This window comes from Aethalodelphis obliquidens, unplaced genomic scaffold (assembly GCF_003676395.1).
Source record: "Aethalodelphis obliquidens isolate GAN/ISIS:26980383/991018 unplaced genomic scaffold, ASM367639v1 scaffold81, whole genome shotgun sequence".
NCBI classification, from domain to species: Eukaryota; Metazoa; Chordata; class Mammalia; order Artiodactyla; family Delphinidae; genus Aethalodelphis; species Aethalodelphis obliquidens.
In genome coordinates, this window is record NW_020838025.1 from 5,024,303 (window position 1) to 5,146,198 (window position 121,896).

The 121,896-nt window shown below is 39.2% G+C and overlaps 3 protein-coding genes and 1 non-coding gene across 7 annotated transcripts in view; 2 read left to right on the top strand and 2 right to left on the bottom strand.

Moving 5' to 3' along the window:
- The window catches only part of RNF13 (ring finger protein 13), a 137,961-nt gene extending 99,785 nt beyond the window's left edge, over positions 1 to 38,176 (bottom strand). The window contains exons 1-3 of one of the 4 annotated variants that reach the window (XM_027092840.1): positions 37,912 to 38,027; positions 25,335 to 25,422; positions 7,005 to 7,134 (exon numbers count right to left, since the gene is read on the bottom strand). In XM_027092840.1, coding sequence (XP_026948641.1) covers positions 7,005 to 7,118 — 114 coding nt within the window. In that variant the 5' untranslated portion in view covers positions 7,119 to 7,134; positions 25,335 to 25,422; positions 37,912 to 38,027. Of the gene's footprint in view, positions 1 to 7,004; positions 7,135 to 25,334; positions 25,423 to 37,911 lie in introns of all 4 variants that reach the window. The other 3 variants (XM_027092842.1, XM_027092839.1, XM_027092841.1) reach the window with 3 other exon arrangements.
- Positions 6,085 to 6,191, bottom strand: LOC113612752 (U6 spliceosomal RNA). The gene has a single exon (XR_003429951.1). It is a non-coding gene; the product is annotated as a U6 spliceosomal RNA (small nuclear RNA).
- An 18,865-nt stretch (positions 38,177 to 57,041) lies between the features above and the next one.
- On the top strand, positions 57,042 to 98,554 carry ANKUB1 (ankyrin repeat and ubiquitin domain containing 1). Its single transcript, XM_027092803.1, is given in 8 exon segments — positions 57,042 to 57,131; positions 58,434 to 58,577; positions 74,336 to 74,395; positions 74,397 to 74,553; positions 85,051 to 85,165; positions 88,355 to 89,287; positions 98,424 to 98,478; positions 98,480 to 98,554. Coding segments are annotated over 8 exon segments (1,629 nt in total).
- A 6,919-nt stretch (positions 98,555 to 105,473) lies between these two features.
- Positions 105,474 to 114,317, top strand: COMMD2 (COMM domain containing 2). The gene is made up of 5 exons (XM_027092798.1): positions 105,474 to 105,600; positions 105,696 to 105,773; positions 106,437 to 106,519; positions 109,622 to 109,795; positions 114,027 to 114,317. Exons 1-5 carry the CDS (start codon positions 105,534 to 105,536, stop codon positions 114,222 to 114,224), a joined length of 600 nt encoding a protein of 199 aa, XP_026948599.1. The 5' UTR covers positions 105,474 to 105,533; the 3' UTR covers positions 114,225 to 114,317.
- Positions 114,318 to 121,896: the final 7,579 nt, after the last annotated feature.

A 121,896-nucleotide genomic window follows, 5' to 3' on the forward strand; every position in this document is an offset into this window, starting at 1 on the left:
GTTCTTGGATTGAAAGAATCAACATTGTGAAAATGACTATACTACCCAAAGCAATCTACAGATTCAATGCAATCCCTATCAAACTACCAATGGCATTTTTCTCAGAACTAGAACAAAAAATTTCACAATTTGTATGGAAACACAAAAGACCCCGAATAGCCAAAGCAATCTTGAGAAAGAAAAACGGAGCTGGAGGAATCAGGCTCCCTGAATTCAGACTATACTACAAAGCTACAGTAATCAAGATAGTATGGTACTGGCACAAAAACAGATATATAAAACAATGGAACAGGATAGAAAGCCCAGAGATAAACCCACACACACGGTCACCTTATCTTTGAGAACGGAGGCAAGAATATACAATGGAGAAAAGACAGCCTCTTCAGTAAGTGGTGCTGGGAAAACTGGACAGCTACACGTAAAAGAATGAAATTAGAACACTCCCTAACACCATACACAAAAATAAACTCAAAATGGATTAAAGACCCAATGTAAGGCCAGACACTATAAAACTCTTAGAGGAAAACATATGCAGAACACTCTATGACATAAATCACAGCAAGATCCTTTTTTTACCTACCTTTTTTGATAGGGAGCAAGAGGGAGGGGATATGGGGATATATGTATACATATAGCTGATTCACTTTGTTATACAGCAGAAACGAACACAACATTGTAAAGCAATTATACTCCAATAAAGATGTTTAAAAAAAAAGGTGTACATAATATATATTTTTTTTAATTTTAAGTTTTGGAAATAAAAACTAAGAAAACTAAAAAGAGTTCTTCCCACTTTTCTTGCTTTATTGATAGAGAAAGAATTTATGGGTGGGTTTTATAAACTTATGAGCTTTAGGTCTCTTTTTGGTGATGGAACTAACTCCTTTTCCATGTCGATGTTTCCCTGAGTTGCTGAATTTGACTGACTTTTTACTGCACCTGAGGATGGATCAAGGGAGGTCGTTTGGTGGGAAGGACAGCCTATAGATCACAGGACATAGAGCAATGATTTTAAATGAGTCTACTAGAAACATTTCTAATTGTGTGGGGTAAAGTTATCTTTTTCATTTTGGTCTCAATGGATTGAATGACTTTTCACACTTACTATTGATTTGAAATTAGGTCAGAGAATGTTAACTAGATTCTTATGTAGATTGCTGGTTTGGGTTATATCTCGAGAATTAGTACTAATGCATTTGTTTGATTATCATGATAATTATACTCTTTCTTCCCATTTTAGGAAATTATTCCAGAGACAAGAGCATAATAAATTATGTTTAAGTTGAAAAATAAACAAATTAGGAAATGGAAAATCTACAACTGTACTAAAGTACTCTTTTATCACTTCCTATTACTTTTATTACTTCTTATTACTGAGTTCACTTTTTTGGTTAGAATTTCAGAAATAAAATATCTAGCTTGAACTACAGTACTTGTAACACTGACTTGGAACAAGTTTTGTTATCGAGTGAGACTCATTTTGAAACTGCTTTGCCTTTCCTCAGGAATGCAGTTGTTAACTTTGCTCACACTGCTTTTTACAATCACATTGTTTAAATTAAAAAAAAAAAAAGTTTCTATCATGAACAAGACAAACAGAAACATCTTTAATACAAAAGTGCTTTCTTTTTTAGTACGGTGGGGGGCAGGAGGAATGCTGCTGCTCATGAAATTAAAGCACACTCACTGTTAACATTTTTGAAACAGAAAAAAAATTATTCCTCTCTGGAATCCCACTCTCAAAGATTACCATGTTGCGACTTTACTTATTTTGAAGAGGTCTTTTCTTAACCAGTTCTCCTCTTTGACAGCAGCCTTAACAGAAGATTTAATTCAATTCAGAAAGTAACAAATAGCTAACAATTATGGAGCATTTATGGCATCATGCTAAACACCTGACAGGTATTCACTTATTTAAACCTTATTGCAATCCTATAAAGTCAGCCACTATTATCATCATCCTCATTTTACAGATTGACTACAGAATAAAAATACTCCGCTTGAAAATAACTTGCTCTAGTAAATAAGAACCAGGATTCTAATCCAGGCAGTCTGGCCTCAGATCCCTGGCTCTTAACCCATTGCCCTACACTCTCTCTCCTCCAATCTCATTTTCATAAGTAAACTGAAATTTAAGAGATGTTAGGTAATTTGCCCAAGGTCATGGAGCTACAGAGTGGTAGAACTGGAATTCAACCCAGACTGTAACTCCCATTGCTGGAGCTCTTAACTACCTTGCTATATAATCCAATCCATTCACACCACCAACCACTGGGTGCTTCTCTCCTAACTCTGCCCACTGACCCCCACAAACACCTACCAAGCAACGAAATCTCTAACAAATCCCTACAACAGAATCAAACATGCCCCTGCCAATTCTAAAGCTCCATGTTTCTAAATATGAACCTACATAATTAATAACTTCATATTTCCTTTAAGGGTTAAAGAAAAGAGAAGCAATAAGAGATGAAAAGAGAATGAACTGCTAATTTAAAAAACCCAATAATCTAAAGTTCCAAGGAATAAATGCTATTAAAAGAAAATATGAAGGACTTCCCTGGTGGTCCAGTGGTTAAGACTCTGCACTTCCACTGCAGGGTGCACAGGTTCGATCCCTGGTCAAGGAACTAAGATCCTGCATGCTGTGAGGCACAGCCAAAAAAAATTTTTTAAAAAAGAAAAGAAAAGAAAATATGAAAGAACTAAATCTCCAAGGAAAAGCTATTAATCAACTCAAATATTTATTGAATTCCTACTGTGTAACTCTTACTAGGTACCAGAAACAAAGTTTAGTAAGACACAATCCTGCCTTCCAGGTACCCATGATCTAAGGGGCTTACTGACTAGTCAGCAACACACTATACAGTAGCATCTCCATATCCTCTTAAAACTCACCAACCAGTTGGACAAATACTGTTGTCAGGGAATTAACAGTCAAGTGGGAGAATTCAACTGCCAAAAATAAAAACATTTGGCATACCAATAGCATGACTGAAACTGACTTTATCTTTTCAAAAGCAACATCTTAATACCTGTCCAAAATAGAACTAGAATCAACCTGATATCCAACATACTTAAATTTTATTATTACAAACCCAGATTCCAGGGGTGTTCTTATTCAGCTAAAAGAAAGAGCTAATATTTTCTACCTCTTGACGCACTTCCTTTGAATGACTGTGTTACCACATCTAGTTCCTCTGCCTCAATTTTTAGTTCGCCTTTTTCCTAGTTACATGACTCCACAGCCCACTTCCCACCAGCTATCTCTGCATTCCTGTCAGCCTCTATCTTTAGTGTCAACATAAAGACCAGATTTAAGCAGCTCTCAGGGATAGTTCCTTTCACTAGATGACAACATACATTCCACACCTACCTGCCTGAGGCACAGGGAACACTGCTGGCAGGGACTGATTATTCTTCTATATCTTTTTGTTTTGTATCTACGTTAAAAAATACAACTTAGGCAGTCACATACACTGCTCAAATGAGTGAGTGAAAGATGATGAGAATGTTAATTATAAAGAAGATAACAAAGATAAAACATTTACTATGTGTCAGATACTGTTCTAAGCAGTTTACCTTATTTAATCATCACTACAACACTCCAGTTTACAAATTAAAAAACGGAGGTATTTATAGTGACTAAATAATTTGATCCATATCACATAGCTAGTCAAGTTCCCAGAGCAGTCCACTGAAAATCATTTAACCCATCACGTAGCTGAACCACAGAATAACAGTTCACTTCAGGTGAAAAAGAAAGAAGACAAGGAGTGGCAGATGTTAGAATCAACAGAGGAAAAAAAGAGAGAGAGAGAATGAAAGAAAACAAAGGAGAAAAGAGAAACAAGGAGAACTCCATTCCCTGTTCAGTCTATAAATCCTCTACCTCATTTCAAAAGTCATCCTAAGATTATTCCAAGGACTTCGGGGACCAATTTGAAGAAGAGATCTGAATAGCAATGGACTCAGTCCTTTAAAGGTTCTACTTCCACTCCATCTCAAAAAGATCCAGACTATTCTAGAAAAATCTAATCAACCAGTTTCCTACTAAAGAGGGTAACACAGGGTGAGAAATCTCATGGGGATTAGATTTGCTATGCCCTCAAAAAGCTACGGTATAGAAAACAGCCTGGCTCTCTCAAGTTCTACAATGATTCTAGGCCCTTCCACAAGAGCTACAGTATGAAAAAGCATGGCTGAGGACCACATTAAGCTTTGGTCAGCAACAATTCTGGCCCTTCTATTTCTCACTTAATGTCATTAAGCAAATCGCTTGCACCCAGAAAGAAAAACCAGTAAATCCTTTGCATAGCACCTAGAGTATAGGCATACACACACACACATCACACGTACAGATACAGTTAATTCTTCTTTTCTAGCTGCACATAAATGAGAAATAGGAAATATATACACTTTCTAGTGTAGAGGACAGTAAGACAGCAGCCCAGAAAGGACTACAAAGGTTCTGAGGAACAAGGCCTTCTTCTCTAAAAACTCTGCTATCCACCATCAAACATAAGGCCATTATGCTGCCTGCATCTGCCTCACAAGATGCGGTGTTGCTCCAGGACCTTGCTTCAGACATACATCATGGGAGACTTACAGAGGAATACCCAAGCCCCAACTCTCCCATCCTTTCCCCAAGTTCAGAGGACTTGGCTTAAGTACCTACTATTAAGGACTGAATGCTTGTGTCCCCCCAAAATTCATATATTGAAGCCCTAAGGAAACGTGATAGTCCTAGGAAGTGAGGTCTTTGGGAGGTAATTAGGTTTAGGTGAGGTTATGAGGGTGGAGTCACCATGATGGTATTTGTGTCCTTATAAGAAGAGGAATATAGATTAGAGCTTCCTGCTTCTGTCACCACGTGAGGACACAGCAGCAAGGTGGCCATCTGTAAGCCAGGAAGAGGACCTTCACCAAGAACTGAATCTGCTGGCACCTGGATCTCGGACTTCCCAGGTTCCAGAACTGACCATACGGAGGAAATGTCTGAGGAAATGGTGAAATGAAAGAGATAATTTGTGAACTTGGCTGAAAGGCTACACAATTGGTCTGAAAGTTTTTTCAAACTGTCACAAATGTAAAAAAAAAAAAATTCCAGTATATTCACTGGAAAAAATTTGCATGTAAGTGGAACCACGCAGTTCAAACCTGTGCTGTTCAAGGGTCGACTGTATAAAGAAAACTCCAGGTTCAGAGTGGATTGATGGCAGAAAACCAGAGTGAACAGTCTAGATGCAAGCCAAGCTCTCAAGATTAAAAAGTCAAGATGGAAGGAAAAACTCATCAGGTTTTTGGTGACCCTCAGCAGAATTCGTCCAAATGGAAGGCTGTCCAATAAGAAGAGCAAATCTACGGGTCTGTGAGGAACCATTACACCAATTTCCATAGTGGCTGCACCATTTTATATTCACACCAACAATACCAACGGTTCCAGTTTCTCCACGTTTGTCAATACTTATTTTCTGGGTTTTGATAACAGCCATCCTAATGGTTATGATAACAGCCATCCTAATGGTTATGATATGATATCTCATTGTGGTTTTGATTTGCATTTCTCTAATATTAGTGATTTGAACATTTTTTCTTGTGCTTACTGGCCATTTGTACATCTTCTTTGGAGAACTGACTATTCAATTTTTTTGTCCATGTTTAAATCTAGTTGTTTATTTTTTTTGTTGTTAAACAGTAGGAGTTCTTTATATATTCTAGATGTTACCCCCTAATTAGATATATGATTTGCAAATATTTTCTCACATTCCATGGGTTTCCTCTTCACTCTCTTGATACGTTCTTTGAATGCACAAATGTTTTAAATTTTGATGTAGTCCAATTTATCTATTTTTTTTCTTTTTATACCTGTGTTTTTGGTGTTATAGCCAAGAAATCATTGCCAAATCCAAACTCATGAAGTTTTTCCCATATGTTTTCTCCTAAGTGTTTTTTTAGTATTAGCTCAGCTCTTACGTTTAGGTCTTTGATTCACTTTAAGTTAATCTTTTGTATATGGTGTAAGGTACGAGCTCAACTTCATTCTTTTGCATGTGAATATTCAATTTTCCTGGCACCATTTGCTGAAAAAATATGGAACACTTTACAAATTTCCATGTTATACTTGTGCAGGGGCCATGCTAATCTTCTCTATATCATTCCAATTTTAGTTTATGTGCTACCAAAATGAGCATTAGATGTCTTTCAAAGTTAAAATTTTCTTTTGGATTTCTCAAAGAGCCCCTGGAAAATCACAATGATTTATACATTTATCTTACAAAAAGAGAGATGCCAGAAATATTTTAGGTTATTTTGATATACTTTATACTCCTGAACTAGCTCATCACTATATAAGGAATTCATGAGAATTATCAAATGAAAAGATAATTTTGTACAGATTAAATGTTATTCATATAAAATTTTCTGAGATTGTACATCGTGCAAAATAAACTGACAGGATCAAGAGATTTGTTAATGCCTTCATTGTCCATGATGTAATCTAAACCAAGGAAAAGTATTAATAAAACTCTTAAAAATGGAAAAGAAAAGAGATAAGACCATTATGCTTCTCTTCTGACTCATTAATGTTAACTTCAGGTTGAAATTTTCTATGGACATCTTGTACAATTTTTTAAAATATCACTATCAAAGTCATTACAGATACACCAATTACCAAGAAAAACAGTTAAGATTCTACATAAAACACACAGCATTTAAATATATGTGCTCATCAGCACTCAAGACAGCACACACTCTCAAGAGCAACAACATTTATCACGTACTTACTGTACATGAGACCTTATTAAACATCAAGCAATAAAATAATGAGCAAGGTCCCCCACTTTCAAGTAATAGCTATGCACATGCGCCTGTATGTTTGTAAACACTTTGTAAGATTCCATTATTTTGTTATTGTATAACACTCCATTATTTAGGTCTTTTTAAAAACTTTTCTTTTAAGAGATGTTTTTAGGCATGAATAAATTTTACTGTTTAAATTTACTTACTGCTAAAATGTCCGCTTCTACAGGCAGTAGGTTTAGGAATGCAAAGAGCTGGACAGTCAAGATGGTATAGACTTGTGTGGCTGACAGCATGAGCATCCCGATGGAGAGCAGCATCTCGCTGTAAAATCACCTGGAAGACAAGTAGATGAATAACAGTAAGTTCTGGTGCATTGTCCTTGAAAATAAGTTATTTGATATATTAGTTCCTGATGTCCAAAAATATCTCTTAATTACAAACATGGATTAAGATTAAAATGAAACTTGTATTTCAAAAGCACAATTGTTTACACAGATTTGGACATTTAGGTAAATACCCAGTGTTAGTCAATACCTACATAACTCATGGTGACTAAGTTCTATATTCTAGCCACAAAATAAAGATCCTCCCACAGTTCTCAGTTTATAGTACAGCTTGTCTACCAACTCAATTATGGGACAAGCAAGATTTCAATCAAAATAATGATTAAAAATGCACAAGCACCTTTGATTTAAAATTTTTTAGAAAGAATTTTATAATTTGTAAATCTACTTTTTGTTCATTCTTGAATATTGTACCCACATTAGCGTACTTTTTTTAAATGGCCATTTATTATAAAGTAATACTTTTTGCCCTTTTCCTCCTAGCAATATATACATACCTTTCTGCCTCTCTACATCCCAATGGCAATAGTGCAGCTACCTCTCCCAACCTCACCCAATTCTCTACATGAATCCCTATCTATCTTACAGCAAAAAGGTACCATGAAAGAACTCAATGTTAACCAAGTAAGTAACAAAATTCTCATTGGTAAGCCTCAACCAATTGTATAACATACTTCTTAAGTGGTGAGAATGAAGTTTACAAAGACAAGAGCCTTTATAATAAATTATTTCATTAAATACCACAAATTCATGTAATAGCAATTTTGATGATGATTGCTGTTGGTAAAGCTCTGGACTTAGAGACTACCAGAGAGACTCACAATGACTCTTTGACACACACTGAAAGAGAGATACCTTGAATAATTTTTGAACTACCATCTTACAAAGCCATTAATAACAGAGATGAAATAAAGGTGAAAATACGTTAAACATATAGACCTATCCCAGAGACAGAAAGTAAATTAGTGGTTGCCTGGGGATGGGAGTAAGAAACAGGCAGAGAGGGGGGACAAATAGAAATGAGAATGACCACTCATGGAAATGGGGTTTCTTTTCGGGATGATGAAAATGTTCTAAAATTAGATTGCGCCAATGATTGCACAACTCTACAAATAAACTAAAAATCACTGCACTTTTTACTTTAAATGGGTAAATTTTATGGTGTGTCATATCTCAATAAAGCTGTTTTTAAAATGCATAGATTTGTTGGTATTAGTTTCTTAAGTAAAATACATTTTATAATATAGCTCTGTTGAGAAAATAGTTAACACAGCAGGTCTGAGACTGCTATCCTTAGAAAGGCCTGCTTACAAGGTTGGCCCTTTGCTGGCATCTGAGGACTTAAGATTTCAGGAGGGTTCCCATCATTCTCTGATAAGAACAGCTCATTGTGCCTGAATTCTGCAAACAATGTGGTTTATGTTGAATACCTACTTTCTTTCTGGGAGTCTGAAATTTTGGTATATGCTAGGTGGAGGGTGCCTACCTGAATAGCCCCCAATACAAACCCTGGGCACTGAATCTCTAATGAGCTCCCCTGGTAGACATTTCACATGTGTCATCATAACTCACTGCTGAGAAGTTAAGCATATCCCCTGAGACTCCACTGAGAGAGACTCTTAAAAGCTCACACCCGGTTTTCTCTGGATTTTACCCCATGTGCCTTTTCCCTTTGCCAACTCTGCTTTGTATCCTTTCACTGTAATAAATCATAGTCATGAGTATAATCATATGCTGAGTCCTGTAAGTCCTTCTAAGTGAATCACTGAACTTGGGGGTGGTCTTGGGGACCCCCATCATAACCACATTATACAATTTCTAGGCAGAAATCATGCCATAAAAACATATAAATCCTTATAAAATAAGGTATAGTTGCTACTAAATTTTGCTAGAAAAAATAAATACACAGTATTTTGACCACTGACCTGTTTGGGAAACTTAACCTGAATAAGAACTATGACTTCCCTTGTAAAGTTTTGGAATTCCCAGCTAACTTTAGGGGAGCGAGATGAACTGAGAGTTTAGAGGTGAAATAACTCTTAAGGATAGGAATGATAATAAGCACAACTATAACTCACCACTTACTAACCGGACATTGCTCTAAGCATGTTATTGAATTTAAGTCTTCTAATCCTAACAACACCCTATAAGGTATCATTTCATAGTTGGGGAAAACTTAGGCCCTATTAGGGAACTTGTCCAAGATCAAATAATGAATAATAGCAGAGCCAGTATTCAAACCCAGGCAGTTGATGTCCAAAAGGTAGAGTAATGGATCTATGCTTACACGGGTACTCAAGGGCTTCAAACCAATGTTCATGGCACAGCAGCCACTGGAGTATTTACTTCTTTTGCTGTGTGTGTGTGTGTGTGTGTGTGTGTGTGTGTGTGTGTGTGTACTTAATAATATGCAGTGGGTTTTGGTTATACTTTTTATTGCCTTTTTTAAAATAACACATTCAGGACTTTTTAAAGTCTCTATTTACAAAACTAATTCTTGTTCATTGTAGAAAATGTGTGAAAAATCAAAATCACTCATAATCAACAAATAAAAGAATAACCAGTGTCCATATTTTGATGTATAACCTCCTATTCTTTTAGTTACGTGTAAATTCAAATATATATTTAGCAAAATTGGGATACACTATAGATGTTTTGTTAACTATTCTCTTCACTTACTGTATTATGAATATTTTCCTAATTCATTACTATATTTGAAAAAATTAAAACTTTCAAACCCTGTACCATAACATTCCCTCAAGAACCCTTACAGACAGCAGTGAGACCCGCTAGGGCTTCCACCCCTTTCAAACACTACTTTTTAAAAAAATCTATCTCATATACTGGGTTCCCATATATGACTTTGATATACAAAATGAAAACTACTGGTCTAAAACAGGATGTATAATGACCACATGATATTTCGTATAAATGTTCTATAATGGATTTAATGGAATCCATATTGTTGGAGATTGAATTTGCTTCTTCTTATAAACTCTGCAGTAAATATTCTTATAGTTAAACCTTACAGGTACAGCCTTAATTTTTTTAGATTAAAGTCACAGAAGTGAGTGGTAGTAGTATAACTGTGGTAAGGAATATGAGATCTAGTATTAGACAGACCTAAGTTTATATCTCAGCACTGCCACATGCTAACAGTGTGACTCTGAGGCAAAATTATTAAATTGCTTCATCTGTAAAAGGAGATTATTTAGGATTTAAAAGACAACTGTGGTGAATAAATACAAAAATGCATATAAGGACTTAACACAACAGTGAAATACAGGAGGAAAAGAGTTTGGGTGGTGATGCCAGTAGATGAGAGAGAAAATACAGAAGGAGAACTACAGTTAGTGGAAGTGAGAGCAATTTGGTAATTTTTTCACTTAATGTTTATAAAACATTCTAGTGGACATGTAAACAGTGATAAATAGAAGTCAGGAGCTCTACCCAAGGCATAAGAGAGATTTAGGAATCATCAACAAACAGGTGATAAAGTGATCTTAATGTAAAAGTAAAAATTAAAAAGAGAAGATGGCTAAAGAAAACCGTCTAAATTTAGGTAGAAACAGAAAGCAGAGAAAAGAAAGAGAGAAAGACATTGATTTCACAAAAGACTAGAAAAAAAAAGAACTTTAAAATGAATGTGGGGGAAGGCAGGCAGTTAGTCAACAGAAGTAAATGTTGGAGAAGAGGCAAAAAGGTCTACAATTTTCACATTTTAAGAGTCTGTCCAGGGAATTCCCTCGCGGTCAGCGGTCAGGACTCCGTGCTTTCACTGCTGAGGGCCCGGGTTTGATCACTGGTCGGGGAACTAAGATCCCACACGCTGCGCAGTGTGGCCAAAAAGAAAAATTGTTTAAAAAAAAAAAAGACTCTGTCCAAACTAAACAATTTAAGTTTCCAGTAATCAAACAGATGCCCTTGCTCTTGCTCTGATCAGCTCACTGTTTCAAGAATGCACCCTGCTGTTGCCAGCACTAAATCTTTATTCGTGTATTATCCAGAAACTAAAATATACTCTACCTACAAAGGAAAAACTATGAATCCTATAAAATCGCATGCAAAATTTTACGTATGTATAGATACATGCAGTTTCTTGGAAAAGGTCCATGGTTGTTAATGCAGTCTCCAAAAAAAAGCACAATAGGGTTTTTTTGTTGTTAAATCTTCCCTTCTCCAAGAAGTTTTCTGCAAGGAAAGGTTAAACAAGCTTAAATCCTTTGTTACTTTCTCCCAGCACTTAAACTACTGGGTTGGGATAAATATAGACTGTCAACTGTATCACTAGGCAACATTATTTATTGTAAAAATGACTTTCTAATTGGTGAAAACTGTAAAGACTGTATGTAGGTTAACTGGAAAAATCCTTGAGAGACACCAAACAGGTTTCTAGAGATGTATCCAGTCCCACCATCTCTGATCATACCTAATTTTGCCTTCTATTTGACAAAATTGTACTACTAATTATAAACAAACATTTTATCTTAAATTAGCTACTTGACTCTGTCTAAAGGGTTTTCCAACTGGCAAATTCTCATTCTACTTTTCGTCAGTCTATATCACCTAAGATGTATTCTTGCCAAAATTATTTTAACCCAGTTCTAACAAGCCTTTAGCTCTAACTTCAAGTTTACAAGAAATACATGGAATAGAATTAAATAAGTAAAATAAAATGGATGTGTTACTTGAGGGCATTGCACCAATTCCTATAAAATTAAATGGAATAAACAAAACAGTGTAGGGGGACAGAATGGGAGAACAGCATGAGACTGCTGTACATTGAAAGAGATAAAAAACATTACATCCAAATGCCAAACACAGGTTCAAGCAAACCAACAATAAAAATACAATTTAGGAACAAGAGGGACAATGTGAATGTAGTCTAGATATTAGATAAATTTTTTTAAATAACTGTTGATTTTCTAGGTATGATGACAGTATTGTGGTCATATGAGAAAGTCCCTATTTCTAGAGCTGCCTACTGAAATGCTTAGGAATGAAATGTCATGATATCTGTAATTTACTTTAAAATTCTCCAGCCAAAAAAAATAAATAAACCAAAACACTAATCAACGTTAAATCTAGGAGAAAATTATATTGAGGTTCATTATACTATTTCTCTACTTTTCTATATGTTTGGTAATTTGTATAATAAGTTTTATTAATTCGGTGAATAAATAACTGTTTTAACTCTTCAGTGACCTTTTTATAGAAGGCCTTCAGCCTCATTTTTTTTAATATGGTATAATACACACAACATAAAATTTACCATTTTAAACATTTTTAGGTGTAAGGTTTAGGTTAGTGACATTAACTACATTCAAATTGTTGTGCAACCATCGCCACCATCCATCTCCAGAACTTTTCCCTCTTCCCAAAGTGAAACTCTGTACTCATTAAATACTGATTTCCCATTCCCCCTCCCCCTAGCCTCCAAGCAACCACTATTCTACTTTCTATCTCTATGAATTTTACTACTCTATATCAGGTAACTGATATAAGTGGAATCACTTTATGTCTATTTATGTCTGGCTTATTTCACTTAGCATGTCTTTAAGATTCGTCCACGGGCTTCCCTGGTGGAGCAGTGGTTGAGAGTCCGCCTGCTGATGCAGGGGACGTGGGTTTATGCCCTGGTCGGGGAATATCCCTCATGCCGCGGAGTGGCTAGGCCCGTGGCCCATGGCCGCTGAGCCTACGCGTCCGGAGCCTGTTCTCCACAACAGGAGAGGCCCGCATACCACAAAAAAAAAAAAAAAAAAAAAAAAGATTCATCCACATTGTAGAATATGTCAGAATTTCCTTCTCTTTTCAGGCTGAATAATATTCCATTATATGTATTTACATTTTGTTTATCCATTTATCTATCAATGGATGCTTTGGTTGATGCCACCTTTTGGCTACTGTGAACAATGCTGCTTTGAACATGGCTGTACAAATATCTGAGCCCCTGCTTCTTTTGGGTATATATCCAGAAGTGAAATTGCTGGATTATATGGCAATTCTATATTCAATTTATTTGAGGAATCACATACCATTTTCCACAACAGCTGCACCATTTTACATTCCCACCAGCAATACATAAGGGTTCCAACTTCTTCATATCCTCGACAGCACTTATTTTGTTTGATAACAGCCACAGTAATGGATATAAAGTGGTATCTCATTGTGGCTTTGATTTGCAGTTCTCTAATGATTAGTGATGTTGACCTCTTTTCATATGCTTATTGGCCTTCTGTATATCTTCAATGGAAAAATAATTATTCAAATCCACTGCCCATTTTTTAAATTGAAGTATACCTGATTTACACTGTTGTGTTAGTTTCTAGTACACCAAAGTGATTCGGATATATGTGTGTGTGTGTATGTATATTCTTTTTCAGATTATTTTACATTATAGGTTATTACAAGCTAGTGAATATAGTTTGCTGTATAGCCCTATACCGTAGGACCTTGTTGTTTATCTATGTTATATATAGTAGTGTGTGTATGTTAATCCCAAACTCCTAAGTTATCCCTCCCCCTCTACCTTTCCCTTCTGGTAACCATAAGTTTGTTTTCTATGTCTTTGAGTCTATTTCTGTTTTGTAAATAAGTTCATTTGTATCATTTTGTTTTTTAGATTCCACATGTAAGTGATATCATATGATATTTGTCTTTCTTTGACTTACTTCACTTAGTATGATAATCTCTAGGTCCATCCATGTTGCTGCAAATGGCATTATTTCATTCTTTTTCTGGCTGAGTAATATTCCATTGTGTGTGTGTGTGTGTGTGTGTGTGTGTGTGTGTACACACACATATATATACACACCACATCTTCATTATCCATTCATCTGTCGATGACACTTAGGTTGCTTCCATGTCTTGTCCTTTGCCCATTTTTAATTGGGTGGTGGTTGTTGTTGAGTTTTGAAAGTTCTTTATATATTCTGCGTATATTTCCCTTATGATATATATGATTGAAATATATTTTCACCAATTCCATGGGTTGTCTTTTCACTCTGCATAGTGTCCTTTATATACCCAAGTTTTTAATTTTGAGGAACCAACTCTTGATTTTGTTACTTTTCTACTGGCCTTGTGAATTTGAGAACCTTTGAACTGGGGCTGGTACATGTGGTTATCCACATGGCTTAAGAGCACAGATGCCAGTTACTCATCTAATGCTGTTCTGGTAGTTGCAAAATTTAAAAACTTCCCCAAGCAGCAGAGTAATCCTAACCTCACATTTAAGTTTGTGACAATACCATGCAACTCATCTACACAAAACTATATTCTAAACTTCATTTTACAGATGGGGATGCATTTAATAAGTGTTTAAGACCAACATTACTTTCAGGAATTTGCTTTCCAAATAATCTTTAATTCTGAAGATGACTCACATTCTGACATCAACTAGTTCAGTAACAAATAACACTCATAAAACAGCTAACCATCGCCATAAGAAAGCCTCTGAATAAGCTCATATTCCATTGGTTCTCAAGCTACTCTTGTGTATCAATGGGATTTCAAAAACTTGACCAAAATGCCCCACTGATAAAATAATGGTAATCTTTTCCTAATTTGAAAAAAGATTTAATAGGTAGTAATTTCAATTTATTTTTCTCCATAAATGTATCTTATACTACAAAACGCATCAAAAAGATATGTACTATAGAAAGCACTAAGAGAAAAAAATACCTGAATAGCTAGTTAACTATTTTAGTGTAAAATTTATAATAGCCAAATCACATTGCATTAAATAGATGGTGTTTTTTTTTTTTACAAATGTGCTCATGGTCATGTATGTTTATTATATATATATGGTACTATAAAATTTCCTCCAAAACAGTGTTCTCAATTCATACAAGTGACTATATCAATAACTTCATAGTATTCCTTAAAAAGCATCATGACTTCTAAGAGTTCAACTGAGAACTACTAATATATACTACAGTTAAGTTTCCATAAAGCATAGTTTTTAATGCTTTTAATGAAACGGTTGAGAGACTGTCATGAGAAAAAGTAAAAAAAACGACAACAGGGCTTAACTTTTTAAGCAAAAATAAAATACCCAATAGTTCTTTGCAAGGAAACTGAAGGTTGCCCATCTAATTTCTCTAACATGAAGCTATCGAAACTAAAAGCAAGCCTCATCTAAGATGTTTTACTTTTACTGTCAACCAATGATTTTCAGATTCTGCGACAATCTGATTTTTCCAACAAATGAAACAAAATAAGCAAAATTTTAATTTTAAAAGGTTAGCAAACAGGTTTCTCCAAAACATCAATTCTTTCCAACCTCTGAGACTCACACAAATTATTCCCAATGTTTAGTGTGTACCCTGATCCCCAAACCAGACAAGGACAATACACACGCAAAAAAAATTATAGGCCAGTATCTCTGATGAACATAGATGCAAAATCCTCAACAAAATACTAGCAAACTGAATACAACAACACTTTAAAGGATAATCAAGTAGAATTTATTTCAGGGATGCAAGGATAGTTCAACATTCACAAATCAATGTGATACATGACATTAACAAATGAAAGATAAAAAATCATTTGATCATTTCAACAGATGCAGAAAAAGCATTTGACAAGATTCAACACTCATTTATGTAAAAACTCTCAATAAAGTGGGTATAGAAGCAATGTACCTCAACATAATAAAGGCCATATACAACAAACCCGCAACTAACATCACACTCAAAAGTGAAAAACTGAAAGCTATCCCTCTAAATTGAGGAATAAGACAAGGATGCCCACTCTTGCCACTCTTATTCAACATATCACTGGAAGTCCTAGCCATAGCAATTAGGCAAGAAAAAGAAATAAAAGGCATCCAAATTGGAAGAAGTAAAACTGTCACTATGTGCAGATGACATGCTTTTATATATAAAAAACCCTAGGGGACTCCCCTGGCAGTCCAGTGGTTAAGACTTCACCTTCCAATGCATGGGGTGCAGGTTCAATCCTGGTCAGGGAGCTAAGATCCCACATGTCTAGCGGCCAAAAAAGCAAATCATAAAACAGAAGTCATAGTGTAACAAATTCAGTAAAGACTTAAACAATGGTCCACATCAAAAAAAAGAAAATCTTAAAAAAAAAACCTAAAGACTCCAGCAAAAAACTGTTAGAAATAATGAACTAATACAGTAAAGTTGCAGAGCACAAAATTAATATGCAAAAATCTACTGCATTTGTATACACTAAAAACAAATTAGCAGAAAGAGAAATTAAGAGCACAATCCAATTTACAATCACAACAAAAAGAATAAAATACCTAGGAATAAATTTAATCAAGAAACTGAAAGACCTGTACACTGAAAGACACTGTTATATGAAACTGTAGACACAAAGAAATGAATATATATTCCATGCTCATGGACTGAAAGAATTAACATTGTTAAAAGGTTCATATCATCTAAAGCAGCCTACAGATTCAATGCAATCTCTATCAAAATCCCAAGGACATTTTTCAGAGAAATAGAACAAAAAATCCTAAAATTATATGGAACCACAAAAGACCTCAAATAGCCAAAGCAATCCTATGTAAAAGAACAAAGCTGGAGCTTCCCTGGTGGCGCAGTTGTTGAAAGCCCGCCTGCCGATGCAGGGGACACGGGTTTGTGCCCCGGTCCGGGAAGATCCCACATGCCGCGGAGCGGCTAGGCCCGTGAGCCACAGCTGCTAAGCCTGCACGTCCGGAGCCTGTGCTCCACAACGGGAGAGGCCACAACAGTGAGAGGCCAACATACCGCAAAAAACAACAACAACAACAACAAAAAAAAAACAGAACAAAGCTGGAGACATCACGCTCCCTAACTTCAAATTATAATACAAAGCTATAGTAACCAAACAGCATAGTATTGAAAGAAAAACAGACACAGATTAATGGAACACAGCTGAGAGACCAAAAACAAATCCACACCTACATGGACAATTAATTTATGACAAAGGAGCAGAAAACCACAATGGAGAAAGGGTAGTCTCTTCAATAAATGTTGGGAAAACCAGACAGTCGTATGGAAAAAAATGAAACTAGACCACTATCTCATACCATACATAAAAATCAACTAAAAATAGATTAAGGACTTAATGTAAGACCTAAAACCATAAAACTCAATAGAAGAAACCATAGGTAGTGCACTCTTTAATATCATCCTTAGCAATACGTTTCTGAGTATGTCTCCTCAGGCAAAGGAAACAAACAAAAACAAATGGTACTACATCAAACTAAAAAGCTTCTGCACAGCAAAGGAAATCACCTATAAAATGAAAAGACAACCTACTGAATGGGAAAGATATCTGCAAATCATACGTCTGATAAGGGGTTAATATACAAAACATATAAAGAACTCATAAAACTCAACAGCAAAAAACCAAACAACCCAATGTAAAAATGAGCACAGGACCAGAAACGTCAATTTTCCAAAGAAGACACACAGATGGACAAAAGGCACTGAAAACATAATCAACATCACTATTACAGAAGTGCAAATCAGAACCACAATGAGAAGACTAGGAACCAAGATGGCGGAGTAAAAGGACGTGCTGTCACTCCCTCTTGTGAGAACACCAGAATCACACTTAGCTGCTGGACAATCATCAACAGGAAGACACTGGAACTCACCAAAAAAGATAACCCACATCCAAAGACAAAGGAGAAGCCACAATGAGATGGTAGGAGGGGTGCAATCACAGTAAAATCAAATCCCATAACTGCTGGATGGGTAACTCACAGACTACAGAACACTTATAACACAGAAGTCCACCCACTGGAGTGAAGGTTCTGAGCCCCACGTCCAGCTTCCCAACCTGGGGGTCCAGCAACAGGAGGAGGATTTCCTAGAGAATCAGACTTTGAAGCCTAGTGGGATTTGATTGCAGAACTTTGACAAGACTGGGGAAAACAGAGACTCCACTCTTGAAGGGCACACACAAAGTAGTGTGGACATCAGGACCCAGGAGAAGAAGCAGTGACCCCGGGGAAGACTGAACCACACCTACCTGCTAGTGTTGGAGGGTTTCCTGCAGAGGCAGGCGGTGGCTGTGGCTCACCCTGGGGACAAGGACACTGGCAGCAGAAGTTCTGGGAAGTACTCCTTGACGGGAGCCCTCCCAGAGTCCCCCATTAGCCCCACCAAAGAGCACAGGTAGGCTCCAGTGTTGGGTTGCCTCAGGCCAAACAACCAACAGGTAGTGAACCCAGCCCCACCCATCAGCAGTCAAGCAGATTAAAGTTTTACTGAGCTCTGCCCACCAGAGCAACAGTCAACTCTACCCACCACCAGTCTCTTCCAACAGGAAACTTGCACAAGGCTCTGAGATAGCCTCATCCACCAGAGGGCAGACAGCAGAAGCAAGAACTACAATCCTGCTGCCTGTGTAACAAAAACCACATTCACAGAAAGACAGACAAGATGAAAAGGCAGAGGGCTATGTACCAGATAAAGGAACAAGATAAAACCCCACAAAAACAACTAAATGAAGTGGAGATAGGCAACCTTCCAGAAAAAGAAATCAGAATAATGATAGTGAAGATGATCCAGGACCTCGGAAAAAGAATGGAGGCAAAGATCGAGAAGATGCAAGAAATGTTTAACAAAGACCTAGAACAATTAAAGAACAAACAAACAGAGATGAACAATACAATAACTGAAATGAAAACTACACTAGAAGGAATCAATAGCAGAATAACTGAGGCAGAAGAACAGATAAGTGACCTGGAAGACAGAATGGTGGAATTCACTGCTGTGGAACAGAATAAAGAAAACAGAATGAAAAGAAAAGAAGACAGCCTAAGAGACCTCTGGGACAACATTAAACGCAACAACATTCACATTATAGGGGTCCCAGAAGGAGAAGAGAGAGAGAAAGGACCCGAGAAAATATTTGAAGAGATTATAGTCAAAAACTTCCCTAACATGGGAAAGGAAATAGCCACCCAAGTCCAGGAAGCTCAGCGAGTCCCATACAGGATAAACCCAAGGAGAAACATGCAGAGACACACAGTAACCAAATTGGCAAAAATTAAAAACAAAGAAAAATTACTGAAAGTAGCAAGGGAAAAATGAAAAATAACATACAAGGGAACTCCCATAAGGTTAACAGCTGATTTCTCAGCAGAAACACTACAAGCCAGAAGAGAGTGGCATAATATACTTAAAGTGATGAAAGGGAAGAACCTACAACCAAGATTACTCTACCCAACAAGGATCTCATTCAGGTTTGATAAAAATCAAAAGCTTTACAGACAAGCAAAAGCTAAGAGAATTCAGCACCACCAAACCAGTTTTACAATGAATGCTAAAGGAACTTCTCTAAGTGGGAAACACAAGAGAAGAAAAGGACCTACAAAACCAAACCCAAAACAATTAAGAAAATGGTCATAGGAACATACATATCGATAATTACCTTAAACATGAATGGATTAAATGCTCCAACCAAAAGACACAGGCTCACCAAATGAAAACAAAAACAAGACCCACCTATATGCTGCCTACAATAGACCCACTTCAGACCTAGGAACACATACAGACTAAAAGTGAGGGGAGGGAAAAGATATTCCATCCAAATAGAAATCAAAAGCTGGAGTAGCAATACTCATATCAGATAAAATAGACTTGAAAATAATGAACGTTACAATAGACGAGCAAGGACACTACAAAATGATCAAGGGATCAATCCAAGGGGAAGATATAACAATTATAAATATATATGCACCCAACAGAGGAGCACGTCAATACATAAGGCAACTGCTAACAGCTCTAAAAGAGGAAATCAACAGTAACACAATAATATTGAGGGACTTTAACACCTCACTTACAGCAATGGACAGATAATCCAAAATGAAAATAAATAAGGTAACAGAAGTTTTAATGACACAACAGACCAGACAGATTTAATTGATATTTACAGGACATTCCATTCAAAAAACAGCAGATTACACTTTATTCTCAAGTACAAACAGAACATTCTCCAGGATAGATCACATCTTGGGTCACAAATCAAGCCTCAGTAAATTTAAGAAAATTGAAATCATATCAAGCATCTTTTCTGACCACAATGCTATGAGATCAGAAATGAAATACAGGGAAAAAAAGTAAAAAACACAAACACATGGAGGCTAAACAATACGTTACTAAATAACCAAGAGATCACTAAGGAAGGCAAAGAGGAAATCAATAAATATCTAGAGACAAATGACAATGAAAACACGATGATCCAAAACCTACGGGATGCAGCAAAAGCAGTTCTAAGAGGGAAGTTTATAGCTATATAAGCCTACCTCAAGAAACAAGAAAAATCTCAAATAAACAATCTAACCTTACACCTAAAGGAACTAGAGAAAGAAGAACAAACAAAACCCAAAGTTAGCAGTAGGAAAGAAATCATAAAGACCAGAGCAGAAATAAATGAAATAGAAACAAAGAAAACAATAGCAAAATTCAATAAAACTAAAAGCTTGTTCTTTGAGAAGATAAATAAAATTGATACACCATTAGCCAGACTCATCAAGAAAAAGAGGGAGAGGACTCAAATCAATAAAATTAGAAATGAAAAAGGAGAAGTTACAACAGACACCGCAGAAATACAAAGCATCCTAAGAGACTACTACAAGCAACTCTAGACCAATAAAATGGACAACCTGGAAGAAATGGACAAATTCTTAGAAAGGTAAAACCTTCCAAGACTGAACCAGGAAGAAATAGAAAATATAAACAGACCAATCACAAGTAATGAAATTGAAACTGTGATTGAAAATCTTCCAACAAACAAAAGTCCAGGACCAGATGGCTTCACAAGGTGAATTCTATCAAACATTTAGAGAAGAGCTAACACCCATCCTTCTCAAACTTCCAAAAAGTTGCAGAGGAAGGAACACTCCCAAACTCATTCTATGAGGCCACCATCACCCTGATACCAAAACCAGACAAAGATATTACAAAAAAAGAAAATTACAGACCAATATCATTGATGAATAGAGATGCAAAAATCCTCAACAAAATACTAGCAAACAGAATCCAACAACACATTAAAAGGATCATACACCATGAACAAGTGGGATTTATCCCAGGGATGCAAGGATTCTTCAATATACACAAATCAATCAATGTGATACACCATATTAACAAATTGAAGAATAAAAACCATATGATCATCTCAATAGATGCAGAAAAAGCTTCTGATAAAATTCAACACCCATTTATGATAAAAACTCTCCAGAAAGTGGGCATAAAGGGAACCTACCTCAACATAATAAAGGCTATATACAACAAACCCACAGCAAACCTCAGCCTCAATGGTGAAAAACTGAAGGCATTTCCTCTAAGATCAGGAACAAGACAAGGATGTCCACTCTCACCACTATTATTCAACATAGTTTTGGAAGTCCTAGCCACGGCAATCAGAGAAGAAAAAGAAATAAAAGGAATACAAATTTGGAAAAGAAGAATTAAAGTGTCACTGTTTGCAGATGACATGATACTATACATAGAGAATCCTAAAGATGCCACCAGAAAACTACTAGAGCTAATCAATGAATCTGGTAAAGTTGCAGGATACAAAATAAATACACAGAAATATCTTGCATTCCTATATACTAATGATGAAAAATCTGAAAGAGAAATTAAGGAAACACTCCCATTTACCATTACAACAAAAAGAATAAAATACCTGGGAATAAACCTACCTAGGGAGACAAAAGACGTATATGCAGAAAACTATAAGACACTGATGAAAGAAATTAAAGATGATACCAACAGATGGAGAGATATACCATGTTCTTGGTTGGAAGAATCAATATTGTAAAAATGACTATACTACTCAAAGCAATCTACAGATGCAATGCAATCCCTATCAAATTACCAATGGCATTTTTTACGGAACTGGAACAAAAAATCTTAAAATTTGTATGGAGACACAAAAGACCCCGAATAGCCAAAGCAGTCTTGAGGGAAAAAAACGGAGCTGGAGGAATCAGACTCCCTGACTTAAGACTATACTACAAAGCTACAGTAATCAAGACAATATGGTACTGGCACAAAAGCAGAAACACAGATCAATAGAAGATAGAAAGCCCAGAGATAAACCCACAGACCTATGGTCAACTAATCAATGACAAAGGAGGCAAGGATATACTATGGAGAAAAGACAGTCTCTTCAATAAGTGGTGCTGGGAAAACTGGACAGCTATATGTAAAAGAATGAAATTAGAACACTCCCTAATACCATACACAAAAATAAACTCAAAATGGATTCGAGACCTAAATGTAAGACTGGACACTATAAAACTCTTAGAGGAAAACATAGGAAGAACAGTCTTTGATGTAAATCACAGCAAGAACCTTTTTTGACCTACCTCCTAGAAAAATGGAAATAAAAACAAAAATAAACAAATGAGACCTAATGAAACTTCAAAGCTTTTGCACAGCAAAGGAAACCATAAACAACATGAAAAGACAACCCCCAGAATGAGAGAAAATATTTGCAAACGAATCAACAAAGGATTAATCTCCAAAATATATAAACAGCTCATGCAGCTCAATATTAAAAAAACAAACAATCCAATCCAAAAATGGGCAGAAGAGCTAAACAGACATTTCTCCAAAGAAGACATATAGATGGCCAAGAAGCACCTGAAAAGGTGCTCAACATCACTAGTAATTAGAGAAATGCAAATCAAAACTACAATGAGGTATCACCTCACACCAGTTAGAATGCGCATCATCAGAAAATCTACAAACAAGAAATGCTGGAGAGGGTGTGGAGAAAACGGAACCCTCTTGCACTGTTGGTGGGAATGTAAATTGATACTGCCACTATGGAGAACAGTATGGAGGTTCCTTGAAACACTAAAAATAGAATTACCATATGATCCAGCAATCCCACTACGGGCACATACCCAGAGAAAACCATAATTCAAAAAGACACATGCACCCCAATGTTCATTGCAGCACTATTTACTATAGCCAGGTCATTAAAGCAACCGAAATGCCCATCGACAGACGAATGGATAAAGAAGATGAAGTACACATATACAATGGAATATTACTCAGCCGTAAAAAGGAACGAAACTGGGTCATTTGTTGAGACGTGGATGGATCTAGAGACTGTCATACAAAGTGAGAAGTCAGAAAGAGAAAAACAAATATCGTATGTTAACGCATGTATGTGGAACCTAGAAAAATGGTACAGATGAACCGGTATGCAGGGCAGAAGTTGAGATACAGATGTAGAGAGCAAACGTATGGACACCAATGGAGGAAAGCCCTGGGGGGGTGGAGATGGTGTTGTGATGAATTGGGCGATTGGGATTGACATGTATACACTGATGTGTATAAAATTGATGACTAATAAGAACCTGCTGTATAAAAAAATAAAATTAAATTTAAAAATTAAAAAAAAACTAATACTAAACTTTCTTTGGTTATTTGTATGGAAATATGTTAATATAAATGTTTCAGACATTATATGAAATTCCTAAAAATCTTATATGTTCTGGTATAATGTTATAAGTCATAATTCTAGTTATTTTTTTTAAATGTATATCTCAGAAATAACTCAATTTCCTTGTCAATTGCATTATTATGAACTTTCATCAAATCTTTAACCGTGGTCATTTTTAAGTCTTTTGTCATTTACAGACAGTTCTGGATGTACTCTGATGCTTTTGCAAAAATGCTCCTATAAAAGGGTTTCATCTTCAAGTAATTCATGGAAAAGACTCTGACAAGCACAGGTTTCTGGTAACTGACTATACTGCTGAACTGAATGAATAAGCATTTTCAGAACTCTAATGGAAAACTGATGAATTCATATAAGTGCTAACAAAAGATCAAGATTAAAAAAATTAATTACATGGGACTGAGTGAACTGATGAGGATGATTATAATTTTTGTGACTGTTTGAATAGAAAAAAAAGACTATGCAAAAAAAAAAAAAGACTATGCAGTAGCTGGAAACCATAAAAATAGAATGTCCTGCACAAATATTTTTGCTTTATCTTAATACTGAATAAAATATTATAAAGCATTTCATTCAGGAGGAAAAAATACCACAATGACGTAACAACTCACACCCATTAGAATGGCTATTATCAAAAAGGCAAGAAATACTCAGTGTTGGTGAGGATGTGGAGAAAAGTGAACCCTCAAACACTGTTACTGGGAATGTAAATTGATGCAGCCACTATGGAAAACAGTATGGAGAGGCCTCAAAAAATTAAGAAGAGAACTACCACATGATCCAGCTACTCTACTTCTGGATGTTTATCCAAAGAATAAGAAAACACTAGCTCAAAAAGATATATGCACCTCTATGTTCATTGCAGCATTATTTACAATAACCAAGCTATGAAACAACTTAAATGTCTATCAACAGATGGATAAAAAAGATGCGGTAAACATGCAGAATATTGCTTGGCCATAAAAGAATGATGAAATCTTGCCATTTACGTGACACACCTAGACCTTGAGGGTATTATGCTAAGTGAAATAAGTCAGATGGAGAAAGACAAATACCATATGATTTCATTCATATGTGATTAAAAAACTAAATAAATAAAGGAACAAACCAAACAAAACAAAAACACGTAGATATGGAGAACAGATTAGTGGTTACCAGAGTGGAAGGGGGTTAAATACACAGTGACAGACGGAAACCAAACTTTCAGTGGTGAGCATGCTGTAGTGTATACAGAGATTGAAACATAATGTATACATGAAACTTAAATGTTATAAACCAATGTTACCTCAATTTAAAAATACATATATCAAACATAATTGAATCAAGGATATTTCTACTGTTAAGTGGCAAAGGTCATGCCCTGTTCTTCCCCAAAATATAGCCTCCCTTGTCCTTATGCAGCCATAGGCAATGAGTTACCCTTTTTGATATTAAACTTTATTGAGCATTATACATTAAAGTAGAATTAATATATTTTTGCATGTGCATATAATGTAATTCTCTACAACAATGAAAACAAATGACAGCTATGTGACCAATATACATGAATTTCCCAAGAATAACCCTAAGCAAAAGAAGCAAGTCACAAAGAATGCAAACACTACGATTCCACACACATAAAGCTCTTTAAAAGGTAAAACAGATATTATGTAGAGATTCACAATTAAGAGGTAAAAATGTAAAGAAAAATGAGGAAGTTATCATCATAAAAATCAAGATAGTGATTACCTTGAGGGTAAGAAAGGTAAGGAAGGGGAGTGTGACCAGGGAAAAGGTGCTTCTGGGATGCCAGCAATATTCCACATCTTGACCTGAGCTGTGATGAGATGGGAGTTTGCATTATAATTGTTGTTTAAACCATACACAAATGTTTTATGCATTTTCCTGCATCTATGATAGCTAACTATTTTCAAAAGAAAAAAAAAAAGAATAAAGCAAACTGTCACTCAAAACAAGATTTTTTTGTTTTGTTTTTCTGACTACATGGAGATATTATGAAAGGTTGCAAGCAGGAGCCTGCCAAGATCAAACACAACACACTAAGCGAGTCAACAAATAAGCAACTATTAAAAACAAGACTCATGTTCAACGCCAGAGTTCTATCTTCTCATTCAGTCGACATGAGATGGGATCTAGCAATAGGTATTAAGTATATAGCACATACCCAGGGGCTTGCGGTAAAAATAAATGTTCCCAGGTCCCTCCCCTGGAGATTCAGACAGGAAGCCTATAACTTTACTTTTTAAAAATGTCCCCTAGTCACTATGATCAAGCCAAATTTGGAAAACACTGCTCTCGACCATAGATTGGAAAATGGTATACCAAGTGATTATTCATAAACTTTTTATAAGTCAAAGAGGGGTGGGGTAGAGGGTCAAATTAGAGCAAGGAAAAAAAGAGAGAGAGAGAAGTAGGAATGTTAACAAAAATACACATCATAATTCTCTCAAATACCACTGCTGTCACCAGTGCCACAGGTTGTCAACCCCAGCAAGAAGTCATGCAGCAAACAAGGAAAAGACAATTGACAATGAATTGCTTTCATAATATTAGAATCTTAAGCATCATTTAGGGAAACTGCCAGAAAATTCTGGTTTTCTAGGTTATCAAAAATATCATGCCCAGTGTACTTCAAAGTATCAATCTCCTGAACCAGAATTTTTTTTATGATGCTTCACACAAAAATCAGTACCACCACTATAAATAAATTGGTACAGAACTTATCAATTTGGAGCCAGGCACTCTGTTAAGCATTTGATGTGAATGTTCCTCCGTCTAATCCTCAGAACAACCTTACCAAGTAAAACAAAAACAAACAAACAAAAACAATGCAGGGAAAAACTTTTTCCCATATCATTCCAGTTTTCCTATTTTAGGGGACTCAATTTCTATGTGTAAGTACCAGAATAAATGAACCAATTCCCTTATTCCCTTACCCATTATCCCTACCCCCATCCCTTTTTCTTTAATTTATGCATAATTTGTGAACAAAAAGCCGAGCATGTCCAATGCCCCATACACAGTTTGGGTGTTAGGCATGACATTTAGCCTACTATATTAATGGTGGAACAGTATGGGGTGCTAGATCAAGTTATGCCATTCCCACTGATGATTACAACTGTTTCTTTAAAGTATCACCCCAAGACTCTGTTCCTGGCCTCTTTTCTGTATAGTAACGTTAAAAATATTTCACGTATACATTAAAAAGATGCATAGATACTATGAAACAAAACAATTTGTTAACATGTACATGTAAACTCTGGGTGGGGAACTCGATATGATTTTTTTTAATATTTATCTGCATATTTCAGAATAAACAATTAAAACTTTCTAAAGTCTATTTCATTTTATGTAACATATACCAAACAAAAACCTAGAAGAAAACACACAGAAATCGTAAGAGAAATCTGTTCCACCTATTCAAGTTCTCTAAGCATGCATTACTCTCATACAAACAAAACAAAACAAACAAAAAAACCAATGTTTTCTTAATGAGCAAGCCACAAGGTTTTATAATTCACAAGTCTATTCACAATCTGGAGAAGATGAAATTATTTCTTCTTAAGTGAAGTGTGCAATAAAAAACTAGTGAAAAAAAGGGCAGATCTTCAGCTATGAGTTAAATCCAAGCCATCATTTTCTCTCTTTAAGCACTCAATTACACTCAAAAGATTCCGTCCTACACTACAGTCCTTATACTTATCATTATTGCTGTAAAGGTCAAATGTAGCAGCCATGTGGGCTCCCAGGCATTTGGGTCAATTGGCAATATATCACAATCTGTCAGAGATGATACCTTTATTAATTATGATGCCATGGATTACTAGCATTCCCTTTCCATTGGTAAAGAACTCAGCACTGTGCTCAGGTCCAAAGGCATGACCAAAGCAATACCAAAACCTCAAATTTTTAGGTCTATTTCCTGGAACCACTCCAGGCACCAACTCTACATCAACAGTTCAATCAGGAGGGAGAAACTATAGTAAATTAAACAGTGTTTAACACAAATAATAATTAAACTATGATAGGATAGTAACTATAAAGATATAATGAGGGGTGGCAAGAGGCAAGAGAGAGGGATTCCAAAGGGGCATGAGGAAACCTCTGGGAGCAATAGATATGTTCATTAACTTCATTATGGTGATGGTTTCAGAGTTATATAAATATGTCAAAGCTAATAAGCATAAACTTTAAATATGTACAGTCTGGGACTTCTCTGGTGGTCCAGTGGTAAAAAATCTGCCTTCCAATGCAAGGGACACGGGTTTGAACCCTGCATTGGACACGGGTTTGAACCCTGGTCAGGGAACTAAGACCTCACATGCCACGGGGCAACTAAGCCCACACACCACAACTATAGAGCCCACAAGCGCTGGAGCCCGCGTGCCACAACTAGAGAGAGAAAACCTGTATGCCACAACTAGAGAGAAGCCCGCGTGCCTCAACGAAGAGCCCACGTGCTGTACCTAAGACCTGATGCAGCCAAAAATAAATAAATAACTATGTACAGTTTATTATATGCCAGTTATAAGTCAATAAAGCTGTTTTTAATTTTTTTAAGATAAATAATTATTAAACTCTGATGGGAAAAATAAGGCTGAGGGAGAGGACCCAAAAAGGATAAACTTCGAAGAAGGGTCCCCTCTCCTCAAGGCTGGAGTTTCTCACTGGAGAAGCTATGGTTGTAGCACGCTAGATAACAGAGAATTTCACTGGATTGTCCAAACCAGAGCAGGTCCAACGTTGCCAGACTAGCAGGAAACAATTCTCTGGAGTGCAGCTGTTGAGGCTGGTTAGCAGGTGTGCAGAGGTAGTCAGGACACTGCTGCAGGCACAAGGCCTAGAATGCACAGTATCCATGTCAAGAGAACTGCAGGAAACAACTCCCTGGGGTACAGGCAAGCCAAGGTTGGTGGGCAGGCACGTAGAGGTCCAGCCAGGCACTGGAGGCATGAGGCCTGAGGTACATGGTGTCCACTTCAGAAGGGCAGTGGCAAGGTGGTCACCAGGTCTAGACTGGGACTGCAGGATCAGTGAAGGCCTGTTTACCCTGGGCACATGGCTGAGGCAGAGCACCACCAGATGTCCCCAATGTCCCTAGAAGTGGGGGGGAGTGTGTGGAGGAGGGGGGGACCCTGGTCAAGGAACTGAGATCCCACAAGCCACACAGCGCAGCCAAAAAGAAAAAGAAAAAAAGAAAACTAAATATTGTTAAGATGGCAATACTACCCAAAGTAATCTACAGATTCAATACATTCCCTATCAAAATTCCAATAGCCTTTTATGCAGAAATGGTGAAGTCAATCCTCAAATTCATACGGAATTGCAAGGGACCCTGAATAGTCAACACAATTTTAAAAAAGAACAGAGCTGGAGGACTCACACTTCCCAATTTCAAAATCTTACTATAAAGTTACAGTAATCAAAACAATGTGGTACAGGCATAAGGATAGACATATAGGCCAAAGGAATAGAATTGAGAGTCCAAAAAATCAACCTATACTTCTATGGCCAATTGATTTTCAATAAAGGTACCAAAATCATTCAATGAGGAAATAATATTATACTTTCTTCAACAAGTGGTAATGGAACAACTGTATACCACATGCAGAACAATGAAGTTGTACCCATAAACTCACACTATATGCAAAAATTAACTCAAAATAGTTCAATGACCTAAATATAAGAGCTAAAATGATAAAACTCTTAGAAGAAAACATAAGAATAAATCGCCATAACCTTGGATTCCACAATGGATTCTTAGATATGAAACCAAAAGCATGAGCAACGAAAATAAACTGAGCTTCTTCAAAATTTAAAACTTTTATTTATCAATGGATATTATTAAGAAAGTGAAAAAACAACCCACAAAATGCAAGAAAATATCGGCAAATCATACGTCTGATAAGGGTCTAGTATCCAGAATACATAAAAACACTTACAACTCAATAATAAAAAGACAAACAACCCAACTTAAACATGGGCAAAAAATCTGAATAGACATTTCCACAAAGAAGATATACAAATGGCCAAACCACCACATAAAAAGATGTTCAACATCATCAGTTACTAGGGAAATGCAAATCAAAACCACAGTGAGATATCACCTCATCGTGACACAAGGATAGCAACAGCATTAATTTTTTTTTTTTTTTTTTTACTGAAAAAGAACAAGTGTTGGTGACAATGAAGAGAAATTGGAACACTAGTACATTGTCGGTAGGAATGTAAAATGATTCAGCCACTATGGAAAACAGTTTGGAAAGTCCTCAAAAAGCTAAACATAGGATTACCATATGATCCAACAATTCCACTCCTTATATATACCCAAAAGAAATGAAAACTGGGACTCAGAAAAACCCTTGTAAACCAATGTTCAGGGCAACAATATTCACAATAGCCAAAGAATGGAACGAAACCAAATGCCCTTCAACAGATGAATGGATAAAGTCTGGTGTATACATACAATAAAATTATTTAGCTGTAAAAAGGAAGAAGTATTCATACATACAATAACGTAGCTTGCAACAACATTGCAGAACCTCGAAAACATTATGCAAGTGAAAGAAGCCAGATGCTAAAGTTCACATATTGTATGATTCCATTTATATGAGATTTCCAGAATAAGTGAGATATCCAGTAAATCCATAGAAACAGAAAGCAAATTAGTGCTGCCAGGGGCTGGGGGCAGCAGAGAATGTTGAATAGGTATGGATGGGGTTTTAGTTTTGAGTGATAAAAATGTTTTGGAACTAGACAGAAGTGGTGGTTGCACAGCACTGTGATTTACTAAATGCCACCCAATTATTCACTTTAAAATTGTTAATTTTATGCTGTATGAATTTCGCCTCAAAAAATTTTAAGCAATTAATATTTATAATACATGTTATGTAAATGTATAAATTACAAGCACAGTTCTTCCTTTTTGAAGGTCAAACATGTAAATTACAAGCACATTAATTAGGCAAATAAACTACTCTTCATATTTAATGAGTTGTTTTACATCTAAGCAAAGTAGAAATTCAACTCCTACTCTCTTATGACTTGATTTAGAAATATTCACCTATCATCAGGTGGGATTACTTCCCCTTATTGCCTCTAAAAGTTTAACTGGATATCTTGATCATTAGAAAATGAGCCTGGGGCTTCCCTGGTGGCGCAGTGGTTGAGAGTCCGCCTGCCGATGCAGGGGACACGGGTTCGTGCCCCGATCTGGGAAGATCCCACATGCCGCGGAGCGGCTGGGCCCGTGAGCCAAGGCCGCTGACCCTGCGCGTCCCGAGCCTGTGCTCCGCAGCGGGAGAGGCCACAGCAGTGAGAGGCCCGCGTGCCGCAAAAAAAAAAAAAAGAAAGAAAAAGAAAATGAGCCTGAACTAGAGTCATATTCAATCAATTAAACTTCGACAGATTTCTAGCCCCTCAGAAATGATTCTAAATCATAATTCTCGTATCTGACTGGAAGCTCTCTCATTTCAATAAGCAGAATACCCCATATTTTCAGTTGTCTTCTCAATTTACATTAATGTGGCTGTGAACATATAAATGTTTTAATGTCCAAATATTTCATGGTTACTGATACCCTAAAACCACAAAATTAACACTGTTCCTCAGACTTTGTATTTCAGAGTTAAAAGACAGATTTCCTCAAGCAGGACTACACAGTTGAAATAACTGGAAATAACATAAGTATCTTCCTCATGGATCGTTCTCTTAAAGGGAATGTAAAGGTAGATATAAAAATGCCTGATCAGGACTTCCCTGGTGGTGCAGTGGTTAAGAGTCCGCCTGCCAATGGCGAGGACACGGGTTTGATCCCCGGTCCGGGAAGATCCCACATCTTCCTGCACAGAGCAACTAAGCCCGTGCGCCACCAACTACTGAGCCCGCGCACCTAGAGCCCGAGGTCCACAACAAAAGAAGCCACTGCAATCAGAAGCCCGTGCACCACAATGAAGAATAGCCCCCGCTCGCCACAACTACAGGAAGCCCGCGCGCAGCAACGAAGACCCAACGCAGCTAAAAATAAATAAAATTTTTTTAAAAAGCCTGATCATGTTACTCCCTGCATAAAATTCCTTAACAGATTATACAATTTTCATAATAAAGTTCAAAACTAAATTGTGACTTAAACTGTCTCTGCCTATGTCTCCAGCTTTGTCCCTTGCCATTCCTCCTTAGTCTTTCTTCTCTAATCACTTGAACTTTCTTTTCTGTCAGCCTCTCATTATGTGCCTTCTCTGTGCCACCGCGGTGTAACAAAACGTTTAACTTGTTCATCACTCCTTGAAGTTAGGGACCATACAGTTTCAGATTGGGTATACTCAGCACCTAGCACAATAATCAAAGGCTGTTGTAAAATTAAAGTATGAAAGTATGGACAACTGGTAAGATCCATTACTGGGGTCTAAAATACTGTGGCTTATTTTTCCTTCATAATGGCAAAAGGGGAAACTACATATTAGGTTATATTTTGCTTTATTTTTTAAAATTACAAGGTAGTCTTATTAGTAAATAACATCAAATAGATAACATTAATTTTGTAGACATTTTTTAAACATCTAATTTGTTAACTAAAAGCATAAATTTAGTCTGATTATTATTCAATGGAAGCTCATGATCAGCTCTGTTTTGTCTACATTAGTAAAGTGAAACTGCAATAGACATTTTGTAAGTCTTAAAAGACTTTTTTAACAGGAAAATTCCTCATTTTACAAATGAGGAAATGAACTGAGAGGTTGAGTTATTCATGCAAAGTCACACAGCTAATTATTGGGCAAGTTGGGGAACACCCAGATACCCAGATTCCCTTAATGGTGATGCTTTCAGCTACAATATAACCTTATTTCCACTTCAACCTCAAGCCATGCACTGCAATTCATAGCACACTTCTCTTTCTTCCTACCCTCAATCTAGTGAGGACATGAGCCCTTAATACTTGTTACATTTAACTGATTTCTTTATCTTTAAGATCTGGCCCTTGCCTTAACACAACTTTCTTCTCTCCATTATAAATATTTAATGAGTACCTACATTTGCTGAATATTAAATATATCTAAGTCATTTCATTGGGAAAAGGGTAAATAGGGAGACATACATGAGTCAGAATGATATAGTCCCTTCCTTTAAAGTGCTCTACAAAATTAGTTACAATCTGGTATAGTACTCTTATTGTTATCTGTTTAGAATTGTGATTTTATAAATACATAGTATAAGAAAAATCTAATTACTTTCCACTATTAAAATAAACCTTGGGCTTCCCTGGTGGCGCAGTGGTTAAGAACCCGCCTGCCAATGCAGGGGACACAGGTTCGAGCCCTGGTCCGGGAAGATCCCATATGTCGTGGAGCTACTAAGCCCGTGTGCTACAACTACTGAGCCTACGCTCTAGAACCCGTGAGCCACAACCACTCAGCCCACATGCCACAACTACTGAAGCCCGCGCGCCTAGAGCCTGTGCTCCGCAACAAGAGAAGCCACTGCAATGAGAAGCTCGCGCACCACAACAAAGAGGAGCCCCCACTCGCTGCAACTAGAGAAAGACCGCGCGCAGCAACAAAGACCCAACACAGCCAAAAATAAATAAGTAAATTTATTAAAAAATAAAATAAACCTTATTTCTCTCACTAGAAAATAAGTTCCATGAGGGCAAGGATTTTGTTTTTTGTTGTTGTTCACTAATGTAGTCTGCATGCCTAGAACAGTGCCTGACATAGAAAATACTTAATAAATATTTGTTGAGTGAAGAATGCTATAGAAAAACGTGTAAGTAGTAGAATCTAAGTAACATTTCCAACAATGGTGTGACAGATGACAGAATATGTAAACCTTCCTTGTCCTAATGCTTGTGTCTAATATCCAATTTTTTATTTGATTGGTCATCATCATCATTTTACAGAATGAGGAAACAAGCCAGAGAACGGGTGGCACAAGGATTCAGTCATAGAATCTCTATTCTTCCTACCACACCTTCTCCTCTCATCCTTTGAGGTTCTTCTCCCACAGTCTCAGCTATAAGTAAAATACAATCTATCTAGGTCACCTCTTCACTGCTGCCCCATAACAAGCACACAGACTCTCTGGTTTTAAAAGTTACCCTATTAATCAATTCAGGGTAACAAAGGGGATGACACAAATAAAAACTCTGGAGACGTTCCAACAATTCAACATTCAACATGTGTGTTTAAATGTCTGGCACTGTATAAAAATCACAGCGTCTTTCCAAGTTCTTAATGTGAGAATCCCTAGGCTCCAATTTACTGGCTCTCTTTTGAAATAATAAATGGGAGGTTTGCTAGGTTTCCAAAATTTTCCCTCCCCACTACCATATTCCTGTCCTCCCAGGAATATGTTAAAGGGAAAAATAGTGGATATAACCCTATCAAGTAAGAAATCTGCATTTCTGAGGACCTTCTGGAGTCCCATCCTTCCTGTGAAACTTTGACCCACAGGGGGATGACTGCTTTAGACCATTTCCTCACCATGTGAGCAATTGGTCTCTTACCTTTTTATGGAATACACAGAGCTCCCACCTTCCATCTTACATTTCCAAACATCTGAACAAACCCTCTGGTCCAAAACCAAAGACTGTATCATAAATCCTTCTCCTAAATCCCCTTCCACCAACATCTGTTTTTCATCATAATATCCTCCCCAAAATAAGGCCCATACTTACGTCATTTCACAATGTCAATGTTAACATTTCTCAATTCTATACCCTTTACAACAATCCCACCATCATTACTTCCTGCCTCAACCAGCCTAGATTGTAATTAAACTCCACGACATTCCCACCTCTAGGCTTCCACTCCTTCACTGGACTTAGTTCCAGATTAATATTTATAAGGAGGGGTTCTTCTCAAGTAAGAATCAGGTACAAAATTCTTAACCTGGTTCCTTTAAGTATTCCTGTAATCTTTATCCATCTACCTTTATCAGCCTGTTCCTTAAACATACTACCTTGGCAAACATCCTCTGCTTTCCTATTTCTATACCTTTGCTTCAGCAGTGTCCTGAGGTTAAAATCTTCTCCCATCCTCCTCTAGTTGCTAACAAATTTTCCAAATGGCCACATCCTCAGTATGAAAGGAAAAAGGCTGAGGCATATGATTTATTGAACACATATTCTGTCTAGGGCCTTACAAATTATCCTTATCCCCACAAAAATATAATGGCTTAATACTATATTTTTGAGGAAGGAGTTGAGGAACCCAAGGGCCAAAGGAGCTCACCCCAGGTCATCCACATCAGCAAGTAAAGAAACCAAAATAACCCCATAGTATTCTGTATTTTTAAATAAAACATGATACAAGACAGGCTTTATAGTCAAGATGCCTAGGTTCAAATTCCAGTTGCTCCACTAACCACCTGTGTGAACTCAAAAAGTTATGTATTTTCGATGCCTTCATTTCCCCATCTATAAAAAGAGGATTACAAGACAATATTAAGTGCTTAGAACTGTTTGGCCTATAGTAAACAATCAATGTTAGTTATTATGTCTGTTATTGTTATCTATGTACTATGATATGTAAACTGACAATACCAATTATATGTTCTCATTGTTCCTAAATTAACTTTTCTGTAAAAGGATTATAAAAACTTCGTATTTTTTTACATATGCTTAGTAAATATTTGCAGAATACATGAATTTTTAAACAATGATTACCCACGATGCTCTAATTAAAAGAAATGTCTATTAATTCTGTTTCTTCTTTTGAGAAAACTAACAATGCTTACTTTCTTCCCTTTTTTATGTCATGTGAAACTACTACGTGCAGTACCATATGGTAGTAATATGTCAAACAGTACAAAATACTATTTTGATCTGAACTCATTTTGACTTCTGCTAAACATTCCCAGATTTTAAAATGTCCAAAATCATACTTTTTACTTAAACGCCAACCGTTTTCAGGTCATACCAACATGAAGTAAGCATACCACGATATTTGACCAAGCCATTTCATTTCATACATCTTTATGGCAAAAACTATAAAACATAAAATGCCTTCCTATCCAATTTAGTTCGAAGAGATAAACCTATCATTCCCTTAGTCCTGCCCTTACTTTGCTAAAATTAGTGTCTGAAAAACTTCTGATAGGGCTTCCCTGGTGGTGCAGTGGTTAAGAATCCACCTGCCAATGCAGGGGACACGGGTTCGATCCCTGGTCTGGAAAGATCCCACATGCTGTGGGGCAACTAAGCCCACACACTGCAACTACTGAGCCTGCGCTCTAGAGCCCGCGAGCCACAACTACTGAGCCCACATGCCTAGAGCCCGTGCTCCACAACAAAAGAAGCCACCGCAATGAGAAGCCCAAGTACCGCAACAAAGGACAGCCCCCGCTCGCTGCAACTAGAGAAAGCCCACGCGCAGCAACGAAGACCCTACGCAGCCAAAAATAAATAAATAAAATAAAATAAAACCAAAAAAACCTATCATTTAATACCTTGTTCACCCTTGGCAAAATCTTGATTAAAAAAGCAGGCAAGATGGCAATCAAATATTTAAAAAAAAAAAAAACTTCTGATAAATCTATGTTATTCTGGGATGCAGAAAAATATCAAAGGAAGGGTGCTGAATGCTAATAACAGTTTAGGCCCCTGTAAAATGTGTGAGAGAAATGAGCTTTAAACAAGGATAGATGAGAACTTACTCCAAATCCTTCAATATTAAACCCTGCAAATTAACATTTTTGTCCACATGATTTACTATTACACATGGAGACATGAAGCTGCTGGCTTCAAATAAAGGGAGAGATAAAAAATATATTATTAAATCAGTTGTCATTCCTGACACAGAGAGAAATAACTGGGCTTCTAGCCAAACATTTCCAAAAATCAACAACAACAAAAACAACTACTTTGAGGCTTAACTATGTAAACAGACATATTTTATTTCAATTAATTCTTACACTTCTTCCCTTATTTACAGGTAATATCACAGAATTAGTAACTGGCAGAGCTGAAGGGTGAACCCGGCCTGACTCCCAAATTCAGGATACAGTGTTTTGCCATAATCCACAATGATATGGTATACATTTACATCTTCCTCTTCACACTCATATATTCTTTTTAAAAACCTGAAACAAAAGCTTCATGAAATAATATTTACTCTTACTCCATAGGATATTCTCTGATATTTTTTTCTTTCTTTCTAATGTGAATGCCAATGCACTAAATTGATTCCCAAATCCCCATGGGCCCTGCACGACACTTCTTACCTCCTGTTTAAAGTTCTTTTAAACTGCTACCACAGTCCAGTTTTGCTACTCTGAAGTGGAGCTAATCTCCTCGACCCATTAAAATTTGTCCTTAAATAGATTAAATCCTTGAAAGCCCTTCCTTAAACCTTGAATTGATGTTTCTCTAACTAGAACTCTTCGGCGGCACACCCATCTTAGCTATTTATATTGTATCGAAAACTGCAGATGTTCTCCTTGGAGAACAACAGATTATTGTTGAAAGGAATGCATCAGTTTTCACTGTTCCTGCTGCATCACTGACAAGAGTTGACAAGTGTGGGGCAGCAACACTGGACCTGAGCAGCTGCCCACGGTGCTGAAACTGAAGATGAAACGATAGTTTTGGAGATATACTATTGCCAGATTAGGACAAAGTGCAGGAATTTACCAAAACGCTGGCAGAGAACACTCAGTGGCTGCCACCAAATACGCGTGAGTGCTTGTGGGATCGCTTGGCTTCGGTGTCGATCCACTCCCTCTCCGGGACAGAGTTCTTTTATCAGTGCGGGTCAACTCAATAAGGGAGAGCTTCCAGCTTTAAGGGGGCAGGGACGCGGTATCTGTCCCTAAGAGAGTCACGTCCCACCTTCTATCCAGCTTCCGGGGTGGGGGTGGGGGGAGGTAAGAAAGAAAGGAGGCGCCTGCCCTCTTTTTTCCAAAAACTAAAGAGTTCCCCCAACTAAAGTCGAGCAACTTCGCCCGGGGACGCTGCGGCAAGTGCTGGACCAAGAGAAGCCCTCCGAACGTCTTCCCAGGTTCCAGCCACCTCAAGAGGGGAATGTAAGAAGCAAAACGAATAACCCAACAACTTCAGATATACACAAACTCATGGGGTGGGAATGCAAGGGGAACTCGGCCCTCCGAGAGCAGGGCTTTTTATTTTACCTTTTGCAAAAAAAAAAAAACACCTAGTTTCTTCCGCGCCCAGCCTGGGGAGGAGCAGCCAAGAGCTCAGCGGCGGAGCCGCCTCGGAGCTCCAGGGCCGGAGAGGGGGTGTGTTCTCTCGGCCAGGCCCCACGGGGAACAACCCGCCGCCCGGCCGCCGCGACGCGGGAGAGGCTCTTACCTGGAAGCCTGACCCCGCAACACAAATACGCTCGCCAGCCGCGTCGCTGCGGGAGAAGTCCCTACCGCGACTTCATGATTGAATCTCCTCACCGACCCCCACTGCCTGGAGTCGGAGCACGAACGACAACACCGAGGAGAGGCGGAAGTCCCGCCCCGCGCGCCTCATTGGTCCGCACCCGAAGGTAGAGGAAAGCCATTGGGCCACAGAGCTGCTCGCTAAGGCTCCTTCCCAGTCTCACGCCGGGTCTAGCTGCTTGCTCAGGTCCAGCTCGGAGAGATGTCCAGTCCGCGGAGTCGCGTTCTTGGCCTCGTGACCGGTCCTTTCTGGAAGGGAAGGGCAGGGCAGGGCAGGGTGGGGCGGGCTTCTGGAGCGAGGCTGAAGGATCTGCTTTTGGCGGGGAAAGGGGTATGATGGCTGAGGGGATTGGCTGTGGAATACTGCCGCCTGCCGTGTGCCCCACAGGAGTGGAGGCCGTGGGGTCAGAAGGGGATCGGACCGAGAGGCCAGAGCTAGCTGGCCTAGCCCGTTCTGGCTGTTGGGCCGAAGCATCCCGAGGCCCAGCTGGCGGGCTACCCCTCGGCGGGCCTGGCTTTGGCGTCGTCTCGCCGCTTTCCTGCACCGCACTCACCCGACCCGCAGAAGAGGTGAGGACGAGGCCTCATCCCTTCCGCACCTTGTCCAGGCGGAGATCGAGATGGATGGGGCCAAGGCCAACGCCTTAAAGTCCGAGTCGCGTTGTTAGAGGTGCGAGCAGCCCGAGCGCTGAACACTAGTTCCCCGACGCCTGAGTGGGACCCGTGCCGACGTCAGCACTCTGGGCCTGACACGCGCGCGCCATCCCCTAGACTCAGCAAAAGTCAAACAGTGTGATTAAACCCTAGGTCAGCCTTTTAAAACCCTTGCATCCTTTAATGAACCAAAAAATCTCGTTCCCTACCGCCTTTCTGGTAAGACCTCCGCACCCCAGGTATTCCAATTTCAAACCAAGCTACTTTTAAACTTAAATTACCCGGAGTGGAACATCCATACTGATTAACCAGTTACCAACTAAAAATTTTAAAGAGGTAATGTGGCTTACTGCAAAGATTACAAAGAGTTATGAACTAGAATGTCAGGAAACCTAGATTCTGGCCCTGCTTCTGCTTCAAAATAAGGCGCCTTTAAGAGCCCACTACAGGCTTCACATCCTTCAACCTCATCTTTTAGACAAAGGAGCGACAGGAAGCTATCACTTAGAACACCTGTAGAATACGCTTGGCTGTAACTTGTAACCTTGACTGATCTGGGGAGACCTGAGGAATAGGAAGAAGACTCCCTATTGTGTATCCTTCTGTGCCTTTAGAATTTTAAGCCTATTACCTACTCAAAATTTAAATACAAAAAAACTTTAAATCAAATTACACTAAAATAAGTAAAGGCCATCAAAGGTACTTTCCTATTCTGTGTATCCTTTGACTATATATTCTATATATCCTTAGACTTTCATTAGTTGTAAAGATAGTCAATACTTAATACAGTCCTGCCTTCAAGAGAGTCATAAGTAAAAGTCAGAATTGGGAATATTACTATGAAGGCTAGTGTAAGCATAGTTAGAATATCTCTATAAGCATTGCTTCATTAAATTATCTGAAATTGGCTTTATATTAAATCAGAGGTTTCTTGCATGACATTGAAAAAAGTAAAATATAACGTCCACATTTTACAGGTTAAAAAAAAAAGTTTTGTTCATTCCTTAAATAAAAACATGTTGAGTACGGAACATTTTAATCTGACTTTATTCTGCTCTTCAGATCACAATAGGTATAGTTCTTTCAGTTACAAACAAGGTAATGTGTTATTTGTACTGCATTTAGGCAGAAGAATTGTGCTACACCCTGCAGAAGCATTTATTCTCCCCACTGTGATGAATGAAGTCAAACCGAAAGAAAACAGATTGGGAAAATGTATTAATTTTTTTTAAGTAGGTTAGACAGTAAGGTTGATAGACATCTTAACTATGGTTTTCAAGAGCATGAAGGGTTAATATGGCACATGATACTAATAGCCACTAACTATCTCCTTGGAAAGACAAAAGAAAATTAGGACTTTGTGTCTGACAGTTTTTTATTTTTTATATCCTCCTAAAAGTACAAATAGCATATAAAATTGTAGAATTTCCTACCTCCAATATATTGTAAGACAGCAACAACAACTAAAAAGACAAGACACCCAATTACCTAATTGTCTAAAATGGTTTAGAAGTAGTTTTCCCTGAATAATGAAAAGAATGCAGGCAGTTTCTTTAATCACTGAGATCAACTAGAGACATTAAAATTACTCTAGGCATTATTATATTTAGAACCAGAATAAAGTAATTTTAGACAGATAAAACGATAGTTTCATTTTGAAAAGAAAAAAATAAAATTATTACTGTGAAAAAGAAGAAACAGAATCCATAAAGAATCCATAGGAATCCATATATGTATGGAATACACACATTTGAAAAAGTACTAAACAGAACTTCTAAAAATTGTCTCAGGGAATTTTTGGCCGAAGATTAGAAAGTCTCCCATTTCTTTACCAAATTCTAAGTTAATGAATAAATTCATCTTGTAAGAAAATAAGTGAAAAGTTCAGAACACACAAAAAAAGATATCAAAAGGATTTTTCAACAACGTTTAAGGAATTGAGAAAGGTCAGACCAAAAAAACAAACAAAAGAAGTTCTGTTTAAGTCTAAATGCCTTAAAAAATGACCTGGTCACTGTTTCCCTTGAGATGAGTTGCTTCCCAGTCTTATATATAAAATGACTGACATACAATTTCAACTTTTCCTTTCTTATTTGGTTCACTGAGAAGCAGTCTCACTCTATTTGCTTACAAAGTTATTACAAAATAAGCATGCAGAAATTCAGATGACATAATGTAATATAAAGATGTAAGAACTCAGGAATGTGGATCAAGACAGTCATTTTGGGAAACAATTTGGCATTATCTGAAAAGGCTGGAAAATAACATTTTCTATGACATAGCAATTCCCATACAGGAATATACCCTAAAGAAACAAAAAATAAATTCATAACTAGTTACATTGTAGTGAAATTTAAAGAAGATCAAAGAAAAACAGAAGTTCTTAAATAAACAAAGAAAAATAAAATACAAAGGAATGGCAGCTGACTTCTCAATAGCCACAAAAGAAACTAGGAGTCAATGAAATATCTTCAAATACTAAAATAAAATAATTGCAATTGTCAACCTAGAATTTGTGCCAAGTTAAGCTACCATTTAAAAGTGAAGGCAAAATGACATTTTCAGAGGAAAAACAGCATTTATTCCTAAGACACTTTTATTGAAAGAACTTCTAAAGGATGTCTTCAACAAGTTGAAAATTGAACCCAGGAATAAGGGGTGAGATGCAAGAAAGTATGGAGAGCAAAGAAGTTGAATATAATTTTCAAACAAGTAGATGTAAAAAGGGGAATGAAGAAAACATAATTATTCAATAGAAAACAGGGGAGTAGGGATGGGAAAGGAGCAAATTAAAGGTATTGTAAATGGCAAATACAAAATGAGATAGAGGAAATCATCAATAATCTCTAAAAGAGGTAAATGGGGTAAACTTGCCAATTAAAAGATTGTCCGTTGTATTCTTTTTAACAAAACATGATATAAAAACTTAAAGGACACCAAAAAGTGATAGTAAAATGAGGGGGAAAGATATGCAAAGGGAATAATAACCCAAAGAAAGCTAGTGTAGCTTATCCAGGGGGGGAAAAAACAGACCTAAAGTCAAAAGCATTGTTAATCAGGATAAATAGAACTATAAAAGAATGATAAGTGGAAAAATCTGCAAAGAAGTTATAACCATCTTGAACCAGTATGCATCTAGAAACATAGCCTCAAAATATTTAAAGCAAGAATTGACTAGCTTACAAAGAAAAGTTGGCAAATCACAATCAAAGTAGAATTTTATACTCCATTTTAAGTACCTAATAAATCCAGCAGACAAAACATTAGTAAGAATATAGAATATTTAGACAACACACAGAACATGTAGAGAACCCTGTAAATATTCTTTTCAAGCACATATGGAATCTTTCCCAAAATAGCAGCATATTATGCTATAATGCAAATCTCAACAAATGTAAAAGAATACATGGCATACAGCCCATGTTATATGACCAAAATATAATATTAGGTATCAACTATTGATAGAGTATGTTTTTTAATTCTAAGAAAATACTATGAACAACTTTAAATAATAAATATGAAAAAATACCCCCCCAAAATACCAAATAAACAATTTCCTAGGAAAAAAGTTTTAATTTACCTAAACACCCAAGAAGATACAAGAAACCTAAGCAGGCTAGGGAAATTGAAGTAGCACTCAAAAAAACAAAAAACAAAACAAACAAACAAACAAAACTACAGGACTTCCCTGGTGGCGCAGTGGTTAAGAATCTGCCTGCCAATGCAGGGGACACGGGTTTGAGCCCTGGTCTGGGAAGATCCCACATGCCACGGAGCAACTAAGCTCGTGTGCCACAACTACTGAGCCTGTGCTCTAGAGCCCATGATTCACAACTACTGAATCCTGCGCGCCTAGAGCCCGTGCTCCACAGCAAGAGACGCCACCGCAACGAGAAGCCCGCGTACCACAACGAAGAGTAGCCCCCGCTCACCGCAACTAAGAAAGCCTGCACGCAGCAACAAAGACCCAACGCAGCCCTAAATAAATTTATTTTTTAAAAAATATCTACAACCCTTCCCTCAAAAAATCAACTCCAGAACGTTTTAAAGGTAAGTTCACCATACCTTCAAGGAATAGATAATAAAAGTTTTACAAACCATTTCATAGAATAAAAAGTGAAAACTATTCAACTAATTCCATGAGGGCAGTATACTGTTGATACTAAAACTGAACAAAGACAATACAGGTAAGAAAAATCATAGGCCAATCTCACTTTGAATGAATATGCAAAAATCCCAAATAAAACATTGGTAAACTAAAACTAGCAAAGCTTTAAAAAACAAAAAAACTATGACCAAACAGTGTTGAATTTAAGATAACATTATAAAATCTATTAATATGATTCACCATATTAATATATTTAAACTAAAAGCTTATCTTAATATATGCCGAAAAATCATTTGAGAATTAAAGGAGGAACCTATATTATACATATTGTCAAAGAAACCTTTCTGAAAAGCTGACATAAGTTGAGACTTAAAGAAGAAGCTTCCCAGGTTGTGAGCCACAGGAACCAACTCTAGTCAATTTAGGTTAAAAAAGGCAATTTACTTGAAGAATATGATGATACTCCCAGCATTAAAAGGATGCCAGTAGTACAGTCTTGTAAAGATCAATAATCGGTGACTCTTATTGTCCCACAGAATCAGTATTCTCATCCTGGCAGTACTACTCTGGCCATTTTCATCACTCTGCTCACAGTTCAAATTCCAGGGAGGGAGTCTTCCACTGGCTTATCTTCTGACACATGTTCATCCCTTGATGCCTTAATTAACTGTTTCATCAGATCACACACCAAGGGAGAGAAGTAAGGAAATCAGGATGATGTCATCAAAAGAAGATAGAATAAATGCTAGTAAGGGCACCCAGAATGACTTGAAAAGCATGTTCAAAGGCCCTGAGACCGTAACAAGCCTAGCATAATTGAGGATAAGGAAACCAGTGGGGCTGGAATGTAGTGAGGTAAGGGAAGGGTGGTAAGAGATGAGGTTTAATTGGGCATTACTATTCAAGGTGTTGTCCTTGACTAGCCAGACCAGCCTCATCTGGGAGCTTCTTAGAAATCTCTATTCTCAGCCCAGGCAGAGAATCAGATTTTCTGGGAGTCAGGCCTAGGAGTCTGCATTTTAACTCCAAGTGATTCTTAAAAATGCATAAGTTTGAGAATCACAGATGTAGAGGTTTGTAGAGCATAGTAAAGGTTCCAGTTCTTTTGCTGTTGTTTTGCTTGTTTGTTTGTTTGTGGCCACACCACATGGCTTGTGGGATCCTAGTTCCCCAACCAGGGATTGAACCCAGGCCCACGGCAGTGAAAGCGCCGAGTCCTAACCACTGGACCACCAGAGAATTCCCGAAAGGTTCTAGTTCTATCCTAAGGGCAATTAGGAATTTCAAGCCGGGAATGACATTATCTAATTTGCACTTTAAGAGAACCATCCTGCAATTATGTAGGAAACAGACTGAAGAAAGACATGAGTGAAAACAAGAAAGCCAGCCAGGAGATCTTTGCAATAATCCAAGAAGAAAAGAATGGCCAGGACCAAAGCCATGGCAGTAGGGATGGAAAGAAATGGTCAAAATGAAGATATATTTTGGAGTTCAAATAATAAGGATTTGATGATGGATGTGAAGGATGAGGGAAAAAGAAAGAACGATGACTGCCAGATTTCTGGTTTGAGCAGCTGGGTGACTGGTGGTATCATTTATGACGCAGAGAAAACTGGGTGATGAAGAAAGAGAAAAATTTGGAGAGGAAAAAGCACAAGTTCATTTTTGTATATTTTATGATTGAGATATCTAAATGGAGCTGTCCAGGAAGCATCTGGATATAAAGAGGAGCGGTTATAACACGAGATATAAATTTAGGAATCCTTATTGTAAAAGTAGCATTAAATACACAGGAATGTATGAGATCACTTACAAGCAGCCTCCTTTGTAGTATTTTAACTAAACAACTAAACTAATATTTAGAGCTAGCATTTAGCATAAATCAAGCAGGTGGCCATCTACATATCATGTTCTGAGGAATCCTTAGCTCCTGCCCCCCAGTTTTTTCCATATGGAACCCTTACAATGGTATCTTAAATTTCCACACTAATTATTTTCCTTAGATTCAAAAAGAAGGGCAGATATTAGAGATTTAATTGTCAGCCACTGACACCTCATATTTCAAAAATTCTCCCCTCCCCTGCCACTTTCTTGAAAATTGCAAGATCTAATATATTTTTCAGGCAGAGAAGGAAACTCTCCAGAACGGAAAATACAACAGAAAAGATGAGAACCTGAGAGGGCACTGTCCTAATCTGTGGGGCTTGAATGAAAATGTAAAAGTTTTCTCCACAATTTAGACACAATACAGGAGAAAAAACAACAGCATGTGCTAGCAGAAGGGAAGAGACAAGCATGATACGTTTAATTTTACTAAATGGGGCAGCGGTTAAAGTTAGAATTTAGTTTAAAAGATCCGTGTTCATATAAAACATTCCAGTCAACACAATGGTACTTTAATTAGCCTACTGTTTGTTCTGTTTCAGTTAAGTTCACAATAAGCTGTGTTTTATAACTGCTATTTCTCCTACTTTAATTAGCCTACTGTTTGTTCTGTTTCAGTTAAGTTCACAATAAGCTGTGTTTTATAACTGCTATTTCTCCCACTATTGCTTGTTTTCCTAACTGTAGATTTCTCTTCTGTTCACTGCGTGTTATTTCCTGTTTCATGCATGAATTTATTCCAGCCATCAATCGCACAATTTCACTTCCTTGAAAAAGTCTTCGCATCTAGTGACGAGCTCTGTAGTCTGGAAATTCTCCCAGCTTCCATCCTGATTATGGTAAAGTCTTATCTATCTTGGCAATTTAATGAAATGCCTCTGCCACTAGTTTGTTCATTTCCAAAAATAAAGATGTGGGGAAACTGCTGAATTACACTTGCATGTGTTCAGATGATAAAATTAAAGCACTAGGTTTGTCAGATAGTAATAATAACCAGTTAATGGAAAAAAAGACAGACATTGTATGAGAATTGCTAGAATTGATTGCTATTTTTAGACTCCCATTTTTACTTACAGTCTTCCTTCTCTGTCTTACCTCTCTGCTACTTCATAATTTTACTTTTTATCATGATCTCTTTACATTCAGTGCTAAGTAAAATGTTTAATTAGGCACACTTTACTCTCAAACCTTTCCAATCTTTCCTTTCAACATTGTTATTTCCCATATCAGACTCTCTATCCCCAGGAGACCAGTGCTCTCAAAATATGCCCAGACTTTTCCTTGTTCCCCCTGCTCTCCTCACTACTAATAGTATCAATAGCAGTAGCAGCAACAACACTGTACTAAGCTCTTTTACACGTTATTTTATTAATCTTCATGACAACCTTAGGTCCTACTATTGTGTTTATTTTTACAGATCAGGAAATTATGGTTCCAAGAAATTAAATAACTCATCCAAACTCACACAGCTGGTGGGAAATGAAATAGACCTCTTGGGCTCTGGAATTGGGATTTGAATGCAAGTCCATCCATATCCAGAGCCTGAGCTTTGAACCGAGATGACAAACAATGAGTAGCCAGTATAACGAAAGAGAGGGCTCAAGTTGAAACCAAATGACCCTCTCCTGTATTATCTGGGGCAAGTAATGCAACCTCTTGTTCCTAGATTTCAGCACATTCTATCTATGCCTGGTTGTTCTGCCTGAATTGTACCCTTTATCTGAGCCTACCCTTCGCTCTCCAACACCTAAAATTTACCTGTCTTAGACCTCCAAAGCTCTGCTTCCAGCTAACTGTCACTTAGAAAACTTTTTAGTAAATGAATACAAGAATATTAGCCTTGTTAAAGATACATGTTTTATAGAGTAGCTTTCAAAACCACAAAACCTTAAATGAAAATGAAATTTTAGATACTGAAATGAATGAGTGAAAAACTTGGCAGTGAGGAGAAGTCTTCCTAGTATCCCTCAACTATGACATCATGTAGACCAGTGCTTCTTAAACTATTATACATAGGAACACCCAGGCACTTGTTAGAATGTAGATTCTGATTCAGTAGGCTGCAATGGAGCCTGAGATTCTACAGTTCCAGCAAGTGCCCAGGTGATACTGATGCTGCTGATCTCCAGACCAAACTTCTAAATCATCCATTCCTTTTAGAGTTAAGTCCATCTTCTTTAGTCTTTGATTCCGTTCCTGTTTTTCTTTGCTAAATAGCAAATATGGGAAACTGTAAGATCTGATTTTTAGTTTCCTCTTTGTTTGACCCAAGAGGATACGCCTTACTGTTTTGCAAGCTCTGCACTTATGATGATGTATTATATTTAACTAAATATCTCTAGGTGTTTTAGGATTGCCCAAACCTGCGTGATTGTTTTTCCAGTTAAAATAAAAATAGTAATAAATTACTTTCTTAAAAAAACTAAAACGGTACTTTAGAAGAATCAGGAATAATACAAGGACAGAAAGAATATTGAGAATTAAGAACTCTATTTCCTTTTTTCAAACTTGTTTTTATTCTCAAAAGGCTGGCCTATTGCAACATAAGGTCCAACCTGGCACTACAGACAAATGCTTTCTATGAAAGCCTTTTCCAGTTAACAAGAGTTACTCAAAAGAGGTAGCAGTACAGTAAATCATCATACCTATTCATAGTCAAAACAAAGTTCTTAAACTTTTCAGGGGTTGAGAAATGTGAAACAAGCTTTGTGGTCAAAATAAGCTTGCATCTTTTTTTGATAAAAAAATTATCTTTTAATAAACATGACTTTAAAAACTCATGAATTTTAAATTGAAGGTAGCTCATTTTACTTTTATTAATTTACAAATGAAAAATGCTTATTGGTATCAGTCATATCAAAATCGATTGTTTTATTTATATCTTTTATCATATTCAAGAAAATTAAGAAATGCAAGATTGAAATCACTGTTTTGTAAGATTATTTTTAACGAAATTTTAAATAATAATTTTCTTTTGATTTTCTTTGTAGTTAATTGGGAGGCTGCTGAATCAAAATATGTTTTTCTTTATAATTACTTTTTAAAAAATCTCCATATAGTTTCTAGTTCCTGGCCATTTAAAGTATAGTCCAGGGAGTCTATTAGAACTGAAAATCTCAGGCCCACTTTAGAACTACTCAGTGAGAATCCATATATTAAGAGGATTATCAGGTGATTCAAATACACATTTATGCTTTCTTAGATGAAATGGAACTCAGTGACAAATTTTAAAAGTAACAATCATAAAAGCATAATTGTATATTAAAAAAAGATGCTATAAATTTTTCTCAACACATCAGCATTGAGCATTTTCAACCCAAAGCAGATACTCCTAAGGCAAAAATTATTGTAAAGGGCCACCAATCACTCAGCATTCCTTTACAATACTATTTACCATGTGACATTAAATTATATTTCTTGTTATTTTGGATATATCATATAACATGTATGACATGTATCAATATATCATAAATCAAAATATATTTTAAAGTCAATTCAAATATGTAATTATTTCAGAGCTTTAAAAGGAAACTAAAGTAAAGGGTTAAACTGTAATAGGGAGACTACCATAACTTTCAGTACAGAAATAAGACTGAAATCACTGATTTTCATCTTTGAAATATATGAGAGATCAGAGGACTAAAATATATTCGTCACTGATTGTGACATAGTTGTTTCTTTTTTACCCTAGTCCTCATCTTGTAACATTACTGTTCTCTTTCTCTTTCTCCCTTGGTATGTGTCATCTTTCTATTTACTTGTTTTCCCTGCATATAACCTAATTCTTTCCTACCATTATTACTAGCAAGCAATTCCTTTCCTATTTCTCTACATTTATTTTATCTTATTTATTTTTACATGCTATCCCTACTACCTGATCATTCTCTTTAAACAAGCTTATTTATTTGTTGCTCCACTCTAAATACATGCACACATTCACACTAGACTGGAAGCTCCATGTCTTGTTCACTGCAATAGTCCAGCACAGAACAGTGCCTGGCACATAGTAGGGCTTCAGTGTATGTGTACTGAGTTAATAAACAGTATATCTTCATTTCAGATCAAATGTCTTTTCACTTTCATATCATTTATTTTGTTTGTGCTGCTTTTCACACTTCATCTTATAGTACAGTTTCTGGCCCAGGTATTTTAGACAACTACCGTCTTCCTTACTCATGGCATATCCCTTAAGGTCACATTCATCATCAAATCTTCCAAAGACCTAGCATATCCCATTTGGGTACCAAAGACCTAGGTACCCAGTAGGATAACTAAATTAATTTAAAATTCCTAGAAAATGAAAAAACGAAAAACAAAAAGGGCCTCTAGATGCTAAAGCAAGCTGTTCCTAGATTTCAACTAAGAGTATTTTTAAGTCTAATTCTTATCATTTCAAGCTTTCCCTACATTCCTAAGAGAGTTTCAAGGCTACTTATCATTTCACTGTTACAAGGCAATTTTTAATGATATCAATCTACAATAACCTATGTTGTTTATTCAATCACTGCAAGGCACTGAGCTATGCCACTGGGTATTCAAAGGTGATTAAGACACTGTCCCTCCATCAAAAAGCTCCTAGTCTAATGGGGAAGGCTGACACTGACATAATAAGTGGAATGCAGTATAAAAGGTTCTACAGGTAAAGAATATATGATGCAGTGGAAGAACAGATGTCAACTTTCCGGGGGAGATAAAGAAGGCTTCTTGAAAGGACTGAGTTGGGCTTTTTATTTTTGGATTTTATTTCTAACTTAATTTTTTGACTGGTTAATGCCTCCACATGGTTCAAAATTTTAAAAGAATTAAAAGATAATACAAGCATTGACAACACCAAATGCTGGTTAGGATGTGGAGCAAAATCATTGCTGGCAGAAATGCAAAATGGTACAGCCACTCTAGAGGACAATTGGCAGTTTCTTACAAAACTAAACATATTCTTACCATACCATCCAGCAATCACAATCCTTAGTATTTACCCCAATGAACTGAAAACTAATATCCACACAAAAACCTGCACATGTATGTTTATAGCAGCGTTATTCATAAGTGCCAAAACTTGGAAGCAACCAAGGTGTCCTTCAGTAGGTGAATGGGTAAACAAACTGTAGTACATCCAGATGATGGAATATTATTCCCCACTAAGAAGAAATAAGCTATCAAGCCATGCAAGGACATGGGAGAAGCTTAAATGCATATTCCTAAATGAGAGCTTATCTGAAAAGGCTACATACTATATGATTCCAACTATATGACATTCTGGAAAAGGCAAAATCATGGAGGCAGTGAAAAGATCAGTTGTTGCCAGGGGTTGGGACAGGAAAGGATGAATAGACAGAGTAGAAAGGATTTTTAGGGCAGTGAAACTATTCCATATCATAATATAATGTTGGATACATGTCATTACACATTTGTCAAAACCCATACAATGTACAACACTAAGTGTGCACCCTCATGTAAACTATGAACTTCGGGTGATGATGATGTATTAGTGTAGGCTCATTAATTGTAACAAATGTACTTCTCAGTTCAGGATTTTGATAGTGGGTAAGGCTGTCCTGTGTGATGGCAGTAGGTATGTGGGTACATGAGAACTCTATGTACTTTCTGCTCAATTTTGCTGTGAACCTAAAAGTTCTCTAAATTAAATCTATTTTTCAAAATGATAATACAGTGAAAAGTACTGTTCTCATCCTTGATCCCTGGCTGCTCAAGTCTCCTCTCCAGAGGCACCAGGGTGCTTTCTAGTTTCCTGAGTGTATTAGCAGAGATTTTGAGGTATATGCAAACTATATCATATATCATATCTATAGATCTGATTTCCCCCTTTTTTCCTCAAATGGTAGTGTATTACATACTCTGTTTTGCACCTTACTTTTTGCCTTATTATAAAACTAACTTTTAATAGTTCTATTTTTTACATTTAAATCTTTGATGCATTTTTAATTTCTCATGATGCTAGGTAAAAAAGTAGAGCTCCAGTTTTTTTTCTTTCAGGTAACTACTGGGTAATTCAACACTATCTTATTTCCCCACACCATCACCACTGATACAATATGCTACTTTTTTTTAATATTCTTTTTTCCTTCCATTTTTATTGAGATATAATTGACATACAGCACTGTGTAAGTTTAAGTTGTACAGCGTAATGATTTGACTTACATACATCATGAAATGATTACAACAATAAGTTCAGTGAACATCCATCATCTCATATAGATACAAAATAAAGAAAAAATTATTTTTATCTTGTGTGATGAGCACTCTTAGGATTTCCTCTCTTAACAGCTTTCATATATAACATACAGCAGTGTTCATTATATTAATCATGTTGTACATTTCATCTCTAGTACTTATTTATCTTATAACTGGAAGTTTGAAACTTTTGACCATCTTCATCCAATTCCTCCACCCTATGGTAACCACAAATCTGATCTCTTTTTAAAAAGGAACCCTTTTACACTGTTGGTGGGAATGTAAATTGGTACAACCACTATGGAAAGCAGTATGGAGGTTCCTTACAACACTAAAAATAGAGCTACCATATGATCCTGCAATCCCACTCCTGGGCATATATCTGGAGAAAACCATAATTCAAAGAAGATACATGCACCCCAATGTTCATTGCAGCACTATTTACAATAGCCAAGAAATGGAAGCAACGTAAATGTCCACTGACAGATGAATGGATAAAGAAGATATGGTATGTGTATGTATACATACACATATGGTATGTGTATGTATGTATGTATGTATGTGTGTATACATACACACATATATACAATGGAATATTACTCAGCCATAAAAAAGAATGAAATAATGCTATATGCAGCAACATGGAGGTTATCATACTAAGCGAATTAAGCCAGACAAAGACAGGTATCACATGATATCACTTATATGTGGGATCTAAAAAAAATGATACAAATGAGCTTATATACAAAAGAGAAATAGACCCACGGACATAGAAAAGAAACTTATGGTTACCAAAGGGGAAAAGCAGGGGGGAGGGATAAATTAGGAGTTTGGGATTAACATACACACACTACTGTATATATAATAGATAACCAACAAGGATCTATTGTATAGCACAGGCAACTATACTCAATATTTAGTAATACCCTATAAGGGAAAAGAATCTGAAAAAGAATACATATGTATGTATATATATATATGTATGTGTGTGTTTATATATATACATATATATGTATATATATATGTATATATATACACACACATATATATATATACATATAGAACTGAATCACTTTGCTGTACACCTGAAACTAACACAACATTGTAAATCAACTGTACTTAAATTAAAAAAATCTGATCTCTTTTTCTATGAGTTTGTTATTCGTTTTCTGAAGTATAATTAATTGACCTACAACGACTATATTAGTTCCTGGTGCACAACATAGTGATTCAATATTTCTATACGTTTCAAAATGATCACCGTGATGAATCTAGTTACCATCTGTCACTATACAAAGATATTACACTATTACTGACTATATTTCCCATGCTGTACATTTCATTCTTGTGACTCAAACTGGAAGTTTGTACCTCTTAATTTGCAAGATGCTACTTTTGTCATATAGTAAACTCTTGTGAGTCCATTTTTATGCTTTCTATTTTTCCATTGATTTTTCTGACTCTTCATATGCCAGGATCACACTGTTTTAACCTTATTGTAACATTATAATATATTTTAACATCTTGTAGGTGAGTGCTTTTCACTACTCTTCCAGAGCTTTTCTAGCTATACTTGCTTATTTTTCTACATTAATTTTAGAACATCTTGCCTAGTTTGGAAAAATCCTGTTGGTTAACAATTCTGTACTGTATAATTGAAAGTTGCTAAAAGTAGTTTTTTTTTGTTTTTTTTTTTGCGGTACGCGGGCCTCTCACTGTTGTGGCCTCTCCTGTTGCGGAGCACAGGCTCCGGACGCGCAGGCTCAGCGGCCACAGCTCACGGGCCTAGCCACTCCACGGCATGTGGGATCTTCCCAGACCGGGGCACGAACCCGTGTCCCCTGTATCGGCAGGTGGACTCTCAACCACTGAGCCACCAGGGAAGCCCAAAGTAGATCTTAGATGTTCTCACTTCCAAAAAAAAAGGTAACTGTGTGAGGTGATGGATGTGTTAACTAATCTTATTGTGGTAAGCATCTCACAATGTATACATATATCATCACATTGTACACCTTAAACTTACACAGTATATATGTCAATTATATCTCAATAAACCTGGAAAAAGATCCTGTTGGGATTTTTAAATTTATATATTAAATTTATATACTAACTTAGGAAGTTACTTTTATATTGACTTAAGAAGAATTGATGACTTAATCGTTTTGAACCTTCCTTCCAAAGTTACAGTATGCCAGCCCACTTGTTCAAGTCTTTTATGTTTTTTGGTTATGTTTTTACATTTATTTTATACATTTCTTACATGTTTCCTGCTAAGTTTACTCCTAACATATTATCTTTTTTCTCTTTTATAAATGGAGTATTTTCTTCCATTATATTCTATATCAGTCATTTGTTTCTAGAAAACTATTCATTTCTGTGTATTAATTATAAATACAGCCACCTAGTTGAATTATTTCATTATTTGTAGTAGTCTTAAAAATTTGATTGCCATGATTTATTGGTTTACAATTATGTCTCCTATGATAGGGATAATTTTACTTACCCTTTTCAACTTTTAATTCTCATGTCAGAACATTTTGGCTAGATGGTCAAGATGGTAGAGTAGGAAGACCCTGAGCTCACCTCCTCTCATGGGCACACCAAAACTAGAACTATTTACAGAGCAACTATTGATGAGAAAGACCAGAATCTAGCAGAAAAGATCTTCTACAACTAAAGATACGAAGAAGGAACCACAAGGAGATGGGTAGGAAGGCTAGAGATGCGATATAGTCAAGACCCATACCCCTGGGTGGGCGACCGACAAGTGGGAAGATTATTACAATTGCAGAGGTTCTCCCCAGGGAGCAAGGGGTTCGAGTCCCACGTCAGGTTCCCCAGCCCGGGGATCCTGCACTGAGAAGACAAGCCCCCAAAATGTTTGGCTTTGAAGGCAGTGGGGCTTACTTTCAGGAGAGCCAGAGGGCTGTGAGAAATAGAGACTCCACTCTTAAAGGGCACACACAGAATCTCACACAGTCCAAGACCCAGAGCAGAAGCAGTAATTTGAAAGGAGGTTGGGTCAGACCCACCTGCTGATCCTGTAGAGTCTCCCAGAGAGGCAGCAGGCAACTGGAGCTAGCCCTGGTGGCAACCATTCTGGGGCACTCCGTTTGGCCAGGAGGACACTGGTGCTGGCAAGTGCCATTTTGGACTCCTCCCTCTAGCTTACCAAAACTGGGACCCAGCCCCACGCACCAGCCTGTGAGCACCAGTACTGGGACGCCTCAGGCCACACAGCTAGCCTAGCAAGAACACAGCCCCACCCACCAGTAGGCAGGCTGCCTTAAGGAACCCTTGAGCACCCAGCCACCCTGGGACACACCCTGTCCATCAGAGGGCTCAGGACCCAAACCCACACACAAGTGCACCGGCACTAACCCCGGGACCCCAAGGTCCCTACAGCCAGAGACCACAGGACTTGGCTCCACCTACCAGAGGGCCAGCATCACACAACAGTGGACATTAGCCCCAGAAACCCCTGGGCCTCAGCTCTGTCCACCAGCAGGTTAACACCAGCTCCAAGACAGCTTGGACCCCTCAACCAGCTGCCCTGGGATCTAGCCCCACTCACCAGTGAGCCAGACCAGCTTTAGGACACCCCAGAACCCACAGGCAACCATTTCAGGAACTGACCCCAGCCACCAGCATGCCGATACTAGATCCAGGAACACTGGCCCCGCAACCAGTTACTCCAGAACCAGGTTCCACCCACCAGTGGGATAGCACTAGCCCTGGGACCCCCCTGGGGCTCTGCAGCCAGCCACCTCAGGACCCAGCCCACCACCCAGTAGCCGGCAGCTCCATACACGTCAGGACCCGGCAACCAACCAGACCGGGGGCCAGCCATGCCTACGAGAGACAGGCATTTACTCCAAAAGCCAAGTTTACTGCAGAATATAAAAATATACATGTATAAGAAAATATGCAGCTCAGGAAGCTATAAAGCATTTGGTTGTGATTTCTTAATGCCTATGAGTTTCTTTAAAATCCTCTGCCCTAGGGGCTTCCCTGGTGGCGCAGTGGTTGAGAGTCCGCCTGCCGATGCAGGGGACGCGGGTTCGTGCCCCGTCCGCGAGGATCCCACGTGCCGCCGGAGCAGCTGGGCCCATGAGCCATGGCCGCTGAGCCTGCACGTCCGGAGCCTGTGCTCCGCAACGGGAGAGGCCACAGCAGTGAGAGGCCCGCGTACCGCAAAAAAAAAAAAAAAGCCTCTGCCCTAGGCTGGTTTCTCTAAAAGCAGAGCCTGAGAGAGGGATTGGGATGTATGCCAATTACTGAGGGAGCACTCTTCAAGAAAAACTTAGTAAGGAAGAGAGTTAAGCAGAATTCAGGAAAAGAAAGAGCTGAAGAAGGATGTAGTCTCAGGTAAAGTCCAGCTATGGCCTGCTCTACAGAGATCCTCTGAAGAATTTTCACCCCTTAATATAAGACAGTGGGCATTTTATAGCCCCTCTGCAGTCAATTATTGAGGAGGGGTGCATAGCTTTCCTGGCAAGGCAGCTCCCATCAGCTGAGGGCAATTCTTTGGGAAAGGGGGTGTAGCTATAAGCCTTTAGCAGTCAACAGTAAAGGCAGCTGGAGGGGGTGAGGGAGGTGAGCAAGACACCAAAACAGCATTAACTATGTCCTATGGTAATGCTCTTTCTATCAAAATGCTAACAGCATAAGAAGGTATCATTGTGTTGCAACACTTGAAAAACATGAGGCCAAAAGTATTAGCTTTGCAGTGAAATCCTTTGCCTTTTTTATGTTTTCCATTTTCTCAAGTTTCTTATAGTTGGAACTCAGACTGTGAATGAATAGAATCAGTTAACAGGTTAACATTTACTAAGCACCTATCATGTGGCTCACATTATGCTAAGTGCTGTTAAGAATAAAAAGAAATGAAAGATAGGGATTCTGTCCTAGGTCTATCTTCAGGAAGAAGACAAGATTTACAAACACTAAAAAATGATCAGGGCTTCCCTGGTGGCACAGTGGTTAAGAATCCGCCTGCCAATCTTCCCGGACATAGGTTCGAGCCCTGGTCCAGGAAGATCCCACATGCTGCAGAGCAACTAAGCCCATGCACCACAACTATTGAGCCTGAGCTCTGGAGCCCGCGATCTACAACTACTGAAGCCCGCACGCCTAGAGCCCGTGCTCCGCAACAAGAGAAGCCACCGCAATGAGAAACTCACGCACCACAACGAAGAGTAGCCCCCGCTCGCCACAACTAGAGAAAGCCCGCACACAACAATGAAGACCCAATGCGGCCAAAAATAAAATAAATTAATTTTTAAAAATGATCAGACATAATAGCATTAGAACAAGTGTATAATACTGGGGATTTCAGAGGAGAGTCTTAGAATTAAGTTCCAGTAAAATATAAGCTTGCGTAATGGTGATTAATATCTTTGCTCATTTTTTGAGGGTGGTTTGAAATATTTTCCACCAACAGTAAGGGAAGTTGAAGGAAATAACAATGGTAAATTGCTCTAAATAACATAAGGGCAAGGACTAAAAGAAATACCAACTATACTGTGTTGTTATTGGGTAGATTCCATTATGCAGAGATGGGAAGGGAAAACCACAGTCATTTGCCTACACATTCCTCTCCCTAGTGCAAGTGGATATTGTTCTGTCCCTCGTGGCAGGATTAGAAATACTGCCAGGGAACAAGTACACAAAGTTGCTATGGAAACCAGAATGCTTCAGCTCAGAGTTATTTACAGAGAACTTCCAGGATGATTGCATTCAATAAAATCAACTCTGTTTTGCTTCACTCTGTGCCAGTGCATCCCAATTCAAATATCTAGTTCTAAGGGTCCTTCCATCAGCTGTACTTGGATGAATATGGATTCAAGTATCAATGGATGGTGGTCACATTACAAAGTATAATTTATGTGTGGCAGTTTTGTATTACACGCTTGACGCTTGTTCACACTTGCCTCAACCATTGTCAAGTTTTCTGGTTTCCATAATAGAGCAACAGGTGGCTGTTGACTAATGCCACTGGCAGAGAAACATTTCCTCCAATGTAGCTGCTGTCAGTTTCACCGGATACTGTGGTACTGAGGGACTTCTCTCTCCACGTTCTCTCAACTCGCCTTTGAGGCTAGACAGTGACAGCTGCCTCTGGCCATCATTTTTGTCCTTAACTGTGAACTGGATTCTCCCAGCTATCCAATAGGATCTTTGAAAACAGCTTCTTTCTTTCTTTTTTTGACAAAATGAGGATTTTCATAGCTTTTGAGGGATCTTTTGAACCATTTGATATTTCAGCAGATGAAACTGTGGAGGCTGTCAAGCTGATGATAAAGGTACATACTTTGTCCCTGAGCCCCTAAGATGTGCATTAATTTTAAGTATGCAGTGAAGTTTAAACTGTATGTGGGTGCATTTTCAGCAAACAGGGGACTAAAACTATTTGAAAGTATCATTGTTTGCTTACATAATCGTTTGTTAGAAGATATTAACTCTGGAGGTGTTAGACAGGAAAATTCTCAGGGGAAAAAGTTTAGCTTATCTTTATGATATTTGTAGATTGTGTATTGGCCAGATAGTATTACTGAAATTCTTCACAAAAGGAGAAAAACAAGACACTAACTCTAGGCCAGGTAAGTGGAGCATACAGTTGTCAGATAGATGGCCTGTGTGGTGAGCAAGCAACTATAAAGAACCAAAGGATTTTGGAGGTGGAGAGGACTTCTGGGCTACAGCCTCATTTTGCATTCAGGGAAAACTGAAGCTCAGATAGATTGACCATTTAACCTAGGATCACAGAGCCAGAATAAAAAATAATTTGGGTGCAGTACTTTTCTTACAAATTTCTTATAAATACTCACTATAAAATGGAAAATTAAGACAAATATTTAGGAACTGACCATCAAATGGTATTTAACTTGGAGATGATTTATTCCCATTTACTAAGGATCATTTACTGAATCATAGTTACATGATATATAGTAAATTACTATGATCCCTAAAATCTAGACCTTCTAACACAGAAGCTCTTAATCTTTATGTATCATGGATCCCTTTGGCAGTCTGGTGAAGCCTATGGACTCCTTCTCAGAATGTCTTTAAATGCATAAAATAAAATACATACCCCCCAAAGAGGAAACCAGTTATACTGAAATACAATTTAAAAAAATTAAAAAACAAATTGTGATATTGTGACATGTGGGTTTCCTTATTAACACATTAACAAGTGTTTGCAGTGTATCTCATAACTATTACAATTTCAAAGGAGATCAGTATAAATAATATTTTGTATCTGCAACAACAATGATGGGATATGAAAATATCTGTGATTTCTATTGGTGACAAAGTCACAGGAACAGTCAATTACTGCTACTTTAGCTTGTTGTCTATATACATAAGCAAAATCCCAATTTTATTTGAAGTTAATAAAAACCAAATGTAGTTTTTTGCCACCTAAGTTCTAACCATCAACTTTTGGGGATGTCTAAAGACTTCAGATTAAGAACCCCTGTCTAATACTTTCTCCTTCTGTCCCAATTTTATGATACTCAGTGGAAAATGTAAAAGATAAGAGATTACATTGCTGGTCTAGTAATGTAGAGATATGCTGTTTTCATAATATGCTATTGATTTTTAAGGATTATTTCCACATTCCTCTCTCTGAAGATGAACAAGCCAGAAGGTATCTGGAGCTGATGTACGCTGGAGCAGCCCTAAAGGACAGCTGGAGTCTTACTGATGTTGGAATATCTTTTTGTTCAACTCTCAAATGCTTTGTTAAGGTATGACGGATGATCAGAGTAACAATTTGTCCAAGATGTCTACCTCATTTCAGAAAAAGTTATGAAGAATTCAACCAAAGTAGTTCACAACGTAGGAAGAGGTTTTCTCTTCTTGCCTTCCCCTCTCTTCCACTTGCATAACTAGACTTAGGCACAATTTGTGCTGTAAGGGGAAATAAGGCATGGAGACTGGATAGAGCTCCCTTTGTTTACTCTTTCTCTCCCTTCCCTCCTCTATCCCCCTTGTTGTCAGCCCCAAGACAGTCATCGCAGAGCAACCCATAAACCAATATAGGATCAAGGCCAAGGGGCTGATCTGGAACACTGATGTGGGAGAAAGAAGATTAGGTCACTTCCATGGCCTTACAATGGATTACGGGAATGAGGAAAGGGAAGAAATTCTCAGTAACAATAAGAATGAAATGGCAGGATCTACATTCAAATCCTACAATGCAGCCATTCATGAATTATGTGTACATATAACAGAGACAGCATTTTCCATTTATACTGTCCTTAATCAGTGGTGCTTAATTTGGGGTCCATGGCTGGCTTTAAGAACAAAACCCTAAAACTGCAAAATATGCAAAATTATGTACCTGGAGACTTTCTGCGTGAAGGATCCTTAACTTTTGACAATTTCTCAAAGAGACAGGTAGCCTAAAGAGTATTAAGAGCTGTTCTCTAGGATAGAAATAGTATTCAGTACTGGTTCTCTACCCCATATGAAAACACGAGCCTCAAGGAACTTAGTAAAGTACATATTTTCTGCTAAATGGGACACTTATTTTCTCATGGTTAACATTAAAAAAAGTTTATGGTAGCTAAAGCTAACTCTTTTTCTTTTCATATATTTTACTGATTGACTAAGTGGGAAGTCTATTTTTTAAAGGAATTTTCTAAAATATTTATTATTAAGTAGTAAAGATAAATCACAGAAAAAAAAACATTGTATGATCCCATTTATGTAAATAAAAAGGCCATATTTTATACATGTTTTTAATGTCTTATAAGCATTTATTCATGTATTTTTTTAATCTTTTTATTATGCTTTTTTAGATAAATTTTTAAAGTTTATTTTTTATTGGGATAACATTGGCTTATAACACTACATTACATATCTTTCATGTGTACAGTATTATATTTCTACTTCTTCATACTCTACAACATGCTCACCACTAGAAATTTAGTTTCCAACCATCTCCATACAGTTGATCCCCTTTACCCATCTTGTCCTCCTCCCACCACCCCTTCCCCTCTGCTAACCACTACTCTGTTCTCTATATCTATGTTTTGGTTTGGTTTGTTCAATTTTTTGTGTTACTTTACTTGTTTTTTATATTCCACGTATGAATGAAATCATATGGTATTTGTCTTTCTCCGTCTAACTTATTTCACTTAGCATAAATCCCTCTAGGTCCATCACGTTGTCGCAAATGGCAAGATTTAATCATTTTTAAGTCTGAGTAGTTCCGTTGTGTGTATATATATATATATATACATATATATATATATACATTGTGTGTGTATATATACATACATATACACACCACATCTTCTTTATCCATTTGTTCATTGATGGGCATTTATGTTGTTTCCATATCTTGGCTATGGTAAATGATGCTGCAGTGAACATAGGGGTGCATATATCTTTTTGAATTACTGTTTTGCTCTGTGGAATCTTTTTAGTTTGTTGTAGTACCATTTGTTTTCCTTGCCTGAGGAGACATATCTAGAAAGATATTGCTAAGACCAATGTCAAAATGCATACTGCCTATGTTCTCTTCTATTGCATTTTATGGTTTCAGGTCTTACATTTAAGTCTTTAATCTATTTTGAGTTGATTTTTGTGTATGGTATGAGATACTGATCTAGTGTCTTTCCTTTTTCTTTCTTTTTTTTAAATGTGGCTATCCAGTTTTCTCAGCAACATTTATTGAAGAGACTATCCTTTCTCCATTGTATGTTCTTTGCTCCTTTGTTGTAAGTTAATTGTCCATGTATGTGTGGGTTTATTTTGGAGCTCTCAATTCTGTTCCATTAATCTATATATCTGTTGTTCTGCCAATACCATGCCATTTTTATTACTATGGCTTTGTAATATAGTTTGAAATCAGAGCGTGTGATACCTTCAGCTTTGTTCTTTTTTCTCAAAATTGCTTTGGCTATTCAGGGTCTTCTGTGGTTCCATATAAATTTTAGGGTTTTTTTGTTCTATTTCTGTGAAAAATGTCCTTGGGATCTTGATAAGGATTGCATTGAATCTGTAGATTGTTTTTATGGACATTTTAACAATGTTGCTTCTTACAGTCAATAAGCATGGCGTATCTTTCCATTTCTTTGTGCCTTCTTCAGTTTCATTCAACAATGTCTTATAGTTTTCAGTATACAGGTCTTTCACCTCCTTGGTTAAATTTATTCCTAGGTATTTTATTCTTTGTGTTGTGATTGTAAATGGGATTGTTTTCTTAATTTCTCTTTCTGCTAGCTCATTGTTACCATCTAGAAATGCAACAGATTTGTATCCTGCAATTTTGTTTATTATTTCTAATAGTTTTTTGGTGCAGTCTTTAGGGTTTTCTCTATATAAAATCATGTCATCCATAAATAGTGACAGCTTTACATCTTCCTTTCCAATTTGAATGCCTTTCCTTTCTTTTTCTTGCTTAATTGCTCTGGCTGGAACTTCCCAATATGTTGAATAAGAGTGGCAAGCATGGGCATCCTTGTCTTGTTCCTGATTTTAGAGGTATTATTTTTAGGTTCCTGAAAAATGTCTAGTTATCAAAAAAGGAAATAAAAACAATTCTAATTTCTTCTGCTTTTCTCTCTCTGATACTCAGAAAATTGTAGTATAATACTTTTTTAAGCAGACCTAAATTCTATGTCATTTCTTAAATGTCTCATGTCTTTAAATATGTATATACATACTGTGTTTTTGTTACTGTACAGTATAAACCCTCTAAAATTTCCTGGAATTCTCCAACACCAATAATGATGTTCAAGACATTTTTGTTGCTTGCTTACTTGGAGATAGTGGTATAAGATCAATACTAATATTTGGCTTTTTTGGGTTTTTTTTAATTAATAGTAATCTTTTATTTATTTATTTATTTTTATATTTATTTTTGGCTGTGTTGGGTCTTCGTTTCTGTGTGAGGGCTTTCTCTAGTTGCGGGAAGCGGGGGCCACTCTTCATCGCTGTGCGCGGGCCTCTTCACTATAGCGGCCTCTCTTGTTGCGGAGCACAGGCTCCAGATGCGCAGGCTCAGTAGTTGTGGCTAACGGGCCTAGTTGCTCCATGGCATATGGGATCTTCCCAGACCAGGGCTCGAACCCATGTCCCCTGCGTTAGCAGGCAGATTCTCAACCACTGCGCCACCAGGGAAGCCCCAATACTAATACTTGAAATAGCTAGAGGAATCTAATTGAACCATAGCTATTCAGGGATGTAGACAAAGTGTGTTAAGAGTATGAATAGAATACTTTTACTCAACTAAGCACTGACTTTATTTTATTATTTAAAATTTTTTTAATTTATTTTTGAGCAGGTAGTACAGTCACATGGTGCTCAATTCCAGTGGTACAGCAGGATACACAGTAAAAAGTCTCTCTCCTACCTCTGGCCCCCAATCTTCCTCCCCAAAGTAACCTGTGTTCATAGTTTTACTTACAAAAATATTTCATAACTTCTGCCAATTAAGCATCATCTGTCACAGTGATGCAAGCTGCCTTTGCACTGAACTCTAACCTTGCCCTGGAGTTCTAAACTGCTAATGACAAGAACAGAATGTAGACGTAAAAGACTATTCCAGAAAGCCCAGGCAGAATATAATTATGAGTCACAGGGCTGGCCAACATGAAGGGTTTAATTAAAAACTCTCAAGTTCCATGGAATTTTTACTGATCTTCATCTTCACCTTCTCTGGCAGAATCACATTTAGTGAATTTCTTATCACTAGTTTTGGGAAGGAAAATAATATCTTGAATCTGAAGGAAGAGAATTACCTGCAAAGCCATAAATACTGGTTTCCATCCTAACTCAGTTCCTGTTAAATTAGATGATATAACAGGCCTATTTCAAAAGTCCACACTATTCACTGTTTATGTATGATAACGTCCAAACTGGGTTTGTAACAACAAAAATACTTTATGAAAATGTCCCTTGCTTCAAAGAATGAAGTCATATCAACTCTATACTGTTTGATCTATCTTAGGTAACCAAAGACTACCTTCCGAGTCATATTATTGCTTTATTGCATAATTAGATGCATACAAACTTAAGTAGTACTTTTCCTATCTAACTATGTTACTTCATGCAATTAGTTCCATTTTCTGAGAATCTAGGTAAGCTAGAGTCTCAATTTATTTTGGTACAAGTTAGAAATAGCATGATATAAACCAAAAACTTGGCAAGTAAGCAATTTTTTCTTTTTAAAAAGATGTAAGTAGATACCATGTGTCATGAAATCAATCCAGACTATTTGGTTTCTTAATTGCACTTATATTTTTGTATGGATTACAAGGTTTCGCTTGTGTGAAAAGCGGGAAAGATGTTAGATAAATGGAGGTGTTCTATTCTAAATAGTCAATGGGTTTTCCAGTTTCTCTGCTAATTACACTTTCTCCTTTAATGGTAATGTAGACACATTTGGAAAAGTGAATGGGGGATGACATAAGAATAGTAGGGAAAGAACATTGCCTTAATTTTTCTTTCCTTGGAAAAGAACTCCTACAGAAACCACAAGAAATATTTTCTCTGGCATGTATCGCCATGTTCTATTAGCACAGGTTTCAGCCCTTCCCATTCATTGCTGATGCTGTTGCAGTGTTCCTGTAAACCACACATGAGGCATTGCAAAGGCCTGGGTCACTGTGTGGCATGCAGAGGTGCTATCGCCATTTACCTCCTTCATCCTAACCTGTGTAACTGTGGAAACTATTGCTTGAGTTTTGTTCATTGTTGTCACCAGTGCATAGAATAATACCTGGCACACAGTAGGCTCTCCATAAATATGTGTTGAGTAAATGAGTTGATGAAGGCTTGAGGGATAAAGTAGGAAAATAAACAAGAAGGTATATGATTGTTGTGAGAAACGTCATAGGTATTGAGATGCATTTCAGGGTTTGGGTTCCCTCCCTTGCTGTGACATCTCTCCTCCCCTTCTACCTTCGAGGCAAAGTGCTCCAGTCTTAGTGCTTTTCCCTATCCAGCACCAGGGTTCTTAGGCTGCAAGCAGCAGAAAGGAACCTGGACAATTAAGGAGGAAAACAAACATATAAGAAAGGCTATTGCGTAGTTCACAGTCTTGACAGGAAGATTAGAGAATTGGGCTCAGAGATTATGCTGCCAGAAATAATTTCTAAATCATGACCCACAACTAGTCCAGGAAGGCCCCCGCTGCAGCCGCCCTAGAGCCCTCAAAGCCTACACTGGACACAGCTGCCAGCCCTGTTGCCAGGCCAGCAGTGCTTCAGATCTGCTACTGCCAGGGAAGAGTCCCTGTGTCTGCTGCTTCTCTGCCTTCCTGGCTCCGAATTCAAAGTGGAGGTGGATGGGGTGGCTTGACTGGGCAGCACCCTGGTCACACATCTGGGTCGCACAGCAAAGGGGGCTGAGAAGCAACCATCTGGCAGGTTGTGTCTTCTAAAGTGTGAGGAAGCCTCAGTCTCCCTAACACTGTTGTTGTTTTTTTTCACCGCACTGCATGGCTTATGGGATCTCACCAGGGATTGAACCTGGGCCACAGCAGTGAAAGCCCAAAATCCTAACCACTAGGCCACCAGGGAACTCCCTCCCTAACACTCTTTATGGTTTCCCTGCCTCCTTCTATCACAATACTTCCACCAACCAAGGGCTGTGGTTAAAACTTAGTCAATTCTTTCTGGCATCCTTGGAAAGTTGTTTTATGGTGAAAGAGTGTGTTATTTGTGGCACCACTGAGTAGATGTCTATCAGACAAATTGGAGAAGTTTGAACTATACTAGTAGGTCTAAAATTGATTCAAAATCATATACATTTTAGCTTTCAAAAGGCACTTTTAAAACACCAAAATCTAGGGATGTCCCTGGTGGTGCAGTTGTTAAGAATCCAACTGCCAATGAGGACACGGGTTCGAACCCTGGTCCGGGAAGATCCCACATGCTGCAGAACAACTAAGCCCAAGAGCCACAACTACTGAGCTTGTGCTCTAGAGCCCACGAGCCACAACTACTGAGCCCACACGCCACAACAACTGAAGCCGGCGTGCCTACAGCCCGTGCTCCGCAACAGGAGAAACCACCGCAATGAGAAGCCCAGGCACCACAGTAAAGAGTAGCCCCCACTCGCTGCAACTAAAGAAAGTCTGCACACAGCACCGAAGACCCAACGCAGCCAAATAAATAAATTTATAAAAAAATAAAACACCAAAATCTATGAGATGCATATGTGAACTTAGATTTTAAACACAATTTAAACACAAAAACATGTATAAACATGCTCCTTAAAATGTATAATTTACAACTAAAAACATGTTTCTAAATAAAATGTCTATTTTTTTCTAAACTTAAAGCCTTAAAGAATAGTATATAAAGAATTTGGTGGAGAATTCCCTGGCAGTCCAGTGGTTAGGACTCCATGCTCTTACTGCTGAGGGCTGGGGTTCAATCCCTGGTCAGAACCTGTGGGGAGCTAAGATCCTGCAAGTCATGAGGCATGGCCGGGGGTGAAAAAAAAAAGAATTTGTTGAGGAAAGTTGTTTCAATTCACTGTCCTAGACTTCAAGTATAACTTCTCCAGAATGACAATCATACAAAAGGAGAAGTTCATGAGGCTAAGATGTTTATGAAGACATCTCAACTTGCAGTTTAACAAAAACAAACATTATTTCCCCTTTTGGTCTATTCTGGAACAGTTGGGACATGTTTCTGCTTATTTGGTGCAGCAACTCCAAAATAGCAAAATATATTGAAAAAAAAAAAAAGAGGAACCAAGATGGCGGACTAGAAGGATGTGTTCTCACTCCCTCTTGCGAGAACACCAGAATCACAACTAGCTGCTGGACAATCATCGACAGGAACACACTGGAACTCACCAAAAAAGATACCCCACATCCAAAGACAAAGGAGAAGCCACAATGAGACGGTAGGAGGGGTGCAATCACAGTAAAATCAAATCCCAAAACTGCTGGATGGGTAACTCACAGACTGCAGAACACTTATACCACAGAAGTCCACCCACCGGAGTGAAGGTTCTGAGCCCCATATCAGGCTTCCCAATCTGGCGTTCCGGCAACGGGAGGAGGAATTCCTAGAGAATCAGACTTTGAAGGCTAGTGGGACTTCCACAGGACAGGAGGAAACAGAGACTGCACTCTTGGAGGGCACACACAAAGTAGTGTGCACATCAGGACCCAGCAGAAAGAGCAGTGACCCCGGGGAAGACTGAACCACACCTACCTGCTAGGGTTGGAGGGTCTCCTGCAGTGGCGGACAGTGGCTGTGGCTGACCGGGGGGACAAGGACACTGGCAGCAGAAGTTCTGGGAAGTACTTCTTGGTGTGAGCCCTCCCAGTGTCTGCCACTAGCCCCACCAAAGAGCCCAGGTAGGCTCCAGTGTTGGGTTGCCTCAGGCCAAACAACCAACAGGGAGGGAAGCCAGCCAGCAGTCAAGTGGATTAAAGTTTTACTGAGTTCTGCCTACCAGAGCAACAGTCAACTCTACCCACCACCAGTCCCTCCCAACAGGAGACTTGCACAAGCCTCATAGATAGCCTCATCCACCAGAGGGCAGACAGCAGAAGCAAGAAGAACTACAATCCTGCAGCCTGTGTAACAAAAACCACATTCACAGAAAGACAGACAACATGAAAAGGCAGCAGGCTATGTACCAGATGAAGGAACAAGATAAAACCCCACAAAAACAACTAAATGAAGTGGAGATAGGCAACCTTCCAGAAAAAAAATTCAGAAGAATGATAGTGAAGATGATCGAGGACCTCGGAAAAAGAATGGAGGCAAAGATCGAGAAGATGCAAGAAATGTTTAACAAAGACCTAGAACAATTAAAAAACAAACAAACAGAGATGAACAATACAATAACTGAAATGAAAACTACACTAGAAGGAATCAATAGCAGAATAACTGAGGCAGAAGAACAGATAAGTGACCTGGAAGACAGACTGGTGGAATTCACTGCTGTGGAACAGAATAAAGAAAACAGAATGAAAAGAAAAGAAGACAGCCTAAGAGACCTCTGGGACAACATTAAACGCAACAACATTCACATTATAGGGGTCCCAGAAGGAGAAGGGAGAGAGAAAGGACCAGAGAAAATATTTGAAGAGATTATAGTCAAAAACTTCCCTAACATGGGAAAGGAAATAGGCACCCAAATCCAGGAAGGGCAGAGAGTCCCATACAGGATAAACCCAAGGAGAAACATGCTGAGACACATAGTAATCAAACTGGCAAAAATTAAAGACAAAGAAAAATTATTGAAAGCAGCCAAGGGAAATACGAAAAATAACATACAAGGGAAAACCATAAGGTTAACAGCAGATTTCTCAGCAGAAACTCTACAAGCCAGAAGGGAGTGGCATGATATACTTAAAGTGATGAAAGGGAAGAACCTACAACCAAGATTACTCTACCCAGCAAGGACCTCATTCAGGTTCGATGGAGAAATCAAAAGCTTTACAGACAAGCAAAAGCTAAGAGAATTCAGCACCACCAAATCAGCTCTACAACAAATGCTAAAGGAACTTCTCTAAGTGGGAAACACAAGAGAAGAAAAGGACTTACAAAAACAAACCCAAAACAATTAAGAAAATGGTCACAGGAACATACATAGCGATAATTATCTTAAACGTGAATGGATTAAATGCTCCAACCAAGAGACACAGGCTTGCTGAATGGATACAAAAACAAGACCCATCTATATGCTGTATACAAGAGACCCACTTCAGACATAGGGACACATACAGACTTAAAGTGAGGGGATGAAAAAGATATTCAATGAAAATAGAAATCAAAAGAAAGATGGAGTAGCAATACTCATATCAGATAAAATAGACTTGAAAATAAAGAATGTTACAAGAGACAAGGAAGGACACTACATAATGATCAAGGGATCAATCCAAGAAGAAGATATAACAATTATAAATATATATGCACCTAACATAGGAGAATCTCAATACATAAGGCAACTGCTAATAGCTCTAAAAGAGGAAATCGACAGTAACACAGTAATAGTGGGGGACTTTAACACCTCACTCACAACAATGGACAGATCATTAAAATGAAAATTAATAAGGAAACACAAGCTTTAAATGACACAATAGACCAGATAGGTTTAATTGATATTTATAGGACATTCCATCCAAAAACAGCAGATTACATTTTCTTTTCAACTGCACACGGAACATTCTCCAGGATAGATCACATCTTGGGTCACAAATCAAGCCTCAGTAAATTTAAGAAAATTGAAATCATATCAAGCATCTTTTCTGACCACAACGTTATGAGATTACAAATGTGTACAGGGAGAAAAACGTAAAAAACACAAGCACATGGAGGCTAAACAATACATTACTAAATAACCAAGAGATCACTGAAGAAATCAAAGAGGAAATCAAAAAATACCTAGAGACAAATGACAGTGAAAACACGATGATCCAAAACCTATGGGATGCAACAAAAGCAGTTCTAAGAGGGAAGTTTATAGCTATGCAAGCCTACCTCAAGAAACAAGAAAAATCTCAAATAAACAATCTAAACTTACACCTAAAGGAATTAGAGAAAGAAAAACAAACAAAACCCAAAGTTAGCAGTAGGAAAGAAACCATAAAGACCAGAGCAGAAATAAATGAAATAGAAACAAAGAAAACAATAGCAAAATTCAATAAAACTAAAAGCTGGTTCTTTGAGAAGATAAACAAAATTGATAAATCATTGGCCAGACTCATCAAGAAAAAGAGGGAGAGGACTCAAATCAATAAAATTAGAAATAAAAAAGGAGAAGTTACAACAGACACCGCAGAAATACAAAGCATCCTACGAGACTACTACAAGCAACTCTATGCCAATAAAATGGACAACTCGGAAGAAATAGACAAATTCTTAGAAAGGTATAACCTTCCAAGAATGAACCAGGAAGAAAGAGAAAATATGAACAGACCAGTCACAAGTAATGAAATTGAAACTGTGATTAAAAATCTTCCAACAAACAAAAGTCCAGGACCAGATGGCTTCACAGGTGAATTCTATCAAACATTTAGAGAAGAGCTAACACCCATCCTTCTCAAACTCTTCCAAAAAATTGCAGAGGAAGGAACACTCCCAAACTCATTCTATGAGGCCACCATCACCCTGATACCAATACCAGACAAAGATACTACAAAAAAAGAAAACTACAGACCAGTATCACTCATGAATATAGATGCAAAAATCCTCAACAAAATACTAGCAAACAGAATCCAACAACACATTAAAAGGATCATACACCATGAACAAGTGGGATTTATCCCAGGGATGCAAAGATTCTTCAATATACATAAATCAATCAATGTGATACAGCATATTAAAAAATTGAAGAATAAAAACCATATGATCATCTCAATAGATGCAGAAAAATCTTCTGACCAAATTCAACACCCATTTATGATAAAAACTCTCCAGAAAGTGGGCATAGAGTGAGCCTACCTCAATATAATAAAGGCCATATACAACAAACCCACAGCAAACCTCAGCCTCAATGGTGAAAACCTGAAAGCATTTCCTCTAAGATCAGGAACAAGACAAGGATGTCCACTCTCACCCTTATTATTCAACATAGTTTTGGAAGTCCTAGCCACGGCAATCAGAGAAGAAAAAGAAATAAAAGGAATACAAATTGGAAAAGAAGTAGTAAAATTGCCACTTTTTGCAGATGACATCATACTATACATAGAGAATCCTAAAGATGCCACCAGAAAACCACCAGAGCTAATCAATGAATTTGGTAAAGTTGCAGGATACAAAATTAATGCACAGAAAACTCTTGCATTCCTATACACTAATGATGAAAAATCTGAAAGAGAAATTACGGAAACACTCCCATTTACCATTGCAAAAAAAGAATAAAATACTTAGGAATAAACCTACCTAGGGCGTCAAAGGACCTGTATGCAGAAAACTATAAGACACTGATGAAAGAAATTAAAGATGATACCAACAGATGGAAAGATATACCAAGTTCTTGGTTGGAAGAATCAATATTGTGAAAATGACTATAGTACCCAAAGCAATCTACAGATTCAATGCAATCCCTATCAAATTACGAATGGCATTTTTTACAGATTTAGAACAAAAAATCTTAAAATTTGTATGGAGATACAAAAGACCTCGAATAGCCAAAGCAGTCTTGAGGGAAAAAAACGGAGCTGGAGGAATCAGACTCCCTGACTTCAGACTATACTACAAAGCTACAGTAATCAAGACAATATGGTACTGACACAAAAACAGAAACATAGATCAAGGGAACAAGATAGAAAGCCCAGAGATAAACCCACGCACCTAGGGTCAACTAATCTATGACAAAGGAGGCAAAGATATACAACGGAGAAAAGACAGTCTCTTCAATAAGTGGTGCTGGGAAAACTGGACAGCTACACGTAAATGAATGAAATTGGAACACTCCTTAACACCATACACAAAAATAAACTCAAAATGGATTAGAGACCTAAATGTAAGACTGGACACTATAAAACTCTTAGAGGAAAACATAGGAAGAACACTCTTTGACATTAATCACAGCAAGATCTTTTTTTTTTTTAATTTTTTTTTGTGGTACATGGGCCTCTCACTGTTGTGGCCTCTCCCATTGTGGAGCACAGGCTCCAGACGTGCAGGCTCAGCAGCCATGGCTCACCGGCCCAGCCGCTCAGCGGCATGTGGGATCCTCACGGACTGGGGCACGAACCCGTGTCCCCTGCATTGGCAGGTGGACCTTCAACCACTGTGCCACCAGGGAAGCCCAGCAAGATCTTTTTTGACCCATCTCCTAGAGAAATGAAAATGAAAACAAAAATAAATAAATGGGACCTAATGAAACTTCAAAGCTTTTGCACAGCAAAGGAAACCATAAACAAGACAAAAAGACAACCCTCAGAATGGGAGAAAATATTTGCCAACGGACAAAGGATTAATCTCCAAAATATATAAACAGCTCATGCAGCTCAATATTAAAAAAACAAACAATCCAATCCAAAAATGGGCAGAAAACCTAAATAGGCATTTCTCCAAAGAAGATATACAGATGGCCAAGAAGCACATGAAAAGCTGCTCAACATCACTAATTATTAGAGAAATGCATATCAAATCTACAATGGGGTATCATCTCACACCGGTTAGAATGGGCATCATCAGAAAATCTACAACAACAAATGCTGGAGAGGGTGTGGAGAAAACAGAACCCTCTTGCACTGTTGGTGGGAATGTAAATTGATACAGGCACTATGGAGAACAGTATGGAGGTTCCTTAGAAAACTAAAAATAGAATTACCATATGATCCAGCAATCCCACTACTGGGCATGTACACAGAGAAAACCATAATTCAAAGAGACACATGCACCCCAATGTTCATTGCAGCACTGTTTACAATAGCCAGGTCATGGAAGCAACTGAAATGCCCATCGACAGACAAATGGATAAAGAAGATGAGGTACATATATACAACGGAATATTACTCAGCCATAAAAAGGAACGAAATTGGGTCATTTGTAGAGACGTGGATGGATCTAGAGACCGTCATACAGAGTGAAGTCAGTCAGAAAGAGAAAAACAAATATCGTATATTAACGCATATATGTGGAACCTAGAAAAATGGTACAGATCAACCGGTTTACAGGGCAGAAGTTGAGACACAGATGCAGAGAACAAACGTATGGACACCAAGGGGGGAAAGTGGCGGGGGTGGTGGTCGTGGTGGTGTGATGAATTGGGCATTTGGGATTGACAGGTATACACTGCTGTGTATAAAATTGATGGCTAATAAGGACCTACTGTATAATAAAATAATAAAAATTTTAAAAAAAGCATTTGTGAAAGATACTGTGGTTTTCAAAACTTGCATTACTTTCTCTTTTATGTCTCCTTAATTTTTCCTATTTAATGCACATGTATGTATTTACAGTGAGTTTGCATTTATTTTTTGTTTGTTTAATTATTTTATTTGGCTGTGTCGGGTCTTAGTTGCAGCCCGCAGGATCTTCATTGTGGCATGCAGGATCTTTTTAGTTGCGACATGTGGGATTTGGTTCCCTGACCAGGGATCAAATCCAGGCTCTCTGATTTGGGAGTGGGGTGTCTTAGCCACTGGACCAGCAGGGAAGCCCCCTGCATTTATTTTTTGAAAACAAAAGTGGAATTATTACCATGCAATAGATCTATGTATTGGAAGTCCCCTGCATTTATTTTTTGAAAACAAAAGTGGAATTATTACCATGCAATAGATCTATGTATTTTTTTTTAATTGAAAAGTCAGAAACTTTGTATGTATCTCCTACCATGGTGTCTTGGTTTGTTTGTAAAGCAGAAAATCTAATTTTACATTTGTCCAACAATGATTTGTTTATGGGATTGCTTATTTAATAGCATCTGACTGTCTTGGGTATAACTACCAGTGTTCCCCCATTCAGAACATTTGGGGAGGGGTATCACATAGATAGATGCCTTTTTTTAAATAGATAAGGTGAGTTAGCAAGTTGCTGGTAATCAACAGCTATCTGCTCATTCTCTGTATAAGCAACAGGAAGAAGTGTCACCAACTGGTGTGCCACACTAGAACTTAAAATGGGTTTCCCACAAAAACAAGGTTTATAAAATGATGAATATATAGCGTTAAAATAGTACAATGAGAACTATGTTCCAGATATGTTATGAATTATTTATTCGATACGTATTTATGGACAGTCTGCTCTGTACCAGGTACTATTCTAGGCACTGGGTGACAACAATGAACAAAACTCAAGCAATAGCTTCCACAATAACACGGATTAGAATGAAGGCGGCAAACGTTTATTCATATTCTGGGAAGCATCTTTTCAACTTATTTTTCTAACATCAAATAGTAGTTAGTTAACTGTTAAGGGTGACTTGAGCCTTTGCTGCTTTGATTGCATGTTACACATTTAATTCTAAATATAAATTAGAACCTATACCAAGGGCTAACTTTAGGGAAATCAGAGTAATCATAACAGAAATAAGGAGCAACTATTACATAAAATATAATTTTTCTCTCTTCCTCACTATCTTTTTATTCACCTTTCATAGCAATTTCTTCCTGCCCATATATACCCCATGGATTAGGTCAGGCAGATACCTGCCTTAATGGAGCCACAGGAAAACATGAGCATGGTGAAAGGGAAAGGGTGAATCCTCATGTCCTTTCAATTTTTATTGAGTGGATTTATAAGAAGCTGTTGAGGAAAACTGTCCTAAGCACTTTAAATTCAGCCAGCAGCTCAGCAGAAGATATCGGAACCTCTCCCAGTGACCTGAGTCACTGAAATGGACCCCAGGTCAGAGCACTGCAGCCTAAACTTTCATCAATAACACTACGTACTCCTTCAAAGCTCTTTCAAAGAGATCCGCATGTTGATCACATTCTGGCAATGTGTTATCTGGTAGGTGGGGGATGAATTTAATGTATTATAAACTTGAAGCAGGGAGGGGTCCCTGCAGAAACCCTAGATGAATTTGATGGGAGAAAAGGGGAGGGTAACGGGCGGGACAAGGGAGCAGTGACTGGCTGGAGTCCCCTGGAGGAACCTGGAGGCCAGGGCTCTGCTTCTCAGTTTTGCTCGAGGTCCCACGTTACTCTTACCGGAGCCCTCGGTGGCAGCTCTCGGCGCTCACATCTGCCACACCAGCAGCGCACTAAAGAAAAACATGATTGTCCTGAGTCCACTAAAGAGGAAGTAAAGCCAGTGTCTTTTTTGTTGTTGTTGTTAGAAACGTGAAAATTTTAATAACCTTCCCCCCTTCCCATTCTCCCCCTTTGCTGTGTTTTTGGTTTTAGTTTGATTGCTTTAACTGTTAACAAAAGAAAAAATACTTTCCCAAACTTTTCTTCTTAACTCTTCCAGATATCTCAGTTCCACCTGCTTTCTTATTTAGATTCCAAAACAAGAGGAACAAAGGAACCTTTTCTCACTTACATCTAGTACTTCCCTTTTTAAATAGTAAAAGTAAATACACATGGTTATTAAAAAAAAAAAGAAAAAAGTCAAACCATACAGACAAGGAAGACCATAAAATGATAAGCAAAACTCTCCTCCCACTCCCCAGAGATAACCTCAGTTCCACTCCCCAGAGATAACCTCATAGAAATAATTTTTTCAGTTGACTGAGGTTTAGAATCCACAGTATTGCCAAATTAAAGTGCAGCACGATGGAGGAGTTGTTTCTAAACTAACACCTCCGTAAGCACAGTGTGGATATAAATTCTCCCCACTCCTCTTGTGTATCTGGGTCCGTAGACTAAGAAGTAAGAAGAGACTCAAAGCCCTGCCATGTCTCCCTCACTTTTCTCAAAGAAGGAAGACTCATAAATTTCCTCAGGACAGAAGCGTGAGACTCAGACCAGAAGTCAGAGAACTTAACTGGCCTTTGCTTTCATCCTTAGCACCCATGTTGTGGGAGCTAGAGGCACTCAGAGCCACGTTCCAAGATGTTTGTCCCTTGTCCCAACCCCCAGACAGTGCTTATTTCTGAGTTCCCTTCTTTTCTCTTCCCTTAGGAAGAAGAAAAGCCCACTCTCTGCCTGTTCAATGCTGTGACCCAAGAGACAATGCCCATTAATGGAGAGCATTTCCCTTCTTGGTAAAAAAGTGTCTGATCTGAGAACACTGATAGCTCTGAGATGTGGATTCCCTGTGAGTGTCTTCTGTCTTCGGACCCCAGAGGGGCTGGAGATGTACGACTGCAACACGCTCAGGGACTACCAGACAGACCTCGGTACCGCCCACTATATGTGATAGCAGCTACTACTCAGCACTCAGGTTCTTTGATACCAGACTCACAACAGAAGGAGGAGTTGTTTCTAAACTAAAACCTCTGTAGGCGCAGTGTGGATGTAAATTATCAAAACCCCTCTTTGGTGTCTGGGTCTGTAGGCTAAGAAATAAGAATGGTCACATACCCCTGCCATGTCTTGTTCTCTCTGCTCAAAGCAAGAGGACTTGTTAATATCCTCAGGATAGAAGACCAGGACTCAGATCTGTTTATATTTTTCTCTTTCAAAATATATTTCAAGCATATATAGAAGCAAGTTCTAGTAGATATTCTTTTTCCTCTTTTTAATGCAAGTGGTAGCATATGATACATATTGTTTGAACCTTGCTTTATGCGAACTCATTTTGAAATATTGTCAGTTATATTAAACAATCTTTTAATTAAACAGTATGAAGCCAATACTGTGCAGGCCAAACAGGTGCCTCAGTGAGCACCCTTCATCCCTGATGGACAGATTACAAGCTCTCTTTAAATACTGTACTTCAGTCATGTCTGCTGCAGCCATACATTATTAAGCCAAACTCAAAGGACTGTCAGATTTGTTTTAACCATATTGGCAAATGGTTCAAACTTTATAGAGATTCTTGCTTGAGGTGAATAAGTTTTTGCTGACAGCACATCATTAGGCAACATTGTGCTATAACATTTGCTGCAATGGAATTTGATTTCTCCCAACTTATAATCGGGCCTGTAGACATCCATGAATTAAGCAGTTTTGCTTTTTATAACTGCTAAATTTGCATTTATTGTTACTTTCCTGACTATTATGTTTGCTTATTCTTTCCTGTTATTTTTAACTGAGGCTCTCAAAACTTTGACATCAATTACCATCCCTGTTTTTGATCAGAGGAAGTGATGTTCTAGCAGTCGTCCTCAGAGTATCTTACTGTAAACACATATCTGCTCTGTGTGCTTGCTGAGGGATCAGCCCTGCACAGAACATGGTGGCGGCTGATTTAAGTAAGGGTACACAAGTGGCATTTGTCTTCGAGCAACTTATGACCTAGTTATTTAATGAAATGCCAAAGGATAAATGAGAAAACGAAGGTGACTGTTCTTCAGGCCTGTGCTGCTCAGATCATGATGTGACATTTTAGAGCACGAAGAGAATTTAGAAATGGCTTGGCCCAACATCTAATTTTCGTTTTTGGTCGTGCGCACGCCATGCGGGATCTTAGCTCCCCCGCCAGAGTGGAACCCATGCCCCCTGCAGTGGAAGTGTGGAGTCCTAACCACTGGACTGCCAGGGAAGTCCCCCAACCCCTAATTTCTACAGATATAAAGACAGCAAAAAGGTTCTGAATGGTTAAATGACTTGCTCAGGGTGTGTCAAGGATAATGCCCCTTAAAATGACCCTCTAGGAAGGAGGTTTTTCAGATGTAAGTTTAGAGGCTCCAGCATGACCTGGGTAGATGGCTTTGGTCACCATAAGAACATATGGCATGGGAGGAGGGGCAAGGAAAGAGGGAACTCCAAGGAAAAGGAGGAAGAGCCTTTGACCTGCTTCACACCTTTGCCTAAAACACTCCTAGCAGTCTTTTTTTTTTAAATTTAATCCTTGTAAACATTTTATTTTATTTTATTTTTTTAATTTACTGATTTATTTTATTTTCGGCTGCGGCATCTTAGTTGCGGCATACGGGATCTTTCCTTGTGGCGCGTGGGCTTCTCTCTAGTTTTGGGCTTCTCTCTAGTTGTGACACATGGGCTCCAGAGTGCGTGGGCTCTGTAGTTTGCGGCACACAGGCTCAGTAGCTGTGGTGCATGGGCTTAGTTGCCCCACGGCATGTGGGATCTTAGTTCCCTGACCAGGGATCGAACCCATGTCCCCTGCATTGGAAGGCAGATTTTTAACCACTGGACCACCAGGGAAGTACCCCTAGCAGTCTTTAAGTAGCCAGCCCACCTTTTTAAACTACAGGGTAAGGGAATCTTTGATCCACCTCTCTTCCAGATTCTCCTCTTTCCAGTCAATGTGTCACCCCCGATGCTGTCAGGAGCTGAACCTTGACCCCTTTCCAAAGGCAGTGGAAAGTCAGAAGGTTTTGGAGAAGCAGTCAAAGAAAATCAAAGATTTAAGTAGCTCAATTAGTCCCTGCACATACTAGCTCATACAATAATATATAAAACTGCCTCTGCACTCTGGGCATTTATAGTAAAGTGGTAGAAATGAAGCATGCACATTTCCTCAGTTATAATCCAATAAGCCAGATCCTTGTAGGCTGAAGGGCTCAAGGGAAGGCTTTTTGGAGAATGTTGGACTTGAGCACACAAAGATGCGAGAAATATGCATCATCTGAGAGGAGGAAGGGAAAACATTCCAGGCTTCTAGGCCAGGAGAAAAGCATGAGCCACAGGATCAAGAACATGGGCTTACATGTGCAGCAGCATGGATGGACCTAGAGATTGTCATACTGAGTGAAGCATGTCATACTGAGTGAAGCAAGTCAGACGGAGAAAGACAAACATCATATGGTATCACTTATATGTGGGATCTTAAAAAACGGTACAAGTGAACTTATTTACAAAACAGAAATAGAATCACAGACATAGAAAACAAACTTATGGTTACCGGGGGGAAGTGGGGGTGGGGAGAGGGATAAATTGGGAGACTGGGACTGATATATACACACTAGTATATATGAAATAGATAACTAATAAGGCCTACTGTATAGCTCAGGGAACTCTGCTCAATACTCTGTAATGACCTATATGGGAAAAGAATCTAAAAAAGGAGGGATTTATGTTTATGTATAACTGATACCCTTTGCTGTACAGTAGAAACTAACACAACATTGTAAATCAACTATACTCTAATAAAATTTTTTAAAAATCAAAAAAAAAAAAAGAATGTGGGCTTAATCCAGGGAAGACAGAAAGCAGGAGACTGTTCTAAAGAGTGGAGGGGCCTCGTGGAGACCAATGGGAATCTCACAGCTGAGGTCATATTGAGGAGGGTCTTAGAGGTGAGGCAACAGAGCACAGGTTTCATGTGCTTGCAAACAGAGCCATGTACATTCTGGAACAGGAGTGTTTCAATAGAAGTTTAATCTGGTGGCAGGCAGCATGAAATATAGAAAGGAGTGAGGAGAGCCTGGAAGTAGAGTGATATGCTAACTGGAGCTTTTGATAATCCCAGTATTAATTAATTCCACTAGGAATGGAAGAGGCAAATCTGAGAAATTCATGAGAGAGAGACAGAGCATCATGCTGGGTCACATCTAAGAAGAGGGAAATGCCAAGGCTCTGACGCTAGGACAGCAATGGTGAAATTGGGAAAAGGAGCTTATGCTTTGGGTCTTCAACTTTAGATATAAGGAAACTCAGAGAGTACATTTTTTTTTCCTGAAAATTACTCAGCTAGTTAGTGGCAAAGCTGTAAGTACAACTGAGTTCTTCTAATTCTACGCCATGACAAATATGGAGCTAGGGCTTGAGTGATGGGTTGGGTTAGCAGATATTGCTGTAGGCGTCCTGCCCATGGAGTTGGGGGTACAGCACAGTGAGAGGTGCTTTCCTTAGACAGTAAATACAGAAAGGGACATGTCAAGGGCCAAGGGCGTCGGTCAGATCAGATCCTGAGATCTAGGCGGGCTCCAGGGTCCCCCACCAGCCCTCAGGCCCCTTAGAGACCTACTGTGCCACTTTAATTCCTTTTATAAATGAGAAAACTGAGGCTCAGAGAAGTTAAGTGACTTGGTCAAGGTCATACTGGTAATAATTAGTCATCCTACACGCAGGATTGGGTTCTTTCCAACAACTTATACTGCCAGCCCAGTGTGTCTTTACTGATACCTATTTTTACTGATGCTCTCTAAGTACTGATCAATATCTTGTTTTGATTCCCACTAGGGGAAACCCAAACCAGACAAATGGTTTCCACATTCAGAAAGAAAAAGTCCAAATCAGATAGGCAGATATTGATCCCAGAGTATGCATGAGGAATCCAGAAACTTGGGATAGGGGGACCACAGCAGGAGAGGTTGGAGACGATTCCCTAGAATAGGCACTGTAACTTGCACCTGCTTTCCTGCACAGCTTGGGCATGGTAGGTGGATTTGTAAGTAGAGAGTGGGTGAATCCAGGTTCTGTAGATATATACAATTTGGGGAGTCCACTTTAAACAATTAAGAATAAAGAATTAGAAAGTTCATATAGAAAGAGGTCTTGAAGCATAATTCTCATTAATTTTACTTTCATTTCAGTTATAGATTTTTAGTTGTATTTTCTGGAACAACATAGCATTTTTAAAATAAGTTTCTATTTTCTAGCAGAATGCCTAAGCTTATGAAGGAATGTAATGTGTGACAAAGGAGGCATTACAAAGCAATTGGAATGGAAGGATTATCCAATAAATGGTGCTGGTTAACTCACTTAGAAATTCTCTGGATATTCAAAAGTTGAGCATTAAGAGAAAAGCCATCCATTGTTACCTTCGATCTTTGAGAAATTAAGACTGCTTCATTGCAGAAAACTGAAATTGATAGTTATAACACCTGTAACATTTGTTCACATAAAATACAGGGCTTGTTGGAGGTGCCCTAACTGATAAGAATTTAAATCACATAGTATTCTCTAGTTTTCAGGGCTCATCAGTAGTGGACAGGTTGAGCTAGGGAGAGCTGAGACCCTGAGGCTAGGCAACCACCTAGGGAAGTGCAGATGGGCCAGGAAGACCCCACCCGTAGACATCTAGCAAAAGGAGGTTAGCCTTAAATAGGTCCTGCTGGTGGGGGTCCTGGAACAGGCAGGTCAGTCTGCATTAGCAGTTGGTAAGATGGAGGAAGGCAGAGTGTGATCCAGGGAGATCCAGCAGGGACCCGGCAGGTGAACCATAGCATCTGAGCATCAAGGTAGTGAATGAATCAATGAACGAATGACATAAAAGGTGGGAAATGAGACAAGCTGGTTGCTGACACAGGAGCCTCTGTCAACATGTAACAGGAATCTAACCCCAGAGACTGGGGTTCGGAATAGGAACTCTCTGAGTTCCAGGCTCGGAGAACAGAGATGGGGCCTCAGTTATGAAACCCAAAAGGTAGAGTAGGATACTGAGGCTTGTGCTATGAGGCACAAGGTGCGGGCTTGGTCTCTTATTCCTGGAGGAATAAGGCAAGTTACTAGAACAGGAAAACACCTGAGCGGGCTGAACAGGAAGAGCAACTTCCCATCAAACTTCTGAGCAGCTGGCCTGGACTCTTAACAAATCCCCTACAACTGAAATTAAGACTGTTCCGCGGGGGCTTCCCTGGTGGCGCAGTGGCTGAGAGTCCGCCTGCCGATGCAGGGGACACGGGTTCGTGCCCCGGTCCGGGAAGATCCCACATACCGCGGAGCGGCTGGGCCCGTGAGCCATGGCCTCTGAGCCTATGCGTCCGGAGCCTGTGCTCCGCAACGGGAGAGGCAACAACAGTGAGAGGCCCGCGTACTGCAAAAACAAAACAAAACAAAAAAGATATTGATGCCTAGACCCACTCCTAGCAATTCTGACTTAACTGGTTTGGGAGGGGGCTCAAGCAAGTATCAGTATTAAAAAAAAAAAAAAAAAAAAAAGACTGTTCCGTGGGTCTAAGACTGCTCTGGTCATTCAAATGGAGGCTATGCGGTCTCAGCTGTGGAGGACCAGGGAGGCTGGAGTATAGTGCCAGGCTAAAGCTTTCCAACGCTCATCTCTGAGTGATTTTCGTAATAAACTAAAAACATAGTAAGTCACTTTAGGCAGGAGATGAAATAAATGCACTTGGAGCACTGTTTGAAGTCTTTTGTTTCCAGTGCTATTTCATAGAAATCAAATATTTTACAAGAAAGTTTAAGTACAACAAGAAGTTTTAGAGAAACTAAATCTACTATGTCATGGATGATCCACATTCTGGAAGATGTTTATCTAGGCGTTTCTAGAGCGTATTTGCAGAACTGCTACTTGGTCTCTACAGAATAACTCCGTAATTCTCCAGCAAAAAGAGTGAATTCTCCTAGCTGAGGCCAGACTTGTGAGAGTTAAGGTAGGTTAGGGCCTTGATGGCATTAATGCAGATCAGGCTCTGTGGGTAAACATGCACAGCAACTAGGAATCAACCCACGAAGGACAGTGAGGCCAAGGTCAAGAAATCCCAAACCAGAGTCAAGAGTAAGGGAAGAAGAGCTCCATTTCAAGATTACAGGTTGTAACGTAGGACGTCCAAAAAGGGAGGGATCAGCAGAAAGAACATATACTTGGATGTGTGTCTGCCTGTGAAGTGGATGCAAGAAGGGCAAGAGGGCTTCCCTGGTGGTGCATTGGTTAAGAATCTGCCTGCCAATGCAGGGGACACAGGTTCGAGCCCTTGTCTGGGAAGATCCCACATGCCACGGAGCAACTGAACCCACACGCCACAACTACTGAAGCCCGGGCGCCTAGAGCCCGTGCTCCGCAACAAGAGAAGCCACCGCAATGAGAAGCTCGCGCACTGCATCGAAGAGTAGCCCCTGCTCGCTGAAACTAGAGAAAGCCCGCGTGCAGAAACGAAGGCTCAATGCATCCAAAAATATAAATAAATAAATTTAAAAAAAAAAAAAGAAGAAGGGCAAGAGCTGGGAAGCAGAAAGGAAAGCAAGAGAAAGGCAGCGGAAAAGAGGAGGCTTCTGAAGCACTAGAGAGAATTCTAGAGACAAAAATTCCAAGCCAAACTCTACTCCCAGCTTGCTGAGTAGCTTCAGGCAATTCCCCACGGGCCTCAGCTTCCTAGTCTATAAAAGGAGACAATGGAGTGGGCTGGTCTTTTAGGATCTTTTTATCTTCAGCATTCTGTGACTCTAAGATTACTGCTGTTATGTTATCCTTCCTTCCTTCTCACCTGCAGGTATTTATGATGAACCTGTCTGAGCCTGAGGATAGGTGTGGATAAGCCAAGTCACACACTGTCCCATCACAGCTTTGGCATGCAACCTCTGGGGCCGCCATATTGCTTCAAAGGCAGCCAATCCACAAGCTGTCCAGTGACATCATCTCTCCTAGCTGAGACAATTAGAGTCTTGCTTGGAGAGAAGTATAACACAGAGGACAGGCACATGGGCCCGGCAGCCAGATTGTCCAGGTCCAACTCCTGGTTCCACTATTTACTGGTTATGTAGAAGCTGGGGAAGTTACTTCGTCTTACAGTGCCTCAGTTTCCTCAGATGTCAAATGGAAAAAATAATATAACCCATCACTTAGGGTTGTTGTGAATTTTAAATTATTAAATTGTTCATGGACTTAGAATAATCTAGAGCATATAGTAAGCACTCAATGAATATTAGCTATTCATATTCAATATATTACTGTTATTATTATTAATTATTAGTCTTGTGAATTCAAATTGGGAAATGTAGAGAGACAAAATTGGTTATCAGTAGGGTTGGAAAATGAAGAGTGTCAAGAAATAAGGTTGGGTCACGGCAAACGCATGTTGCATGCATGCCAAAGTTGTCATAGGACAGAAGCTGTAAGTAAGCAGGGCAGCCTGTCAGTAGAGAAAGGGAGAAGACACACAAAGAGACCTAAAGGGCGTGAGAGAGAGTGAGAGAACCTGGGGCCCATGGGAGAGATGGGCAGTGGTCCATCTTGAGAGCTGTCTTGGTACCTAATGCATGCTAGACGTGGTCATTGTCTCAGTATAATAAGCCCCATTTTCTTGAGGGTCTCCTTGCAATCCAAGAGCATAACTAAAACAGAGCCCATAGACTGAATGAGACATAATGCTTGGGCTCAAAGAGTTCTTTTAGTGTTTGTCAACTGGCAATCCCAAAGCAGAAATGTATGTTCAATAATAAAGACTTTCAAAGTATACTTTGAAACCAGTTGAGCAGTCATTTACCCTATCTGGGGAGGTGAGAGGATGGTGTTGTCAAGGAGGGCTTCCTAGAGGAGGTGATGCCAGGATTGCATCATAAACTATTGGTAGGAGGATGGGGAAGTCAGAAGAATTCAGACAGAAGGGACAGTAAAAGAAGATGCCCCAAATCCAGAAACAGCCTGGGGTACACACAGAAGTCCAGGCCAGCCTGCTGGGCTACTAAGGGTTAGGAGGGCAACACATGGCCAGAACAGGTTTGAGGAGTGGCTTAGAACTTCATTTAACAAGTATTTACTGAGCACCTACTGTGAGCCAGGCACCATTGGGGAAAGCAAGCATAGAGCTGTGAGCAAGGGTAGCAAGGTCCCCACCCTCTTGAAGCTTGCATTTCAGTGGGTAAGGCAAGCATCATCCCATAAACAGGAAAATATCTAATTTTAAATAAAATTAAGGAATATGAAGTAAAACAAAGCAGGATAAGGGAATAGAGAGGGATGTGATGAGGTGGGGAAAGGCTATTGCAGATGGCTGGCCAGAAGAGGAGATGGCATCTGAACAGAGACGTGAATAAAGACAGGAGGAGGCTGTGGGGAGCTTCTCGAGGTAGCTTTAGGTGAGAGATTATCTAGGCCTGAAATAGGGCGGCGCTGGTTAAGATGGAGGTGAAGAAGCAGAGTTCTTCAACATTTGGGAAATAAACTTGTCAGGCCTTAGCGATTGTACAGATGTTGGGGGCATGAGAGAAAGGAAGGGATGAAGAACAACTCCCAGATTTCTAACTCAGGTAGCAAGGAAGGTAGTGGTGACACAACCTGAGACACAGAATACAGGAGGAAAAGCAGGTTGGGGATGAAAGGTGACAGGTTGTCCTTCAGAACAGTGGGGCCCTAGCATGATCCCTTAGATTATGGTGTCCCCAGCTGGGGAATCCAGAGCTGGAGCAGAGGCCTGGCTGGAATGTGGACTCAGGAGTGACTGGCCCATGGGTGATCAATGAAGCCATCAGCTGCACTGAGGCTGCCTGTCAGTCCGCCAACAAGTATGTAGTGAGCACTCGGCAAACGGCAGCAGTGTGGCAAGTCCTGAAGGAGCGTCGTTTGTAGTGGGTCGTGAACAACAGTCTCCAAACGGGTAAAATGATTTCAAGTACAGATGATAGGGGCTGTGAAGAAATTAAAATAAGGTCACGGCATAAAGAGTATTGGAGGGGAGGAGGGGGTGGTGGCAGAGATTGCTTCAGCCCTGGTGGCCAAGAAGGTCCTCTGTGGGGACACGATGCTTGAAGGGAAAGCCGAGTAAGAAGGACACTGCCCTGTGAACTCTGGATAAAGACCCTTTGAAGCAAAAGAAATTATGTTCAGATGGGTGTGGCTGAAGGACAGGTGAAAGGTCAGAGTGGCCAGAACAGAGTGAGTGAGGCAGGCTGGAGGGACAGAGGTCAGGGTGGGCCACATGGGGAGAAGACTGGGTTTTATCCTGAGCGAATGTGTAGACTTAGAAGAGCAGAAGCCTGAGGAAAGATTCCTGGGAAACACCAGCCTGAAGGACGAAGGGAATGTAGTCACAAAACCAGGAGAGGGTAGGCTTTTGAGGAGCAAGTGAGAAATCCTCCAGCAGCAATGAATATATCCCTTTTATGTTCATAACACAGAACGGCTCCTGTTTTGTGAAGAATGGAATGAAAGGATCATTCAACTTCACCCACAGCCCACTTGTAAGCTAAAGGCCTGAGAAATGCATATGTCCTGCCACAGTTTCTTGAGTTTCTCTTCCAACATAACAGCTTTTGTTTACCTGGTGATGTGTAGATCAGCATGGAATCGATGTCCACAGAAATGTTTTAAGATAGCTGCAGAAAGTAGTTCAGCATTGTATGCTTTCACTGTGCAGATGAGAAAATGCAAGTGCACAGAAGCTAAAAGGCTTTTCCAAGTCAATATAGGCCTAAGATCAAGATAGCATCCCTGCCCCGCCCCTCTCTCTCTCTCTCTCTCTCTCCCTCTCTCTCTCTCTCTCCCTCTCTCGCTCTCGCTCTCGCTCTCGCTCTCAACATCCCTGTCTCCTTATTCAAAGGCTACTTTTCATTTGGCACCTAGCTCATGTTGTGGGGCTCGAGGGACATTGTTCCAGCTAATGATTAAGAACTCTCCAGACAATAGGGGCTTCTTAGATAATGGGTGAATTTCCAGGATGTCCGGCCCCCTTCCGAGAAGGAGGGAGATAACAAAATGTAAAAAAGGTGTCTGTCAAAGACCAATCAGGCAGCTAGGGACAAGTTCCCTCTCTGGTCCGAGCCTAAGCCGGGACCAATCAGCAGGAGAACACAACCAAATCTATAATTTACATACGGGGAAGTGGGAACCTATAAAACTGACATATTCGCGCCCAAAAGGGTTCCTTCTTCGACCTCCTGCGTGAGGACCAAGGAACCCCGGTGCACCGGCCTTCAATAAACCTCTTGCGTTTTGCATCGGCTTCCGACTCTTGTTGTTTCCTGGGCGAGTCGAAACTCCTAGGAGACCGCGAAGGTCTAACAATGTCTGTTGGGAGAAAGCTATCATTAGAAGTTTTTGGACCACCAAACCCCAGGGATGGGCTGGAAGCATCGCCACCTCTCTTTATCCACAGGCACGACACTTCGCTTGGATGTCTGGGATGGATGGAAGGAATTTCTGATGGGCTGTCTCCTCGGACAAAAACTTAAAGTCCAACGCTATTTATCAAATGAAGGACCAGTACTCAAGTATGAGATAAAGCAAATGCTAAACTAATTAAAGTAATTTTTGCTAAACTTTCATAGGAACTTGAGTCTGCAATTCACTCTAGCTGGGGTGCTGCTCCAAGGGAGTTCCCCTGAGACATTTTTACTGAGATATTTGCTCAAATAAGATAGCAGGGATGACACCAGGGCTGACAGCCTTTGGTGATGTACTGTAATTCAGGTAGACTTTCATCAGGAAACACTATCTAAATGCACGACTTCAGTTTGGTTTGGATATTAGACTTTTATCGGCAGTTTTTAAAGGATATCAGAATAAGTGCCTTGCCACTCTCACATTCAATTATTCTAAAAAGCCCTAATTGCTTATTGATTGGCTGAAAACATTGCCTACCTCTTCCTAAGCTATCATGTAACTTTTCAAATCCCATCTAATTCACACATTCATACTTTTGCCATACATGAAGTGTAACACATGCTGCTGGGGCAGTGGAGGAGGGTAGGCTCAGAGAAGCAGGTGGACATTTTAAAATATCTCTGCAGCCAGCAGCTTCCCAGGTGCATAAACTGCATTACCCTTTAGGTTTTAATTCAGTGGTATTTAGAACAGTGCCCCCTTGTGGTGATTTAGTCATACTTTACAGAAGCACACACGCTCAGCAGGAGCTCTAAGGGCTCTGTGAAGTGACAGATTGGAAAACCAGCTTTTGCAATTTTATAAAATATTTAAATATTTAAAATTAATTTATATTTGGGGATAATTATAATTCTCTCTTTTCTTTCTTTGCTCTGAATCCAAAGAAATAGCTGTTGCATTGTTACTTTTAATAGTGCATACTTACTGAGTACTTTGTAGCATTGTGTTATATTTATTAACTAATTTTATACTTATAACACTTTTATGAGATGAATACTATTTTATCTTATTTTACAGATAAGGAAACTGACTTAGGAAATCTGCCCAATGTCACACAGCTAGCAAGGACACAACTGGGTTTTAGATCCCCACCATTTAATAAACTCTAGTGCTCATGTACTTAACTATTTCCACTTAATCTTTAAATAAAATCTAAGAACTCAGAGAATATAAACACGATATGCATATGATCAGAGTGAAAAGCTCCTTTTATTCCTCCACCCAATCAACAATGTATGTACTATGTACTATGAAAGCAATAAACAAGATATGGTCCCTGCCTTTAGCGAATTTATAGTCTAGTAGGGGAAACAGAAAACAGGTAACCAATTCCTGGAGAAACAGAACTGCAAAATGTCTGGGAGTACAAACTCCAGTGCTCATCTACCTAGGTTCAAAGTCCCACCCCCTCAGTGTTTAGTCGTGTAAACTTAAGCAAGTAGTCATCCTGTACCTCCGTTTCCTCTTCTATAAAGTGGGGAAAATAATAGTACCTATCTCATAGAACTACGTTAGAGATTAAATGAGCTAGTATTATAAGGAACTTAGAGGGCCACCTGGCACATGGTAAGGAGGATACAAATGTTAGGTGTCGCTGTTACCATTCAGTGTGAAAATTGTTATGACATGGGCATTGTGCAAGAAGATATGGGAATGTATAGTATGGACAACTGTAGGGGATCAGGTAAAGCACCCCGAGAAAGGGACTTGAAGGGCTGATACTCAGGTAAACAGTAGGGAGAAGAATAAAAATGTCTCAAAACAGATGGAACCACACGTACAAAGACCCAGGGGGCAAGAGAATGGATTCAAAGAACTGAAAGAAGTTCCACATGGTAGATGATAGAGTAAGAGGAAGCTAGTGGCCAGGGGCTGGAAAGATAAGAAGAGGCCAGCTCATGCAGGCCCCTGTAGGAATGTGAAGGATTTGGATTTTATCGTTTAAATGTTGGGAAGACATTGAAGGCCATGATGAGATCTGCATTTTAGAATATTGGCTCTGACTGCAATGTGGGGAATAGAGGCCGAGAGGGAGACAGGAAAATAGTCCAAAGCAAACGGCAGCCTGAGCTAGGCTTATGACAGCAGAGGTGGGGCTAAGAGGACAGACTGAAAAGATCACTTAGGAAGCAGAATCAACCAGTCTTGGTAACAAGAGTGCTCTAGTTCCCACAACATGCGTGTTGAGGATGAAAGCAAAGTCCAGTTAGTCCATGCAGGAGGGGCTCTTCTCCCCAAATCAAATTCAGAGTTGCTGATCTGCACTAGTGAATTTCAGACGAAATTGATATGTGAACCAAAAGGCCAGCATATTAATGTATAACTCTAATTAGTTATAATCTGTCAGAGGGTCCTAGAAACCCACATGTTCTGGGCAGACCATCTCTCTTATACAGGAAAATTACACGGGATGCCACATACACCTGAAAATTACGGTGTGGTGAGCACGCAGTCAGAGACGGGAGAGTTAGTTATACGCAGATTTTGGACGATACCAGCTAGCTGGCCTCCATCTCTACCATGGGGTCACAGAGAGCCTTGCCCAAGTAAATCCTGGACGAAACCTGATGGAACCCTGTCTAGCTTTGCCTCCCTAATTCTTATTTCTCTGAATAGTCTTCACCCATCATTCAATTTGTGCCTGATGGGGAATTGGAAGGATGGGGATGGCAGGAAGGCCAGTGTGGCTATAGTTCAGTGAAAGAGAAGGGGAGTGGTGGGAAGTGAGGCAGGAGCTGGGGCAGGGTCCAGGTGACAGGTGCCCTGAAGGCCAAGATGAGGAGTTAGAATTTCAATTACAGCCGGAAGCTACTAGAGGGTTTGGAAGAGAGCACAGGCCACCTCCAACATATGGAATAAAAAGACTGCTTAGCACTGCATGAGGAAAAGCCCGTAGGGGGATAAGAGGAGGTGTTAGAAAAGACGAAGCAAACAAACTTACAAAGCATTCAAATTTCTGAAATGTACTGAATTCCTTCCTGTGCTTCCCCAGTGAATATAAAGCTTGATATTTATCTTGAGCATTAGATTTTCGTAAGGAAAACACTGCTCCAAGGAAACCAGTTTGAATTATTTATATGTACACAACAGGACAATGTGTATAAGCAGGACCTGTGCAGTTTAACCTGTGTATTACTATAGACCTTTTCTGAAAATATTTTTAAAAGTTAGGAAGGTAAAAGTAAGGAAGAAATAAATATTTTAACTAGAATGTTTTGTGGGTATTTAGTGTAACTACCCTTGCCTGTTTGCTGACTTACTAAACAGCCCCATTCTCGCTTGTTTCATTCATTCAGGTATCAGAAAAGGGTTGCCCTGTACATCGCCGCCTTTTACGGGCACACTGAGCTCACTGAATGGGCCCTGAAGCAGGGTGTGCGGCCCCACGAGATGGTCGGCGTGCACCCCTACCGAGCTTGGTGCCATGAAGCCCTTCACGCAGATGTCTCTAAATGCCCCATTCATGCAGCCGCAGAAGCGGGCCAACTGTTGATTCTGAAGGCTTTTGTCAACTGCAGCGTGCTGTGCCTGGAATGCAAAAACGCAGCAGGACAAACTCCCCTTACCATTGCGTTCAAACACAAGCATGAAGACTGCGTATTATATTTACTGAGTAAAATGTGGTCCACTGTTTCTTTTCTGAAAATCTCAGTCCCCATGAGGATTTATATTAAAATAAAACAATGGGTACTCAGAGCTCAGAGTCACAACCTTAATAAAAGCCAGCTTTGCGGAGCAAGGGTCTTTGGAGCAAAAGTTGGAGACGTTGTGATGGTGGATGGTTTCACCAAACCCAAAATGACCTGCAAGAGCTGGCATAAGGCTGAGAACAAGGACTCACAAGGCACTGTGGGCAAACTACCACCTCTCAGGGAGCAAACTGTAAGCAGGAAACGTGTCAATCCTGTGGCAATTTCACAGCAGGACACAAGAGAACAAACACTCAAATTTCCTCCGCTGGTAGATGCAAATACGTTCTTTGAATTACAAAAACAACAAAATCGGAAAAAAATTACTGCCACAGCTAGGAAAAAAGAAAAGCTCATAAAAAATACATATCTCCCCCAAGTCCCCCTCCCTCCAGTTTCAAGAGTGAGCTATTCACACCCATCTTTTTACTATGCAACACCCAGTGCCAACTTTTTACTCAGATCCTCCTTTGCATCTTTCTCAGAGCACAGTGGAAGGACTCCAAGGGAGAATGCCATCTACTACTTAGCGGTGGCCAGGTAAGGTTTTCTCTTCAAACAAACAAGGATAAACCTTTAATAGGGCAGGTCTAGGGGAGGAATGGTCTATGAAGCCATTACACTACCATGCCATGTAGTATAACACAGGTTTTTCCTGTGCATCAGTACCCAGCTTCAAGGACCTAGCCTTGTTCTAGGACAAAATGAACTGATTTTATTGGCCAATCCATGTAGTATTCTGCTTGTCAAATTTTCAGGAAGAAAGGAGTTGTATCAATTAACAAGGTCACTTGTTTTTTTAAAAAAAAAAGTAAAAGAAATTGTTAATTATAATTAAAGGGATAAGGGGGAAACTTGAAATCTGGGAGACATCAAAAGTGTCATGGAAGCCTGGATGGTAATGAAAGTGGAAGGAAAGAAAAGAACAATTTAATGACAAACTGAATCAAAAAAACTTCAGTTGATTTATAGACAAGAAATACAGGCCAGGGGAGAGCTGTATTGGATAGGGTGATAGAATTGATATTAATATTTAAGGTAAGTTTAAAAAGTAATCCATTATCACATTTAAAGATATAAACAAGTGTGTTGGAAGTGGACTTTTGGGCACATTCATTTCATAAAATAAAATTTTATATATTGGTCATCAGATTTCACTGAAAACACTACTCTGATTAGATCTCAAGATAAATACTTATGAGGTATTATTGGGTGCCAGTATTACAGTGAAAATATAGATTTATGAACGGTTTTTCCCCTTACTCGATATAATGAGAAGGAAAGAAAAAATAAAGCTAGATTGTTTTAGTTGCCTTTATGTATTGGTCTTTATTTCAGATCTACTTTATTTCAGCTAGGTTGCTGCCACCTAGTGGTGAGAATAATTGCCATGGTGGTGAGCTATAAAACGCAAACTTCAGCATACAGCATGATGAGGTTGAGAAAAGATGAAGAAACTGCTTAACAGCTTCAATCTTTGTAATTTATGAGATATCTCTGACTAGAATGTATAAAAAGATAATCTAAAATTATAGAAAAAGACCAGAAAATTATTAATTGAAAAAATTATATAATCCATCTTAAAATCAGCCTGTAAACGTAAGGAAATACTGATCAGTTTTATCAAAAGATGCACATTCAAAATGATTTTATTTTTTAAACATCCAAAAAAATGCTTATTATGGCCCAGTGCAGTGCTAGGCACAATGGAAATGTGCAAAAGTATCTGTGGTTAAGGTGGCCATGTATGTGGTTTTGGGTGAAAGGCTGCCAGTGTCTATTGTGTGTGGTGCTTTCTTGGGGAGGAACTGAGTTGTGATATATAGAGTTAAATGCATAAAAAGCACTAATCTCACATGTATGGCTTTTTGAATTTTATTTTTTTAATTTATTTATTTTTTATTTATTTGGCTGTGTCAGGTCTTAGTTGCTCAGGCTGACTCTGTAGTTGTGGCTCGCAGGCTCCTTAGTTGTGGCTCACCAGCTCCGTAGTTGGGCACGTGGGCTCCTTAGTTGTGACACGCAAACTCTTAGTTGCAGCACGCGTGTGAGATCTAGTTCCCGGACCTGGGATCGAGCCTGGGCCACCTGCATTGGGAGCATGGAGTCTTAACCACTGCTCCACCAGGGAAGTCCCTGAATTTTTATATTTGCATACATGCTTGTAACAACCACTCAGATCAATTGCAAAATATTTCTAGCACCCCAAAAAAGTTCCTTCATGCTCCTTGCCAGTCAATGACCCCTCCCGATATAACCATTATTCTGATCTCTATCAATGAGATTAGTTTTGCCCCTTCTTGACTTTCATATAAAGGGCACCATATGTTATGTATCTTTCATGTCTGGCTTTTTTGTGCAACAAATTGTCTATGAGATTCATTCATGTTTTTGCATGTATTGATTCTTCTTATTTCTGTGTAGCATTCCATTTCTATGTAGTATTCCACATCTCTATCCAATCTCCTATTGAGGGGCATTTAAGTTGTAACTAATTTGGGGCTATTTTGAATAACACTCTATGATTATTCTTGTATATAAGTTTGGTGGACATTTGCATTCATTTCACTTGACTCTATAGGAATGGAATTGTTAGGTCATAGGGTTAGCTTTAGTAAACACTTCCACACAGTTTTCCCAAAAGGTTACACTAGTGTGCTGTTTTTGCAGGTACACTTCATAAGTATTGGAGTTATCAAGGGGAAGCAATTTCAAGGTTGAGAAGGGACTTGGTGGGGAAAACATTTCATTCAACAAAGAGGTTAGTGCAGGGAATTCTCTGGCGGTCCAGTGGTTAGGACTCCATGCTTCCACTGTAGCGGGCAAGGGTTTGCTCATAGGAGGAGGGGTGGTCAGTCTGATTGTTCACTTCCTCCTTTGCAAAGTTACTCCTAGCAAATCTTTCCAACTATATTGTTTCTCTTTTCCCAGTGCTTTTCTCTTCCCTCTATTTGTATTCTCTACTGCCTTCCCATCTGTTTTCTCCCCTTTCCACTGCATCTATCCCAGGATCTGTCCCACATCCCTCTACTGGTGGGCTGTGGAGGGATGGGGGGACCTGCACGCCTCATGCGCCTGCAGGGCTTTTTCTGACCTGGCTCATTGTCCCCTCAAAGGAGTCATGAAAGCACCCATGTCCACCTGAAGTCATCAGTCAAGCCAGGCAGCTAGGTGGTCTGAGCACTTACCACTAAAGGACCAGTACAGCTCTTGTGCCAAAACGTAAGGAGCGGACATGCGCTATCTTGAAGGCTGGGTCCACCATCATCAAGGTAGTATCATAGCCAGGAGATGGGGAAGGACCTAACTAATCCTTCCTGGTGCTAACCTGGGGGAATTGGGTCAGGGTGGATCCATCGGATGCTGCTGGTTGTGTGGGAAGGGTGACCTCACAAACCAGGACCCCAGACATCTCATCTGGTGTCATGTGAGAGCACTTGCTGGAACTCCACCTTTAGATTCACGAAAATATACCTGTGAGGGTTGACTCAAAGAGAGTATTGCTGCAGTTAGCTCAGATCCAGTGCTGGGTTGGTGCATGTGGCTGGTGTGGAGATGATAGTAACTCAGGCCAGATTGAGTCTCATTCCCCAGAAGATGGTGTCAGCTTTATACAGATCAAAGAATATTTACAAGGTGTGTCTAGAAAACTGTCTTTCTTACTGCTTATTGTCTGATTCCAGTGAGGCTGATGCAACTTGGAAGTCCAGCTTAGTAAAGATTCAGATATGGAGGATTGGTCCATAAGGTTCAGTGTCCTGAGTGCACTGAGAATAGGTGACAGTCCCCAGTGGTGACTCTGATGGGCTCCCACGCTCCTGATAAAAGTAGAGCTCTCTGTGTTGTTTTGTTTTGTTTCGCTTTGATGAAAAGTACCAAGGATGGGGCAGGGGACCCTTGCCACAAGTTTAAACCACTGTGGTTGATGAGGGTGTTTGCCTCAGCCTTGGAAGGTGAATACAGGGAATAAACCTGCTTGGCCTGGTCATGCCCCCAACCTCACTCTTGATACAGGAGTAACTCCTCCCCAAACTCCTTTTGATAAGCGCTCTATTTGTTGGGGATTGTAGGAGCAAAAGAGAGTCTGAGGGGAGATGAAAACAAATGAGGGGGCAGAGAGTCTGTTTGGCCTGAAGGCAGTGTTGGTGCAGAGCAGAAAGCTGGGCAATGTAATATTTTCCCTTAAAAAAAGAATTTTAAGGGACTTCCCTGGTGGCGTAGTGGATGAGACTCCACACTCCCAATGCAGGGTGCCCAGGTTTGATCCCTAGTTGGGGATCTAGATCCCACATGCATGCCACAACTAAGAGTTCACATGCCACAACTAAGGAGCCTGTGAGCCACAACTAAGGAGCAGGTGAGCCACAAGTAAGGAGCCCACCTGCCACAACTAAGGAGCCCAGGTGCTGCAACTAAGGAGCCCACCTGCCACAACTAAGACCCCATGCAACCAAATAAATAAATATATTTTTTAAAAGAATTTTAATTAGAAAATACAGTAATATGTGCTTTCTGGGAAGCATCCGAACAACATGGGAATGTATAAAGTAAACATGAAAGTCTCCATCCATCCTCCAGCCCCACTCCTCTCTCCTCTAATGAATCCCATCCATCTCCCCAGAAGGCATCATTATTACTATTTGTAGTCTCCTAGAACTTTTCCATGTATCTCAATATATGTATGTGAGATATGTATGTGTGCATGCCCTTTTCATCCTAAAAGGGATGCATTTATGTTCCCAAATATATATCTCTTAGACATAACCATCAAATCTTTCTATGCTAGGGAGAAGGAACTACCTTGTCCTTTTTAATGGCTGCCTAGTATTCCACTGCATCCATGTATAATAAGTTATTTAACCAGTCCTCTCTTGATTTACATTCAAGTTGTTTCCATTTTTCACTATGATAACAGTGGTGCAATATATCCTTTTATGTGTAATACTTAATCATTTATGGAAGTATTTCTACAGGACACTTTCACTGAAGTGAAATTGCTTATTCAAAGGACATATACATACTAAGTTAACTTCCTGAAAGGTTGTAGCAAATTGTACCCATCTATACAGTATGAGAGGCTACTTTTGAGTGAATTACATATCTACAGCTAGGAGGGGCCAAGGCTCAGAGGGAGTTGTAGTGAAGGAGTGAAGAAGAGGACCTGACAAAGTCTCTAAGGGTCAGCTTCTGTGCTACTGTGTTATAAATCACCCTTCCCTGAGAAGAAACTGCCAGTAGTACCCCTGCCCCCAAGAACAGTTTGGTACAATTCAGTTGCTGGCCCTTGTAGAAAAAGGCCTGCCCTGTACTTTCCAAGTTTACCTTGCAATGGGTATGGGGCAGGTATTTTCTCTCTTTGATTCCTCCGGGATATAAACTACCCTCTCCCTCTCCCTGTCTCTCCCCCAACCCCACCTCTGCATAAGGTACTGGGGTACAGTGGAAGCAGGGGCTAAGGCTCTGCTGACCTCCCTTTACTGGCAAGCTTGCCATTTTGCATAGAGGAGCACGTGAGCCCTAGGAAAGCACAGGCACTGAGCAGGGCACCGTTCTTGTGCATTCCTTAGCACTGGGTTTAGGAGACCAGTTGCATCACATCATCTCCTCAGTTCTGCTTTGATGAGAGAGCCCACAAGAACAGCAAAGGGAGACATGAGCTGGACCTTCAGCTTACACGAGTCACAGAGTTGACTGAAACCTGAGGGTTCAGCTGCCCAGCCTAGCTTGTCCAATGCTGCATGCCCAGGCCTTGCCCTCCAGTTGAGGACCTTGAATCCATGACCCATTCAGGTGGGCAAGAACCTTGTTTCCTCTGTTCACTTTTATATCTTTAGCACAGCGCCTGGCATACAGTAAGGGCTCAATAAATAGGTGTTTAATGAATGCATAGAGGTCAGGGAGAGGTGGATATAGTTATACCATTCTTTCCTCCCTAAGCTGGGACTTCTATGCTGAAAAGAAACACTGAGATTCAGTTAGGTGGTTGGGCTGATGGCCCAGTTAGTGGTTACTAATGGTTATTCATTCAACCAACATTTATTGAGCTGGAGGTATGGTGGTAACTTTCCTAGTGTTAGCACTGAAAGTTCTGTTTCCTGAGAAATCCCTGAGGCCTGGGCAAATCAGGACAGTTGGTCACCCTATACAGTCAAGAGCAAATACAGATACAGTCCTGCTCTTTGTGAGACAAACAGTTTAGTTGGTGTGATGGGCATTATCACCCAGGCTAACTGGGGAAAGTGCTATGAAGGAGAGGAACTTGGAGAGAGGGGTTCTATGGAAGTCTGACATAGACCTTGACCTCCCTAAGAAAATGTCTGAGCTGAGATCTGAAGGATGGGAAGGAAGAATGCAGTGCTCCAGGTAGAGGAAAGAGCTTGTGCAAAGGCCCTGTGGCTGGAGCTTATGGGGAAGTTATGAAATGGGAAGATATGCTAGAGCAAAGGGAGAGAAGAGAGGTACAAGACAAACATGGAGAGGTAGGCAGGGCTCCATAAGAAGACCTGGGCTATTTTACCCTAAAAACAAGGAGAGAGCATTGAATGGTTTGACCTGATCAGCTTTGGATTTTTTAAGACCACTTTGGCTTCAGTGTAGGAGAACAAGAATGGATTCTGGAAGTCCAGATAGGAGTCCAGGGCAGAGATGGTGGGAGACTGCATTGTAGGAGTCATGGAGAGAAGTAAATGGGTTGGAGACAAATATAAGAAAGAAATTGATAGGATGTGGTGGTAGATTGCATATGATAAGGAATGAGGGGCAGGGTGGATGGAAGGACTCTTGTCTTTGGAGATAATCAAAGCAGGGGTGAGGTTCTGGGCTCACAGAGACTCCCAGCCACTGCTGAAGCAGCACTGTCCATAGTGCTCTTTAGAGAGATATGGGCAGCTATAGGAAATCCCAGGTCTTCCCAGGAGCTTACAGACATATTTGCAGCAGGGCCTAGTGATCACAGAGTCCAAGCGAGAGCCCAGTTGATGGAAGCAAAATGATGCTGTAGCAAGGCAACCCTGTTGATGAGTATGCTTGTTTTCTTTGCATGCCAGACTGATGTAACCATATTTGGCTTTCCTGGGTACGTTCCAGGAACCCAGAAAATGATGACTCAAGGACAAAATGCCTAAGTTAGGCCACTTTCACACATTTTGCCAGTCTGGGCTGGCAAAGAGGCAGAGGCAGTTAGAGAAAAAACTGACCTGGGAGGTGCCGGCCTGTACCCCCTTCTGCCAACTCTGTCTTGTTTTTATTCACGGAGCCATTACAGTATTATATTAGCCTTCTATTTGTGTATTTGCCTCCCCACTAGAATCTAAGTTCTATGAAGGCAGGGACCTTGTGTGTTTTGTTTACTCTTTGTTTCTTCAGCACATAGAACAGTGCTTGGTATAGTTAAAAAAAAGAGACAATAGGCCCAAAATGGAGTCCCTTGTGCTAAGCCCCACATCAGCACACCAAGACTTAATACCTAAACTAATGGCAATGTCAACCTCTCTCCTAGTCTTAAAATAGTCAGTCTGGAACTTCCTGGTCAGCAGTAGTAAGGTAATCTATCTGATAAAACCCTGCCATCCCCCAAAGAAAGATGAGGTAATGGCTCTTTCCTTGTCCCTGACCCCTTCTACCTATAAAAGTCTCCCATATTATTCAGCTCTTCGGAGCTCCTTTCTGTTTCCCACATGGGATGCTGCCTGACTCACGAATCGTTGAATAAAGCAAGTTATATCTTGAAATTTACTCAGTTGAATTTTGTTTTTTAACAACATATAGTAAGTGCTCAATAAACAGTTTTTGAATAAACACAGAAAAGCCAGAGTTCAAATGCCAGGGAGAGAATCAAGACAAGCACTAAGCTTAGAGAGGAGCTAGATATGCAACAGAAAGGGAGAGAGAGGACTTTAAATCAATTCGGGTGGGATACGGAGAAAGGCTAAAGGTGTCTGAGTGATTTCCTTATGGCATAGGACGTGAATATATGGACAGCGTTGATGAGTTAACCCCATTTAGAGGGCCCAAGGAGACACAGTCATTGAGGGAAAGCAAGGAGTTAATCCAGAAGATTAAAGATGAAATCAGCCAGACTTGGATCTAGTTCAAATGTTTGAAACACTAAGGTACTTTTACGCAAGGTTGCTCCTAATAGATGGAGTGAAAGCCCTTTAAATCTATGAGACTTTCCACACGAAAGGGGTGGTGGTCAGAAAAAGGAGCCAGGTAAAGGTGGCTACATGGTCTAAGACACTGTTTTGTGAAAGGGTAAGAAAGAAATTTAGTTTTCAGGAAAGTAAGTGGATTTGCAAAAGGCATTTGAGGGGATAGGGAGGAAGTGGCTGGAGATGAGACTGGCAAGGTAAATTACACCTACAGTGAGAGGCATTTTGTGGGTCCAAATGGACAGTTTGCTTCTTATATTTTTCCATGGGGAGGAAGTAGGTAGGAAGATCACAGAAGTTCTTTTTTATCAAACAAATCACATAATCAGTTCTTGTTTATTTTTGAAGACAAATCTGGTGGAGATGTGTAGAAGAGTCACTGGAATTAAGTAACACTAAGGGTGTGGAAGGACTACAATAGGGTTAGGAGACTCCGCAATAAGAGAAACAAGAGGCAATAAAGACCTGGACTGGAACAGCAGTAATTAGGGAAGAGGGGAAAGGCCAAATATGACAGATATTTCTGAGGAATAATCTACAAAATGTCATCGCTAATTGGGCTCAGTGGTGGACAGAGGAGGAATGAGTTTTGTTTCTGGCTTTGGAGATGGTGAGAAGAGTAACATCACTGTGTTAGAACAAGGATACTGAAAGGGACAAGTTTAGGAAGAAGATAAAAGACATGTAAATTGGAAGTGTGGGGGACGTCCAATTATCAAATGATTTTATTTGATAATTGGAGATATGCATCTTTTTGGAAAGGTTGTGATTTGGGAGTCATGAATATGGGAGTTGAAGCAGTTAGTAAATAAAGCCTCCCGGTGAGGGTGCAGAGAGAGAGGAGGACAAAGGATAAGACCTCAGAGGACCCCAACATTCAAGGAAATGCAAAACCCCTCTGTAGTAAATCACATTCGCATCCTACAAAGTAGGAACAATCATATTCACATTTATGTTTTTGTTAGCATACAGCCAGAGAATAACTATCACAAAACATTGTTGCATTGCATTTCAGTTAAAGGCTATCAAAATACCTAATATCTTACCCATGAAAAAATGTATTTGTGGTGGGAAAAAAGGAGAGGGAGAATAGGTCAGTATGTATAGAGATGCCTGGGGGAATAGTTAGAAAAAGGTTTGGGAGTTTCCTGATGGCCTAGTGGTTAGGATTCTGGGCTTTCACTACTGTGGCCAGGGTTCAATCCCTGGTCGGGGAACTAAGATCTCACAAGCTGTGCAGCGCAGCCAAAAAAAAAAAAGTTTCAACCCAGAGAATTCTATGACATTGAGTGGCTTTCTATTTCTAGCTGTGCGTGCTAAGCTTCCGGTATTGCCTTGGGGAAATATCATTCCCACTGCTTCACTAGGAACTGGATTTAGAAAGATCCCTCTTTCCTATTTTACTTCCTCATATGACAAGATAAATTAGCCACAGCTACAAAATCAACCTAAAGATTTCCATCATTTTAGCTATAAATGGGGACAAGAATGGACCTCCTTATAAATTATGTTCTGTTTTCTTACAGTGCCTTTAAAGAGAAACGACGGCTTCAGCAGTTAGGAATAGCAAGAGTCCTAGCGAAAAAAGAGCATTTCTAACCTGACTACCCAAGGAGGCCTGACAGCGTGTGAAAATCCTCCGGAAATTTTGCTTTGAAAAGTCATGACAATCCCAGTTTGGGTGAAGACCTGGTCAAATAGAACTTCTAGTTCTAATGCTAACATTTCTAATAACAGTTCTAATGTTGGAATTTCTAATAACAGTTCTGACGCTACATGACTATCAACAGGTTATTTAATGTTTAACACCATGTTTCCTTGGACTCCATCACGCAAAGTGAAAATTTAGGGCATTTGTTTTTGCATAAAGAGTCTGAGGAAGAATTCATAAGAAACTAAGAATAGTAGTAGTTGCCAACAGGGTAGGGCAACTGGGAAGGTGGGAAACGAGGACATGAGCAAGAATGTTTACTTTCTCTTATTTTTGCTTTCCTGGGATTTTTAAAAATACCTTTTGTTTCTTAAACCATATGAATGCAGTACATAGTAAAAAATTAACTTAAAAAAATTCTATATAGGGCAAGTCCCTAGGAGAGTTATAAATACCATCTAAGTCTAATACTGGTCTCAGACATCTTTTGAATTTCTGCTAAAACACTGCTTACTATTAATTTTTAAAAATTGAGGTAGAGGGTTTCCCTGGTGGCACAGTGGTTAAGAATCCGCCTGTCAATGCAGGGGTCACGGGTTCGAGCCCTGGTCCGGGAAGATCCCACATGCTGCGGAGCAATTAAGCCCATGCGCCATGGCCGCTGAGCCTGTGCTCTAGAGCCCATGAGCCACAACTACTGAGCCCATGTGCTGCAACTACTGAAGCCTGTGTGCCTAGAGCCTGTGCTCCCACAACAAGAGAAGCCACCGCAACAAGAAGCCTGCATGCCACAACTACAGAAAGACTATGCACAGAAACAAAGACCCAATGCAGCCAAAACTAAAAATAAATTTAAAAAATAAATAAATTTATAAAAAAAAATTGAGGTAGAGTTTTCATACAGTAAATTGCAAAGATCTTAAATCAACGGCTTTAACTAATATATACATCTGTGTAACTAACAGCAATCAAGATGTGAACACTTCTATTACCCCAGAAAGTTCCTTCAGGCTCCTATCTAAGTCTATCTTCATCCATATAGACACCTGCTATTCTGATTTCTTTTTTTTTAAATAAATTTATTTATTTTATTTATTTATTTTTGGCTGCCTTGGGTCTTCGTTGCTGCGCCCTTTCTCTAGTTGCGGCGAGCAGGGGCTACTCTTCGTTGTGGTGCACGGGCTTCTCATCGCAGTGCCTTCTCTTGTTGTGGAGCACAGGCTCTAGGCGCGTGGTCTTCAGTAGTTGTGGCACGTGAGCTCAGTAGTTGTGGCTCACAGTCTCTAGAGCACAGGCTCAGTACTTGCGGTGCACGGGCTTAGTTGCTCTGCAGCATGTGGGATCTTCCTGGACCAGGGCTCGAACCCATGTCCCCTGTATTGGCAGGCGGATTCATAACCACTGCGCCACCAGGAATTCCTGCTATTCTGATTTCTACCTCCATGCATAACATTTCCCAATTAAAGGAATCATATAGTTGTTTACTTTTATGTCTGGGTTATTTTGCTCAACTTAATCTTTTGAGTCTCATTTACATTGTTGTATGTATTAGTAGTATATTGTTTTCCTTTTTCTCTATGTAGTAATATCCCTTTTTTCATTCCTGATATTTGTATCTTTTGCCCTCTCTATTTTATTTTTGTCATGAATAGTCAGTCTTGTAATGATTTTGTCAATTTTACTAGTTTTCTACAATGAATCTTTTGTTTATTCTTTATGTTGTATATTTGCTTTCTAATTTGTTAATTTCTTGACAGTTTCTACTTCTCTGATTAAATACTTTATCTGTCATCTAATGTTTTGGACATATTATTCATAGTTATTTTAGAGTACAGGTCTAATAACTCCAATATCCGTACTTCCTCCATACGAGTCTTCCATAGATCTTTTTTTACTATTGAGTAGTATTCCATTGTGTAGGCACACCATAATTTATTCAAATGTGTGTACCTTTGGGTTGCTTCAGTTTTGTGATATTGTGAATAAAGCTGCTTTAAACATTACTGTAAAGGTCTTTTTCTGGTCATATGCTTTCCTTTCTTTTGGGCAAGCACTTAGGTGTGGAATTGTTAGGTAATAGAGTAAATGTACATTTAACATTATAAGAAACTACCTAACAGTTCTCCAAAGTGGTATTACTGTTTTACACTTCCACTAACAATATACAAGTATTCTGGCTGCTTCACAGATCCACCAAAATTTGGTGTTATTAGTACTTTTGATTTTTAGTTATTCTAGTGGGTTTGAAATGACATTTCGTGGTTTTAATTTGCATTTCCTTAATAACTAATAATACTGAATGTTTTTTGTGTGCTTATTGGCCATTTGTACATTTTCTTTTGTGAAGTGTCAACTCAAGTTTTTTGTCCGTTTAAAAAATTGTGGTGCTTTCCTGGTGGTGCAGTGGCTAAGAATCCGCCTGCCAATGCAGGGGACACCGGTTCGAGCCCTGGTCCAGGAAGATCCCACAGGCCGCGGAGCAACTAAGCCCACGTGCCACAACTACTGAAGCCCATGCGCCTAGAGCCCGTGCTCTGCAACAAGAGAAGCCACCGCAATGAGAAGCCCGTGCAACAAAACGAAGAGTGGGCCCCACTCACCCCAACTAGAGAAAGCCGTGCGCAGCAAGGAAGACCCAACGCAGCCAAAAATAAATAAATAAATTTTTTAAAATTGTGTTGTTTATCTTTTAATTGTTGGTTTATCAGAGATTCCAATATACTCATGATACAAGTTGGTTTATTTTTGGCTGCACTTGGGCTCAGTAGTTGGATTCTAGAGTGCAGGCTTCAGTAGTTGTGGCGCACGGGCTTAGTTGCTCCGCAGCATGTGGGATCTTCCTGGACCAGGGATCAAACCAGTGTCCCCTGTATTGGCAGGCAGATTCTTAACCACTGCACCACTGGGGAAGTCCCGCAAGTTCTTTGTCAGATACATGTATTGCAAATATATTTTCCCAATCTGTGGCTCTTTTTCATTTTATTAATGGTGTCTTTTGATAATGAAAGTTTTTAACTCTAATGAAGTACAATTTATCATTTTTTTCTTTTATGGTTCATGCTTTCTGCTTCCTCTCTAAGAAATCTCTGCCTACCCCAAATTCATGAAGATATTCTTGTTTTCTTCTAGAAGTTTCACAGTTTTAGCTCTTATGTTAGGTCTATAATCCATCCTTAATTATTTTTGTGTGTGTGATGTGAGGTGCGAGTCAATTCTTTTCCATAAGTTTATCAAATTGTTCTAGTACAAGTTGTTGAAAGTTCTTTCCCCTCATTGAATACCTTGGTACTTTTGTCAAAAATCAATTTACAATATATGTATGGATCTATTTCCAGACTCTCTATTCCATTCCATTGGCCTATTTATTTTTCCTTATATTAAAACCACACTGTCTTAATTACTATAGCTTTACTGTGGGCCTTGAAATCAGGTAGTATGAATAACTTTGTCCTTTTTCCTACTTTGTTTTGGCTATTCTCAGTCCTTTGAACTTCCAAGTAGATTTTGAAAATAAACCTGTCGGTCTCTATAAAAAAGCCTGTTGGGATTCTGATTGGTCACAACTGACATCTTAATAATAGTGAATATTACAGCCCATGATATATTTCTCTATCCATAGTATATGTCCCCATTTAAGTCTTCCATGATTTCTCTCATCAATGATTTTTAGTTTTTAGTGTAGAGGTCTTACAAATCACTTATTGTTTTCTTAAATATTGCATATTTTTGATGCTATTTGTTAGGAAGATTTTTAAGATAGATTCTGTTACAATAGTCAGAAGCACCTAAAATCTAAATCTCATTTAAAAAAATAACTTTAGGTTTGTAGTTTGATATTATGGGGTTGGGGCACATAGAAGGTTAATACAAAAGAAAATACAAAGATGATACCAAAGAGATGTTGTAAGGCAGCATGTACATAGGTATTAGTTCATAGTAGAGACAGCAAGAGGGGACAATGAGTGGAACAGGGCACAGCAAAGGTTCTGGGGTGCTGGTAACATTCTATTCCTTTTTTTTTTTTTTTTTTTTTTGCGGTACGCGGGCCTGTCACTGTTGTGGCCTCTCCCGTTGCGGAGCACAGGCTCCGGACACGCAGGCTCAGCGGCCATGGCTCTCGGGCCCAGCCGCTCCGCGGCATGTGGGATCTTCCCTGACCCGGGCACGAACCCGTGTCCCCTGCATCGGCAGGCGGACTCTCAGCCACTGCGCCACCAGGGAAACCCACATTCTATTTCTTGATCTGGGTTAACAGATGTGTTCAATTTGAGAAAATTCAACAAGAAGTACTTTTTAAGAATCTGTATCCTTTTCTGTATGCATTTTATCATCCAGTTGAAAAAGTTAACTAAAATAATGAAAAAAAATTCAGAAGCTAATTCATGCATTTGACGGCAGCCTCAGACTCATGAGAGGGCAATTCATGTGAGTGATGTGTGTCACCATGCTTCCTTCCCCTTTACAGCGTGCTGAATTGAACTGAGATTCCTTTCAAGAGAGGATACTATTTTATGTATCATTGAAAACACAACCAAGGAGGTGCCTGGTGCAAAGATGCTGGGGCAGGAGTTTCTATGAAGAAGAAAGAAATATGGGGAAATATGAGAGGAAAAAAAGGAGGTGGAGGATGATAAGGAGAAAATGTGAGAGGACAATTGATATGAAGCCTTGTTCCTTGCCAGAATCAACTGAAAAATTACAGAGTATTTATCCTTTCTTCACTTTAGCCCTAGTAAGATAGCATGAAGTGACATTAAGAGCTCATTTTCTTATAATATTATACAGTTGTAAAGCATTATTATTAGCATAGACAGGATACCATGGGACATTTATTCTAAACCTGAATCTTATTTAAATCAAAGTTAAGTGTCACCTTCTCTTTGCTCCAGGTCATTTTTGTTCCTTCCTCGGGTACTACCACTCATCACACTGTATTCAGATTACTTGACTGTCTCCTTTACTTTACTATCATCTCCTAGAAGGCAAGGACAGTGTTTTACTCATCTCTAAGTTGCCAAGGCATAGCATATGCTTGAGCTTTGAGTCATTGCTCTATAAATATTTGTTATATTAAATGAATGGATTTTAGCATGATCATGCTCATGGAATTCCCAATGACCTGTGTACACAAAATCTGCTCCTATAAAATATAAATGTTTCAGTTAACAAATCATTTGTTAATGCTAATTTATTGTTTAAGTTGATCATCAAAATCAATTTCTTAATATGAATTTATTAATTCATCTGAGCATCATAGCAGCCCTGCATGACACAGAAGGACAGTCATCATTAAAATACCCATTTTACAAATGAAGAGGTTACATTTATAACATATATGAATAACTTGTTGGAGGCCCTACAGGTAGTGAGAGTCAGAGCCAGATCTGGAACCTAGACTTTTGACTTTTCACTCAGGTAATTACCTCTAAACAACTACATAACATTTGGTAACAGAAAGTCACTCTGTACCTCATCGTAGGAAGTTTTAACTCCCAGGCTGGTTCCCCCAGCTATAACTTGACTTTTTGACCACCTTCCTTGACCACCCCATTCTGTTAATCCTTATTTCCTACCTTCAACCCTGCCCCGCCCCCACCTTCACTCCCACTTCAGTCCCTGAGATCACAGGGAAGAAATGCTATTTTATATTGGCATAATATTACACCTATTTGTAAATTCATTTCGGCATTCCTTATTCCCTATATATAATGGACATTTTCTCAATAATGTATGTATAAAACCTTCTTCAGAAAATGCCATTTTTGCTGATCTGCAACATAGTCTAAGTAAGAATTGGGCTCTCTCTGCAAATGCTGCTTCAAGACCTAACTAACAAGTTTAAAAACCTGCCTTTCTGTGCCCCAGTATGGGAAACAATTTCAGTTTCAGTCAGGTGCAAGGGATGAGGTAGACACAGAGAGCACAGCTGAAAAACTCTTCCAGTTTTCGCTTCTGCCCAGGAGACATGGAGTATAGAGAGCTTGACGTATAGACAGACAGCTTTCTATCTATATCCCTAGATATAACAACTGTAGATGTGAAGTCTCTCTCCGTCTCTCTCTCTCTTTTCCCCCATGCTTTCCCCCACCAAGACAGTGAGATTTGAAGACTATCAATTAGCCATTCTGTAGTCTCTTATATTTGCACCACAACAGGTGAGAAGAGTGAGTGGGTAAAGGAACCAAATTCTCACACTGCCCCCAACACATAAAAATAAAGACAAGCATAGTCGTCGTCTTCCTCGTCCTCATTGTCTTTATCCTAATTTATAATCACTCACAGAACTTGTTACCAACCTTCAGCTTTCAGCCTCCTGTGCAGAATGATGGGTTTTGGAGCAGGTGATCAAGGGCTCTGACCTTCTCCTTCCAGCTCTGTCACTGGCTTATGACATAGTCTTTGGAGCTTGGATTCTTCATCTGTACAAACGATGGCCCGCACCGTACAAATGATGTCATGGCTATTGAGCATATTAAATAAGATAAATCAAGTAAGATAACATATACAACAGCTCTGTACAAACTAATACCTCTATAAAAGTTACTTTCAACTGCTTGACCTGTCTCTCAGTTTCATTGTCTCTAATGGGAACAATAATGGTACCTACCTCATAAGGTTCTTGTGAACTCTAAATAAGTTCACTGTATGAACAGTTCCTGACATAGTGCTTAATAAATGTTAGCTATTGATATTATTAATGTAAGCTCCACGGGGGGGGGGGGGGGGCGTGTCGAATTTTAAACTTCTTTTCATCTTCCTCAGAGCATAGCATTCTACACCCGGCAGGCTACAACTGACTGGCGAACGGAAGAATCTTCTCATCCCAGTCTGCGCCGCGGAAGGCATTTGAGTGTAGGACGGCGGTAAGTCGGACCCGAAAGCTCGAGACGCTGAGACGCCGGAGTCTTTTTACGCTTGGACTCAGGGCCCGGAAGTGGCGAGGGCGGGGTTAGCGCTGCGGGGTGAAATCGGCTAGCCAGGGAAGATGCTGCTGGACCTGTCGGAGGAGCACAAGGAGCACCTGGCCTTCCTGCCGCAAGTGGACAGCGCGGGTCAGGGGGCCCGGCGGCGGAGGGTGGTGCTCTGCGGTCTGGGAGGGGATCGGTGGGAGCGCCCGGTGCTAAGGGTCTCGTGGCTTCCGTTGCAGTGGTCGCTGAGTTTGGGCGAATTGCGGTGGAGTTCCTGAGGCGTGGCTCTAACCCCAAGATCTACGAAGGCGCTGCGAGTAAGCAGGGGGGAGGCACAGCGCTGAAAACTGTGCGAAGTGCGTTCTCTGTCCCCCTGGAGGGGAAGGGGTTATTGGGACTCTAAAGGTCTTATTCCCATTGTGGCAGAATAAAAGCAGAAGGGCTCTTCAGTCAGGGTGCAAATCCTGCCCGTCCCCTAAGTATTGTGAGTTTTTAAAAGCCTGTATTAAGTCGATTTCCTGACGTGTTAATGGACATAATACCATCTGCCAGAATACTGTGATGCTTACCTGCATCCAAGTGTGTGGAATAGCTGGGTGAACCATAAATATACAAGTGTTTGGTTATTATTAGTTGTTCAGACATCTACTTTTGCTGAAGGACTTTTACCCCGATGGAGGAGGGACGGTATCTATTATTGTCCCTTCTGCCAGGCGTGAAGTAGCGGCGCACTCAAGAGAAGGACTGTGCGCCTGGTATTGTCTCCACGGGTCTGTTTTTGTAAAGGTTACATGGTGGGAAATACTGAAGGCATTTGGCTGGGAGTGGAGAATGAACCGGAGGCTATTACCAAGTAATTATTTTTTATAATAATTGCAGTGTTTGAAAACATGGAATAATAGATAACATTTACCCTTTAGAGTTTGAATAAAAGAATAAATACCACATAATTTATTTGCTCATTTTTCCTCTTTTTTCAGGAAAACTCAGCGTGAGTAGTGACACTGTCCAACATGGTGTGGAAGGATTAATACACCTCCTCACTGAAAGTTCAAAGCTCATGGTAAGGGCTTTTGTGGACTGTTTTGTATTAGCAGGACCTTAAGGAGGTTCAGTATACTCTACATCAGTCCTGGCAGGATCTGCTCATTTCAGTAATGTTGTTACTGGTTTATAATGGATTTAGTGAAGCCATGCCTAAGCAATCTGACTATAATGTGATCTGCTGGCATGAACACCTCTTGTCAGTATAAATTAGAATTGCCTCTAATTCTGCATGTTATTAAACCATATACTATAATATGTATCCCAAGAGGAGGGAGAATGAAATGATTTAATTTTTTGCACATTAGCAGTATATAGCTTATTGGAGAATTGAGAACATTTTTTCCATTTTTTTTTAAGTGTTAGTTTCCCCTTCCTTAATACTAGCTGAGGGATCTTGTACCAGTATTTGTTTCTTCATGCTCATAATAGAGAAAAATATTTGAAAAATTACAAGTGGCTGCATGGGGCTTAATTTACATATTATCCATTCTACCGTGTCTCAGATTTACCTTTCTGTAAGAATCACACGTGACCCTTGTTAACCAGATTCCCGGTTCCTACCTCAAACCTATTGAATCAGGCTTTCCAGAGGAGGGGCTTGAGAATTAATCTTTTCCCAAGGTGCTTCAAGTGATTCTTAAGATCAGGTGAATTTGGGAAACTACACTAGGGGCTCAACATTTTGATAGTGAATCTTAATGCTGGAAGTGATAAAAGATGCAGTGTGGCTTACTTGAGCTGTTTTCACCCTAACAGTTAGATTATTTGAGTGGTTATGAGCAACTACATAAAAAATTTATTTCATAGATCCCTTTTGTCAGACTTCCTAAAATATTACACTTAGAGGTGGTCTACAGCAAATGCCCTGTCCCATAAATCCATGTTCCATTAATTGATATGGGGAACTCATTTTTGCTGCCCTAAGCAATCCTTTCTGGCCCTATCCAGAGCTTTCCTGGCTGCTCCCCTCCTGAGAATAGATCTCTAGCTTCTTGCTCTTCTGTGTAGTCAAACTGAATCTTCTGACAGACCACCTGGTGTGATTGGTCAGCTAACCCAACCTGCCCGGCCCCAAGGACTATAATCTCCTCCACAAAGGCAATGAGCCTGTTTGTTTTGTTCAGCTCTGTCTTCGTAGCACAAGACCTATCCCACAGTAGGTAGGATCTCAGAAAATATTTGTTGAAGGGATAAAATACAGAAGCCTATGCTATTATAAACAGAAACAAGTCTAATGACATTAACAAACCTGGAAAAGAAAGGGTGACATGCAGAAATTGGAAAAGAGCAAGGAAAGTAGAGCTAAAGTGGCTGAGGTGAATACAACGAAAGGAAGAGGAGCAAAGAGAAAGACTGTGCTTTCTCTACCTTTTCTCTACCTTTCTATCCCCTCCTCACTTCAATCATCCAATAAGGGAGTAAAAGCAAGGCTGCTGTTGGCAGCTTCCTTATATCCTATTGAGGGTCAGTGCCAGTATTAGGATTGGTCCCCAGTAATGCTGAACCATTGGACAGCAAAACTGTGACTCCATGCCCTTCTCTCCCAGCTCCCTTTCCTGGTCAAATATATGATTTCTTTGTGTCCAGTCAGCATCTGAGTATCCCACTAGGACTTACCCAAACCAGGAGCCCTCATTCTCTCACTAAGCCTTTTTTTTTAAAAAATTCTTTTGACACCATTCACCTATTTCTCCCATCCCACCTCCTACTCCCTGCCTCTGGCAACCACCAATCTGTTCTCTGTATCTATGACCTTGGTGGGTTTTTTGGTTTTGTTTTTTAAGATTTGACATGTAAGAGAGATCATACAGTATTCCTTTCTCTGACTTAATTCACTTAGCATAATGCCCTTGAGTTCCATCCATGTTGTTGCAAATGGCAAGATTTTATTCTTTCATTTTTTCTTATGATGGATAATATTCCATTGTGTATATATGCTACAATTTCTTTATCCATTCTTCCATTGATGGACAATGAGTTTGTTTCCTTATCTTAGCTATTGTAAATAGTGATGCAGTGAACATGGTGGCACATGTATCTGTTCAAGTTAGTGTTTTTGTTTTCTTGGATAAATACCCAGAAGTAGAATTGCTGGATCATGTGGCAGTTCGATTTTTAATTTTTTGAGGACCCTCCATACTGTTCTCCATGGTGGCTGCACCAATTTACATTCCCACCAGCAGTGCATGAGGGTTCCCTTTTCTCCACATCCTCACCAACACTTACCTCTTGTCTTTCTGATAAGAGCCATTCCAACAAGTGTGAGGTGATATCTCATTGTGATTTTGATTTGCATTTCCCTGATGATTAATGATGTTGAGCATCTTTTCATGTACCTGTTGGCCATCTGTATGTGTTCTTTGGAAAATGTGTGTTCAGATCTTCTGCCCATTTTTTAATCGAATTGTTTGGTTTTTTGGCTGTTGAATTATATGAGTTCTTTATATTTTTTGGATATGAACCCTTTATCAGATATATGATTTGCAAATATTTTCTCTCATTCAGTAGGTTGCCTTTTTATTTTGTTGATGCTTTCCTTTGCCCTGCAGAAGCTTTTTATTTTTTTAATTTTTTATTATAAATTTATTTATTTATTTTTGGCTGCGTTGGGCCTTTATTGCTGCGCGCGGGCTTTCTCTAGTTGTGGTGAGTGGGGGCTACTCTTCATTGCGGTGGCTTCTCGTGCGGAGCACGGGCTCTAGGCACGCAGGCTTCAGTAGTTGTGGCTTGTGGGCTCTAGAGGGCAGGCTCAGTAGTTGTGGCGCACGGGCTTGGTTGCTCTGCAGCATGTGGGGTCTTCCCGGACCAGGGATCGAACCTGTGTCCCCTGCATTGGCAGGCAGATTCTTATTCACTGCGCCACCAGGGAAGCCCCCAGAAGCTTTTTAATTTGAAATAGTCCCACTAGTTTATTTTTGTTTTTGTTGCTTATTTTTATGTATCAGAAACTCGGAATTTGGAATAGTGGGCAAGGGTTGCCTTTTACTAAGAAGTGTTATTTCTTTTACTAGACAGAAAGAATTAAGGGATTTCATATTCTTTTGCATATATCCAGCATTTCAGCATTTCCTAGACAAAAATACATTTTGATGTTCTGTTAAACTCGGTTCACTTTTAGATTTCTGAACTGGATTTCCAAGACTCGGTGTTTGTTCTTGGATTCTCTGAGGAATTGAACAAATTGTTGCTTCAGCTTTATCTGGACAACAGAAAAGAGATCAGAACTATCTTGAGTGAACTGGCACCAGACCTTCCCAGTTACCACAGCCTTGAGTGGCGACTAGATGTACAGGTATGACTATTTTTTTTTAAACCTGCCATAGAATATAAGATTTATTTTAGGCTTATGTCCTGAGGCTTCTTGTGTTCTTTACCATCTTAACCAAACTCTGGTTTGAAACTTTAGTTTTTTAATGTTCATTTTTAGACCATTTCCCAAATAGTTCATTTTCTTGTATTTTTAATGTGTTCACATTGGTTTAATTTGTGAAGTTTATAAGAAATAGGTTATTTGCAAAAGCAGATGGCTATCCATATTTTTAAAGTGGTGCTTAGCTTTTTAAGAACTTTCTGTCTAAATAAAACACATATGTAAAAAAAGTACACAGGTCAATATACAGCCCAATGGATTATGTGTTGAAAACACTCATGAAACCAACACTTACCCATGACCAGCACCTCAGAAGCATCCTCCTTGCCTCCTACCAATTACTTCCCCTATCCTCCTTTTCAAAGGTAACTAGCGTCCGGACTCCTGATGCACAGATTACTTTTTCCTGCTCTTTAACTTTCTATACATGGAATGATTCAGTAAATATTCTTCTGTGTCTGCCTTCTTTTTGTGAGATTGAGTTGTTTTTAAAGCCACATAAATAACCAAAAGGGATATTTCAGACTATCACGTGAACCCTTTCTCAAGCAGTGACAGATAAGTTAGTTAATAGATGTTTGCTAAATGCCATCCACTCACTAATCAGCTGTAATCAGAGCTGTTCTGAATGCTTTGGGACACAAAAGAAGTGTAAGACACTTTCTCAGCTGGAAAAGATGTTATCTGGTTAGGGATATTAGTGTCCTCAAAATAACTAGTCATTAAAGATAGTTGTGAAATAAGGTTCTGGAGAGGAAAAAAAGAATAGAATTGTATAAATGAAGGTACAGCTGAGTATTTCAAAAAAGCTATATAGCTCAGGTAGTTCAGTGTACACTGGCATGATCCAGAAAAGCTTCAAGAAAAGGAGGTGAAATTTCAGAAAAATGAATGGGTAGAGAAAACCAGGGTAATATTCTTGACAGAGGAGACAGCGTAAGTTGTAAAGGCCCACATGGATATGGGAATGAACAAATGAATATGTGGGATAGTTCCCTAGTTCCCAAACTTGATTACACACTGGAATAACCCAGGGAACTTTAAAAATTCTGATGTCTGTGTTCTACCCTAGAGATTCTGATTTATTGGTGTGGAGTTTGGCCTGGGTATCAGGATTTTTTAAAGCTCCCCTGTCACCCAGGTAATTCTAATGTGCAATAAAGTTTGTAAACTGCTGTAATATTGGATTCTTCCTCATTTGAATGGCCCAGATAGGTTATAGAAATTCAGTTAGAGTTTAGCAGTTATATCCCAGTGTGTTGAGTGCTTGAATATATATTAACACAGGAGAAAGTATAAATTGATTATAGCCTCCTTGACGGTAAGTGCTGTGTCTTGTTCACTACTGTGTCTCCGACACAATGCCTGACACATAATAGGCATTCAGTACTGAATATAAATAAGGAGAGGTGGTCAGCAGCTTCTTAACCGTGTTATTTATTAAATATTTCTTGTACACCTATCATGTGCCAAGTGGTGTGGCTACAGCAAAGAACTTGGCACAGTTTATGCTCTTGGAGACCTTAGAAGCAGCAACTCCTGTGGGGCTCACGGGGAGGAAGAGATCACTGTGGTTATGCCTTTATGTTTATGTCCTCTCATAATGACCAGGTGGAGGAGATTTGGGGATGGTCATGTTCATGAACTTCAGCACTAGTTTATCTTGTATCCCTCTCTTATGTGGAGATAGCTTCTGACTTTTGGGTTCCAGTAGCCCTTATTTTCGGCTCTATTGATTTGCTTTGAGTTTTTTTTCGGCTCTATTGATTTGCTTTGAGTTTTTCCATTATTAAGATATTTTTAGAAGTTAGAAACTTAGGCAATTGAAATTTCTAAAATTAGACTCAAGAGAGTTCATTTGCCCAGTAAAATGAGTTTGAATTGCTGTGTTACTGCAAGGACTAATACAGTTTAATGTTGAGGGTATATTGAATGAATATTGCCATGTGGTGAGGTGTATTTAAGGGCTGAAAAAGCTACTCAGAGAACTAATGGATTTACTGAGCTCAAGGAAGGAAGGAAGAGAAGTCTTGTCAGATGAAGACCAGATAAATGGCTAGGAAACTAGTAACAGGATATAGAACCTTTCATTTTTGAGTAGCTGACTCATCTCATGGAGACTGGTAGCAAATGGATAGTTACCAGCTAATTATTGTGCAGTTGCTGATGGGAAATAAATGAATCATCATAGGTTAGTTTCTAATAGAAGCATTTCCCATACTTCATAAGTTGCCAGCACTTGTTAAATAGCATCAGTGAATTGAATGCATCTGAGACCGGTGCAGGAGCATGTTACCTTTAGGGCTGATCCTTTTAAAGTTGCTGCTGTTATTTTTACAGGGAGAAGGACAGAATTTCATCCCCATTAAAAAAATAAGCCCATATCAAGAACTTTGTGGAAAGGAAAACTTTGTGGGCTACTGTTCTTTATCCTGTAGTACTGTCATTCAGTACCTTTGAATCACCCTCCCCAAATGACAACCCCCTCCGAGCCCCCTAAGGGTAACTATTATCCTGAATTCCTGAATTTTCTGTTAATCTTTTCTTTATAGTGTTTTTAATATATATATTTTCACTAGACTGTATAGTTTTTAGATTTTCATGTATTCTTCTGCAACTTGCTTTTTTTTCTTTTTTTGTCTTTTTTTATTTTTGGCGATGTTGGGGTCTTCGTTGCTGCACACGGGCTTTCTCTAGTTGCGGCGAGCGGGGTCTACTCTTCGTTGCGGTGCTCAGGTGGCTTCTCTTGTTGTGGAGCATGGGCTCCAGGCACACGGGCTTCAGTAGTTGTGGCATGCGGGCTCAACAGATGTGGCTCATGGGCTTAGTTGCTCTGCGGCATGTGGGATCTTCCCAGACCAGGGCTTGAATCCGTGTCCCCTGCATTGGCAGGTGGATTCTTAACCACTGTGCCACCAGGGAAGCCCTGCAACTTGCTTTTTTGATTGAATGTTTTCTTTTTAGATTTATTCATGACAATTCATGTTGCTGTAGTTCACTTCTTTTTGCTGTCATTTAGTAAGCATTTCACTGTATGAATATTCTCAATTTATCCATTCTGTTGTTAAAGAATATTTGAGATTTGTCTAGTTTCGGACTCTTGGAAGCAAATACTATTATGAATATGTGTATATGTGTAAGAGTTTAAGGTAAATACCTAGGAGTGGAACTGCTGGTCATGTATACATTTTCCAAAGTGATTCTGTCATCACTCTCACCAGCAGTGGATGAGAGTTTTCATTACCATCACCTTACAGTGCTCCGTATGGACAGGTTTCTAATTCTTGCAAGTCAGATAAACAGTATCTTATGATTTTATTGGCCATTTTACTGATTTCTAATAAAGTTGAACATATTTCCTATGTTTATTTGCGTTACTTCTGCAGAGTGCTTAGATAGGTCTCTGTACAATTTTTTCTTGGTTTTGTGGGGTTTGTATTAAATCAGAGCGGTTCTTCGTACATTCTTTTTTTTTTTTTTTTTTTTTTTTTTTTAGTTCGGTTGTATGTGTTACAAAATATCTTTTCTCAGTTTGTGGCTTGTTTTTCTACCATTTTTAGGTATCCTTCGAAGAAATTTTAATGATTGTTCAATGTATCAGTTTTTTGCTTTATGGTTTTTTTTTTATATCATGTTTAAGAAACCCTTCCATGCTGACTATACATCCTGATTGACTATACATTCTGGTTTCTTTTTTTTTCCCACAGGTTTTTTTTTTTTTAATATAAACTTATTTTATTTATTTATCTTTGGGTCTTTGTTGCTGCGCATGGGCTTTCTCTAGTTGTGGTGAGCGGGGACTACTCTTCATTGCGGTGCACGGGCTTCTCGTTGCGGTGGCTTCTCTTGTTGCAGAGCACGGGCTCTAGGCGCACAGGCTTCAGTAGTTGTGGTGCACGGGCTTAGTTGCTCCGCAGCATGTGGGATCTTCCTGGACCAGGGCTCGAACCCGTGTTCCCTGTATCGGCAGGCGGATTCTTAACCACTGCGCCACCAGGGAAGTCCATCTTTCCAAAGGTTTTAAAGTTTACTTTTCTTTTTGAAATCTGTGATTCATCTGAAATTAGATTTTTATGTATGGTATAATGTAATTATTATATGTTTAGCATGATTATTAAATAGTCCTTATGCTCTTATTCCATTTAAAATCAAGCTTGCAAGCAGAAGCCTCAGGCAACAGATGAAACCATCAGTGACTATAAAGCTGCACCTTAATCAGAACGGAGATCACAACACCCAAGTTCTGCAGACAGACCCAGCCACCCTGCTTCATTTGGTTCAGCAATTGGAACAAGCCTTGGAAGAAATGAAAACAAACCACTGTAGGAGAGTTGTGCGCAATATCAAGTAGTCCCAACTTGTTTCCTTCCCGTAGAATCACTTGTGAATTGATGATATGCAGCAGTTACTTTTCAAAATAAATTTTTTAATTGATAGTGATAAATAATTAGAGATTTCATAACATTTCTTTTCCTGTGTGAAGATACTGAGGTCATGATCAAAGGCTAAGTAAATTTCCTTTCCTGGTGCTAAATGTGGTCAGCTTCTTGACAATTAAGATGTATTTTGGGGCTTCCCTGGTGGCGCAGTGGTTGGGAGTCCGCCTGCCGATGCAGGGGACATCGGTTCATGCCCCGGTCCGGGAAGATCCCACATGGTGCAGAGCGGCTAGGCCCATGAGCCATGGCCGCTGAGCCTGCACGTCCGGAGCCTGTGCTCCGCAATGGGAGAGGCCACGGCCACGACAGTGAGAGACCCGCGTACCGCAAAAAAAAAAAAGATGTATTTTGTATTTTAAATGTGTAAATAGGATTGAATCAACTGGAAGTGAATCTATACTGTTCAAATCCTCTGTATATATAAATGACTGTACTTTTTTTGATACTTTCCTGACTACTTAACTTTATTATTTTCCTCCTTATTGGCCTAAATTTGACAGTAAAGTTCACAATGTAATGCTATTACTATTCAGAATATTCCTAGACAGTTTAATGTTTGTGACCTTTAAAAGCACCCCATGATGTTAACAGCCACAGATAGTTGGAAGTGAATATAAATTTTTTTAATGCTATATTTAGGCAGTTCTTGCATTTTTCTTTGCCTGTGAATATAGTAAGTATTTACCATGTTGCTTAAGTTTAAGTTGCCATGGATAATAAGCTTAAATAGTACTCAAATTTGTGTGAATATATTGCATTTTATTAAGGACTACTTTTTTTCCCTATTATCCAAAGCATCTAACAGATACACTGTCATTTACATTTATAAACAATGGATGCAGACATAATATAATCAATTCTTAATTACCTGGATGTAAATTATAGTCACTTTTTATAATTCTGTTCGAATAAAATATAAAGAGGGCAAAGAGAGGCCATGTTTACTACATTCCAAGCAAATATCCCTTCTTCCTTACAAACTTGATTTTTGTTTTGTTTTGCTTTCTAGTTGGTAACTGTAAGCTGTGAGCCTGAAAAATTCAGATGCTGATGTGTCAGGTCAGCCTCATAGAGTACAGGGACACAGGGAAACTTAAGGAGACACAAGGAGGCTTAAGGAGTAACAGACTTAAGGAGAAAGTCGTATGGAAGGGTAGAAACTGGGGTTCAGTCTTAAATATCTAGCCAAGACCTTATTCTGAGAATCTCATCCCATGCAGCAACTCAGGAAGGTCTTTAGAAACGTCAGACTCTAAACTGTACTCTAAGCTCTATCAATACTTTGCCTTCTAAGAGTTAGAGATTTTCAGGTCAAAGTGACATCATGTTTCTTCTTTCTGTTAAAGTAGAGCCCAGCCGGAAACAGAGGCCAGTGGAAGAAAAGCACAATTGATATTGCCACCCATCATCCCCCTGCAGGCATCTGGGTCACCCCATACATATATGTTCTGCAGTTGCAAAATAACTATAATATCAGATATTAGCAAACTATAATCAGATAATTTTTAATTATAGTGATAACTTGATTAATCAAGCTTTCATATTAACAACCTCACAAACAAAAGGAAACTTTATATATTACATGAAATAGTAGCATATGTCATCAGGTTTAAAAGCAACATGCCTGCCCAGCTTATATGATGAAAATAGCCTCTGTGAGCCTTCTTATTTGTCCGCATTTGGTGGGAGATAAGCAGGGCTGACTCCAGCCAAGACTGAAATAATATCCCTGTGTCTCCTTAGGGCAACCTTTCTTCTTCCTCCGTATCCACTGTTCCTACCCCAAGCAAAACAACAAAGCACATGTTAGTCTTTTTTTATTTGTATCAAACTCCCCCGGTCTCCTTTGGCTGTACTTTGTTATTCTTTCTGATGTTCTGCCTTTTTTGCCTTTTTGGGCCAGAGTGAGTTGGGAGCAGTCTCCTAACTTCCTTTTGAATGTGGGACTCACGTTTTTTTTACAGACCATCTAATGAGCCTCTTCCTTTTCTTGTTTGGACACTCCACACCCTTATGCATTCCTCTGCCTTGTTTGTTTTATGGCACATTTGATTTTTTTTGTAACTTGTACATGAACGTATTTTCTGCAGATGCAGTCACTATTCTACTCTCATATATGACCAGGTTTCTTGACTCTGGGATGTTCCTTTCCATCTGTAACTGTCTAAATGTTTGTTAAAACATTTTGGGTTATGAGTATGCTAATTTTTTAGGATTTGCTGATGCATGTTTAGACAAGTGGAATAGCTTTTATGTCTCAAAGCCAGAATAGTAACATCTCATCTCAGAGAACAGAGCGGTGAGTAGGAAATAATATGTATAATCACAAAGTTCTACATATACTTCACCCATTGGAAGTCTCCTTTGTGTTTCACAAAATTCCATGAGCTTGTTTTTTTATTGATATTTCCAGGCTTAGGTAAATATAAAGCAGCAACTAGAAAAGTGGTGGGGATACCATAAGAAGAAAATATACTTCTTTGAAAAGTGAGAACCGGATACCAAGGAAAGTTTGAAAAATCATTAAGTGTGTGTAAGGGATGTACGTGTGGGAGCCCTTAACACTTATAGCAGTATGTGGCCCTTTAGTATATAATCTTATGAGAAGGTTAAGAGGTCAGTCTTTGGAACTGGACAAAAGGGTTTGAATTTTAGACTCTGTGGCTTCTTTTGGGTCCTTGATAAATTCCCAAAGCCTTGTTTTCTTCATCTTTAAAATAGGAGTAATAACACCTATCTCACTGGCTTGTAGAGACCAAATGAGACCACATATATAGAATGTTTAGCATAGTATTGGGCTTTAGAAAATACTTGTGTAGACCTGAGGATCTCATTATTTTGTAGCCTTGAATTCTGTCTCATATACTCTATTTAAGAAACAGAAAATGCTACCTGATTTCTATACTGAGTTTGAATAACAAAAAAATTTTTTTGAAGTCTAAAGGAAGAAGAAAAAAGATCAGGGAATTTAAGTACATTTTTAGTAGTACCTTTATCGAAAATTTTAATTCTTAGAATGATATACATATAACTCTCCAGAAAACTCAACTATTCAAAACTGCCTAGTCCCCGTAGGGCTCAGGTAGACACGCTGAGGGTTTTACCTATAGGCTTGGTCTAGAGTCTCTTTTTTCCGTCTTTTTTTCTCCACACCAGTGAAAGAAGCATGGGAATCTCAAGATACTAGCTAAGCCAGGTCTCTTTTTCTAGGTAATATTATATCTAAGTGGAGTTGTTTTTAATCTCCAGGAGAAAACACATAATACTTCTTTGTAGTTTCTCATAGCCTTCATGGTCAGGAAGATCTGTCAGCTGCTGTATAAAATCTTCCTGCTATAATGTATGCACTCTTCTCTGTACTTTTTTTTTTATATATATGTTTAAGTCTCTCTTTAGCTTACCCTTCCGCAGTTTCCATAGTAATAGGTTACTGTCATCCCTTTTCCTTTCTTTCATTAATGGTAGAAAATATTTTGGTAAAAATGGTTATCATACTACATTGCCTCTAGTTTAAATATATTCATTTTAAAACCACCATGACCGTTATGTTCAAACCTAAATACTTTCCTTAAAACAAGGAAGCCCAGCTTCACCATTAATGTGGTTACTTCAGTGAGCTTTACAAACTTCGAGAGCAATGTTTTAATTATAAAAGCAGAAGAAACCCATTATTTCTCAGCTTTGCAAAATAGTATGTACTACTTCGAGATGAGAAAACGATGTACTTTATGGCAATAAAGTATATATATTTAGTGATTCAATCACTGAATACTAATGGCTCTTTGTTTTATGTTTGTATAGCTCCAGTCCTCTCTGCTCAGGAACTCAAATGACTTAATTATGTTTGGTAGCCACGAGTCCGTAAGATCCTACTTACCATAATGGGGAAATATAGGAACTGTGATTTTATTTCCTTAATGGACCTAAAGTAAAAAGGAGCATCGGGAATACAAATATCTGCATTAATGTATTCTGAAACTTGGCTTCTATCAGGTTGTTGCCATTTTAAACCCAATTAACTTTCTATAAGATAAATGTTTTAATAATTATAGTGTAAATTATCTTATCATTAGAAATATTGCTAATTATGTGGCTATCAGAGTGAGAGGCCATGCACTTTTATTATACTTGCACCTAAATTGATATGTTTTAGTTGCAAAGACTACAATTTTCTTTTTCCTCTCCTGCAGTTACCATATCTTCTGCAGAACAGTCTGCCCAACCATCAGCTAAAAAGAGGCAACGCCAAGAAAAGGATTTTTGCCCTTTCTCACAAATCACGTGACAGCTTTTACCTCTTTTCTTCTTAATTTTTCTTACTCTTTACTCTTTTACTTTGAGGTATAATCCACCCATTTATGTATGACATTGTGCTGATAGGAAAACAAAGCAAATTTTAAAACCTTTTCTAGCTCTTTTTTTTTTTTTTACAAAGGTACGGACTCCACTGCATTAAATATTTATTAAATACTCAGAATAACCCATGTTGTGTGTCAAACAAAGGGTGAAGTCCTAAAGTTTAGAATGCTCTCAGGCCATTCCATCCTTGAAAATAGTTTAATTCATAAACTCATCAGGCTGCAGAAAGGAGTATCCTAAGGGGGCTATTCTGAAGAAGGGAAGGGAAGCTGTCTGTTGGAACCACTTTTCTTTGAAACTCCACCTTCTTCTGGAGAGCAAAACTTTTAATATGATTCAATGGCTAGAGCTGTAGAAATGTACAGAGGAAAGGACAGATCGCTACAGAATACTGTGGAGTACTTGGACATGGTTTAGATGACAGAAATTATCTTTACCCCTTTTCCACTGAAGAGGGGTTCCCTGAGGTAACCAGAGGTGTGATGGGAAAAGCAAATTGAGTTTTTTTAATACCTGCATGCCAATGTTGTGATTGTCATAAATCCAATGAGAAGTGGATGCCTGTGGTTTTGAAGGAATGTGCTTAGTTCACAGAACGAAAAGGCTTCTCAGTTAACTCAAAGGCTAAAAACACAGATTAAAATTCAGAGAATGAGGAAAAGAAAATCCAGGGAAGTCTTTGAGTTTCATTGGAACAAGTATAGATGGTTAGGATGTGGTTTCCTGGCATGGTCTGCAAACCATAAGCTTTTATTCCAAATAAAAAGTTCTTACAAAGCTCAAGTGAGTGTAAGTCCTGCAACATAATAAAATTACTTGATTTGCAGCTAGGCTGTTGTAACAAGGCATAGACTAAACTAAAAAAGCTTGTAGACGATGTTTTGAGTACCTAAAAAAAAAAAATGAGTGAGTCACCATATACTTCCCAAAAAAGGTGAAGATGATTTGTCTCACAATATAAGCAATGTAATTAAAAGGTTTCTTTTTTAATGTTTAGACCCTTAAGGGTGTAATTATGGGGTATTCTTTCCTATGCTTTTTTGTTCCACTCTTTGCTTAGACATGAAAACCAAATTCCGTGCCTTTCTTAGGCCCTTAGAACAATTTCTTTTCATGCCAAATCTCTTCAGCCTCCTCCCTCCCATTTAAAAAAATTTTTTTTGAGAAATAATTCACATAACATAAAATTCACCCTTGCAAAATGCAATTCAGTGGGTTTTAGAATATTCACAAAGTTGTGCAACTGTCACCAGTATCTGATGACAGAACGTTTTCATCACTCCAGAAAGAAACCCATATCCATTAGCAGTCCCTCTCCCTTTCCTCCTCCCTCCAGTCCCTGGCAACCACTCATCTCCTTTCTGTGCATTTGCCTCTTCTGAACACTTCATATAAGTCGAATTATACAATATATGGCTTTTTGTGTCTGGCTTCTTTCACTTAGCATAGTGTTTTCAAGGTTCATGTTGTATGTAGCATATATCAGTACTTTATGCATTTTTTATGACTGAATAATATTTCATTGTATGGATACACCCTTGCTTTTTCCGGTTTTGGATTGAGTCCTATTCCTGGTCTCCCTATGGAATTAACCTGTTGCATTTTATTTTATAATGTTTGTAAAAGAACCTCTGACAGATTCAATAATGTATTTTCTACAATGATGGCTTTTTAAAATTACCTTCCCAGGTACAAGTTAGAAAAGTCTGAGAGCAATTTCTTCCTAGCCAGTTATTAGTAGAGTTATTCTCCAGTGAACTGAGCATTTTATTTCTAGCCTAATTCAAAAGTTATACCGGGGGCTTCCCTGGTGGCACAGTGGTTATGAATCTGCCTGCCAGTGCTAGGGACACGGGTTCAAACCCTGGTCCGGGAAGATCCCACATGCTGCGGAGGAACTCAGCCCGTGCGCCACAACTACTGAGCCTGCGCTCTAGAGACTGCAAGCCACAACTATTGAGCCCGTGTGCCACAACTACTGAACCCACGTGCCTGGAACCCGAGCTCTGCAACAAGAGAAGCCAACGCAATGAGAAGCCCATGCACCGCAACCAAGAGTAGCCCCCGCTTGCCACAGCTAGAGAAATACAGAAAGCCTGTACACAGCAACGAAGACCCAATGCGGCCATAAATAAATAAATAAATAGTTTTTTAAAAGACAGTGGATTTAAAAAAAAAAAAAAGTTATACCAGGTAGGGAGCTAGTTGGCCAAACTTGAAGGGACTTAGCCGAGTCAGCTCCAAAGAAAATGAGATTCATATTATATCCTTTTTAATTGTAATTTAGAAGATTTCCTACTAAAATGAGGGATGTTCTGTGGGCATTTTACAGATTTAGAGAAGATAGGAAAGCAACTAAGGAGGATTTATGTCTTTCCATATTCATTTTGTATTTTTTTCACATTAGAAAGGTAAAACTATTAAAAATTTATAAAAATTGTCTATAATGGAATAGAGAAAAAGGCATTTACTTTCACTTAAGTTCACTCAGAATATTTTTTTACTAATTTTGAAATAGAGCACTGGGGGCCTCTAGGACAGCATTTTCTGGGTGATGCAGCTGCTGCAGCCACTGCCTTCTAGGCTTGTAAGCTAGTGGAGGAAAGGAAAATGTATGTAAACACCATCGATTCAATCAGAGTGTGATTAGGCATAGGAGAAGATACAACAATTGAGGAACTGTGCATACATAAATGAGGGAGGCGGTAATTCTTACTAGGGGCATCAGGAAGGCACTTTTCTCCCCTTGATCGTTTTTTGCTGTCTTGGCAATTATGCCCCAATTTACATTTGGAGAACAATTTCTTTCCAATTGAATACAGTTCGATGGGACGGTCAGACAAGAGACCATGTGCCCTCCGCTCTTCATGCTGAGCCCATAAGTCTCTCTCCTGGGACTTTGCAACCTGAGGACTCAGAATGGTTGGCGCAAGTTCATTTTAGTGGCAGCCCCGCCAGTTGCTCGATGACTTGTTACATGGCCTCACAAAGATGCTCCTGTTCTTTTTTTTTTCTTTTCTTTTGCGGTACACGGGCCTCTCACTGTTGTGGCCTCTCCCATTGCGGAGCACAGGCTCCGGACGTGCAGGCTCAGCAGCCATGGCTCACGGACCCAGCAGCTCCGCGGCATGTGGGATCTTCCTGGACCGGGGCACGAACTTGTGTCCCCTGCATCGGCAGGCGGACTCTCAACCACTGCGCCACCAGGAAGCCCGATGCTCCTGT

Coding starts and splice junctions, on each gene's coding strand:
- COMMD2 (XM_027092798.1), top strand. CDS start 105,534: ATGCTGCTGGACCTGTCGGAGGAGCACAAGGAGCACCTGGCCTTCCTG. Junction 105,601..105,695: donor GCCGCAAGTGGACAGCGCGG/GTCAGGGGGCCC, acceptor CTTCCGTTGCAG/TGGTCGCTGAGTTTGGGCGA. Junction 109,796..114,026: donor AGTGGCGACTAGATGTACAG/GTATGACTATTT, acceptor TTTAAAATCAAG/CTTGCAAGCAGAAGCCTCAG.